Raw genomic sequence first — 144,179 nt, 5'->3', positions numbered from 1 at the left:
TACTTGTTTGATCCGAATCGCACAACAACCACTCGATCGCATAAGCCCACTCAGACCATACTCTTTGCAATAGAACCACAAAGGCGGCCCATGATGGGTTCGGCCCACTTCCTTTGCACGCATAACTTTAGGAGGAGGGGGTATACTCCTCATTAGTTGCAAAACACACAACACACACAAACCCTACCCTCTCATTCTCTCCTCTCGAAGCCGACGGCAGCACATCCCCTCTCCACCAAAGCTTCTGTGTTCGGATCAATCCTTGTTCCCTTCTTTAACCGGTTAGTGTAATACTTTTGGTTTCATGATTGATGATGTGTTGGCTTATGTTTTACATGATGATTTAGAGATAGTATGCATTGATTGTAATGAAAATTGATGAAGTATAATGTTCATGAAATCGGTTCATATGTGTAACATGTTTTGAATTACGTAGAGATGATAATTATGTGTTAATGATCTAGAACCGATTAAATGATAACCGGCTATGATATGTTCCTGTTCGAATAAATTGTGGAGGGGGATTGTTTTGTTAGTATGCATGCTAGTGATCAAGAATATGAATCATGTTAATATGTTTAAGTGTTATGATTATTGTTCATGTTTTGATTATGATTAGGGTTCATATAAATTTTGTGGTGAAAACCTTGTTTTGATCGATATATGGTTTAGTTAGAAACTGTTGATTGATAAACTGCAAATATGGAAATTATCAATAATAGAGTAACTGATTGCATGATTTAAGGAAATACATAACTGATCGTACAAGACCAGTCGCACAAGTGCAATCACACCAGTACTTGAATCGCACAAGAGCTCTTGAATCGCACAAGAGCTCAATCGCACAAGGCAACCGATCGCACAAGTGTCTGGTCGCACAACACAGTCGCACAAGTTATAGAGCACAACAGATTAAACACTGAGTACAACATCACATTGCATAGTCGCATAAGACCTTGTGGATCGCACAAGACGGTGCAGATCGCACAAACTATTTGAACTGTATTACTGTTGGGCCTTAAAGCCCAAATATCAGTCGCACAAGATTGTCAGAATCGTACAAGACCAATATTTGCTGTTTATTTTGTTGGGCCGTATACATGTTGGATCGCTTATGTTATTGGGGCGAATATGTTTGGGCGCACAACAGGTTGGGCCGGGTATCTTTGGGCTTCAATGGGTGAATCGCACAAGGCTGTTAGACTTGTGCGAGCCCAGTCAACTGAATTGCACAAGTTCGGATATATTATGTGTTTGACTGTCAACGTGTTACCTGTGTATGCCATGATCGTTATGTGCTAGCAATCTGTTAGTTTATATGCAAACTTACGTGCACTACTTGAACCTAGACCTAACTCGTATGGTAACCATGTTAGGACGTGGTTGACCCCCTTATAGATCAAGTAACCTTTTCGTATATTTGCCGAGCAAACCAAGGTGAGTTCACACTCTCTCCAAGGCATGGGATTCCCAAGGGTTGGAAATGGCTAAACGAACTAACCGATAATTACTACCATCCTCTGGGAGTAGGATGCCAAGATTATACACTGGACCAAACCTCTATCATTTAAGTCCCTCATCATATCGACTTAATTGCCGAGGCCTATGGCGAGCGAGTCGTTAGTTAATAGCGCTATTAGGTTTAACAAACCTCACACCATGCCAGTCGGACGGGCGTGTACTAATGGACTATGGGCAAAGGGTCAATGCTGATAGACATTGACTTAGGGCACCTCTTACATTTTCGTAGCAGTCGATACACTCGGTCTAGTAACACATGGGAAGCCCCCACTAATCTTCGCACACATGTCTGGAAGACCGCGATACGAATTAATACGATACATGGATTGCAAACGAACACATGATATACGAAACGAACACGATAACTAAACAACCCACTGTGAACTCGCTCAACTTTGTTGTTGACTCATTGTTACATGCCTTGCAGGTCAATAGGTACTCACGGAGCTTGCACAGGGAGGCGCAGTCGTTGTGGGACATGGATCGTGGATACCATGTTAAACATTTATGACATTTTGAACTTATACTTATGATGGGTTTTACAATTATGCTTCTCTTAAACTTTGAACTATACTTGTGTTTTGAACACCTTTCATATTGTTGGTTGAATTACATCTACTACTTACACTGTTCAATATGATTGGTGGCTTGATCCTGGTCAGTCACGCCTCCAGGCGGTGTTACTCCGTGTGGATTTTGGGGGTGTGATACCTAGCTTCCACACGCGTCATGACACGTGGCACCTTAGTGTCCGACCTGGTGGTTGATCTGTCGCGGCCCGCGTAACCCGAAGGCAAAGCCTTCGCGGCCCGCGAGCGATACTCAGATTTTGTTTTTATTTTATTTTTAATTATATAGAGGTATTTAGGGCCATTATACGTATTCGGGGTACATTTTAAGGCATATAGGGACATTCTAAATATTTTAGGGGTATCAGAATTATTTTGGGAGGGTTGTTATAATGGTGGTGGATGATGGTGTTGTAGTGGTGTTGGAGTGCTGACAAGTGAGAGAGAAGTGGTTTGCCAAGGGATAGTTTGAAGTGCCACCAAGCACTTCTATTTATAGCTAAAATCAGAAGCTCTACCACCGCCTGTGCCCACCTGGCACAAACCCGTGGTCATTTCTCTCTCTCTCTTCCTCATTAACTGCTTGTCAGTTCTTGTACTAACACGGCCCCGTGTGTCAACGACACGGCCCGTGGCCAAAGTACTTGCTGTACTATCGCAGATTCTGAAAATCTTTGAGTTGACCACGCCTCGTGTTCGCTTAACACGGCCCCGCGTTGGCTGCCAGTTTTGTCTTTTGCAGTTGTCTTTTCTTCCGCACAGCATCCGCCTTCGGACACGACCCGTGTTTGGTTGACACGACCCCGTGTCAAGTCTTCTGTTCTTGCTATTTTGTGGTTTGGATGTGAATCGGGGCTTGGCGAGTTGCGTCAATTCCTCCTTCTTTACATTTATGTTGGTTTTTGCTGTCTTTTTGTTTGTTTTGAACATTTAAGCTCTTTTAACCCTGAAAATTAAAAAGGAACGAAAACACAAGATTTTTCCAATATTAGTACTAAAAAAATATTGCTTTTACGCCGTATTTGATATAATTTATATGTTGTATTTTAATCATATCAGTAAGATTAAATATATTATTATCGTAATATTTAATCTTTTAGCCATTATAATCATTTATATTATATAGATCAAAATATTTTAGTAGCCTATTATATAATTAGTTGGTAATTGTTGATAGACCATATTACCCTTATTAACTAATTAGGTTTCCTCTTGGGTGTATATATAAAGGAGATTACTAGAGGGGTAAAAGGTTACACAACCTAATAACTCACAACATCATAATCGGCTCTCTCTCTCTCTCTCATATCGAAACCTCCCTTTGTTTCGACCAACACCATCATCACTTTACACCCTAAGGAGGAACAAGATCATTCTGACAAGAATGTCTAACTCAATGGTTGCTTCTCTGTCTGGATTCTCTGCTGGCGTGTCTGCTGTCACAGATATTTCATTTATGTTTTCCATTATGTTTATACAGAACTGATCAACAAAAATTTAAAAAAAAAGATTGAATTTGTAAGAAAAAATAATCTACAAGTTATCAGCCCAATTCCATTTCACATAAATTTCTCAATATCAATTTTAGGGTAAACACCCATCAAGAACACAAGAATTAATGTTGAATGGATTGAGATTCATACCTAATAATTTATTGTGTTTCAAGCACTCTAATAGGTTAGCTTTTATATTTAAGTATTATCATCAACGTTTTTTTTTTTCTTTGGCTAAATCGATCTCCCCATATATGTAAATTGAAGAATGTGGATCTTTTTGTTCTTGATAAAACGTGACTCTTTCAATATGTATCCATGTTTCATTTAGGTTCTCAGTTTACCATATTAGGTCCTCTAACTATATCCATACAAGGATAGACTTTGTCTTCCAATACTTCCTATCCTAAACTTACGAACACTTCTAATTAAAATAAATAACATGTGTTTATATACATATTTTCATTTGACGCCCCAACTTATAATATAAAATTAGGCAACATTTTTATTTGCTATTCTTCATTATTATATATAATTACTGAGAGGGGGGGGGGGGGTTTCGGCTACAAAGTTTATTTTTCCTACAAAGTACACAAAGTCATAAAACACCACAATTTCAACCATAAAACACACTCAAAATCCACGAATAACAGAGTGAAGATCACTAAAACACAATATCCAAACCCTATCAGTCCATAAAAATTTCAAACACACCATCGTAGAACTATGAATATAAAACACAACATGATAATCAACATAAAACACACTAATGTTAGTCATTCGATAACCAAAGCCTTATCATCCAAAACACAACATAAAACCCACAAATATGGCGTTTTAGTATTCTTCATTTTGTTATTTATGGGTGATTGTGTTTTATGGTTGACATTATGGTTTTTTATTACTTCTTACACTTTGTAAGAAAAATGGACCATGTAGCAAACTCCCACCCTAATTACTGATATAATTTATAAAACTAAGAATTTGGGATCTTACAAATTTATATTTTTATCAATAAAAACGTAACAAATCAATATGATTAAAAGAATAGGATTACTAATATACCATGCATTGAATCGACTCATATTTTATTTAAATATGTTCATTTGCCCGTGATTGATCCATGCACTGAGTAGATCCACCGAGTAGCTTTTCAAAATGTACGATAACTCAGTTCCAAAATTTGTCATTGTTTGTTGATTTCCGACCTTTTTGTCCCTGAAAATATATAAGAATGACTTAACCAAGGCTACATCTTTGTCTTGCGCCCAATTTTTACCCCTGGTGTTTGCTTGTACGTAGCCCCGTCCTCTACGAGTAGTTTGCACTTGTACTTCCCCTTCTTGTTCATCATCATCATCATCGTCGTCGTCATCGTCATCATCATCATCTTCGTAATCTTAGTCTGAATCGGGAGCATGAACCGGGTTACGAAATGGATGGTTTTGGTATTGGTATTGGGAGGTAGGGATGAGCGTGGTACTGGTACTGAAAATAGCGGTACCGAAAATCGTTAAAACTGGGTACCGGTGCCGGTACCGAAATATTCGGTATAGGACGATACGGTATCGGGACAGGTATTTGAAGGTAAAAATATTTTACCGGTACCGGTATCGAAAGTGCTGATACCGAAAATGCCAAAAAGTAGGTATCGGTACCAAAAAAATTCGGTATGGGAAATTCGGTACCGTTAACCAGTACCAAATGCTCATCCATATTAGGAGGTAGGCGCGCGATACGTGAATCAGGCGAGAATCTGGGCGTCCACCTGGTCGGGAGATAAAGTCTTGTAACACCTCGAAAATATAAACCTTTCTTTATAAATACAATGTTTGTAATAAATAAATAAACTAACTAGGAATGAAAATAACCTAGTTAGGGGAAAGTCTTGTAGTAACATGTTAGAGGATTAAAAACATCCAAAATAAAAACTTAATGATAGTTGGAGGGTTAAAGGTGTCAAAATGGAAACTAATTATATTAAAACAAAAAAAAAATTAAACACCAAACACACACGTGTGTGTGTGCCTGGTCGATCAAACACAGAGGGGGCGACCAAGACTTCTCTAAACCCTAGTTTATGCTATTTGATTAAAATTGAAGGCCTAAATCTGTTCCAAAACGAAATCCAAGCAAAGATTAATGATCTCCTTAGTAAAGGGATCATAAGGTATGTGAAATTTCGTCGAATGATTCCATCTAAAATTCTGGAAAAATACTTATAATTCGAAATTTAGCTTGCATGATTGTTGTTTGGATGGATTTGGAATGAAATTGAGACTAGGAATAAACCCTAGTCAATTACTTATTGAAATTTTGCTCATTACTTGTGAAATTCATAATCACCAATGAAGGTGTTAAGTGGGTTTTGTAGAAACATGTTAAACACTAGGATATGAATATCATTCTAGTGTAATTTTAAGCCTTAAGAAGTAAATTCAGGTTTATTGATGGAAAATTTGATATGAGCATGCCTAATTGAAGTTTAATCTTGACTAAATAATTAGTCATGAGCTTAATCGTAAATTTTATGAAATTATGCCCTTTAGGTGTTTGTAGAAATGCCTAAAAGAAAGCCTAATGTTGAAAATTTGAATTAAAACGCATACTTGAATGTTTTGGAGAATTATGCATGGAATGTTAAGAAAAGAGTTCTAAACAATTCGTGTTTGAACTCAATAGCAAAAGAAACCGGAACGTCGAGCGGACAAGCCGGTGGTGACGCGCGTTTGAAGGGAGCGCTTTGAAGGTATGTAACCGTGATTCCGTTACATTATGTTACTTGAACAATATATTGCTTGAAATTGTGTTTATTAGAAATGGTAGCATTTGTAGAAGTGATGATGATCACTACCTAGTTAATCGAGTCAATACTTGCTTAAGAAAACGTTTGGTAGTCATTCATAATGGAGGATTCCATAAATGAGCCAAACGGGTCAAATAATTGTCTAGTAGTCATTACGAAAGTGATTAAATGTCACTTAGCGACTGTAGATCACGGAGGCGTAAAACCATGAAATGGGTAATGATACGACGATGATCACAAGTCCATGGAATGGGTATATATGCTTAAAAGTCCCAATTTTGAGTAACATAATTTGATGCAAAACTATGCGGGTCGAACAAGTACAATAGGGGTTTATAGACTTTCAGTCCGTAAACTCAATTTTTGATATGATAATCATGATAGATGCGTTGGTAATTTAATTATGGACGCGTAGGGAAAAGAATCACTAAAAACGGACACTTAGATAGAGAGTTATGCAAGTTTGAAGTTGGAATTGTGAAAAATTTGAGTTGGGCAAACAGATGCATGTTTTAACCTACACCCGCTGGAAAATGGTCTCCCCCGCGACACGCGGAGGGAGCCACTCATTCTGTCGCGACACGCGGGGCTCATTCGCGGTCCACGTAAACTTAAGGGTGATCTGTCACGGGGCGCGACAAACCAAAATGCTGAAATTTTATTTTCTTTTCAATCGTATGATTCCAGAACTTGTTTATACATATTTTAACATCATCAAAACTAACATTTAACGTGGTTTTAACATTAGGTGATGTTGGTCTCACTCCAGATGGCGATCAAGCAAGAATTCAAGAACTGAACACAATATTTTGAAGCTTCCGCGCTAATCTAATTTTGTTTTAGACAATGTTCGTTTTGTAATCACTAATCTAAATGTTGAATGTTTATAAACTAGTTGGTTAGTTAACTGAAATTCTATGACTAAGTAAGCTTGTTATTGTAACTAAGTTTTGTGCAAGTAATGCATTTATTGTAAAAATGCGTTCTTTTATATAAAAATCTTAATTAAAGGAGGCGGGTGTTACAAGTTGGTAATCAGAGCTCAAGGTTGTTAACAAAGTGTGTTCGGTTCAAGCTTGATCAAACATCCGGTAAGAATTAGTTACTTTAGTAGATTTTATTAAATGTTAGAAAAAGAAATGTGAATTGACGTGCACGGGAAGAGCGTGTTAACACACTCAAACCCGGAAAGTGCACTAAATGAGAACGGTTAAAGCAAGTTATGAACTTGGCTAAACCGAAGTGAATAAAGTATATGTTATAAATGAAATGTTTAACAATTGGTACAAACATTTCAGTTTCAAGATGACAGAAAAAAGTAACAATGATGCGGTGCCAATAGTTACCAAACAAATGAAAGAGGTGATTGCCGAAGAGGTAGGAAAGGCAATCGAGAATAGTCTATCCAGTTTTATAGACAAAATTCAAAGTACGGTACTTTCGTAGTTGAAGAACAGGTTAAAAGGTTGGAAGATAATGTCAACATTGTGAAGGAAAAATCCGTAGAACGGAAAGGTTGCTCAAACAAAGAGTTTATGGCTTGCAAACCGCCAATCTACAATGGGGAGGTTGACCCGATAATATGCCAACGATGGCTAAGCGATGTCGAAGGGGTGTTTGAAAGGACCCACTGTGATGTAAGCGATTTTGTGGCTTACGGAACGGGTTGTAACATCCATCAAAATCGGACCTCCGAAATCCGACCCGGATTGTAAAAACCGGACCCTTTTTCAACTAAATACAAATAAAAATTTTGTATAAAGTTTATGATTTTTTTAATATATTATTTTACTTAATTAACCGTCACATATCGCGTTGGATTAAAACCGAATTAAAAACGTTAACTTTATACAGAAACTTAGTTAGTTCGGTTAGATTTATATAAGGGAAGCCTTAACGAAGTTAGATTGGCTAGTTAAATAAAGTTACAATTTAAGGGGTTGTTTTGTAACTAATGGAAACTACCAAGTAAGCAAATCAACTAACTAGTTTCGTTAACCCAATTAACTCGGTTGATTAATTTCTTAAAGAAGTTAACGAGGTTAGCTAGTTAAACCTATATAGGAAAAGACATTAACTTGGTTAGTATTAATTATTTAATGATGGCTAACTAGGTTAGTTACTAGTAGTCTTATTAAAGAAGCACACTAACTAAGTTACTATTACTAGTTAGATGGGTTAGAAATTTATGTAAAGAACAAGGGCCAAACTGTAATTTATTAAAAATTGTCAAAGAGAAAAAGAATATATAGACTGAAGGGAGCGAGACTCGAACCCAGCACCCCCTCATTCAACATGCGACTGGTAGGCCACTAGACTACGTCGAGTTTACTTAATAGAAGTCAACCTATCTTCTTTTTATAGAAAATACTTGGATCTATATTTAAAAAATAAAAAATAATAATAAGCAAAACCGATGGAGCGGGATTCGAACCCAGGACTCCCGACTAAGAAAAGCAACGCGCACACCAGCTGGTCTAACTAGCTTTGGTGGTAATCTCTCAACTGTTTTAAACTTATATCAAATCCTTACCCAAAATCCTTCATCTTATTCGCCCAAACATGGAATCCGACCCGACAACCTTTTAGAGCTCAACCCGATTTCGGTTTCACTTGATTACGCGACGTTTGAGTTTCTTTTTGGTCCCATATGAATTGTAATAAAGGAGAAACGTAATTTCCCACATTAAATCAGTGTAATTGTCCCTTAAAACACCTAATCGAATCAAAAACCAATTCCACATTAAACCTTCATTGAAGTGTATCAAGAACATCAATGGGTTTTAAGCATATTCGAAAAAATCAGATGATAAAATTTTTACCATTCGTTCTCCTGATCAAACCATGTAAAACCCCACTGAAATTTCTCCATTTCATCATCTCTACATCGCGAATTTAATCGAAGAACAAATCTAGGGCTTGTAACTTGTGCAGACGATATCTCCTTCAATTCTCAACCTTTTCAGGTAATTCCAAAGCCTATTGTGCTTTATTTTTCATCTTCTACAAAAGCCCTCTATCAATTTTCAGTTATAAGAGGCTGAATTATTCGAATTTAATTTTAGTTGAAATTAGGGTTCTTCGCTCTTAGAATTTGGGGCTTTTAGATTTAGACCTATGTTTTGATGAAATTGAAAGTATAATGTTGTTATATATCATATTAGCATGTTATGTGTAAACTTTGGGAATTTTTTTATGTCATTGGAATTTTGGTGAATTATATATATTTTAATCGTCATTTAAATCAAATAAAAATACAAGATAGTCTTAAATAAATTCAATAAATATTTTTATTGATTATTTCAGGTTATATCAACACAATGAAATTTCTATTTAATTTTTCCTTATTTTTTGGGATTTCATGAAATTAATTTTGATTTGTACATGTTTTAATTATTTAAAAATACTAGTTATTCACAAATAAATTCTTTAAATATTATTACTGATTTTTTATAGATTCTATAATTTTTTTGAGACTCTTATACAAACTTTCTATAATTTTAGATAATTATCTTATTAATGGATCTTCATTTAAGTAAATAAAATTTCTTTATAAAATTTATTATTTTAAATTAAAACATGTGATAACCATGAAATCAAAGGTATGATTTTGTTAGATAAATCCTATTAATTAATCAAAACTGGTAGCATTTAACGATTATGATAACATACTAAATTGATTATTACTACATAATTAATCATGACTTTTTATATAAGTATCGATTTATCTATTATACCGAATAAGCATTTAAGCCCCAAATAGGAGAACCCAAATTCCTAAAAATTTATAAATTGTCCTTTCATTTTGTATTTCTTTTATTTAGAATCTTGGTTATATTTATTCTAGGGTGATTTTAGTCAATCGTTATACCTCGTGTACTCGTGCGATAATTCTCGTGGGATAACTCTTCGCAACCTGTGAGTAATTTCTTCCATTTCCCCTTTTTAATCTTTTACAAATTTTGGGGTGCATCACGTTACACTTTTCGATTTACTTAACATGCTATGATCAAGTGTTATTATGTGAACGTCTTATGTGTATTCTATTATTCTATATGCTATCTGATGTCAAGTCTATTGCATGCTATTATTCTAGTGGATCCACACGGCTGACTAGGTTCCCCACGGCCATGGGTTGTAGCCTAGTATCGCCAACAGTATTAGACTCGCTCCTTGGGGCTTGAGCCTAATGCACGCTATTATCAGGAGTCTATTTATTTTGGTTATTTGTGTTGTTATTGGTGGTGTATTCTTGTTTGGTAAATTTGGATTTATGGATATGTTTACTATGTTGATGATATGAGACCATTTACACACTAACCTTGAGGTGCATGTTAAAAATATTTTTTTTAAAAAGAAATAAATATAAAACTGTTTTCTATAAAACGGAGGAAATTATTCACCAACTTATTTGTTGACCCAAAAATATATTTTTCTAACGTGGTGCAGGTTTTCAAAGTTGATGATCAAGTGATGTGGACACGTAGCATGGGCCTTAGGAAAATAAATTGAAATCATGATATGTTTGTTTTGAACAATGTATGAACAATTTTGATTATTATATGATATGTGACTATTTAAATGGATATGCTTTAACTATTGAAACAATAATTAGTTGTCATGAGCTATGGGCAATCATCATGCCCCGTACCTTTCCGCTACGGGTCCGGGTGTGACAGATTGGTATCAGAGCCAATGACTATAGGGAACTAGGTTTAGGTTATTAGACCCTTAGACTTAGACTATAGTTGATTAAGTATCTTAAGTACCTTATGTGCTTAATTGTTTGATTGTCTTAGCTAAAAAAAAAAAATTAACACATATATATGTGAGCACATTTAATTGTTATATGCTAAGTATTATATCACATAAATGACAATATGTGCTTTATTATTAAACCATGATTTATTATTTCTTTTTCTTTGTTACGTCACATGCACCTTATACTATATACAAATACTCAATATTCTAATTCTTATTCCTATATATCTAAAGTCGTGAATCAATTCATTTTCTTTACTACATTTCAATTATTCATGAGTTTGATTTCATTTCATTTTTTGAGTTTCAAAATTTCAGTTGATATTTCACTCTCGTCAAAGTGAGTTCTTGTGACGGACATGTAGTAACTGGAAGGGTTACGCACCGGTAGTCGGGACGTCCTGTCTAGGCTGGCATTCGTATAAATCCAATTAATGGACCAGTTTGCCTACCTGGGGACTATCGATGAGAGTACCGATACCTATTAGGCCAAAGCATGTCACACCAAACGTCACGTGAACTAACAACACTTTGATATGTCAAACGTGTCCGTGTTAATTCATGGATACTATCCTAAACATCGTTTTAAAGCACCCCAAAACTCGAGTCATTTATTGATTCACGATTTTCTTCGGGTTAAGTTGTACGTCAATGGGTAGACATATGAGGACCATGCGAAAGCTCGGTAATTGCGGGTGCACACGTAATTACGAAAGTGACGCACGGAAGTCATATTAAACCCTACGATGTGCCAAACCTATGATTTTCAATATTTTATGATGACATAAGTTTTATTATTTTATCTTATTCCATGTGGTTATTATATTTTTCATATATAAACCACCGGAATAAATCCTAAAATATTCCACGAGATTCTAATGAATTTTCTTTAAACAAATCACCCTGAACTTATTGTAACTTGTCAAAGGGTTAGACTTTTGTTACCCTTTGATACTCCATAATATTTTCATGAGATTTGTATTCTTGATTCATGGGATTTTCCCTAAATTCCATGATTTCACAAATCTATGAATCCTAACCATCTGACCATCAATTCTTGTTATGGATTATACATCTTACTTAAGTTGTCCCTCGCTGATGCCGTCTTATCGTCGTCGTCGTCAACCGAGGATTTCCAACCGCCGAATGGCAGCTTTGATAGCTTAACAAATGGCCGCAATTATTCCTACTATAGTCGTTCAAGTTCAACAAGCACTCAACGCCCACGTCTCCACGAATCAAATCGAAGAGGCTGAAGCTGAATCGCCTTCACTCGATAACAACCATCAAAGGAGTGAAACCAACCACGATTACGCCATACCAGCTATTCCGCTAAACCAGGTTGCCCCTAGTCCTGTACCAGACAGAAAACCTTATCGCAGACATTTTCCATAATGCCCCACTTGTCAAAAACATCACCCAGCCAACACTTTGTGACGCCTTTGCACTTATTGTGGACTTTATGGTCACTTAATCGACACCTGTCAGCGCTATAACCCTCAAACAGAACCACCTATAGCACCATTTAAATGTACTACACGTGACAACTCTGTTTGACCAACCAAACACCCACCTTATGATCCAACCGTATGTCCAACCGACGCTCCACTAATGGATCAACCGACCGTACTTTATGACACCCAACTCGTTCCTTACGATCGAGCCAGTCAAACTGAACTAGAGGACCAGAGTAACTAGAAGGCACGCGGACGAACACTCATCTAGATCCAAGACAACCATGACACGGTCAACAACACGACGAAATTTTATGCGATGAGTTATTGCGAATAAAATGTTTTAATTTAAATTTTGTATGAACTAGACGAAAATAAAAAAAAAAGATTGTTTCGAATTTCTGAGCACAAGTGTAATAATGTGAATTTTGGTTATATGTTTTGAACCTTAACGAGTCGTCTGATACGAGTCGAACGTCACAACCCTAACCAATATCGTAACCTATGTCCGGAGTTTGGAAAATTCGAGTCGAGGGCGCATGGTGATGATAAAATTTTTCTGATCTCAAAACCTGTTTTATAAAATAATAATAAAATATAATGAATATATATTGTAAATGTGCTACTTTTGGCCAAAAATGTTTTCCCTAAAGTTTAACGAAAATATTTTCTAAAAAAAACTAAGTTGCTTTTGTATATGAACAATTTAAAATACCAATGTGCTACACTTGGTAAAGTGCAAAAAAAAAATAATTAACAAAACGAAATGAACGCGAGTTAAGATAACAAAGTTAGGGCTTCCTTAATTTATCTTAGGACCCTTCTACTTTTGTCTGAATCGCAATTATCGCCCGACTGGTAGGAATGTAAATCAATGTTGCTACGTTATCTCCTCCGCCATTCGACTTCACGTTTAGTTTTCCCTCATTAACGACCTCACCTGCTACTCTCACTTCGTATCCTTGACGTTCGCACTAACGCCAATCGATACAATTATCAACTCTTAATCAGTACCGTTGATAGCTTGTGCCGTTGTCACGCTTTCGATGTTACTATTTGTCATCGTTTTCATCCTTTACTCAGACGTTTTTATGTATCGCTATGTTATGCATTTATGATTTGTTTTATTGCTAGTTCATGTTGTTGCAGTTTCACATCATCACTCATCACGGCTTACCTTTTTCCATAATTTGTGTGATATGGGTATCGTCTCATTATTCATAGACTGACCCTTTTCCCAATAACTATGGATGTAGGTACTGCCACCATTTAGTCGCACCCTTTTTGGGTTCGAGACTCATACTATCGTTGTTTGTGGTTTGGTTGTGGTAATTTAATTAGTAAAGTTGGGTCGAGTCGTCGCATAGAACCAATCAAAACCGCTAACGAAGCCAGTGAAATTTGATAAGGACATGGTGGATACGCCGCTGGTACTTCCTATATATAAGTGTTCTTATCAAACCATCAAAAGCCTCGTTAGATTGGTCGAGAGAGGTTCTATGTAAATTGTGTTTGTGTTGTCACTCATGATTCGAATAACGAAGCTGATGAAACTTGATAAGGACATGGTGGATACGCCGCTGGTACTTCCTATATATAAGTGTTCTTGTCGAGGTTTCAAAAGTCTCGTTAGACTGGTCATGAGAAGTTGGTTTGAGTCGTCAATCATGATTTGAATAACGATGTGGATGAAAATTTGATAGGTACATGGTGGATACGCCGCTGGTACTTCCTATATATAAGTGTCTGTCAAATTTTCAAAAGGAGCGTTAGACTAATCATGAGTGTTTTAGTTGGTTGTTTGGTTTTGTGTTTGGAGATTCAAATTCTATGATTTCGCTAATCTAACTCAAATTGTCGCATTTTATGAGAAATACATCAAGATCCTAGGTCATGACACAGATTGTAGTTTTGGCATCACGAGTATCCTTTACGACTCAGTTGCAAACGCTCTCGTGATACAGATCATCTTTGGGACATGATTTTCTCTTCAGCTACAATACATCTTTGATACGCCAATCTTGAGCTTCGTGATTGTAGTGATCATAGAGCCTACAACCGGCTATCTTGTACGTAACAGTTAACACTCTTCATTTTCTGCATCCTTGGCATTTGAAAGCGATTCCTATAATTGGGTATGTAACCCTTGTCAGGAACGCTACCGCCTCAATAAGTCTACACCATTTGATATATCCTAGTTCGAGCGCATTCTCAGCAACGTTAGGACTTGTGTATAACACTAGTTACCTGACCTTTCTAAGAGTCATTCCGATCCTAAGATTCGAGTTCCTCGTACTATTACCATATCAAATCGATATCGTTTAAGTCTGCGAAAGACCCTACACTTAATCACACGAGCAGTTCCTCCTAATTTCGGGACGAAATTCCCAAAAGTTGGGGAGACTGTAACATCCATCAAAATCGGACCTCCGAAATCTGACCCGGATTGTAAAAACCGGACCCTTTTTCAACTAAATACAAATAAAAATTTTGTATAAAGTTTATGATTTTTTTAATATATTATTTTACTTAATTAACCGTCACATATCGCGTTGGATTAAAACCGAATTAAAAACGTTAACTTTATAAAGAAACTTAGTTAGTTCGGTTAGATTTATATAAGGGAAGCCTTAACGAAGTTAGATTGGCTAGTTAAATAAAGTTACAATTTAAGGGGTTGTTTTGTAACTAATGGAAACTACCAAGTAAGCAAATCAACTAACTAGTTTCGTTAACCCAATTAACTCGGTTGATTAATTTCTTAAAGAAGTTAACGAGGTTAGCTAGTTAAACCTATATAGGAAAAGACATTAACTTGGTTAGTATTAATTATTTAATGATGGCTAACTAGGTTAGTTACTAGTAGTCTTATTAAAGAAGCACACTAACTAAGTTATTATTACTAGTTAAATGGGTTAGAAATTTATGTAAAGAACAAGGGCCAAACTGTAATTTATTAAAAATTGTCAAAGAGAAAAAGAATATACAGACTGAAGGGAGCGGGACTCGAACCCAGCACCCCCTCATTCAACATGCGACTGGTAGGCCACTAGACTACGTCGAGTTTACTTAATAGAAGTCAACCTATCTTCTTTTTATAGAAAATACTTGGATCTATATTTAAAAAATAAAAAATAATAATAAGCAAAACCGATGGAGCGGGATTCAAACCCAGGACTCCCGACTAAGAAAAGCAACACGCACACCAGCTGGTCTAACTAGCTTTGGTGGTAATCTCTCAACTGCTTTAAACTTATATCAAATCCTTACCCAAAATCCTTCATCTTATTCGCCCAGACATGGAATCCGACCCGACAACCTTTTAGAGCTCAACCCGATTTCGGTTTCACTTGATTACGCGACGTTTGAGTTTCTTTTTGGTCCCATATGAATTGTAATAAAGGAGAAACGTAATTTCCCACATTAAATCAGTGTAATTGTCCCTTAAAACACCTAATCGAATCAAAAACCAATTCCACATTAAACCTTCATTGAAGTGTATCAAGAACATCAATGGGTTTTAAGCATATTCAAAAAAATCAGATGATGAAATTTTTACCATTCGTTCTCCTGATCAAACCATGTAAAACCCCACTGAAATTTCTCCATTTCATCATCTCTACATCGCGAATTTAATCGAAGAACAAATCTAGGGCTTGTAACTTGTGCAGACGATATCTCCTTCAATTCTCAACCTTTTCAGGTAATTCCAAAGCCTATTGTGCTTTATTTTTCATCTTCTACAAAAGCCCTCTATCAATTTTCAGTGATAAGAGGCTGAATTATTCGAATTTAATTTTAGTTGAAATTAGGGTTCTTCGCTCTTAGAATTTGGGGCTTTTAGATTTAGACCTATGTTTTGATGAAATTGAAAGTATAATGTTGTTATATATCATATTAGCATGTTATGTGTAAACTTTGGGAATTTATTTATGTCAAATTGGAATTTTGATGAATTATATATATTTTAATCGTCATTAAATCAAATAAAAATACAAGATAGTCTTAAATAAATTCAATAAATATTTTTATTGATTATTTCAGGTTATATCAACACAATGAAATTTCTATTTAATTTTTCCTTATTTTTTGGGAATTCATGAAATTAATTTCGATTTGTACATGTTTTAATTATTTAAAAATACTAGTTATTCACAAATAAATTCTTTAAATATTATTACTGATTTTTTTATAGATTCTATAATTTTTTTTGAGACTCTTATACAAACTTTCTATAATTTTAGATAATTATCTTATTAATGGATCTTCATTTAAGTAAATAAAATTTCTTTATAAAATTTATTATTTTAAATTAAAACATGTGATAACCATGAAATCAAAGGTATGATTTTGTTAGATAAATCCTATTAATTAATCAAAACTGGTAGCATTTAACGATTATGATAACATACTAAATTGATTATTACTACATAATTAATCATGACTTTTTATATAAGTATCGATTTATCTATTATACCGAATAAGCATTTAAGCCCCAAATAGGAGAACCCAAATTCCTAAAAATTTATAAATTGTCCTTTCGTTTTGTATTTCTTTTATTTAGAATCTTGGTTATATTTATTCTAGGGTGATTTTAGTCAATTGTTATACCTCGTGTACTCGTGCGATAATTCTCGTGGGATAACTCTTCGCAACCTGTGAGTAATTTCTTCCATTTCCCCTTTTTAATCTTTTACAAATTTTGGGGTGCATCACGTTACACTTTTCGATTTACTTAACATGCTATGATCAAGTGTTATTATGTGAACGTCTTATGTGTATTCTATTATTCTATATGCTATCTGATGTCAAGTCTATTGCATGCTATTATTCTAGTGGATCCACACGGCTGACTAGGTTCCCCACGGCCATGGGTTGTAGCCTAGTATCGCCAACAGTATTAGACTCGCTCCTCGGGGCTTGAGCCTAATGCACGCTATTATCAGGAGTCTATTTATTTTGGTTATTTGTGTTGTTATTGGTGGTGTATTCTTGTTTGGTAAATTTGGATTTATGGATATGTTTACTATGTTGATGATATGAGACCATTTACACACTAACCTTGAGGTGCATGTTAAAAATATTTTTTTTAAAAAGAAATAAATATAAAACTGTTTTCTATAAAACGGAGGAAATTATTCACCAACTTATTTGTTGACCCAAAAATATATTTTTCTAACGTGGTGCAGGTTTTCAAAGTTGATGATCAAGTGATGTGGACACGTAGCATGGGCCTTAGGAAAATAAATTGAAATCATGATATGTTTGTTTTGAACAATGTATGAACAATTTTGATTATTATGTGATATGTGACTATTTAAATGGATATGCTTTAACTATTGAAACAATAATTAGTTGTCATGAGCTATGGGCAATCATCATGCCCCGTACCTTTCCGCTGCGGGTCGGGGTGTGACACGGGTCAGTTAAGGGGTCAAGCCAAGGATTGGTGGGATAATAAGAAGAAGGAGATTGGAGCTGAAGCTGCAAAGGCCATGACATGGGACGAGTTTAAGGTACCATTCCTTAAACGCCACAGTCCCAAGGCGGTCATCAACAGAATCAAGGAGGAATTCATCCAGTTAAGGCAAAAGGGTGAATCAATTGATAAGATCACGGGTATTTTCATGGATAAGCTGAGATTCTGTGATGAGTTAGTGACTACCAAAGAGTAGAAGATATACTACTATTACAATATGCTGAGGGCTGAATATCGAGAGTTCATGACTCCCTCGAAGTACGAGACCCTCACAAAAATCATTAACACCGCCTGGGTGTGAGAGATTGAATTAAAGAAACAAATAGAGAGGGGCGAACGAAGGGCGCAGGATGTGAATCCAAGTCCGACAGAGAAGTCGAGAACAACGGAGTCGGCAAGAAAATCCGATGTGAAGGGCGGATCGCCAAGTTGTAAGGTGTGCGGAAAGGGGCATAAAGGTGAATGTCGTTTTAAAGACAAACCGTGTCTCATATGTGGAAAGACGGGGCACACGGCTTCGCTGTGCCCGGGAAAAGTTTCTATTTGCTACAAATGTTATCAACCGGGTAATAAGAAACCCGAATGCCCAGAATTGATCGGAAAGAAAGATAACAAAGAATCTCCTGCAGAAACTCAAAAGACGAATGCCAGATCTTTTCAGCTAACCGCGGCTGAAGCGAAGATAGAACCCGATGTGGTCTCAGGTATATTCATAATAAACTCAATTCCTACACGTGTATTATTTGATACGGGTGCGAATAAATCCTTTATTTCACATGGATTTATTCAACATCCTTCATTTGTATTGACGAATTTATCTATGCCCTTAGAAGTTGAAATAGGGGACGACAAGAGTTTTATAGTGTGTGATGTTTGCCAAGGCTATAAATTGAGTATCGATGACGTAGAATACTCAATAGATCTAACCCTGACGTCGATGGGAGAATTCCAAGTGGTTGTTGGGATGGATTGGTTATCCCGACACCACGCAAATGTCGTGTGTTTCCGTAAAGAGATAAAGTTAACATCTCCGAGCGGAAAACACGTTACTATCTATGGCGAGAAAGGAGGCAATCCTATGATATGCTCGATGTTAAAAGCTCACAAGCTTATGAGGCACGGATGTAGAACGTTTATGATATACGCGAATGAACCAGGGAAAGAATTGCCGAAGAATGGAGACATACCGGTGGTACGTGATTACGAAGACGTGTTCCCAGAAGACTTGCCCGGAATACCGCCTGAATGGGAGGTAGAGTTCGGAATCGAATTGATTCCGGGCAAGAAACTCGTAGCCAAGGCACCGTACCGACTCGCGCCATCAGAGTTACAAGAATTAGTTTCGCAAATTCAAGACTTGCTCGATAAAGGATTTATAAGGCCGAGTGTGTCTCCTTGGGGTGCACCGGTATTGTTCGTGAAAAAGAAAGACGGGAGCATGCGAATATGTATCGATTACCGGGAGTTAAACAAACTCATGGTGAAGAATCGATACCCGCTCCGAGAATAGATGATTTATTTGACCAACTACAAGGTGCGAATTGGTTCTCGAAAATCGACCTTAGATCGGGATACCATCAGTTAAAGGTCAAGGAAGAAGATGTACCGAAAACGGCCTTTCGTATTCGGTACGCGTACTAGTTCCTCGTGATGTCCTTCGGATTGATGAATGCACCCGCGGCTTTCATGGATCTCATGAACCGGGTTTGCAAGCCTATGTTGGATAAGTCGGTAATCGTGTTTATCGATGACATTCTAGTATACTCGAAAAATGAGGCGGATCACTCGCATCATTTACAAGAGGTGTTAGAGACGCTCAGACGGGAAAGACTGTATGCAAAATTTTCGAAGTGTGCCTTCTGGTTACGAAAGGTACAATTTCTCGGTCACATCATTAGTGCCGATGGAATACTAGTAGATCCGTCAAAGATAGAAGTCGTGTCACAATGGAGCCCTCTGAAGAATCCTTCGGAAATTAGAAGTTTCTTAAGGCTTGCAGGATACTATAGGAGATTCATTCAAGATTTCTCCAAGATTGTTTCGCCGCTAACTAAATTAACTCGCAAGGAGGAAAGATTTATATGGGGTGTTGAACAGGAAAAGGCGTTCCAAACACTAAAGGAGAAGTTAACTCACGCTCCGGTATTAACGTTGCCGGATGGAGTCGACGATATGGTAGTCTACTCGGATGTGTCACATTCGGGGCTCGGATGTGTTTTGATGCAACGAGGCAAAGTGATAGCTTATGCCTCGAGACAACTGAAGGTGCACGAAAAGAAATACCCCACGCACGACCTTGAATTGGCGGCGGTGGTATTTACATTAAAAATATGGAGACATTACTTATATAGAGTTAAGTGCATTATATTCACTGACCACAAAAGTTTGAAATACTTCTTCGACTAAAAGGAGTTGAATATGAGACAGAGGCGGTGGTTGGAAACAGTGAAAGACTATGATTGCGAAATACATTACCACCCTGGGAAAGCCAATGTCGTGGCGGATGCCTTGAGCAGGAAAACATATTATGTTCCATTACGAGTACGGTCGATGTAGCTTGTTGTGACCTCGGGTTTACTTGAACGAATCCGAGGTGCACAAGTCAAGGCGATAAAAGAAGAAAATTGGAAGAGGGAAAGAATCGTTGGCCAATTGGAAGAGTTAACGGATAATAATAATGGGTTGAAAACCCGGTTTGGCATAATATGGATTCCTAACTCGTGTGGAGTTAAAAAGCTTCTACTCGATGAAGCACATAAAAGCCGTTACTCCATCCATCCGGGAGCGACCAAGATGTATAACGACTTGAAACAAAATTACTGGTGGCCCGGAATGAAAAGGGATGTGGCTAAGTATGTGGAAAAATGTTTGACTTGTTTGCAAGTTAAGGCGGAACACCAAAGACCCTATGGTAAGCTTCAGCCATTGGATATTCCAGTTTTGAAATGGGAACATATTACCATGGACCTGTTGATCAAACTGCCAAGGACGAACCGAGGATTCGATGCTATATGGGTGGTTGTTAAGATGTCGGAAGTGTATACTAATGAGATAGTGGCACGCCACGGAGTACCGGTATCCATCGTGTCCGACAGGGATACCCAGTTTACTTCAAACTTCTGGCGAGATTTCCAAGAACATATGGGAACGAAGCTTTTTATCATCACTGCATACCATCCTCAGACGGATGGGCAGAGTGAAAGAACGATACAGACACTAGAAGACATGCTGAGGGCGTGTATTATTGATTTCGGGGGCAGTTGGGATGTGTATTTACCGTTAGCAGAATTTTCTTTAACATCAATTATCATGCCAGTATCGGCATAACCCCGTATGAGATGCTATATAGTAGAAAATGTAGAACCCCGGTGTGTTGGGGTGAGGTGGGTCCGCGTGAACTGGCCCATAAAGATGTAGTTCGAGCAACTAATGAGAAAATTGATATGGTTCGAGCTCATTTGAAAGCGGCTCAAGACAGACAGAAGTCTTTTGCCGACAAAAGACGAAAACCGATCGAATTTCAGGTGGGCGACAGAGTTATGTTGAAAGTGTCCCCATGGAAGGGAGTTATACGGTTCAGGAAAAGAGGGAAATTAAGTCCGAGGTTTATTGGACCGCTTAAAGTTATTGAACGGGTTGGCAAGGTAGCATATCGTCTTGAATTACCGGAAGAATTGAGCGGAATCCATGCCACTTTTCATGTGTCACAACTCCGGAAGTGTCTAGCTGAGGAAATGGCTTATATCCACTACTATGACATCGAGGTGGACAATAGCCTTAATTATGCGGTAAAGCCAATTGAGATTCTAGATCGGAAGGGTAAAGGTTTGCGGAACAAGTAAATTGATCAAGTGAAGATCAAGTGGGAGCACAGGAAAGGGGTGGTTACCACATGGGAATCCGAAGAGGAGATGCGACGTCTCTACCAACATTATTCGGTACGTATTTCGGTTTCGAGGACGAAACCCTTTTAAGGGGGTGGACTTGTAACACCCTGAAAATATAAACCTTTATTTATAAATACAATGTTTGTAATAAATAAATAAACTAACTAGGAATGAAAATAACCTAGTTAGGGGAAAGTCTTGTAGTAACATGTTAGAGGATTAAAAACACCCAAAATAAAAACTTAATGATACTTGGAAGGTTAAAGGTGTCAAAATGGAAACTAATTATATTAAAACAAAAAAAAAAATTAAACACCAAATACACACTTGTGTGTGTGCCTGGTCGATCAAACACAGAGGGGGCGACCAAGACTTCTCCAAACCCTAGTTTATGCGATTTGATCAAAATTGAAGGCCTAAATCTGTTCCAAAACGAAATCCAAGCAAAGAGTAGTGATCTCCTTAGTAAAGGGATCATAAGGAAAGGAAACCAGAACGTCGAGCGGACAAGCTAGTAGTGACGCGCGTTTGAAGGGAGCGCTTTGAAGGTATGCAACCGTGATTCCGTTACATTATGTTACTTGAACAATATATTGCTTGAAATTGTGTTTATTAGAAATGGTAGCTGTGACAACTCGAAATCTAGAACCTTTCGTTGTGTCTTGACGTAGCTTGCTTGTATGTTATGTGATTAGTTGACCGATTGAACTTAATGATAAACGCTTGTTATGTGTGCATTGTATATATTTATATGTATTATAAGTGAACCGAGAACCCAACCCGAGAACAAAGAACCCGACTCGAGACCATGAGGTCTCGAGTGAATAGTGACCGAATGGGCCTTTGGGCCGAGAACCCTTGGCCGGTTGGGCCATTTGGGCCGTAACCCCCACTCGAAACCCATGAAGGGTACACCACTTGAACTAGCCTATAAATACACCACCTTAGTTAGTTTTACCATTTGTTGAAACATTACAACACACACTCTCCTATTCTCTCTCACTAAAAACTCTAGAACACAAACACACCTCCAAGACTCTCGGATCCAATCGGTTGGCACAAGAAACTCTCGGATTTGGACTTTGGATCGGCACACACACACACCTCACCAACCGGTTAGTGTCCTTAATGATTATTGTTAAATGCTTAGTGTTAATATGTTCATGTTATGTTTGTATGATGAGATTATGTGATAATATGATAGTTAACTTAGTTATGCATGATGTTTGAAAAGAAATCGGTTCATGAATGTTCTTGTTATGCGTTGAAATTTGCATAAATGCTTGATGTTAAAAATGGGTTCATTGTATGTTAAAAAGGTGAATGATGATATTGGTTACACTTGGGTTTGGATCCGAAAAGTGGGTGTTTAAACTAAACAAATCGGCTAATGAACATGTTTGTCATATAGGATGCATGCTAGTAAATCGTATCTTGATAGTTGTTCATAGTTTTGGTTGAATAAGTGTTGTTTATGTTATGAAGAACTTGAATATAGTTTTGAATATATGAAGAACACTTTGAATGATAGTTGAAGATTGAAAACCCTTGTGATTTTGATCCACTTTGACCAAAAGCCTGATTAGGAAAAACTGTTAGTGGAATTCTATTGGTTATTTCCTGATTTGGGCCTGATTACATTGTACCATTTGGCTGACTACATCTGCATCAACACGTGAACATGAAAACGACTGCTACCGACTCGCAATCACCCAGTTGCGACTCGCAACCACAGCGTGATGACTCGAGACCACGCGGTTGCGACTCGCAACCATAACAGGACAAGCCGAGACCACAGGTCACGAGTCCCGTTGCGACTCGAGACCTCAGCATGATGAACCGAGACCATGGTTGCGACACCGGTTGCGACTCGCAACCACCTGAGATCAGCACACACAGCATGACTCGAGACCATGTTTGCGAGTCCGGTTGCGACTCGAGACCACACTTTTGGGCCTTAGTTAATGGGCCGGCCTTGTGGACTTCTGTGTTAACTGTTATTACGTGTTTGGGCCTAAGTGGTTGGGCTGAACTTGTGAACCGTATGTGCTACTGCTGATTAAGAATACTGTGAACTGTTAAACGTGTTTGCCATACGTGTTAAACATACGTGCATTACTGGCTTGAATCTGATTATAAGTGATATCCGTGGTAGGACGTAACTGACTACTTGCGACTTGATTGACTTTCTGTGATTAACTGCCGAGCAAACCAAGGTGAGTTCACACCCTCTACAAAGCATGGGATTCCCTGGGTTGGGATCGGGGTTAAGGAATGTGGATTCCTCGTCCTCCTTGGGTAGGACGTCAGTGGTTCAGGAATGTGATTCCTCGTCCGGATGGACGGATAAACGTACTAGACTAAAACTCTATCACGAAGTCCCTCCTTTTTGTATCGACTAATCGCCGGGCCAATGGCGAGCGGGTCATTAGTTAGATAGCGCTATTTAGGTCTGACAAGCCTCACACCGTGCCGCAGAGGACGGGCGTGAACTAATGGATCTGGGGCACGTCAATGATGATAGACATTGATGTTTTCAGGGCACATAAACATGACTACAGTCAGCAGTCGATATGGTAACGAGTCTAGTGTACGCATGGGGTAGCCCCCACGGCCGAAATGCCTGATAACTAACATGGGGTAGCCCCCACGGCTGGAATGCCGGAGTAACTGGGAACGAACATGTCACGTTTTTAAACTATGGGGTAACCCCCACGGCAGGATGCCAGTTAAAGGAAACTGTTTTCGGAATAACTAAAACAAACACCCAACCGTGAACTCACTCAACTAGTTGTTGACTCGTTACTACATGCTTTGCAGGACCATAGGTACTCAGCTGGAGCTTGCATGGAGGAGGATCGTTGTGGGACACGGATTGCTGCGTGCTACGTTAAACTTGAAACTTTTGAACTGATGTTATAACTTTAAACTTATGCTTCCGCTTGCAACTTAACTTGTTTGTTTTGAAACACCAATTGTATTGGTTAAACTTTTATAACTGTTTATATGCTTGTTCAGTATGATTGGTGGCTGGATCCTGGTCAGTCACGCCTCCAAGCGGTAGTACTCCGCAGGTGGGATTTTGGGGTTGTGACAGATTGGTATCAGAGCCATTGGTTATAGTGAACTTGGTTTTAATAAAGGAGAAACGTTTTTGTTAAAACCAGACTATAACCGGTTTAGCGCTCAACGGTCCACAACGACACTTCGCTCCTCATGCAAGGCTCGACGTTCTAGGTAATATGATGTATGTATATTGCCTACTTGTTAGTTACATAGTACATTGCTCATGGTATGCTTGATTAGTATAGCTACTGTTGTTTGAACACGTGCGTGCTTACTCTGTCCTACTATCGTACTTTCGCGAACCTCTCTCACACGTGTTACTCTTATTATGAAGAACCATGTCTGGACGCGTTAACATGACACAAGCCCAGTTGACGGCTTTGATCAACGAACGAGTTGCCGCAGCGCTCGCAGCTGCACACGCAGGAGGTATATCCTGCAGTCCGAAATTGTTCTAGGATCATTTGGATCCTACTCTCGTGAACCAACCTTTGTGTTAAACTCTGTCTTTCTTTCACCTACCTTAGGTCAATATGCTCAGGCACCGGTGTGCACTTTTAAGACCTTTATGGACTGTCGACCCACTACTTTTAGCGGAACTGAAGGAGCAGTAGGTCTCCTACACTGGTTTGAGAAACTGGAGTCTGTGTTCGAAATGTGTGAATGCCCTGAAGCGCGCAGGGTGAAGTATGCTACTGGTACTCTCGAGGGTTTGGCTCTCACGTGGTGGAATGCTCAAGTGCAGATGTTAGGGTTGGTTGCTGCCAACGCCACCCCATGGGAAAACTTCAAGGAAATGATCAGGGAGGAATACTGCAGTCGTGACGACATTCACAAGCTGGAAGATGAGTTCTACAATCTCAAGATGTCGGGGTCAGAGATTGAGGCATACACTAAGAGATCGCATGAGCTTGCCTTGTTGTGTCCTACTATGGTGGATCCTCCGTATAAGCGAATTGAACTCTATCTCAAGGGCTTGGTGCCAGAGATCCAAAGTCATGTGACTTCAGCGAACTTGACTACTATCCAGCAGGTTGTACAGTTGGCTCACCGTCTTACTGATCAGGCGGTGGAGCAGAACAAGTTACCGAAGCGCATAGGTGCTGCAACTACTTCTGGTGCTTCTAGTGGGGATAAACGGAAATGGGATGGAACTTCAAGCAGGGGTTCAACTTCAGTGCAAACTCAGTCTCAGCAGAGAAAGACGGATGATCACAAGAGCCCCAGTCAGCAATCATCCGGTGGTCAAAGTCATGGTGGGTACAAAGGAAATCACCCCAAATGCAACCGTTGCAACCTACACCACAGTGGGCCATGCACCAGGGGCAACTGTCATCGGTGCAACAAGCCTGGTCATGTTGCAAAGGATTGCAGGAGCGCATACCCCGCCAATCAGAATCGTCAGCAACCTCAGCAGAACCAGCGACAGCAGCAGGGTAACAACAAAGGGTGCTTTCAGTGTGGAGCTGAAGGTCATTTCAAGAAGGATTGTCCCCAACTGAACCAGAACAACAACAACAACAATCAGGGGAATGGTAACAATGGGAACAACAACAACAATGGTGCTAGGGGACGAGTGTTTGTGATTGGTCAAGGTGAAGCAAGGAATGATCCCAACGTGGTGACGGGTAAGTTCCTTCTCGACGACTTTTATGTTACAGTCTTATTTGATTCGGGTGCCGATACTAGCTATGTGTCACTAGAAGTTAGTAAGATGCTTAAGCGTAATCCTACACCCCTGAGCGACAAGCACAGTGTAGAGCTAGCTAATGGTAAGAGTTTGGAAGCCTCACACGTAGTCAGGGGTTGCCAGCTTATTCTCGCTAACCAGACTTTCCCTATCGATCTTATTCCTATTGTCTTGGGTAGTTTCGACGTTGTCATTGGAATGGACTGGTTATCCCAACACCGAGCAGAGATTCTTTGCAACGAGAAGATCGTTCGTATTCCTGGATTAGGTAGTGAACCTCTCATGATTCGTGGCGACAAGAGAAGTGCAGTTGAGAACATCATCTCTCTTCTTAAGGCCCAGAAATGCTTACGAAAGGGCCACACTGCGATTTTGGCTCTAGTTACGGATACCACAGAAAAGGAGAGGAAGTTAGAAGATTTTCCGGTTGTACGCGACTATCCTGAGGTATTCCCTGAGGAATTACCTGGTCTTCCGCCCCATCGCCAAGTCGAGTTTCAGATTGAATTAACTCCTGGAGCTGCGCCTGTAGCCCGTGCACCTTATCGTTTAGCCCCATCAGAATTGGAAGAACTCTCCACGCAACTACAAGAGCTCTTGGATAAGGGTTTTATTCGTCCTAGCTCATCGCCTTGGGGAGCTCCAGTACTGTTTGTGAAAAAGAAGGACGGTACCTTCAGAATGTGTATTGACTATCGCGAGCTTAACAAAGTGACTGTGAAGAATCGTTATCCTCTACCGCGTATTGACGACTTGTTCGACCAGTTGCAGGGGTCGAGCTACTATTCAAAGATTGATTTGAGATCGGGATATCACCAGCTGAGAGTTCGAGAAGAGGATGTCTCTAAAACGGCCTTTAGGACTCGATATGGGCACTATGAGTTTCTGGTCATGCCGTTTGGGCTGACGAACGCACCGGCAGTTTTTATGGATTTGATGAACCGAGTTTGCAAGCCGTACCTGGACAAGTTTGTTATAGTCTTCATCGACGACATCCTAATCTATTCTAAGAACAAAGAAGAGCACGAACAACATCTACGACTTATTTTGGAACTCCTTCGGAAAGAACAGCTTTACGCAAAATTCTCGAAGTGCGACTTCTGGCTTCGTGAAGTTCATTTCCTAGGGCATGTGGTGAACAAGGATGGGATTCACGTTGATCCATCCAAAGTGGAATCTATTAGGAACTGGCCTGCGCCCCGCACACCAAAGGAAATTCGCCAATTTTTGGGATTGGCAGGTTACTACAGGAGATTCATTAAGGATTTTTCTAAGATCGCGCAGCCTCTCACCTTACTAACGCAGAAAGGCGTTGTTTATCATTGGGGAAATGCACAAGAGTTAGCTTTTCAGCATCTAAAGGATAGACTTTGTAGTGCACCTATTCTTTCACTACCAGAGGGCACAGATGACTTTGTGGTTTACTGTGATGCATCAATTCAAGGTCTTGGTTGTGTATTGATGCAACGAGATAAAGTCATAGCCTACGCCTCACGACAACTCAAAGTTCACGAGAAGAACTACACTACGCATGATTTGGAGCTGGGAGCTGTTGTTTTCGCACTTAAGCTATGGCGGCATTACCTATACGGAACCAAGTGCGCCATCTACACTGACCACAGGAGTTTAGAGCACATATTCAAGCAGAAGGAACTGAATATGCGACAGCGACGTTGGGTCGAACTGCTGAATGATTACGAGTGCTCCATCAGGTATCACCCGGGCAAGGCCAATGTGGTGGCTGACGCCCTCAGTCGAAAAGACACTACGCCTAAGCGTGTAAGAGCTTTACAACTCACGATCCATTCTAGTCTACCTTCGCAAATACGAGCTGCTCAGATAGAAGCACTGAAACCAGAAAACGTTAGAGCAGAAGCTCTACGCGGGTCAAGGCAACGCTTAGAACAGAAGGAAGACGGTGCTTATTATATGACAGGACGCATTTGGGTCCCACTCTATGGCGATTTACGGGAACTCGTGATGGATGAAGCGCACAAATCTCGCTACTCGGTACACCCTGGTTCGGACAAGATGTACCACGATATTAAGACTACGTATTGGTGGCCTAGCATGAAGGCCCACATAGCAACTTACGTCAGCAAGTGTTTGACTTGTGCGCGAGTCAAGACGGAATATCAGAAACCCTCAGGCCTACTCCAACAACCAGAGATACCACAATGGAAGTGGGAGCAAATTTCCATGGATTTCGTTACTGGCCTACCTAGATCACAGCGCGGAAACGATACTATCTGGGTGATCGTGGATCGACTCACAAAATCCGCACACTTCTTGGCAATCAAGGAAACAGATAAATTCTCCACTCTGGCGGAGATATACCTCAAGGAAGTTGTTTCGAGGCACGGGGTGCCCACCTCTATCATCTCTGATCGAGATGCACGTTTTACTTCAGAACTGTGGCAAGCAATGCACAAGTCTTTTGGCTCACGTCTAGATATGAGCACAGCATATCACCCACAGACGGACGGGCAGTCCGAGCGCACTATTCAGACATTAGAAGACATGCTTCGCGCTTGCGTAATCGACTTTGGCAACAGCTGGGAAAGACATCTGCCACTCGTGGAATTCTCGTATAATAACAGCTACCACACCAGCATTAAAGCTGCTCCGTTTGAGGCATTGTACGGACGTAAATGCCGGTCACCCCTCTGTTGGGCAGAGGTGGGGGATAGTCAGATCACTGGTCCAGAACATGTGGTAGACACTACTGAGCGGATTGCTCAAATACGACAACGCATGGCGGCCGCTCGTGACCGTCAGAAGGCCTACGCCGATAAGGGCAGGAAACCACTTGAGCTCCAGGTTGGGGAGCGGGTATTACTCAAAGTCTCACCCTGGAAGGGTGTGGTTCGTTTTGGAAAACGCGGCAAACTCAACCCACGATACGTTGGACCTTTCGAAATTCTTGAGAAAATAGGCAAGGTGGCCTACAGACTGAAATTACCAGCAGAACTCGGTGCAGTTCACAACGTTTTCCATGTGTCAAATCTGAAGAAGTGTCTGTCAGATGAGACGCACGTAGTTCCTCTGAAGGAACTCACGATCGACGAACAGTTGAAATTCGTCGAAGAACCTGTCGAGATCACGGACCGGGATGTTAAGGTCCTCAAGAGCACTAGAATACCTCTTGTTCGAGTTCGTTGGAACTCACGTCGCGGCCCAGAGTTTACCTGGGAGCGCGAAGATCGGATGAAACAAAAGTATCCCCAACTGTTTGAGAACAGTACAAACGCTACTGAGGCTGAAGCTACGGAATTTCGGGACGAAATTCCAGATCAACGGGGGGTGGATGTGACACCCCAGGATAACCGGGAAAACCATGCAACTTAACTAGCTTCCTCAGTGAGTGCCATTAAATTTCGGGACGAAATTTCTTTCAACTTGGGGATGATGTGACAACTCGAAATCTAGAACCTTTCGTTGTGTCTTGACGTAGCTTGCTTGTATGTTATGTGATTAGTTGACCGATTGAACTTAATGATAAACGCTTGTTATGTGTGCATTGTATATATTTATATGTATTATAAGTGAACCGAGAACCCAACCCGAGAACAAAGAACCCGACTCGAGACCATGAGGTCTCGAGTGAATAGTGACCGAATGGGCCTTTGGGCCGAGAACCCTTGGCCGGTTGGGCCATTTGGGCCGTAACCCCCACTCGAAACCCATGAAGGGTACACCACTTGAACTAGCCTATAAATACACCACCTTAGTTAGTTTTACCATTTGTTGAAACATTACAACACACACTCTCCTATTCTCTCTCACTAAAAACTCTAGAACACAAACACACCTCCAAGACTCTCGGATCCAATCGGTTGGCACAAGAAACTCTCGGATTTGGACTTTGGATCGGCACACACACACACCTCACCAACCGGTTAGTGTCCTTAATGATTATTGTTAAATGCTTAGTGTTAATATGTTCATGTTATGTTTGTATGATGAGATTATGTGATAATATGATAGTTAACTTAGTTATGCATGATGTTTGAAAAGAAATCGGTTCATGAATGTTCTTGTTATGCGTTGAAATTTGCATAAATGCTTGATGTTAAAAATGGGTTCATTGTATGTTAAAAAGGTGAATAATGATATTGGTTACACTTGGGTTTGGATCCGAAAAGTGGGTGTTTAAACTAAACAAATCGGCTAATGAACATGTTTGTCATATAGGATGCATGCTAGTAAATCGTATCTTGATAGTTGTTCATAGTTTTGGTTGAATAAGTGTTGTTTATGTTATGAAGAACTTGAATATGGTTTTGAATATATGAAGAACACTTTGAATGATAGTTGAAGATTGAAAACCCTTGTGATTTTGATCCACTTTGACCAAAAGCCTGATTAGGAAAAACTGTTAGTGGAATTCTATTGGTTATTTCCTGATTTGGGCCTGATTACATTGTACCATTTGGCTGACTACATCTGCATCAACACGTGAACATGAAAACGACTGCTACCGACTCGCAATCACCCAGTTGCGACTCGCAACCACAGCGTGATGACTCGAGACCACGCGGTTGCGACTCGCAACCATAACAGGACAAGCCGAGACCACAGGTCACGAGTCCCGTTGCGACTCGAGACCTCAGCATGATGAACCGAGACCATGGTTGCGACACCGGTTGCGACTCGCAACCACCTGAGATCAGCACACACAGCATGACTCGAGACCATGTTTGCGAGTCCGGTTGCGACTCGAGACCACACTTTTGGGCCTTAGTTAATGGGCCGGCCTTGTGGACTTCTGTGTTAACTGTTATTACGTGTTTGGGCCTAAGTGGTTGGGCTGAACTTGTGAACCGTATGTGCTACTGCTGATTAAGAATACTGTGAACTGTTAAACGTGTTTGCCATACGTGTTAAACATACGTGCATTACTGGCTTGAATCTGATTATAAGTGATATCCGTGGTAGGACGTAACTGACTACTTGCGACTTGATTGACTTTCTGTGATTAACTGCCGAGCAAACCAAGGTGAGTTCACACCCTCTACAAAGCATGGGATTCCCTGGGTTGGGATCGGGGTTAAGGAATGTGGATTCCTCGTCCTCCTTGGGTAGGACGTCAGTGGTTCAGGAATGTGATTCCTCGTCCGGATGGACGGATAAACGTACTAGACTAAAACTCTATCACGAAGTCCCTCCTTTTTGTATCGACTAATCGCCGGGCCAATGGCGAGCGGGTCATTAGTTAGATAGCGCTATTTAGGTCTGACAAGCCTCACACCGTGCCGCAGAGGACGGGCGTGAACTAATGGATCTGGGGCACGTCAATGATGATAGACATTGATGTTTTCAGGGCACATAAACATGACTACAGTCAGCAGTCGATATGGTAACGAGTCTAGTGTACGCATGGGGTAGCCCCCACGGCCGAAATGCCTGATAACTAACATGGGGTAGCCCCCACGGCTGGAATGCCGGAGTAACTGGGAACGAACATGTCACGTTTTTAAACTATGGGGTAACCCCCACGGCAGGATGCCAGTTAAAGGAAACTGTTTTCGGAATAACTAAAACAAACACCCAACCGTGAACTCACTCAACTAGTTGTTGACTCGTTACTACATGCTTTGCAGGACCATAGGTACTCAGCTGGAGCTTGCATGGAGGAGGATCGTTGTGGGACACGGATTGCTGCGTGCTACGTTAAACTTGAAACTTTTGAACTGATGTTATAACTTTAAACTTATGCTTCCGCTTGCAACTTAACTTGTTTGTTTTGAAACACCAATTGTATTGGTTAAACTTTTATAACTGTTTATATGCTTGTTCAGTATGATTGGTGGCTGGATCCTGGTCAGTCACGCCTCCAAGCGGTAGTACTCCGCAGGTGGGATTTTGGGGTTGTGACAGTAGCATTAGTAGAAGTGATGATGATCACTACCTAGTTAATCGAGTCAATACTTGCTTAAGAAAACGTTTGGTAGTCATTGATAATGGAGGATTCCATAAATGAGCCAAACGGGTCAAATAATTGTCTAGTAGTCATTATGGAAGTGATTAGCGACTGTAGATCACGGAGGCATAAAACCATGAAATGGGTAATGATACGCCGATGATCACAAGCGCATGGAATGGGTATATATGCTTAAAAGTCCCAATTTTAAGTAACATAAATTTGATGCAAAACTATGCGGGTCGAACAAGTACAATAGGGGTTTATAGACTTTCAGTCTGTAAACTCAATTTTTGATATGATAATCATGATAGATGCGTTGGTAATTTAATTACGGACGCGTAGGAAAAAGAGTCACTTAAAACGGACACTTAGATAGAAAGTTATTTAAGTTTGAAGTTGGAATTGTGAAAAATTAGAGCTGGGCAAACAGATGCAGGTTTAAACCTGCACCCGCTAGAAAATGGTCTCCCCTGCGGCACGCGGAGGGAGCCACTCATTCTGTCGCGACACGCGGGGCTCACTCGTGGCCCGCGTAAACTTAAGGGTGATCTGTCGCGCCCGTCGCGGGGCGCGATAGACCAAAATGCTGAAATTTTATTTTCTTTTCAATCGTATGATTCCAGAACTTGTTTATACATATTTTAACATCGTCAAAACTAACATTTAACGTGGTTTTGACATTAGGTGATGTTGGTCTCACTCCGGATGGCGATCAAGCAAGAATTCAAAAACCGAACACAATATTTTGAAGCTTCCGCGCTAATCTAATTTTGTTTTAGACAATGTTCGTTTTGTAATCACTAATCTAAATGTTGAATGTTTTTAAACTAGTTGGTTAGTTAACTGAAATTCTATGACTAAGTAAGCTTGTTATTGTAGCTAAGTTTTGTGCAAGTAATGCATTTATAGTAAAAATGCGTTCTTTTATATAAAAATCTTAATTAAATGAGACGGGTGTTACAATTTTTTTGTTTGAAGTTCATCTTTATCTTCATCTTTATATTCAACTCACTCATCAGTGTCATCCGTCTCTTCATGCCATTATAATATTCATCAAGAACAAAGCACATAAAATGACATAAGTCTTACATCAGCCTCTTTTTCTTGAAGATTTGCTGATCTCATGCAGCAAAATGTTATTGAGTTACACCCTCTCAGCTAAGAATGCATTCTACGAAACTTCGCGTTGAACAATATTGAATACAAGAAACGATGTTTGCTATTTTGGCGTTTTACTGAGGAAATAGTGTATCTAAACGAAACGTCGATTTGGAATCTTTGATGTTTGAGTTATTTGGCGTTTTCTAAGATGATTGGTATATAGTAAAATACAGCGTTTTTGAGTTTGGTGTGTTTGATGTTTTGGGTTTTTTGGCGTTTCTAAGATGAATGGTATATAGTAGTAAATATGGCGTTTTGAGTTTGGTGTGTTTAATGGAACGTCTGAGATGTTGTATATATAGGATGTTTTTGGCGGGATTTTATTATAATAAATGTTGTAATTAACTCCCGTCGTTTCAGTTACTGTTTGTTCAGCTTTATCATTTAAAAACGAAGTTTGGGGTTTTATATCTAATGGCGTTTAGATTAGGATGATGTGTGCTATGTGGGTTAAGGCGGGATTTTAATGGCGTTTTATTCATGAGTTTGGCGTTTTGTGTAGAGAAGTCAAAAGACTTTTTTACCCCTAATGAAGCGCGCCACACTAATAAAAGTGATGTTATTTACGAAAACGCCACCGCGTCATCTAGTCCATAGATTGTTTTGATCTGACGATCCATAAAAGTTCTCCCCGTTCTCACACTTTTCACCGTTTTCTCTAAATCCTGACCCTGTATATATAGGTTAGGTTTATTTGTGAACAACCCTCTTGATAGTGAACTATTCCTATCCCTTGATTATCAATACACAAGTGTATACACAAGTTTAAATCAATGGTCATGATTTAATGATGAAAATACAGTAGTGTATTTTGCGATTTGATAATGTAAATCAATGACCAAGGTTTATTCACTCAGTTCACAAATACACTAGTGTTCACTCTAAAACCTCACCATATATATTATTTGATTCATATTATTATTTGGAAACATGTGAAAGCTAACATCGGTTATGTATATTTAGACCATGAATAAATGCATTTTATACGGATGCATAGAATAGAATAATATAAAATATCAAATTATCTCATGGACCCATATACATAGTAGACAATTTAATGGATAAAAGTCACGTCACGTTGGGATTTATTAAATTATGTTTTGGTTAATTTACCTTAGATCTAATAATTAATTGCATTGGTAATTTTTTTTATAAATTCAGAAAAGATTTAATTTTCTAAACATCATCATCATACTCAGTATATCCCACTAATAGCAAAACTAAGATAGGGTTGAGGAGAATAAGATGAAGACAACCTTACCTCTACTCCGTCAGAACAGAAATATTGCTTCTAGTAAGACACTCGGCTCAATAGTAGTTTTGCATCAAACATTGGAAATAAGACACATAACACTCAACAATCTGAATAAATAAAAATAAATATATTACATTGTGAGATTTATAACTTTTAACCTTTTTATCATATTTTTCCAAACCTATTCTTTGTGAAGACAAATTTATGAGGAAATTATACATAAAGATAACCATATGGAGGAAAAGTATATTTATTTATTTATTTATTATTAAAGTTTAAATAAATCTAAGAGTGGAGGCTCACTATTAATAAATTTGTAAAAGTATATTTATTTGTCATCGAAGTTTAAATAAATATAAGTGGAGGCTCACAAAAAATAACTGTAGTTTACAAGAAAAAGAAACAAAGATCTTAAATTGTGTTTATATATACATTTGTTAAAAAATAATTTTGTCCTTAATATAATAATTAATTTGTAAAGTTCTACACTAATCTTATATTAAATTTTACTCCTTTTGATATGCTACACCTTCTGAACTTTAATCTTATTATTATTCTCACATTAATACTCTTTAACCTATTTCATTTTGACATATCAAAGCTCTTTAACTGCTTAAGTGGAAATAATTTTGATGAGATTTTTTTTTAAGGATTCTTCTATACACACACTCCTATAATCTTATTTTCACATTTCTAGTGTATACGGGTCGTGTAATTTTATACGGTCTGTATAGAATGCTTTTGCACAGAAATAAATGCAGTGGAATCTTTTTTTTTTGTTTTACATGTATACAAGCCGTATAAGCTTATACGAGCCGTATTCAAATGTATACGAACAATATAATGTTATACGGCCAAATGTGTTTATTTTTATGAGGTTTGATCAGATTTTTGGGGGTTTTAAGATCTGTATACGGGTCGTATAATGTTATACGACCCGTATATAAGGTTTTTTTGTGTAAAATCGAACAACCGTTTAATAAATTTTAGTAATTCTTTAAATAGCGTTTTCAGTATCCAGAGTTTGTTGGGTGGCGACGACGGTGGGTGTGTGAGAGTACTGAGAGTATGATTGCTAAAGGTTTTCAGTATCCAGAGTTTGTTGGATTGTTTGTAACCAGGGTTCAGAATGCTTGAATGGTGATATTAGAACACTGTACACTGCATGTAAACACAGGGGCTTTGTGATGATATCTTACAAATTGAGAACCACATATTTGTGTGTTGCAGTTTGGAAAGATGGCCGAATAGAGATAATAGCCAACCTAAATCCAGAAATTCCTGCATCTTGTATTAAACAACGATGTTCTGATATCGAGTTATACGTTCCTTGTAAATTTTTTCCCAGCTCGCTACCGATGTATGACGTGTGGGTTGTCGCTAGAACCCTGCTGTTTGGGGTTAATTTTTAATACTATGGATCACTTATCCTTATATTTGGCATGGCTCACTGATCCTTAACAGATGGTGCAGGAAATCTGAGGATCACGGATCCTTATTATTATTTATATTTACTAAGAATTGTATCGTTTGTTTAAAACTTGTATTCGCAAGAACATAACGGATTGGACTTGGTCAATGCTAATATTTCAGGGAATATGCTCTCTATTCACACGTGTTTGGAAGCATGTAGCCGTTATGAAGAACATGGGATACTTATATCCTTTTCGCATTGTTTTTTACGTTGGAGTTTCTATTTTTAAAAGGGGATTATGAGCTTATTTTAGGCATAACACAACAGACTTTTTGATAATACTCGAACACACAACACTCTCATACTCTCTCTCGCGAGCCACATACTAGTTAACATTGTATTGAGCTCATAGTCTTCTGAAGTTGTACAAGGATCATTACTTGTTTTTGTTATACATTTGGTGATCTTTAGTTTCCATCACCCGAGGTTTTTTGTGCCGGAGATCTATCAAGGATCAAGGGCTTTTTCCTCGTATAAATATCGGTGTTCATTGTCATTTTTACATTATACTTTGATCACTCAATTGTTCTACACATTAGCACTCTACCTCACAACCAAAATTTGGTTACATTATTCTTAAACTGATTTTTGACCAAAACAATTTGGCGCCCACCGTGGGGCAAGTGGTGCTTCAATTTTAAAAACTTTTTTGTGTTCATTTCTATTCATTATCATCAACTCCATGGCTTCTTAGGGAAAACTGTTGGGATTGAACCCTATCAAAGGAACAGTTGATAAAGCCAAAACTAGTTCAGAGCAGTGGATCCAGAATAAGCAGTTATTTGTACTTAACCTTTCCTCTTGAAAGTGGCCCTAACATCTGATGACTCAAAGCACTGCTCTTCACAACAGCTGCTACCCTAAAGAACTGATGAAGTTAAAGTACTGAAGCTCAATCTACTGATATGTTTCAAGTACAACTGAAGACCAAAGCACTGCTGGAGCTATAGCAGTGGAATGAAGAATCAGTGTTTTGTTTATTCTTTGTTATGTAACAATCATTTTGACGTAAAACTTGATCTAACAATCATTTTGACGTAAAAGTTCAGCTCAATTTCGTTGATACTTTCGATTGTTCGTATTTAGTTGAAAAAACAGAGTACGGGTTAATCACTACAAAAGTTGATTATTCAGTACCTGTAAAACAACCAAAATGGCTACACACTCACAGGATAACACTAATAACACTGTTTCTCTCTTCAAACCACCTATGTTGGTCAGATCTGAATACAACATCTGGGAGCGAAGGATGGGTCACATCCTAGCTCAATAGAATACCGGATGTTGGAAGTCGGTTATCTTTGGACCACATGTTCCAATGGTGCCGAGTGCTGAGGATCCAAAAGTTTTTGAACCTAAGAAAATTGAAAATTATACTGATCAGGATTTTCAGAAAATTGAACTGGATGCCAAGGCATTTAGCATCATTGCATCTGCACTCCTAAATGAAATTTATGCTGGGCTGTTACACTGTAATAGTGCCAAGGAATTGTGGGATGCACTTAAGGAACAATTTGGTGGGACTGAAGAACTAATTGAAAATAACAGGGAAATTTTGAACTAACAATATGAAACCTTTTGTCACACTAAGGGTGAATCACTAACAAGTTTGAACGTTTTAGCTATCTCATGAGTGAACTAAAACTTGTTAAGGTTGAATTTGCTAAAACAACCCAAACAGTAGGTTTCTTAGGTCACTTCCTGAAAAATGGGACACAATTGCTTTTGTAACCAGAAATTCAGTTGGGTTCAAAGATCTGACCCTGACCCAACTTCATGGTAGACTTCTGACCTATGAAAGGGAGTTGAACCAGAAAAAGAAGTTACAAGAGACTGGGAAGGTTGCAGATGACTACTCATTTGGCAACACAGCTCTTTGGGGTCAGGAAGAATCTGATAGTAGTAAGGATCAGAGTTATGATCATTACATTGACATAACAGCTGGTGGAGCTTTTAACTCTGATTCTCACTCATCCAATTATGCTTTTACAGCTAATGGAGAAAACCAGGATTCTAATAATCTGTCTTTTGAACTCAATGACTTACAGCATTTTGATCCAACTGATTTGGAAGAGATGGATATTTTGCACCAACTTGCACTGCTGAGTGTTAGAACCAACAAGTTTTACAAGAGAACAGGGAGAAAATTTCCAGGGTTACATGGGAACTTAAAAGTAGGGTTGGATAAATCAAAGATCAAATGTTACAAGTGTAATAGGTTAGGTCATTTTGCTAGAGAGTGTAGGAGTCAAAACAGTGGACAAATCATCACACACCCTAGTTCTAGACCACAAAATAACCAAACCACTGTGCAGTATTCCCAATATGCCCCTGCTGTCCATGTAAACACCGCTCACTATGCACACCCTGCAACCCCTATTCCTGTGCACTATGTCCAAACCACTGTTCCTCAGATACAGTATGTCCAAGCCCCATTTCCTCAGGTTCAGGTGCAATAAGTTGCACCTCAACAAGCTGCACAAACAGCTGTTCAAGCAGATTAGCAAAGCTTTTTCACACAAGGCTTTGTTGATTGGAGTAGCTTTCCTGAGGAACTAGGAGATGAAAACTTTGCTCTATATGCTGATGATGTTGTTTCTAGTGATGAATTCTGTTTTGCAGCATTAGAGTCAATTCCAGAAGGGGTGGAAACTGAAGAAGGAACATCCAGTGCTGAAACAATGGATAAAATTGCTGAAGCAGTGGTTACCGCTGTTGTTGGTGAACAACTGTTTGAAGATAAATCAGAACCCCTGTTGGAACCACTGTCTGACCTATGGTCTGTTGAAGAAGAGGAGAAAAAGCCAGAAGATAGTGAACATGTATGTGATTGTGCCATGATGGCTGCAACTAAGGGAGCTTCTGCATGCTTAGATAGTCTTTGGTATGTAGATAGTGGAGGCTCCAGGCACATGACTAGATGTAAAGCCCTACTCAAAGAATTCAAAAGAGGGGGTGATATGTCTTTTGGGAATAATAGTAAAGGGAAGGTGATGGGTTCTAGTACAGTACGGTCTGGCAATGTTAAGTTTGAAAATGTCAATCTGATTGATAATCTAAAATTCAACCTCCTTAGTGTCTCACAAATGAGTGACAAAGGTGTTGGCTCATTCTTCACTAAGGATTGTTGGACCAGAAATGGTCAAAAAGATTGAAGAAATAATAAAAGCTAGAAAAACTCAACTTGTTGCTCAAAGAAGTGGCGATGTTTATGTCGCTGATTTGTCAAAAGAGAGCCTAGGACTGATGCCTATCTGTTCTCAGCTGCCTCTAACAAAGAGACAGAACTTTGGCACAGGAGATTGGCACATACAAATCTCAAGACAAACACTGCTTTGTCAAAACAGGGTCTTTTAAGAGGTCTTCCTCAAAAACTGTTCACCTGTCCTGAGCATTGTGTTTCTTGTTTAAAAGGAAAACAAACATAAAAGCTCATTTAAGTCCATTGAAGAGTCCAAAACAACCAACTGCTTGCAAATGCTACACATGGATCTGTTTGGCCCAGTAAAAGTCATGAGTCTCAAAAAGAAAAAATATTGTTTGGTAATTGTAGATGACTTTTCTAGGTTTACATGGACTTATTTCTTACATTCTAAAGATGAGACTGCAGGCATTCTGCAAGACTTTGTCAAACAGGTTGAAAAGAAGTTTGACCTGCCAGTAAAAGCCTTTTGGAGTGACAATGGCACAGAATTCAGAAATAGGGAGTTGGATGAGTTTTGTGTGTCAAAAGGAATTGTAAGGCAGTACAGCATTCCAAGGACACCAGAACAAAATGGGGTTGTTGAGAGAAAGAACAGGACACTGATTGAGGCTGTCAGAACCATTCTTGCTAATTCAGGTTTGCCATTAACTTTCTGGGTAGAGGCTGTAAACACTGCCTGCTATGTCCAGAACCGAGTTTTGATCAACCCCAGGCATCAAAAGACTGCCTATGAAATTCTATATAAAATCAAACCACTGATCTCATACTTCAAAGTATTTGGCTGCCCATGTTTCATCTTAAATCTAAAAGATTCAATTTCAAAATGTGACAACTCGAGTTTCCAAGATTTCCATCTTCTCATTAATTGCGCGCTAATTGTTTAAGCTGTTTGTTAACACTACTTGTTTGTTTCACAACTGTACACTTCGTAAATTGTTAAATCGTATTGCGCTTGTTATATTATATATATATATGGTGTGCCTTATAAGTGTGTGTTGATAACATGTTTGGTATATTCAATATAAAACAAAATGGAATTATGTTGATATGTGTTCTGTGTATTAGTATATGTTTGAGTGTAATCTGGATTGAATGTGTAACTTTCGCCAAACAAACCTCAAACCTGCGGCTTAGAGAATTCGATCTAGAGGTGCACATGTTTTAAGAACAAAGTGAGTGGTAGGATATGTTGTGAGTTTAAGAAAATTCCATGAGCATATCCGATTGGTGGGGATGGGCGGCCCAATGAAGGGCATGGGCTATTGAAACGGTCCATTAACACTGAATGCCAATCGGTTACTTTAAGATTAGTTTTGTTGATGTTGATCTTGTAACTGCTGTTGTTGATGAGGAGGTACTCGACGAAAACCCCTACCCAATGAAATCCCCATCTCAACGAAATCACCTTGGTGATTTCGGCCCAAAGTTGATTTCGGCCCAAAGGGGATTTCGGCCCATAGGTGTTTTTTTTTTAATATGTGTTTTCGCCATGTATGTATGTGATTTCGTCCACTGTTAGTTTATTTTACTTTGCTAGTTACTAACTTGGTTAAGTTATTGACACTGTTAACTTCATTAACTCCGTTAAATTGTGTAACTTTATTAGCTATTATTCCTGTTAAGTTTATAACATTACTAGTTTAGTAACTCTGTTAACTCGGTTAAGTTATATAACCCTGTTAGAATGATAACTCTGTTGATACGTTAATTCTGTGGTACATTAACTCTGTTAAACCTGTTAATTGATTTAACTGCTTACGTGATACATGACGTTAATTGCTAAGCACTTTATGACATAGATTTCATGGGAAACATTTCGAACTCGAAACTGATTTATTACACGTGCACACAATAGGACTTGACTGATTACTTGTGAGTGCATAACTTAGCATACCGAGCAAACCAAGGTGAGTTCACACTCTTACTAAGGCATGGGATTCCCAAGGGCTTGGGAATGGGATTGAAGGAATGAGATTGACTAGATTCGTACATACACTGTTACTAGACTACCATACCATCGTCCTCGGTTGTGCAGGATACATACGTAAAACCTACGTATACATATGCTACCCACTGTCCTCAGGTTGCGAAGGACACTCACGTAAAACCTACGTGAACTTATACTCACTACTGCCTCGGTTGTGTCAGGCACTTACGTAAAACCTACGTAAACCCCCGCGTACCCCTATTGTAACATTTGTGCTTGTAATCATTGTGAACAGTTCAATTATCAATAAAATAATGTTATTTGATCCCAATGTTTGTTTGGTTGTGTTTTACATTTTTCATGTTTTGACTTTTGTTCGATTCTAAACTCTACATCGCTTTCTGGAGAGTTATACGCTAACTGGTGCTTAAACGTGCTCAGTTTAATGCGACAAATACTCCGGAACATCAACATATACTCAACATACCTTAAATAACCTCTACATAACTTAGAAATAAGTTTTGAAGGCTTTGGTATGGCAAAAACAAGTTAATTCGCTTACAGGGACTAAACTTGACAAACTGCGAAAGTATGCCAATTTGAACTGTAACGAACATTCCGGAACATGTCCATAAACATACCATAAATATCCTTTACATAGCTTAGAAATAGGCTTTGAGGGGTTTGGTATGCTAAAACAAACTTTTGGATCATTCAGGGGCCAAAAGTGTCAAAAAGTGCACAAGTTTGCACTTTCGCGCATAACTTACGTTCTGAATACATCCGGACATCCAAAAATTTATGTAAGCATCCTTATATTATGCCTTAGTGTTTGGCATAGAACTAGAATAACTGTGTTTTGAATTCTGTACTTCCTTTTAAGACAATGTAACACCCTTGTTAATAAATAAAATGTAACTTTAATTTCCATGGTTGTATAACAATTAATTCTGTCCACAACACTCCCCGGCGTTTCCGCCGCGGTTGCATGTTATACGCGGTCGGGGTGTGACACCTATCCTCGGTTGTGAAGGATTACTTACGTAAAACCTACGTAAACTTGTACGTGTTACTGTTCTCGGGATATGTAGAACACTTATGGTTACGAATAGTCTAGTGGTTATACAACATGGGAAGCCCCCACCTATAGAACGTACTATCGGCCCAGTAGAGCCACATGTTACCAACGGACTTACTATTACGCACTTACTTTCTGTGAACTCGCTCAACTAGTTGTTGATCCTCTGTTACATGCCTTGCAGGTCGTTAGATACATGGAGCTTGCACAGGGAGGAGCTGGTCGTTGTGGGCTTGGATCGTGATTGTTTTGTTAAACACTTATGACATTTGATACTTTATTATGATGGGTTTTAATTATACGCTTCCGCTAAACAGTGATAACTTACTTGTGTTTTGAAACACCTTTCATATGGATTTGGTTTGGTTTAATGGCAATTACTTTTACTTATTGATTACATGTTCTATATGATTGGTGGCTTGATCCTCGTCAGTCATGCTCCCAAGCGGTGATACTCCGCAGGTGGATTTTGGGGGTGTGACACAAAATTTGCAGCCAAAGTAGATAGTGGATACCATTTGGGATACTCAACCACTGCTAAGGCCTACAACGTGTTTAACACTAGGACTAAGACAGTGGAAGAGACTTTGAATGTAAAGTTCAATGAACTTTCTTCAATGAAAATCCCTACAAACCCTACTGAGTTATTTGATCTTGATAAATTTACCTTTGAAAATGTTTCTGTCAAGACTAACAGTGCAAGTTCATCTCAACCACCTCCATCAGACAATGGATATGGAGTGATCATTCCACAACAAAATTTCAAATCCATTGCCAGAGCAGTAGATGTTCAAAATAGCTGTCAAAGCTCAACCACTGCTATATCAACAGTTGTTGACCAAAGTAGCCATAAAACCCCTGCTTCCAAATCCTCAAACACTGTTGATAAAAGTCCTCAAACAGTGGATAAAAGTCAACATGTTTCCATATCACTTCCTCCTATTCCTCCACCTCCATTTCAAGACACTGTTGGATCATCAAAGTCACCAACAGTTATTAGCTCAGATGATTCACATCTGCAGCCCTCACCTTTAAATGCCATTGTTCTATACAAAGGATATTTAATCTTATTGAAGTCTCATCCACCAGACCAAATCATTGGCAACATCAGTGAAGGGGTGCTCACAAGAAGTCAATCCCAAAACACCTGTCTTTTTGCTAGTTTTCTATCACTTCATCAACCTGTCAAGTACCAAGAGGCACTAAAAGACAACAGTTGGGTGGAAGCCATGCAAGAAGAGCTCCAACAGTTTAAGAGACAACAAGTATGGGAGCTTGTACCACTGCCAGAAGGTGTGAGTCCTATTGGCACAAAGTGGGTCTTCAAAAATAAAACTGATGAAAGGGGCATTGTTGTTAAGAATAAAGCAAGGCTAGTGGTTCAAGGTTTCAGACAGGAAGAGGGCATTGACTATGATGAAACTTTTGACCCTGTAGCAAGATTGGAAGCTATCAGACTGTTCTTGGCCTTTGCTGTCAGCCACAACATAAAGGTGTTTCAAATGGATATCAAATGTGCATTCCTCTATGGTAAGATTCAAGAAGAGGTATATGTTTGTCAAGCTCCTGGTTTTGAGGATCCATAGATCATGTCTACAATCTAAATAAAGCTTTGTATGGCTTGAAACAAGCACCTAGAGCCTGGTATGAAACTCTTTCCACCTTTCTTCTCTCTATTGGCTTCACAAAGGTAAAATTGACAAAACACTGTTTCTAAAATGGAGAGGGAAAGACTTGATGATTGTCCAGATTTATGTGGATGACATCATTTTTGGAAGCACATGTCCTAAAATGTGTGAAGAGTTCAGACAACTCATGACAGCTGAGTTTGAGATGAGTGCAATGGGTGAACTACAGTGTTTCTTGGTCTCCAAGTAAAACAACTGCAAAATGGCACATTCATTCATCAAAGCAAATATGCTAAAGAACTTTTAAACAAATTTGAGATGAATGACTGTAAACCATGTAGTACACCCATGGCAACCACCAAGCTAGTCATGACTGATGAGAAGGATGATTTGGTGGATCAAACCTTATATAGAAGCATGATTAGGTCTTTATTATACCTAACTGCATCTAGGCAAGACATCATGTTTGCAACATGTGTTTGTGCAAGATCCTAATCAGACCCTAGAAAGTCTAACCTAATAGCTGTGAAAAGGATACTCAGATACATAAAAAGTGCTCCCACACTTGGTATCTGGTACCCTTCTAGTGGGAATATTAAGCTTTCAGGTTTCACAGATAGTGACTTTGCTGGGTGCAATGCAACAAGGAAATCCACACCAGGAGGGTGCCAATTTCTAGGTGATTGCTTAGTATCTTGGCAAAGCAAAAAGCAAGCAGCTGTTTCAACATCCACTGCCGAGGCAGAGTATATAGCTGCTGCAAGCTGTACAGCCCAACTGTTATGGCTTCAAAATCAACTGTTGGATTTTGGATCACTGCCTTAAAGACACCTCTCATGTTGGATAGTCAGGCAGCAGAAAATATCATCAAAAATCCAGTTTCGCATTCAACCACCAAACACATTGACATCAGACATCACTTTGTGAGGGATTGCTATGAAAAAGGTTTGATTTCTCTGCATCATGTTCATACCAAAGATCAGCTGGCAGATGTGCTCACAAAGGCTTTAGACACATCTACCTTTGAAAGCTTGATCTCAAGGATTGGCATGCTTAACATGGAATAACAGGCAAAATCTTGTTGTTCTATGAATAAAAATCATTAAAAGGTTTTCTGAAAATAAAAAATTCATCCTTAAAAAATAGTTAAAAATGAAAATTTTCGTTATTCCTTAAAAGTCTGCCATAACCACTGTTTTGATTCAAACATCTGATATGTTGAATTCTATCCACTGCTAAAAGTCAACCTCTGTTCTCTCATTTTTTTGTTAACCACTGTTGTTAAACCTCAGTGTTTTAATCCACTGATAGGCTATCCACTGATAGTTAAAGTCAGCCACTGTTTTCATTTTCACCACTGTAAACCACTGATATTGATCCATCAGTGGTTTCCTAAACAATTGTCATCCATTATTCATCAGAGGTTGTCACGTGGACAGTACTTAGCGGTCAGATCTTTTGTAACCGCTGCCACGTCAGCATTCACTTTTTCACCCTATAAAACCCTGATTAAAACCCTAAACAGGGTTTCCACTGTCAAATCGAATTCGAAATTCCTTTCAAAAGCGGTTTCCATCAAAATCTCTTGAATCGCTCATATTTTTCCTTCTCATTCAAACACTTTCGATTCACCATGGCTCTCGCACTAAAAACCCCTCATAACTACCTGTGTACACTTGAGAAAACAAGTCAAAACACAACCTTCCACTCCGTCATTGATGCCCTTTCCAATTCAAAGTACAAAACTTTGCTAACCTGCAACGCCCCTATCTACCTGGACACCCTCCGAGATTTCTGGAAACATGCAAAGATTGAAAGCCAGGACAAAAAGCCCTGGGCTATTACTTCAACAGTTGGGGGAATTCAGCTTGCTGTCACACCTCAAACTATCTCTGAGGTTTTTGAGATAAATGATCATACAGGTAAAACTTCCTTCCCAAAGGAAGAATATCAAACTGATTTGATTGAGAGGGGGTATGAAGAACAGATGAAAAACGATACTTTACAAAAGGGAATTTTTCCACCTCCCATGAAATTTTTATTCCATACCCTCCTCATGTGTGTGTCAAATAAAACAACTGCCTTCAATAAAATACCATTGAAAATCCAATACCTGGGTTATGCTATAATGGCTGAAGTTGATTTTAACTACTCCCAGGAGATTTTCAATGACATGGTAAAAAACGTCACCACTATAAAAGAAAAGAAAAAACAATTTTTATTGTTTCCAAGATTTTTAAGTTTCTATTTACAAAAGAAAATTCCAAAGGATAGTACACATGTGCTTATCCAAGGAAATCCTTTTCAAATAAACAGCCTATCCTCTGAAACTTTTACAAGGCTGTCAAAACCTTCTAAAACACAAACAGAGGAACCTGAGCAGAATTTAGCTGAGACAATGTCTGCTCCTCAGGTCCCTGCTGTTGAGCCCACTGCTCTTGGTGATCACAGCAGCACCACCACTGCTGTGAAACCCCCACCAAAATCCACCAAAAAGCCTAAAAAGAAAACAGTCAAAAAGCCCACCAACCCATCCAAAAAGGATCTTCTGGAAGCTGAGATCCCAGAAGTAACTCTTGTGACAACACAAAAGTCACTTGAAACCACTGCTGCTACTTCCTCACAGCAGATGGTAGAAAGATCTCAACCTGAACCTCAAACTCCTCCTGCATTCTCACAAAACGATCAGGTTGTATACACAGGGACACTACATTATGAAGCTCTGGATCCACTTGAATCGATCTTCCTCAGCCCTACTCCCGGGGCATATTCTCTTTCAACCCCCATCCTCACTTCACAAATTCCACCATCATTTTTACCCCTGTTGAATGCTTTGGACATGGATCAGACAAAAATCAGTTCTTCTCAACAACCTATCACTGAGAAAATACCTCAACAAGTGACTGAGTCTGATTCCTCTGTCATTGCTAACCAATCAACAACTGAGGAGGTTACACTGCAGGAATTACAAGTAATTCCTGTTAGTAGTTCAAGTGGAACAGCTACTACAGGTATTGAATCCACTGATTTATACCTAGGCAGTAGTTTCATTAGTCAGACTCCCTTGAAGGCAATTTCTTCATTGGGAACCAAAGTGACCACTAGTGTGTATCCAATACCCACTGGTGTGTTTACTATGGTAACCACTGCCGAGGAAAGAAGTCCCCAGTACCAATACAAAGGGGCATCAGTGGATAAACCAGTGGAAATTTCCTCTGGTCCAACTGCTGATACAACCACTGCTAGTGGGAAATTAGATGATCCCATTCACTTGGGTGATGGTTTAAAATACCAAGAATTGACGGAGAGAGTTGACAGAATTGAAACATTTGTTGCAGATATCAAAAATATGCTGCAGCAGTTGTTACAATCTCAAAAGGCTCCATCCACTGCTGCACCATCTGCTTCATCCCCCACCGAGCTATGGCATCTGTTTCAACCCCTGCTTCATCAACAAAGGCAATATGCTGACACACAACATGAAATTCAGCTTCAAATGTTCAAAAATATGATGGAAGCCAGGTAAAAAGATACTTAAGCAGATATCAAGGCCATTAAAGCTCATCTGCTCCAAACCACTGGCACTTCTCCTCCTACCATCATTTATTTCGGAAACCCTGGTGATGCCAAAAAGGGGGAGAAAGGAAAGAAGGGAAAAGAAGGTTTATATCTACCACCAGACCCAAAGTCTAAACCTGTGGTAGAAATTCCAAGGCCAGATGGTTCTAAAAAGAGATGTGACTCTGAATGCTTTTGCTGAACAAAAAGCAAATAAAAAGGAGACAATGGAAATAAAGGGTTCTAAAAGATTTGAACAGGAGAAGAAAGTTCTGAGGGAAAAGGAAGAGCAGGGTACTTCAAAAAGGAGAATGACTACCAGAAAGGTTAGCCAACCCAAAACCACACCTTCCAAAACCACTAAATCTCCTCCTAAAATCCCCAAAAGTTCCTCACATCAAACCTCCAAACCAACAGATGTTAAGATACCTGTTGTATCAACAGTTGCTGATACTTCAGTTGTTTCAACAAATGTTGTGTCAACCACTGCCCTCGTCATTTCACCAACCATCACTACTCAATCACCACAAGCAAAACCACCATCACAAAAACCACCATCTGCCATAAAGAAGAAGACAACAGTTGATACATCAACAGTTGTAGTGACAACAGTGGTTGAGACACCAGTTGTTTCAACAGCTGTTAGTCAGTCACCCATCACTTCAAACACCACCACTCAACCCACAAATACACCACCAACCACTCCAAAACCCAAAAGGAGAAGGATAACAAATGTTGTACTTGAAGATGATAATGTACTTTCTCCACTTCCAATTTCTTCACAACCTCTTGTTCTATCCACTGTCCAAAAACCTGTTCCAGTTTCTTCAATTCAAACCCCTGATCCAAACACTACCTTGGTCCCTTTGGGAGTTAAATACCCTTTGGATCTTCCAGCATTTAGAGAGGAGATCATCTCCTTCTACTCTGAAGATGATCCTGAAAAAAGGAATCTCCCATCTCTTCAAGGTTATCCTGTGCCAAGAAACATAGAAGAGTATCTTCACCTAAAGGCCAAACAAGCAGAGGATATATCAAAAAGAGACTCAAAGGGAAAGTCTTACAAATAAATTCAGAGGAATTTACAATATCTGCTCACTCAAGTCAGTACATTAGAGCGGTTCTCCAAAGATCTTTGTCAGAAGTTGTCAGAGAGAGATGATGAAAGCATGAGACAAGATTATACTGAGCATATTATGACATATAAGAAATACAAGGCAGAAAAGCATCAATACAAAGAATGGATCATCAGTGAACTCCAGCAAGAAATTGCAAGAATTCAAAAGATGCTTGACAATAAAACAAAAAAAAACCCCACTAGTTTGGTCACAATACAAAAAGAATGTACCTGAAAAGGTTTTGAAGCTGAAAAGAATGAAGGGAGAGCTTATAGTTGCAAACTATGGCTCAAGGAATCATGTTACAAGGTGGACAGAGGTGAAAGTGTTAGAAACCTATAAAAGGTTGGAAGAAAGAAGAAAGAAAGACCCCACTGCTCCTCAAAAGCCAGATTATCCAGAAGCAGTGGTTCCAGTCAAACTGGCCCTGCAAATCAAGAGACTTGCTACAACCACTGCTATTGCTGTCTATCAAAGGAAAAAGCAAAAGCAGATGGATGAAGAAAGAGACAAGGCTCAAGAAGATTACATCATGAAAATGGTTCTTCAGGATATGATTGCAAACAATCCTGATTTAGCAAAGTCTCAAGACTCTGCCAAAGCAGTCATAACCAGGCCTCCATCTCTAAAATCATCAAAAATAAAGTCTCTCCCAAGAAACCCACTGGATTCAAAAATACTAAAGTGGAAGTCTGATCAAAAGACCCACGTATTGACTCTGCTCAAATCCAGTGGTGAAGTGAAGCATATAAGGGAAAATGCATTTGGCCTTAACTTTGAATTACAATTCATAGGGAAAATCAGGATCTCCTTGAGCTTCCACTGTGCAGGGATGAGGATGATGAAGATTCCCTTAACTTTAAATTACAATTCAAAGGGAAAATCAGGGAAATGGTGATGAGACAATAAAGATCTAAAATAATGATGGGTTTTGGCATCATCTGTTCCAGGGGGAGATTGTTGGGATTGAACCCTATCAAAGGAACAGTTGATAAAGCCAAAACTAGTTCAGAGCAGTGGATCCAGAATAAGCAGTTGTTTGTACTTAATCTTTCCTCTTGAAAATGGCCCTAACATCTGATGACTCAAAGCACTGCTCTTCACAACTGTTGCCACCCTAAAGAACTGATGAAGTCAAAGTACTGAAGCTCAATCTACTGATATACCTCAAGTACTGCTGAAGACCAAAGCATTGTTGGAGCTATAGCAGTGGAATGAAGAATCAGTGTTTTGTTTATTCTTTGTTATGTAATTAGTAGTTTATAATCAGTAGTTGTATAGATCAGTAGATAGAGTTTGTTAGGAGGTTAGATGTCACTTTCATGGTGACATCAGCCAAAGATGCTCTGTGGTTGTTCTGTACTATAAATAGAACAGTATTCTGTACTGTTCTATTAGCTCTTTCACACCAAGTCATTTTGTATGGACAATCAAGTGAGCTCAGGCTGAGGGGGAGATTAGTGCATGCATGCATTGTAATTGAATCTTGTAATAAATACAATCATTCGATTTCATGTTAAACATGTTTGCTTAAAACTTATTCTCTCATTGATTGTGTGTTGAAAGTTTGTTTCATCTAATTCCGCTGCAATTATCTCTGATACATCTTCAATCTAATCAAACGAACACAATCAAAAGAAACTCAGATCCTAACAAAAACCCACTTCAAGTGCCATGTTGATGATTACCTCATCTCAAACCAGTGCATCATTACCTCCTATTCCCCCACCATACCAGAAGAATGTGGATAACGCTCAAAAGAAGACATCATCAGTCTTCCAAGGATCAAAAGTTTCTGCTAGTTCTTCTTCTATTAATACTAACAACGGTTTTTCTGTTTTGTTTTTGCAGATTAAGAGCTACATTGGGCAACAAGACAAAACCAACCAGAGGATCCTTCACGAGGTTGATGATATCAAGAAACAGAAGAGGCCAATAGAGGATCACTTTCCATTGGTGCCTAGGATGTTGGACTTTGTCACTCTAGAAACTACAGTACAACAGTCCATAGTGTCCATCACACAGCCTCAGGGGTCCTCCATTCAAACAGCAGGGATCACTAGCGATGACCCTTCCTCAAGGATCCTCCATCCATCAGCATGGATCAGTGGCGATGACCCTTCCTCAAGGATCCTCAATCCATCAACATGGATCAGCAGCGATGACCCAGCCTCAAGGATCCTTCCTCCGCTCGGAAGGATATATGGAGATGTTTCCAGCTAAAGGATCCTACTTCAACCATCAAGGATCCTCATCCCGAGTTCAAGGACCCATGGATCACACATCCAGGCCTCCAGTTCAGACCTACCTGGGAACCAATGCCTTTCGGGATCAAGGATCCTCAGGCAGACAATCATGGAGAAGCTCTGAAGTTCATGAAGGGGATTTCATCCCTATGCAGACCATTGCTTCCTCTGGTCCTACTATTACACCAGACATGTCTTATCCTAGTTACACTTCTGGGATACCAACTTCAAACCAATCAGAAGGTAACAATTTTAATACATATTTTAATACTAACTATGGTTACATGTAGGATGCAGAGATCAACCAAGCTATGGCCAGAGAGTTGCAGAAACTCAAGGACATGATATCAAGTGTCCCAGGAGTGGTCAAACCCATTCCTGAGATTACTAATGGAAGTTACAGAATATCTCGCTTTACACCTCCCATATGCAATGCTGAGATACCAAAGCATTTTCAAACCCCCAATACGAAGTTATATGATGGTACCACTGATCCAGAAGAACACGTGGCTCAATACTGAGAAATGATGGAGATTAACCCCATCCCTGAATGATTGAAAGAAACCTGTTTATGCAAGGGCTTTAGATCCACACTTACTGGATCAACACTAAAATGGATGCTAAGTCTTCCTCCCTATTCTATAACTTCATTTTCACACTTAGTTAACTTATTCAATAATCAATTTTCTTGTAGTAGAACCTTTGAATGGTTAACTAGTGATTTATATAGGATCACCCAAGGCCGTGATGAATCACTTAGGGATTGAAGCTAGCCTTAAAAAGATAAAAGTAATTGTGACTATAAAGTCTCCAACCAATGCAAAGGATGTACAGAGGCTAACCGGAAGGATTGCAGTCTTAAATAGGTTCATCTCAAAGTCTTCAGAGAAGTGCAAGGATTTTTATAACATAATGAGGAAGAATAAGAAATTTGAGTGGACTGAGAAGCATGAAGCTACACTCAAGGCTCTCAATAATTATTTATCCTCAGCACAAACCCTAATGAAACCAGAAGATAATGAGCCATTTTCCTTGTACTTAGCTGTTGCAGTAAGTGCAGTGTTAGTAAAGGATCATGAAGGCCAACAACATCCGATATACTATGTAAGTAAAAGTATTTTTGATGCCGAAGCCAGGTATTCTCATTTAGAGAAATTAATTCTTGCTCTAATTTTGGTTTCCACTAAACTTAGACATTATTTTGAAACTCACACTATTATTGTGAAAACTAACTTTCCTATTAAGAATGTTCTTAGGAAACCTGAAATGTCAGGTAGAATGGCAAAATGGGAAGTTAAGCTTAGTGCATATGATATTAAGTACGAACCCATGACTGCCATCAAGTCTCAAGCTTTAGCTAACTTTGTAGCTGATTTCAGTAGTGATCTACAAAGGGAAGCTGGACTAGAGGTTCATCAACCTAAGGAGACCTTAGACACTCTTCACATATGGAGCCTCAAATGTGACAACTGTGCTTGTATAATCATTGTATAACTCCAAACAATTCAAATATCAATAAAACAATGTGTTTTGATCCCAAGATTTGTTTAATTATGTTTGACATTTGCACGTCTTGATTCTTGTTCGATTTCAAACTCTTAAACACTTTCTGGAAAGTTCTACGCAAACTATTACATAAATGTAATCAGTTTAACGTGACGTACACTCCGGAACAGTGACATAAGCTAAAAATACCCTAAATAACCTTTACATAACTTAGAAATAAGTTTTGAAGGGTTTAGTATGGCAAAAACAAGTTTATTCGATCATATGGACTATTTGCGACAAACTACAAAAGTCTGCCAATTCGTATAACAACATACACTCCGGAACAAGTTCATAAGCTAAAAATACCCTAAATACCCTTTACATATCTTAGAAATAAGCTTTGAGGGGTTCGGTATGCGAAAATACTCTTATTTGATCATAGGGACTAAAAGCGTCAAAACTGCGAAAGTATGCCAATTCATGCATATCTTGCGTTCTGACCATATCCAGACATCCAAAAAATTTTTTAATCACTAAAATATTGTATTTTAGTGAAGGGAATGCAAAAATACCATTCGTCACGTAATTTGGATCGTTTTCGCGTCCGTTCGAGTTTGGTCGTAATTAACCGAAAAACGCGATCGTACGACCAAATGAACTAACATCCATGATATTTCCAAGAATATTTCAATTCCCCTATACTTTAACATCCTTATAAAGCCTTGAAATTGGGTTAACGGGGGTTAAACGCGTCGTAAAACAAGTTTCAGAGCTGCGGGGACCATTTCTGCCAAAATCAGAAAGTGCTGATCTGCACTGGCTCGCTGGGCGCGACCACTGGACTTACTGGGTCACGGGGAGCGAGAGCTGTAGCTGGGTAGAACCGGTTTTGCTTAAAATCAGCTAAATTTGATGGTTTTGGCTACTTGTTTCCTTGTTTAAGGACCAAGTAAAGTGTTTTCCAAGCCCCCTAATCAGATCCTAACACTTGTAGGGTGTGGATAATTCCTTGGAGAACACATTTACACTTGTAATGATCTTGGAAGTTCATGAAACACTATAAATACCCATGTCCATCAACCTTCAAACTTGCTCATTTCCCATCTTCTTCTCTATAAGCTCTAAGTAGAAACTACCACATTTGTTGGAGGCTTCTTACCTGAGCTTTCTTAGTCATCTTTTCATCCTAGAACACTTGTAAGTGTTCTTCCTAGTCTTGTTTATTTATTACAAGATAAAAGTCAAACAGTGTTTGACTTTCGGCTTTGACCATGAATTAGTCAAGACAAAGTTCAATTGAACTTTGCAACGTGATCGTAATCATGATGGTTAGAGTCCCTTGCGACTATACATACTGATTACCACGTTGACTAGTCGAAGTGACAAGTCAAAGTTTCGGTCAAAATGCACGATTATGTGCATTTTGCGACGGAACTATTTTCAGGTATCAAAACACTTTGTTTTGATACCAAATCAGTTTTCTAACTTAGTTAAACATATTTTAACATGTTTAACTCGTCACTTATAGTTTAGTGCTTGTTGGGTCGTAAGTCAAGCGGTCTTTACAACCGCTTAGACTTTCGAACCTGATCCGTTTGGTCAATCATTAAGATCCGACCAAACACATAATGTGACCATAGTTGTATTGGGAATAACCTTTCGAGGTTATACCTTATGGTCACTTCGTTTAATTAGTTGTATGATATGTAACACCACGAAAGTATAAACCTTTATTTATAAATACAATGTTTGTAATAAATAAATAAACTAACTAGGAATTAAAATAACCTAGTTAGGGGAAAGTCTTGTAGTAACATGTTAGAGGATTAAAAACACCCAAAATAAAAACTTAATGATAGTTGGAGGGTTAAAGGTGTCAAAATGGAAAATAATTATATTAAAACAAAAAAAATTAAACACCAAACACACACTTGTGTGTGTGCCTGGTCGATCAAACACAGAGGGGGCGACCAAGAGTTCTCCAAACCCTAGTTTATGCTATTTGATCAAAATTGAAGGCCTGAATCTGTTCCAAAACGAAATCCAAGCAAAGATTAGTGATCTCCTTAGTAAAGGGATCATAAGGTATGTGAAATTTCGTCGAACGATTCCATCTAAAATTCTGGATAAATACTTATAATTCAAAATTTAGCTTGCGTGATTGTTGTTTGGATGGATTTGGAATGAAATTGAGACTAGGAATAAACCCTAGTCAATTACTTGTTGAAATTTTGCTTATTACTTGTGAAATTCATAATTACCAATGAAGGTATTAAGTGGGTTTTGTAGAAACATGTTAAACACTAGGATGTGAATATCATTCTAGTGTAATTTTAAGCCTTAGGAAGTAAATTCAGGTTTGTTGATGGAAAATTTGATATGAGCATGCCTAATTAAAGTTTAATCTTGACTAAATAATTAGTCATGAGCTTAATCGTAAATTGTATGAAATTATGCCCTTTAGGTGTTCGTAGAAATGCCTAAAAGAAAGCCTAATGTTGAAAATTTGAATTAAAACGCATACTTGAATGTTTTGGCGAATTATGCGTGGAATGTTAAGAAAAGAGTTCTAAACAATTCGTGTTTGAACTCTATAGGAAAGGAAACCGGAACGTCGAGCGGACAAGTCGGTTGTGACGCGCGTTTGAAGGGAGCGCTTTAAAGGTATGTAACCATGATTCCGTTACATTATGTTACTTGAACAATATATTGCTTGAAATTGTGTTTATTAGAAATGGTAGCATTAGTAGAAGTGATGATGATCACTACCTAGTTAATCGAGTCAATACTGGTTGAAGAAAACGTTTGGTAGTCATTGATAATGGAAGATTCCATAAATGAGCCAAGCGGGTGAAATAATTGTCTCGTAGTCATTACGGAAGTGATTAAATGTCACTTAGCGATTGTAGATCACGGAGGCGTAAAACCATGAAATGGGTAATTATACGCCGATGATCACAAGCCCATGGAATGGGTATATATGCTTAAAATTCCCAATTTTGAGTAACATAAATTTGATGCAAAACTAAGCGGGTCGAACAAGTACAATAGGGGTTTATAGACATTCAGTCCGTAAACTCTATTTTTGATATGATAATCATGATAGATGCATTGGTAATTTAATTACGGACGCGTAGTATAACAACCCTTAAATAAACCAACACCCTCGAAATATTTTCGATACCCTAAATATATTTTAAAATGTCCAAATATGTCTTAGAATATAACCTGTACGCGAAAACAGACCCCGAATACCTTTAATATTATTGAAAATAATTAAAAATCAAATTGATTAGGCTGTCGCGGGGCACGTAGCCTTTGGCTACTGCCTACGCGGGCCGCGAGAGATCGAAAATGTCGCGCAGCCCGGTGCTGCCACGTGGCACAACACCCGGCAAGTCTATGGTGGTGATCGATCAAGCCTACGCCCTAGCCACCTATGTCGTGGGTCGCGTAAGCAGACCCTTCAGGTCTACGCGGGCCGCGAGGAACCCGATTTCAGCCCCTATAAAGCTGGAGCTCGGGCCTTCAGTTTACGTCGCTCAAATCCCTTTCTCTCTCACGAATTTCTTAATAGTAGAAGCTATACTCGGGTATAATACCCCCTAAATAACGAAGTTCTGCTCCGTTGTAAGTATTATAACCCCTGGATACGTATTAGATACTCTGCCCGATTGATCTTGGGTTCCGTAACGACTGTCGTGGTTCTGCCCGACGTAGTCATTGGAATGCCGTCTCGGGGAGGGTATTACTAATGTTAAAATGGGTTATTATACTAACACGTGCGCATTTGTATAAATTATAGATAATTCTCAAGAAATCCTTACAGAAAACCTAAAACAGCAATGTGAGTAATCTCCTTTTTGTAAACAGTCTTTACAAAACCTAAAACAGCAATGAGTAATCTCCTTAGCAGTGATTGAGTCTTTGTAATTCTACGATTACTGCCGGTATGTTGGGGGTTTTGTATACAAAATGTGAGACACGTTACCATTGGACAAAGAGTTAGCCAATGTGTAATATGACCCACCAGTCAGGATTGACAGTACTGAATGAGTAATTGGGTAGATGTAAACATTGTAATCGGCTCTCAATACTGTTTAAATTAATAAAACTTTCTTGATTGAACTGGGATTCACACACCAGAATTTCCCACTAACAAAATGTTTTTAAAACGCGTTTCAGGTAACACAATATGAAAGCCAATTAGAAGCCAGCTGGACAGCACTGAAGGCTTGGAAAAATGGCTATAAAAGTTACCTAAATAAAGAAGACGTTTTATTTCAATAAAATGGGATTTATCCCTATAAATCTGTTTGTAATGAAAACTTGGGTTTTATCCCAATGTATTTATTTATATAAAATGTGGTGTTTTACTCTGATAAAATATTTCCTAACTACGGTCCGGATGTAATTTCCGCTGCCAATTTAATAAACACCGATACCAGCAAGGCTGTTGTTCGCGGCCGCCCGTTCCCGGACAGATAGGGGGCGGGGGTTGCGACAGAAGGTGGTATCAGAGCTAAGCCACTGATTCAGCCACAAAAGTGTTCTGTTGACACCAAAATATTATTCAAAGTGTTAGGAAATAAATTATGGAAATACGTGCATAATTGTATTTTATTGTTATGTGTTATTTGACTATTTGTTAGTTTACAGTATGAGCGACCAAGGACCATCCGACGCGTATCGTCAGTTGTCTGGTTCGCCTAGAAGCGAAGGTGCCTCTTCACAGCCTGCCCTCTCAGGGTACTCCGCTGATACTGAAGAAGGAATATTCGTGTTTAAGGCTCAGTCTGAAGAGTCATTCTGTCAGAAAGAGAGAGGATGGTTCAGTAGGGGAGCACATGAGCGTAGGAAACGCATGAAAAAGCTACAAGAACAGAGAGTACTAGCAGCAGCCAAAAGAGAAACCGATGCCCATGCCCAGGACATGATTAATAGGGGTTTAGCTAATTTCCATATCTTAGCAACTACTGCAGCTGACCCAACCTGGAGCAAATGATAGCACCCCAACCACAACCACCAATTCCCGACCAACCAATGGAAATAGAAAACCCTGAAAATCAAGTAGAAATGAATGATTTTAACCTGGAGGAGATACCTAGGGTACCAGCACCTAACCCTTAGACCCAAATTACAACCCGTGGTGGGACGACAGTAGGGACTATGTGCAACGTTACCCGATTCAAGAAGACATGCCCATGCAAAATCTAGGAGCCTACCCAGGTTTGGACCCTCTAGATCCCTATTACGAAAACGATGTATACATTAAGGAGATTTTAGAGAATCCTTACCCATACCAGGCACCTACACCCCCATACCAGGAACCCGCACCCTAGATTCCGAACCCAGTCCTAGAACCTGCACCCCTAATGAGTGCAGAAAACGTACAAGAACTTAGGACATTTAGTGAGGAAATTTTAGAGAATAGTGAAAGAATGAGACAGGTGGGAGAGCGACTCGTCTGGAAGTACGACGAGCGCAATATGGATTTCTGGATGAATCCATATCCGTGAAAATGATGGTGGAAATGGTAGAAATAATAATAATAATAATATAATATAATAAAATATGTGTGTATGAAAAAAAAACTACGGATGCCTACTACTATTAGTGTAATTTTTATTTCAGTTGGTATTGTAATTTTAATTTCCAGTATTGGTTTGTACTAGATGCATACTATATATATAAAGAGTAAGTCACAATGCTCGACGTTTTTTATCAACATGCGTGTTGTGTGTTTGGTTGTATTAAATATTATTTTGTGATATTAATATGTGGTAAATGTTTAAAATTCAGATGGACAACGAAGTGAACCAGGAAAACCAGAATGATAATATTCAGAATGACAATAACCCGATTAATGAGAATCTAAACAACAATAACAATGGAAACCAAGTGGATAATAGTGTCATCCAACACATTGTGGCATAAGGAATAATAGATGCAATGCCATTTATTATTCAAACTGTTAAGGAAGCTGATAATAAAAGTAAACATAGCAGTAAGCGACCAACTGAACCTGAACACAGCGTGAACAATGGACCTTTACTTCAAGCGCCCATTCCCAAAAGAAGAAGAACCATGCCTTATGGTTGTTCTTACAAAGAATTCTGGTCCTGCAAACCAATAGAATTCTCGGGCAATGAAGGACCCATTGTAACTCTACGTTGGATAGAAAAGACCGAGGCTGTTTTAAAAATAAGTAAATGTGCTGAAGAGGATAAAATAATGTTTGCTTCCAATCTATTTAAGAACTCAGCCTTAGAATGGTGGAACACTATTCTCCAGTCTAGAGGAAGTGACAGGATTTACAACATGGAATGGGAGGAATTTAATAACATGGTAGAAAGAAAATTCTGCCCTCCCAATGAAAAGGAACAGATAGCGAATAAATTTCTGAACCTTAGGATGACCGGAGTAGATAGTAAGGGTTATACTACCACATTCTTTGAATATGCTAGAATAGTACCAACCCTTGCATCACTTGAACCAATATTAATCTCCCGTTATATCTGTGGATTAATTGGGGAAATTAGGCATGTAGTCAAGGCAGCTAGACCTCAAACTATAGAAGTAGCTGTAGAACTAGCAAATACCTTGATAGATGAGTTAGTGCGTACACAAGAAGAAGACCAAAGGAGGAACCTAGCTCAGAGGCTTACCCAGGAATTCCGTTCTGGAAATACCAATCGTGGGAAAAATATAGGTTCTACCTCTGCACCTTATTGCAAGTATTGCAAAAGGAAGCATTCTGGAAGATGCTCCATATAGTGCAATTTTTGCAAAATATCCGGGCATAAGGAAGAAGACTGCAGAAAGAAAGCTAACAATAGAATATGCTACAACTGCGGAGAACAAGGTCGTATCAAGCCAAACTGTCCGAAATTAGCTCCAGCTACGAACACCAAGAACACTAAAAATGCTAGAGCATTTGTTCTGACTGCAGATGAAGCCAAAATGATTCCAGACGTGATAGCCGGTACGTTTTTAGTTAATGATATTTTTGCTAAAGTATTATTTGACTCTGGTGCAAACCAAAGTTTTATTAACACTTCGTTTTGCAAACTTCTAAATCAATCATTAACTAAACTCCTACAAGAATGTCTAGTCGAGACAGCGAATGGAGAAACCATTAGAATTTCTAAAATCTTGCAGGGAGCAAGAATAGAATTTTTAAATCAAAAATTTATGGCAAACCTTTACCCAATGAATCTGGCAGGATTTGATGTTGTATTAGGAATGGATTGGTTAATAGCCAATAAAGCCAGTATTTTATGTGATCAAAAGTCAATCCAAGTAAATTCACCAAAAGGTGAAAAGATCACAATTACAGGAGATAAGCCATCTAGATCCACAAAATTCATATCTATGATGAAAACAGCAAGTTATATACGAAAAGGATCTTTAGTGTATTTGATTTCCATAATCACTAACACTAAAGGAAAAGAATTAAAAGATATTCCAGTAGTATCTCAGTTTTCAGATGTATTCCCGGAAGAATTGCCAGGACTACCGCCGGAGAGAAGTTGAATTTAGAATCCATCTGCTACCAGGGACAACACCGATTGCCAAAGCACCTTACCTTTTGGCACCCGCAGAAATGCAAGAACTGAAGAAACAGTTAGACGAATTATTGGAAAAAGGATTCATACAGCCAAGCTCATCGCCATGGAGAGCACCAATTTTATTCGTTAAAAAGAAAGACGGATCAATGCGTATGTGCATTGACTACCGTGAATTGAACAAGGTCACGATTAAGAATCGGTATCCATTACCGAGAATCGACGATTTGTTTGATCAACTGCAAGGAGCTCGATTTTTCTCAAAAATCGATTTAAGGTCAGGATATCATCAATTAAAGGTACAGGAAGAGGACATTCCTAAGACCGCATTAAGAACAAGGTATGGCCATTATGAATTTATTGTCATGCCATTTGGTTTAACCAACGCCCCAGCAGCATTTATGGACATGATAAACCGAATATGTAAGCCATATTTGGATAAATTCATAATTGTTTTTATTGATGATATTCTCATTTACTCTAAAAGTAAAGAGGAACATGCAAAGCATTTGCACGCACTTCTAAGTCTATTAAGGAAGGAAAAGCTTTATGCTAAGTTTTCGAAGTGCGAGTTTTGGTTAGAACATGTACAGTTTCTTGGACACTTAGTCGACCATGAAGGAATCCATGTGGATCCCGCAAAGATCGAGGCGATTACCAAATGGAAAACCCCTGAGTCACCAACCGAGGTTAGAAGTTTCTTAGGATTAGTGGTTATTATAGGAGATTTATTCGAGATTTTTCTAGAATAGCCATTCCCTTAACTAAGCTAACATGTAAATCTGTTAAGTTTGAATGGGGACCGAAACAAGAAGAAGCCTTTAGAATTGTTAAACAAAGATTAACCCATGCACCCATACTAGCGTTACCAGATGGAACTGAAGATTTTGTAGTCTATTGTGACGCTTCTACGATAGGTTATGGATGTGTATTGATGCAACGTCAAAAGGTTATAGCTTATGCATCTAGACAACTTAAGAATCACGAAGAGAATTATTCAACCCATGATTTGGAATTAGAAGCCATAATTTTTGCCCTTAAGATTTGGAGACATTACCTTTATGGCAGTAAGTTTACCATTTTTACAGATCATAAGAGTTTAAGGTATGTTTTCGGGCAAAAAGAGCTGAATATGGGACAGAGACGCTGGATGGAGATATTAAGTGATTATGATTGTAATATCCAGTATCATGCAGGAGAGGCAAATGTAGTGGCTGATGCTTTAAGTTGAAAGTATCATTAAAAGCCAAAAAGGGGATAGCCGTTTTACCTCTCATTTTTGGGCAAGTTTCCAAAAAGCCATGGGAACCAAGTTGAATCTAAGCACAGCTTATCATCCTCAAACGAACGGACAAAGTGAAAGAACAATTCAGACAATGGAGGACATGCTTAGAGCTTGTGTAATTGATTTCGGAGGTAATTGGGACGATCACTTACCATTAATAGAATTTTCTTATAATAACAGTTATCACACAAGTATCAATGCTGCACCATTCGAAGCACTTTATGGACGAAAGTGTCAAACCCCAGTCTGTTGGGCAGAAATTGGGGAAAAGCAACTATCTGGACCTGAGATAAAACAGGAGACAACTGACAAGATCATTCAACTCAAGGAACAACTGAAAGCAGCACGTGATTGACAAAAGAGCTACGCTGATAACAGACGCAAGCCGTTAGAATTTCAGGTAGGTGATAAAGTATTATTAAAAGTCTCTCCTTGGAAAGGAGTATTCAGATTCATCAAGAGGGGAAAGCTAAGTCCCAGATATGTTGGACCTTTAAGTTTATTCGAAGAATAGGACCTGTAGCCTATCAGCTACAACTGCCAGAGGAAATGGCAAGAATACATGACTATCTAATCTCAAGAAATGCTTAGTTGATGAATCGCTGATGGTGCCTCTTAAGGATATAGAGGTAAATGAACAGTTAAAGTTTGTAGAAAGGCCTCTACAAATTGAAGACAGGAAAGTCAAGAACCTCAAGCACAAGAGATTAGTTCAAGTCAAAGGGAAATAGGACTCCAAAAGAGGACTAGAATACACATGGGAACTTGAATCAGAAATGCAAAGGAAATATCCACACTTGTTCCAGTAGACCTCGAGGATGAGCTCTAAAACAAGGTGAGGAGGATATAACAACCCTAAAATAAACCGACACCCTCAAAGTATTTTCGACACCCTAAAAATATTTTAAAATGTCCCAATATGTCTAAGAATATAACCCGTACGCGAAAACGGACCCCGAATACCTTTAATATTATTAAAAATAATTAAAAATCAAATTAATTAGGCTGTCGCGCGGCGCGTAGCCTTTGGCTACTGCCTACGCGGGCCATGAGAGATCGAAAATGTGGTGCAGCCCGGTGCTGCCACGTGGCACAACACCCGACAAGTCTATGGTGGTGATCGATAAAGCCTACGCGCTAGCCACCTATGTCCCGGGCCGCGTAAGCAGACCCTTCAGGTCTACGCGGGCCGCGAGGAACCCGATTTCAGCCCCTATAAAGCTGGAGCTTGGGCCTTCAGTTTACGTCGCTCAAATCTCTTTCTCTCTCACGAATTTCTTAATAGTAGAAGCTATACTCGGGTATAATACCACCTAAATAACGAAGTTCTGCTCCGTTGTAAATATTATAACCCCTGGATACGTATTAGATACTCTGCCCGATTGATCTAGGGTTCCGTAACGGCTGTCGTGGTTCTGCCCGACGTAGTCGTTGGAATGTCGTCTCTGTAGGATCGGTTCGAGACCCAAACGAGTCAAACAGAAGAGCTCTTATCCGTTTCAGAGGCGGAAACTTAGAAACGGACTTGAAAAACAGCTTGTTTCACTTAAATTTGCCTTGTATATTGATAAACTTCAGTTTACAATCAGACGGCACTTCAGCAGCACCTCGGTACCGGAAAATCAGAATCGTCACCAATGATTACGCTTGAAAGCTATTTATAGAGGTGTTGATTTCGCTTGAAAGAGATGTGTGGCAGTTCAAGCGAAATCACTATGTTGTGATTTCGCTTGAAAGTGTCACAAGTCTGTTACAAGCGGAATCACTCATTTCAAGCGGAATCAGCTCAATTACACACTAAAACCTCCTATTTTCTCATACAACATGCCCTGATCTAACAATTCTAGAACTAGACTCGATACAAGACGAAGTCGATAGATGATTGCACCAACAGACTCCCCCTTAGATGTTGACGAGTCTTAAGTGTCGAGTCTTCAAAGTCTTCAGTCTTTATCAGTCTTTGGGCTTTCAGAAACTCGATCTGGTTCTTATCACACTCTAGTTCTCTTGATCAGATCTCTTGAATCCTTAAGATCATCAATCATCAGCAATTTCAGGATCAGAAACTAGCTCTTTGTCATTCAGACTCCCCCTCAACTTGTGCTGGGATCGTAGTCTAGCTATTTTCAGGTTCAAGCAACGCAACCAGCCTCTCCTGCAATTCCTCTACCCAAAACATAAGTTTCATAAAAATAAGATATAGCAAATTTAGAAATCCTGCTAACCTCTATAAGACACAGATTTAACACATCATTTTCAAGAATCAAACGGAATGATTTATCATGTAAGTCACTGATGAAATGAATATCATTTTTTTTTCAAAAAACACACTCCCAAACTTGTTTGTCATGTTCAGTACTCAGAATTTTGAAAATCAGCTCTTCAATATCAGTTGTCTAAAATCTTTTTGAATTTTTCAAAAATTTATGCTAAAACACACTGAAAATCTTTTTGGATTTTTTTTTAGACAACAGAAATAAAATGCAGAAAAGAAATATTTACACACAATATTTTTGTGAGTTTGTGTAAGAGGATCATATCAGTTTGTGAGACAAATCACCAACACCGTTAAGCTTCATTTCAATTTAATTTCTAAATGATTCACTTAGCTTGTTAGTATACTGATCCACTTAAATTTTCACACAAAGTTCAACTGTTTCGAGATACGAGATTAATGTTTTAGAGACTTAAACTTATTCGCGTGTCCCACCTCAGAATATACTCCCGTATCCAGATCCCAATATTCAGTCTTACAGGTGAGTATACCTAGATGATATCTGTAAGGGGTTAAATGCGAAACCGTGAGAGCTCAGGTTAGAACTTTCGTTCAGCAAAGAGATGACGGCTCGACTTTTGGTGGGTCCCCCTTTAGAGGATCTTTTTTACAACAGCACATGATTTGCATTTTGCAATGTTTTATCATTTTTTATGCTGAGGGTAGGCTATATTTCAAGCATTTGTGGAAAGTATTATACGGGGACTAGGTCAGAATTTCCATTCAGCTGAAGTCCCGGGATAATACCCCAGATATCACTAAGCATAAAGACCTAGTATCTCAGAAAGAGGGGTCCTTCAAACAAGATTTCGGGGGTTACCCATATACCCGAGAGATGTTACCCACAATTAAGAAAGTTTGAATTTAGATTTATATCTTGTTACAATCTACTAAATGTGCAAAAACCTACTGGCATATCATCAGTGAGACCGTTAATCACATTTTTGACTTTCCAATTCTTTAGCGTGTTGTGATAGTCCACTGATGTACTATCATTTCCTCTTTTATACAACAAAAACTCATTTTTGTTTTTATCATGTTTTTTCTATTTATCAAATTTTTAATGTTTTTGGATTTTCTGATTAAAATTTTTACTCCCCCTAAAATTCAAACTCATTAAAGAAAATAGAAAACAAACTGTATAAACAATCTGACAACTCACATCAAATCACTTCAGATCACCATCCACTTTGCATAAACAATCAGAACTCCCCCTTACAACAAACTATTTTCCCATTAGATTTCAAAACACTTAAGTTTGTTTTAATCAAATGGTTTTTTCGGAAAATTAGTTTTGTTGATTTTATCACTTGTAGAAAACGGGGATCATTTCATCACATTGTTTTCAACCACTTGTAAGGAGATTACATCAAGTTCAAATTAATAACCTTGATTAATCACTTTGTCAGAACAAACCTCTTTACCACTTGTAAGATTACCAACCAAACATATACAAAGAATGATGCCGATTCATGCTCCACGATTACCCACTTGGGAGCTCCGGCAAGTTAGGTTTTTACTCAAACATTATATCCACCCAAGCCTGACCAGCCTTGGGTGATTTTGGTACACATCTATCCCACCAACATTTTGATTTGTAAAACTCTTTAGCACCCTTTACCTTCCTATCAACCATCTTACCAAAAATATGTTTGACTTTCCCGTTGAAAGCCTTCTCAACATCAAATTCTCTTTTACCAATGAAGAATTGATTTGAGATCTCAACCTATCCAACTTTCGACTTCAGATTTTCCTTTGATAACGGAGGAAAATTTTCATCATTCATCTCTGGAATGGAATCCACAATCTTTTTCTCAACAAATGACTCCTCTGATTTTATGGAATCAGATTCATTGTCAGAACTACTCTTAGAACTTTTAACAACCCATTTTTGCTTGTTCATATCACCTTTTCTTTTATAAAAACGTTTTGAACTTTCACCCTTTTCAGAACTAGAATTATCAATCATTTTATCATTTTTCAAAGATAGTTTTGTCTTATCAACAAACTTTCTTCTCGAAACAAAGTTAGAAGAAACTCCATTTTCTTTGTAGTTGGACTTGGGACAATTCCAAGCAATATGTCCAACTTCTTGGCATTTGAAGCAAGTTCTTCTATCAACTCTTTTGGCAAACATTCTCACATTCTTCTTCACTTCTGTAAGAAACTCCTGGTTTGATTGTTTCCAGAAAGGTTTCTTCTGTTCATCCTCTGAACTTCCACCTGCAACAAATTTTGTTTTTGGTTTGTAATTTTTCTCATTTTTATAATTTTCCGAAGTACTAAAAACCTAGACCTTTCTTTTTGAAATTACTGTTATGGTTCTGTTTCTTCTGAAAACCATAACCCATCTTCCTGTTAACTCTTTGTTGAGTTCTTGAAGGAGTGTACTTGTTAGGTTTTCCACTAAGATTTGAATCTTTTATTTCAGAAATATTGATTTCAGTTAATTTGCAAACCTGTTTAATCATTTCAGTTTTAACACTTCTTATTGGAAATTCCTCATCAGAATATAATTTGTCTGAATCATTCAACGTATATGCTACTTTGATTGATCCGTCATCCAAATTAGATTTTGATAGTAAAAATTCCTTATTGTAAACCCTCTTGACCGACGAACTCGGACTCTTCTCAGACGAACTCGAACTTTCTGACTTAGACTCTGACTTTAACCCTTCATCCATATCCAACACCTGATCAACAACTTTCTTTACCAACTCAGACTCATGATCAGTGTCAGACGCTGTGAATGTAACATCAATATTGTCTAGTAATTCATCAATGACTTCAGACTTTAACTTGATGTTGAGAGCCTTATTAACACGTTCCTCATTTGGATTTCTGGGAGAATAACTCTCAAAGATTGGGGGCGGACATCTGTTATACTTGACACTTGGTTTCTTACCAGTATCAGTATCTTCAGTCTTTTCCTTCTTGAAAGCCTCAAGACCTGCAACAGTAGGATAAACACGATCAATCAAATAATCACAAGTAGTATAACTCAACTGTAATCGTTTAATCCTTTCACTCTCAATCTTCTCACGTTCCAACTCCTGTTTCAACTTAGCACAGTCTTCAATATACTCATTGATGACGCTCTGCTTAGTCATTAATATTGCGCTCATTTTTTCATTTGCCTTTTCAATTTCTGAATTTGTCTTTTTCAGACTATCAACTGTTCTGTTCAGCACATCGTATGACTCTTTCACATACTTCACATCAGACAATAAATCTTCTTTGATCTTCTCCAACTCAGCAATCTTATTTTCTTTCTCCTCACAAGCTTTGCAAAATTCTGAATATTTCAAACATGGTTTTTCAACTTCAACCACTTTTTCAACTATCTTCTCAACTTCGACAGTCTTTTCAACTTCAACAAGTTTCTCGATTTCAACATTTTTTTCTATTTCGACAATCTTCTCCACTTCGACAACTTTTTCAACTTCAACTATTTTCTCTACCACTTTCTCCACTTCAACAACTTTTTCTATTGCATTCTCAGTCACTGCTTCATCTTTTGTTTCTCCAGCTTCTGTCTTTGCCTTTTCATCATCAAGTAACTTTGCTGCTTCTAGCTCTCTCTTCAATCTGTCAATCTTCTTTTGATTCAGCATCTCAACTTTATCTACATAGAAAAAATTAAAACTATCAGGATCAATGTTTTTTCTACATTTGTTAAGATATTCTTCCTCATCATCAGTATCAATATCACTTCCTAGATCTGGAAAAATTGGGATTCTTTTCTGACTAGCCTCATTTTCACCCAGAATTCTAGCAACAAGAGCTGTTCCAGGTATGTATTTGTCCCAACTAAATCCCTCGGCAACCTTTTCATCATCTTGATGAATAATCAAAGCTTTCTTCTTTCCATCATCAATGGCACGAGATGATGATGGTTGTTGCTCAATCTGATGAAAATTGATTTCTGGTAATAATTGTTCTTATCTTGATTCCAAGTTGCTTCTTGATTTTTACACTCTCGTTTAAAGTGTCCTTTTCCTTTACAACGGAAATAGGTAACTTTAGACTTGTCAAAACCTAATGGAGAAGTAGCCAGTCCCCGAAACTCATCTCTGCCTGTGATTTCTGGAATTTTTCAGCTCTTCTAACAGCACTGGCCATGCACCATTTCACATCCATCAATTCAAGTTCTTCTGCATCAACCTGATCATAATCTTCTTTCGTAAGCATCGGATTACCAATTCTTCCTGCAACTAGACTTTCATACGACTCTAACATGGCGACAAGAGATGCCATGTGTTGATTAGCCATTTCAGGAGACAGATTTTGACCATTCTGAATGTTCAAAGTCACATTGCATTGAAGATTTGTAGAATTCTGCTGTTGAGGACTTGATGTTGTGCTGTTTGGATCAAAGCTTGAAAATGATGAAGAATATCCACCACTATGAGTTGTAGTGCTAACATTAGGACTAGATGATCCATCAGCACTAAAACCAGTTTGGATTTTTTTGACTGGAACTGGGGGTAGCCTCAAACTTGTTCCCTCGGTAATACAAACTGACATCCTGTTTAGCATTTGGATTTGTCATGATCGCCGTTTTCTGAATATCCAATTCCTGCTCTTCAATTTTCTGAATGAACTGTGCCAAATTCATACTTTCGGACTTCCTCATGAGTTTCACAATCATCAAATAAGTTCCCCACTTATGCTGTGGTAAGGCCTCAGCTAGTTTATCGATCCACTCATCATCCTCTTTTTTAATGTCCAATCTTCCCATTTCCAATACCAGATGACAATACCTATCAATGGTCTGCTTTGTTGTTTCATGATCAAAAGCTGAAAACATATCAAACGATTTCTTCAATAAAGCCTTTTTGTTTTTGATCATATCTGCACTTCCTCTGAATTTCTGAATCAGTGCCTCCCAAATTGATCTAGCTGTACCATTATGTTGAAGTAAAACAAAGATATCTTCTTTTATCGCTTGTTGAAGAATACTGATCATCATTTTTTCACTTGTAAATTTTAACTTGTCACTCTCTGAATAGTCAACAATAGCTTTTTCAATTCCACGTTCATTCTTTGGTCTTTCGTATTCTTTCAACAATGAACACCATGCATCAAATTTGTAAGCTTGCACCCAGTTCTCGAATCGATTTTTCCAACCTTGAAAATCTTCAATATACATGAGTTTTGGCGGTTTCTGATAAGTTCCTGACTCATTCTCATTATACACAGTTTCAGCAGCAGTAACTGGAGCAACCGGTGTTACGAATGCATTGTAGAATTCTTCAGCCATGATTCGGTTACACGTTTTTCAATAATAAACAGTTTCAAGCGGAATAACAAGTTCACTTTCAAGCGAGATACCCTATACAAGTTCAAGTGGAATAAGCTTGCAATTTCAAGCGAAATAACTAACAAACAACTTCAAGCGGAATATCTAGCAAACAGTTTCAAGCGAAATACTCAATTTAGCAATTTGGAGCGAAATCACCAAAATTTTGAAGCGGAATCTCTTATCTCGAGCGGAATCACAAACGGAATTCTCAACTTGAAGCGAAATCAGTGTACTTTCGAGCGAAATACCAGTTTTCGCTTGTAAATCTTCAAGCGGAATAAGCAAACTCGAGCGGAATCTCAATTGTTCGTTCAAGCGGAATCTAGTCTAAGGTCCATTTTTTGTCATTTTAGATCGAATTTTGCTCTGTAACTTTCAAAGGTTTGTCAACAAGCAGTTTTACACAATCTGTGAGAATTTTAGCCGATTTTGACCATTAAATCTTGTTCTATTGAAGAAAGAAGGTGTAGAAGTCAGAAAAATGGTTGTTTTTGGCATGAACTTTTCTTCCTGAGCTCTGATACCAATTGTAGGATCGGTTCAAGACCCAAACGAGTCAAACAGAAGAGCTCTTATCCGTTTCAGAGGCGGAAACTAAGAAACGGACTTGAAAACAGCTTGTTTCACTTAAATTTGCCTTGTATATTGATAAACTTCAGTTTACAAACAGACGGCACTTCGGCAGCACCTCGGTACCGGAAAATCAGAATCGTCACCAATGATTACGCTTGAAAGCTATTTATAGAGGTGTTGATTTCGCTTGAAAGAGATGTGTGGCAGTTCAAGCGTAATCAGCTCAATTACACACTAAAACCTCCTATTTTCTCGTACAACGTGCCCTGATCTAACAATTCTAGAACTAGACTCGATACAAGACGAAGTCGACAGATAATTGCACCAACAGTCTCGGGGAGGGTATTACTAATGTTAAAATGGGTTATTATACTAACACGTGTGCATTTGTATAAATTATAGATAATTCTCAGAAATCCTTACAGAAAACCTAAAACAACAATGTGAGTAATCTCCTTTTTGTAAACAGTCTTTACAAAACCTTAATCATTTTACAATGCAATTTAGCAGTGATTGAGTCTTTGTAATTCTACGATTATTGTCGGTGTGTTGGGGTTTTGTATACAAAATGTGAGACACGTTACCATTGGACAAAGAGTTAGCCAATGTGTAATATGACCCACCAGTCAGGATTGACAGTACTGAATGAGTAATTGGGTAGATGTAAACTTTGTAATCGCTCTCAATACTGTTTAAATTAATAAAACTTTCTTGATTGGACTGGGATTCACTCACCAGTATTTCCCACTAACAAAATGTTTTTAAAACGCGTTTCAGGTAACACAATGTGAAAGCCGATTAGAAGCCAGCTGGACAGCACTGAAGGCTTGGAAAAGTGGCTATAAAAGTTACCTAAATAAAGAAGGCGTTTTATTTCAATAAAATGGGATTTATCCCTATAAATCAGTTTGTAATGAAAACTTGGGTTTTGTCCCAATGTATTTATTTATATAAAATGTGGTGTTTTACTCTGATAAAATATTTTCTAACTACGGTCCTGATGTAATTTCCGCTGCCAATTTAATAAACACCGATACCACCAACGCTGTTGTTCGCGGCCGCCCGTTCCCGGACAGATAGGGGGCGAGGGTTGCGACACGTAGGAAAAAGAATCACTTAAAACGGACACTTAGATAGAAAGTTATGCAAGTTTGAAGTTGAAATTGTGAAAAATTAGAGCTGGGCAAACAGATGCAGGTTTAAACCATGGTCTCCCCCGCGGCACACGGAGGGAGCCACTCATTCTGTCGCGACACGCGGGGCTCACTCGCGGCCCGCGTAAACTTAAGGGTGATCTGTCGCGGGGCGCGACAGACCAAAATGCTGAAATTTTATTTTCTTTTCAATTGTATGATTCCAGAACTTGTTTATACATATTTTAACATCGTCAAAACTAACATTTAACGTGGTTTTGACATTAGGTGATGTTGGTCTCACTCCAGATGATGATCAAGCAAGAATTCAAGAACCAAACACAATATTTTGAAGCTTCCGTGCTAATCTAATTTTGTTTTAGACAATGTTCGTTTTGTAATCATTGATCTAAATGCTGAATGTTTTTAAACTAGTTGGTTAGTTAACTGAAATTCTATGACTAAGTAAGCTTGTTATTGTAACTAAGTTTTGTGCAAGTAATGCATTTATTGTAAAAATGTGTTCTTTTATATAAAAATCTTAATTAAATGAGACGGGTGTTACAAGTTGGTAATCAGAGCTCAAGGTTGTTAACAAAGTGTGTTTGGTTCAAGCTTGATCAAACATCCGGTAAAAATTAGTTACTTTAGTAGATTTTATTAAATGTTAGAAAAAGAAATGTGAATTGACGGGTACGGGAAGAGCGTGTTAACACACTCAAACCCGGAAAGTGCACTAAATGAGAACGGCTAAAGCAAGTGATGAACTTGGCTAAATCGAAGTGAATAAAGTATATGTTATAAATGAAATGTTTAACAATTGGTAGAAACATTTCAGTTTCAAGATGACGGAAAAAGGTAACAATGATGCGGTGCGATAGTCACCGAACAAATGAAAGAGGTGATTGCCGAAGAGGTAGGAAAGGCAATCGAGAATAGTCTATCCGGTTTTATAGACAGAATTCAAAATACGGTGCTTTTGTTAGTTGAAGAACGGGTTAAAAGGTTAGAAGATAATGTCAACCTTGTGAAGGAAAAATCCGTAGAACGGAAAGGTTGCTCATACAAAGAGTTTATGGCTTGTAAACCGCCAATCTACAATGGGGAGGTTGACCCGATAATATGCCAACGATGGCTAAGCGATGTCGAAGGGGTGTTTGAAAGGACCCACTGTGATGTAAGCGATTTTGTGGCTTACGGAACGGGTCAGTTAAGGGGTCAAGCCAAGGATTGGTGGGATAATAAGAAGAAGGAGATTGGAGCCGAAGCTGCAAAGGCTATGACGTGGGACGAGTTTAAGGTACCATTCCTTAAACACCACAGTCCCAAGGCGGTCATCAACAGAATCAAGGAGAAATTCATCCAGTTAAGGCAAAAGGGTGAATCAATTGATAAGATCACGGGTATTTTCATGGATAAGCTGAGATTCTATGATGAGTTAGTGACTACCGAAGAGCAGAAGATATACTACTATTACAATATGCTGAGCGCTGAATATCGAGAGTTCATGACTCCCTCGAAGTACGAGACCCTCACGGAAATCATTAACACCGCCCGGGAGCGGGAGATTGAATTAAAGAAACAAATAGAGAGGGGCGAACGAAGGGCGCAGGATGTGAATCCAAGTCCGACAAAGAAGGCGAGAACAACGGAGTCGGCAAGAAAATCTGATGTGAAGGGCGGATCGCCAAGTTTTAAGGTGTGCAGAAAGGGGCATAAAGGTTAATGCCGTTTCAAAGACAAACCGTGTCCCATATGTGGAAAGATGGGGCACACGGCTTCGCTGTGCCCGGGAAAAGTTTCTGTTTGCTACAAATGTTATCAACCGGGTCATAAGAAATCTGAATGCCCAGAATTGATCGGAAACAAAGATAACAAAGAATCTCCAGCAGAAACTCAAAAGACGAAGGCCAGATCCTTCCAACTAACCGCGGCTGAAGCGAAGACAGAACCCGATGTGGTCTCAAGTATATTCGCAATAAACTCAATTCCTGCACGTGTATTATTTGATACGGGTGCGAATAAATCCTTTATTTCACATGGATTTATTCGACATCCTTCATTTGTATTGACGAAATTATCTATGCCCTTAGAAGTTGAAATAGGGGACAACAAGAGTTTTATAGTGTGTGATGTTTGTCAAGGCTGTAAATTGAGTATCGATGACGAAGAATACTCAATAGATCTAATCCCGATGTCGATGGGAGAATTCCAAGTGGTTGTTAGGATGGATTGGTTATCCCGATACCATGCAAAAGTCGTGTGTTTCCGTAAAGAGATAAAGTTAACATCTCCGAGCAGAAAATACGTGACTATCTATGGCGAGAAAGGATGCAATCCTATGATATGCTCGATGTTAAAAGCTCACAAGCTTATGAGGCACGGATGTAGAGCGTTTATGATATACGCGAATGAACCAGGGAAAGAATTACCGAAGATTGGAGACGTACCGGTGGTACGTGATTACGAAGACATGTTCCCGAAAGACTTGCCCGGAATATCGCCCGAACGGGAGGTAGAGTTCGGAACCGAATTGATTCCGGGCGCAAAACCCGTAGCCAAGGCGCCGTACCGACTCGCGCCATCGGAGTTACAAGAATTAGTTTTGCAAATTCAAGACTTGCTCGATAAGGGATTTATAAGGCCGAGTGTGTCTCCTTAGGGCGCACCGGTATTGTTCGTGAAAAAGAAAGACAGGAGCATGCGAATGTGTATCGATTACCGGGAGTTAAACAAACTCACGATGAAGAATCGATACCCGCTCCTGAGAATAGATGATTTATTCGACCAACTACAAGGTGCGAATTGGTTCTCAAAAATCGACCTTAGATTGGGATACCATCAATTAAAGGTCAAGGAAGAAGATGTACTGAAAACGGCCTTTCGTACTCGGTACGGGCACTATGAGTTCCTCGTGATGTCTTTCGGATTGACGAATGCACCCGCGTCTTTCATGGATCTCATGAACCGGGTTTGCAAGCCTATGTTGGATAAGTCGGTAATCGTGTTTATCAATGATATTCTAGTATACTTGAAAAATGAGGCGGATCACACGCATCATTTACAAGAGGTGTTAGAGACGCTCAGACGAGAAAGACTGTATGCAAAATTTTCGAAGTGTGCCTTCTGGTTACGAGAGGTACAATTTCTCGGTCACATCATTAGTGCCGATGGAATTCTAGTAGATCCATCAAAGATAGAAGCTGTGTCACAATGGAGCCTCTGAAGAATCCTTCGGAAATTAGAAGTTTCTTAGGGCTGCGAGATACTATAGGAGATTCATTCAAGATTTCTCCAAGATTGCTTTGTCGCTAACTAAATTAACTCGCAAGGAGGAAAGATTTATATGGGGTGTTGAACAGGAAAAGGCGTTCCAAACGCTAAAGGAGAAGTTAACTCACGCTCTGGTATTAACGTTCCCGGACGGAGTCGACGATATGGTAGTCTGCTCGGATGCGTCACATTCGGGGCTCCGATGTGTTTTGATGCAACGAGGCAAAGTGATAACTTATGCCTCGAGACAACTGAAGATGCACGAAAAGAAATACCCCACGCACGATCTTGAATTGGCGGCGGTGGTATTTACATTAAAACTATGGAGACATTATTTATATGGAGTGAAGTGCACTATATTCACTGACCATAAAAGTTTGAAATACTTCTTCGACCAAAAGGAGTTGAATATGAAATAGAGGCGGTGGTTGGAAACGGTGAAAGACTATGATTGCGAAATACATTACCACCCCGGGAAAGCCAATTTCGTGGCGGATGCCTTGAGCAGGAAAACAGATTATGTTCCAATACGAGTACGGTCGATGCAGCTTGTTGTGACCTCGGGTTTACTTAAACGAATCTTAGGAGCACAAGTCGAGGCGATAAAAGAAGAAAATTGGAAGAGTGAAAGAATCGTTTGCCAATTGGAAGAGTTAACGGATAATAATAATGGGATGAAAACCCGTTTGGCAGAATATGGATTCCTAACTCGTGTGGAGATAAAAAGCTTCTACTCGATGAAGCACATAAAAGCCGTTACTCCATCCATCCGGGAGCGACCAAGATGTATAACGACTTGAAACAAAATTACTGGTGGCCCGGAATGAAAAAGGATGTGGCTAAGTATGTGGAAAAATGTTTGACCTGTTTGCAAGTCAAGGCGGAACACCAAAGACCCTATGGTAAGCTTCAGCCATTGGATATTCCAGTTTGGAAATGGTAACATGTTAACATGTTCCTGTTGACCAAACTGCCAAGGACGAACCGAGGATTCGATGCTATATGGGTGGTTGTTGATAGACTGACGAAAAGCAGTCACTTTATTCCCATACATGAGACTTATATGTCAGAAAAGATGTCGGAAGTGTATACTAATGAGATAGTGGCACGCCACGGAATACTGGTATCCATCGTGTCCGACAGGGATACCCGGTTTACTTCAAACTTTTGGCGAGATTTCCAAGAACAGATGGGAACGAAGCTTTTTATCAGCACTGCATACCATCCTCAGACGGATGGGCAGAGTGAAAGAACGATACAGACACTAGAAGACATGCTGAGGGCATGTATTATTGATTTCGGGGGCAGTTGGGATGTGTATTTACCATTAGCAGAATTTTCTTATAACAACAGTTATCATGCTGGTATCGGCATGGCCCCGTATGAGATGCTATATGGTAGAAAATGTAGAACCCGGTGTGTTGGGGTGAGGTGGGTCTGCGTGAACTGGCCCATAAAGATGTAGTTCGAGCAACTAAAGAGAAAATTGATAAGGTTCGAGCTCATTTGAAAGCGGCTCAAGACAGACAGAAGTCTTATACCGACAAAAGACGAAAACCGATCGAATTTCAGGTGGGCGACAGAGTTATGTTGAAAGTGTCCCCATGGAAGGGAGTTATACGGTTCATGAAATGAGGGAAATTAAGTCCGAGGTTTATTGGACCGTTTAAAATCATTGAACGGGTTGGCAAGGTAGCATATCGCCTTGAATTACCGGAAGAATTGAGCGGAATCCATGGCACTTTTCATGTGTCACAACTCCAGAAGTGTCTAGCTGAGGAAACGGCTTATATCCACTACGATGACATCGAGGTGGACAATAGCCTTAATTATGCGGTAAAGCCAATTGAGATTCTAGATCGGAAGGTTAAAGGTTTGCGGAACAAGAAAATTGATCAAGTGAAGATCAAGTGGAAGCACAGAAAAGGGGCAGATACAACATGGGAATCCGAAGAGGAGATGCGACGTCTCTACCCAACATTATTCGGTACGTATTTCGGTTTTGAGGACGAAACCCTTTTAAAGGGGGTGGACTTGTAACACCCCGAAAATATAAAGCTTTATTTATAAATACAATGTTTGTAATAAATAAATAAACTAACTAGGAATGAAAATAACCTAGTTAGGGGAAAGTCTTGTAGTAACAAGTTAGAGGATTAAAAACACCCAAAATAAAAACTTAATGATAGTTGGAGGGTTAAAGGTGTCAAAATGGAAACTAATTATATTAAAACAAAAAAATAAACACCAAACACACACTTGTGTGTGTGCCTGGTCGATCAAACACAGAGGGGGCGACCAAGACTTCTCCAAACCCTAGTTTATGCTATTTGATCAAAATTGAAGGCCTAAATCTGTTCCAAAACGAAATCCAAGCAAAGATTAGTGATCTCCTTAGTAAAGGGATCATAAGGTATGTGAAATTTCATCGAATGATTCCATCTAAAATTCTGGATAAGTACTTATAATTCGAAATTTAGCTTGCATGATTGTTGTTTGGATGGATTTGGAATGAAACTAAGACCAGGAATAAACACTAGTCAATTACTTGTTGAAATTTTGCTCATTACTTGTGAAATTCAAAATCACCAATGAAGGTGTTAAGTGGGTTTTGTAGAAACATGTTAAACACTAGGATATGAATATCATTCTAGTGTAATTTTAAGCCTTAGGAAGTAAACTCAGGTTTGTTGATGGAAAATTTGATATGAGCATGCCTAATTGAAGTTTAATCTTGACTAAATAATTAGTCATGAGCTTAATCGTAAATTGTATGAAATTATGCCTTTTAGGTGTTCGTAGAAATGCCTAAAAGAAAGCCTAATGTTGAAAATTTGAATTAAAATGCATACTTGAATATTTTGGCGAATTATGCGTGGAATGTTAAGAAAAGAGTTCTAAACAATTCGTGTTTGAACTCTATAGGAAAGGAAACCGGAACGTCGAGCGGACAAGCCGATGGTGACGCGCGTTTGAAGGGAGCGCTTTGAAGGTATGTAACCGTGATTCCGTTACATTATGTTACTTGAACAATATATTGCTTGAAGTTGTGTTTATTAGAAATGGTAGCATTAGTAGAAGTGATGATGATCACTACCTAGTTAATCGAGTCAATACTTGCTTAAGAAAACATTTGGTATTAATTGATAATGGAGGATTCCATAAATGAGCCAAACGGGTCAAATAATTGTCTAGTAGTCATTACGGAAGTGATTAAATGTCACTTAGCGATTGTAGATCACGGAGGCATAAAACCATGAAATGGGTAATGATACGCCGATGATCACAAGCCCATGGAATGGGTATATATGCTTAAAAGTCCCAGTTTTGGGTAACATAAATTTGATGCAAAACTATGCGGGTCGAACAAGTACAATAGGGGTTTATATACTTTCAGTCCGTAAACTCAATTTTTGATATGATAATCATGATAGATGCGTTGGTAATTTAATTACGGATGCGTAGGAAAAAGAATCACTTAAAACGGACACTTAGATAGAAAGTTATGCAAGTTTGAAGTTGGAATTGTGAAAAATTAGAGCTGGGCAAACAGATGCAGCTTTAAACCTGCACCCGCTGGAAAATGGTCTCCCCCGCGGCACGTGGAGGAGCCACTCATTCTGTCGCGACACGCGGGGCTCACTCTTGGCCCGCGTAAACTTAAGGGTGATCTGTCGCGGGGCGCGACAAACTAAAATGCTGAAATTTTATTTTCTTTTCAATCATATGATTCCAGAACTTGTTTATACATATTTTAACATCGTCAAAACTAACATTTAACGTGGTTTTGACATTAGGTGATGTTGGTCTCACTCCGGATGGCGATCAAGCAAGAATTCAAGAACCGAACACAATATTTTAAAGCTTCCGCGCTAATCTAATTTTGTTTTAGACAATGTTCGTTTTGTAATCTTATCTAAATGTTGAATGTTTTTAAACTAGTTGGTTAGTTAACTGAAATTCTATGACTAAGTAAGCTTGTTATTGGAACTAAGTTTTGTGCAAGTAATGCATTTATTGTAAAAATGCGTTCTTTTATATAAAAATCTTAATTAAATGAGACGGGTGTTACATGATAGGTAGTTTATATGCCTTAGGAAAATGACCAAAATGCCTTTTTTGCGCATAAATTCAATTTATGCATATGTAACCTAAATTTTGACATTTAAACTGATTGTGCAACATTATTAAACATGTTTAGGCATATAAGACTTATCATAGGACTAGTTAGACCATCCGAACGCGCATTTCCGCAATTGACACGTTAAAGTAGCGTAAACTACCTTAACGGGCCAAAAGCACTTAGGATTGCTTTCAAATCAGAATGTAGGCTTTGTTAAACCATATCATATGAGTTCCAACACTCATTTGGTTTACAAGACCTCACTCTATCTGATCTCCCGATTTAGGTTCCGATATATTAACATAGTGATCCGATACTAGGTGCCACTTGATTCCTTGACTTCCCGAGCTTTGTTAGTTCACTAGATCAAGGATACTTGCAATCTTAGGTGAGTACATAGTCCCCATCTTTTTACGCTTTCCAAATGTTTTGAGGTAACTATGTGAGTACATAGTCCCCTCTTTTACTTTTTGCAAATATTTTGGGATGAAACACTTGTGCCTATATGTTACTTTCATGCTTTCATTGCTTTTCATGACATATACATGCTATGTTCATCTAGTACACATATAGTACATGATTTCAATTATGTTTTGCTATGTATGTTGACTAAGCATGCTAGCACATTGATTTCAATGATACTTTTGCGGATATGTTTACTCAGCATATGAGCACATTGATTTACATTGCATTTTTGCTACGTAGGTTGACTAAGCGTGCTAGCACATTGATTTCATGGACATTTCTACTTCGTATGTTTACTTAGCATACTTAGTACATGGTTTTTACATGACATGCTTACATTGGTTATGACATTTGGTATGTTTAACGGGACAAAAATACATTCATTAACATTGATCACGCCGCTCGGTAGTATGTAATGGTACCATAGGACTTGACAAATCTCGTTCCTCACTTCCTAGGTTTGTTTGGAAGTAGGGAATAACAGAATCCGAATACATTTTTGATAAACCATTGAATTGATAAGGGTTTATCCGACAGTCTCAAAGCTTGAATGTATGTGATAAACACAACCACATAAAGTTCATATCAAATAAAGCATTGGTTTTGCAAAACATAACTTTGATTTAAACTTTGATTTATTCAAAGACATTGTTTTGTACATGACATTTGGTTACACATGCCATTTGATTATACATGACATTATACATATGGTTTGAGTAAAGACTTTTTATTCACCATACAAGACATTGGTTGTTATCTGACATTTGATTATACAAGACATGGTTTAAACTTGACATCGGACATTGTTTACACATGACATTTGACATTGGTTTAAACAAGACATATTTGGTGGTTATTGGTAAGTGATTTAAATAACGAGGCGTGTGTAATATGATATAAGCATACGCCGCTGGTACTTCCTATATATAAGTGCTTTTATGATATTACATATCGTAGCGTTATCTAAACCACTTCGACAAAGACAAAGACATGAAACATTTTATACAAATGACATATTTTTCACAAAACATTGTTTTACAAATGACACATTTTGTGCAATTCATTTCTCACTTGGTTATTTATTTAACCATACATCATTCTTTTATATCATCTGGTTTTCATATTGATTTTCACATGATTTATAAAAGAAAACATTTTACAAGATTCATGACTACTTTTTGTTAAACACTTCTTTTAACATACAAGTCATGAATTCTCATCAACAAAACCTATGTATCTCACTGGCATTTTTATGTTGACGTACCTATTTTCACATGTGTTTTAGGAGCTAATGTATGAGGATGATCATGATACACTTAGGCGGACTTGGGCCTTAGTGACTTAAAATCAAGCAAGAAAAGTTTGATTTATGTTCCGCTTTCTATTTGAACTAAGACAATGTAAACAATTTAATTAAAAAAACCAAACTTTAAGTTCCATGTGTTATGAAACAATGATTCTATTACTCGACTCCCCGACGTTTCCGCCGCAGTTTGTTGTTTTACGCGGTCGGGGTGTGACAGAATAGTTGGTATCAGAGCTCATGGTTATAGGGAATTAGGTTATTAGTAATGCTTTGACCTAGACTATAACCTTTCTAGGACCCTAACACAAGCTATCTTGTGTTTAGATCTTAAAACAATAAATGTCACCTATCCTTAGGTGATTACCAAAACAAAAACACAAATTTCAAAATGATTTTGAAAATCAATCATCCATTCTTGTTCTTTTTGGCTTCATGCCTTCCAAATTTTCAAAATCTCGTCAAAGTTTGGGTCTAAATAATGTGAACACGTGCAATCTGGAAGGGTGGGTGCCTGTACCCCGAGTTTTCTGTCTAAGGCTAGAGTGTTCGTACAAATCCACATAATCGGACCGGTCACTCTTCCTGGGAACTCTTGGGGTGAGTGTCCACTTATAGGCTAAAGCATGTCTTCGCGATACATTATTATGGCCCATTTACTTCGATTAGTCACTGTGTGTCGTTTGTTTGTTTTGAGGTAACGAACAAATGACCACCATCCTTACATTTTGCCGGTATTTATGACAGCTCATTTTTGATCATATCAACTCATTCATTTTCTCTCATGTTTCCTCTTTTAGAATGCCTCCTCGACGAAACATACAACAACCTGATGCCGAAATGGCAACTATCATAGCACAGCAGATGGTTGCTATGCTACCAAATCTCATTACTCAAATTAACCAAGCCAACAACAATAATAATGCACCTGCTCCGTGCAACTTTAAATAGTTTAACTCGGATAAACCACTCAAGTTTAGTGGTTCTAAAGGAGCAACTGGGCTCCTACAGTGGTTTGAGAGTCTTGAGAGTACATTTCACCATGTTCAGTGTCTAGACAATCATAAGGTCGAGTTTACTTCTAGTGTGTTTCAAAAGAGGGTGCTCACATGGTGGAACGGAGTGATGAGAGATTGAGGGGCTGATGTTGTTATGGGTCAAACATGGGAGGAACTCAGGGCTCTGATGATGAAAGAGTTCGGCCCTCGTCACGAGCAGAGATCACTTGAAAACAAGTTCCATGACCTGAAGCAAGACAGTGGTAAACACAGGGCTTATACCGACAGATACGAGAAGTTAAGCTTGCTATGCCCAACGATGGTCACGCCTTTGGATAAGGCGATTGAAAGGTACATTGAAGGTTTGCCAGATCCTGTTCAGGATATCGTCACTGGCAGCAATCCCACTACCGTCCGACAGGCCATTGAGCTAGCTGATACCTTGGCTGACTCTCAAGTCAAGAAAGATAAACTCCACAGAAAGGGTGACAAGAAACCGCCTGACAAGAATGAGAAACAGAAGGGCAAGAAGGCTGAGTCTTCAAAGAAATCCAGGAAGCGTAAGGCTTCCAAGAATTCCGCCGTTGTGGCACAACCAAATCAGGCAGCTCCAAATCAGCCTGCACAACCACCAGCTAAGAAGCAGTATACTGGAAATGCACCTCTGCGCAACAAGTGTAACAACCACCATCAACCACATGTACAGTGCCACATTTGCACTAATTGTGGGAAATCTGGTCACCTTGCCAACGCATGCCTTTTTGCTCCTACCCAAAATCAGGCAGCATAAAACCCTGCTCAGTAGCCTGCACGACCTCACTATCCTCCTAGTTCATGCTACAATTGTGGGGACTTGACCCATTACATGAACTAATGCCCGAAGTTGGCAAATGCAAACCAGGCTCAGGCTCGTGGACGAGTCTTCAACATGAATGCCAATGAGGCACGTGCGGACAACGAGGTGGTGAACGATACATTCTTTGTTAACAACCAACTTGCTTCTGTTCTTTGGATTCGGGTGCCGATAAAAGTTTTGTATCCTTAGCTTTTGAGCCTTTACTTTCCATGACTATAACAAAACTAGGAAAGCCCTAGACAGTAGAAGTAGCTAGTGGTGAACCCGTTGTACTTGATTCTATCCTTCGAAATTGTCAACTGAATCTTAATAACCATCTTTTTCCTATTGACCTCACTCCGATGCAACTTGGGAGCTTTGATGTTATAGTACGAATGGATTGGTTAGCCAAATACCACGCAGAGGTGGTTTGTTTTGAAAAGGTTGTTCGTGTACCGCTTTCGACTGGTGAAATCTTAGAGGTTCATGATGAGAAGCCTGCTAGTAGTCTTAAACTCATGACTTGTACCCAAGCCCAAAAGTACATACGAAAGAATTATGTGGCCTTCTTGGCACATGTCGTAGAGGAGAAAGGCAAAGGTAAGACTATTCAAGACATCCTTGTTGTTCGGGATTATCTTGAGGTATTTCCTGAAGAATTACCTGGTTTACCCCCAGCACGTCAAGTTGAGTTTCGTATTGATAATCTACCTAGTGCAAATCCTGTTGCTAAATCTCTGTATCGTCTTGCACCGTCTGAGATGCAGGAATTATCTAAACAGCTTCAGGAACTTTCTGACAAAGGATTCATCCGTCCAAGCTTTTCACCTTGGGGGTGCTCCAGTCCTATTTGTGAAAAAGAAAGATGGATCTTTCCGAATGTGTATCGATTATCATGAGCTCAACAAGCTCACCATCAAGAATCGATATCCCCTACCTCGCATTGATGATCTCTTTGATTAGCTACATGGAGCTAATTGCTTTTCAAAGATTGATCTACGTTCTGGGTATCATCAGCTTCGTGTACTCGAAGAAGATATTCCCAAGACAGCATTTCGCACAAGATATGGTCATTATGAGTTTACTGTTATGCCCTTTGGTCTAACGAATGCTCCTGCTGTTTTCATGGACTTGATGAATAGGGTTTGTAAGCCTTATTTGGACAAGTTCATCATTGTTTTCATTGATGATATTTTGATCTATTCGAAGACATGAGCCGATCATAAACAACATCTCCGTCTTACAATGGAACTCCTAAAAAAGAACAACTCTTCGCCAAGTTCTCCAAGTGTGAATTTTGGCTTAAAGAAGTTCAATTTTTGGAACACATTGTCAATGAACAAGGTATACATGTAGATCCCGCCAAAATCAGTGCGATTAAGGATTAGGATACACCTACTACTCCTACATAGGTTCGTTTATTTCTTGATCTCGCGGGTTATTACCGCCATTTTATTGCAAAGAAAGACGTTGCATGGTGTTTGGAAGTCAAGGACTAAGGATGCATGAACGATGTCGTTTTGAGGGTTTACCTCATATCTTCTGCCTTCGTGCGGATTATATGGGCCAAAGCCTAATTATTAGAACTATCTTTGTTTAAATATATATTTTGCAAAACTTGAAGTTTGCTTCATGTTTGTAAACAAAAATACTATGGTTTGTATAGACTTTTCAATTAATATATACACTCGGCATCGATGTTTATTTTAAACCATATAGAAGTTTACACATTCAATGCTATGAAAATCTTTCGTAATCACACCTCGCGCTTCCGTTACGAGTAGAGTGTGACCGTTTTTTCCTTTAGGATTCCTAGCTCCTTGTTAATCTTGTGTATCATTTTTATGCGTTTTGAGTAAAAATGTGGTGGTTCAAAAAAAAGGTAATTTGTTAACACCATGTAAAAACGGTAAGTTAACAAATAAAGATTTTAACAAATAACTATTTTCTATAAAAACTGAAATAGATTTATAGAAATGGCTAACGAATAAGTAAATTTAATTATGTGACCATGATGCCACATGAAACAAAAACAAATAAACAAGAAAAACACCAAACTCAAACATAACAACCACATCAAGAAATTGACCAAAGATGAATGGCATTCTTAAAGACAAAAACAAGAAAATGAATGGCATTCTTAAAGAGAAATACAAGAAACAAGCCTATTAAATAATAATAATAATAATAATAATAATAATAATAATAATAATAATAATAATAATAATAATATAAGTTATGGACACATGCAGTATAAAAATGAAGACTAATAGTAACCTATGATAATTGTACCTTTTATTTCAATGTGATGCATAGTCTATATAACTCTCTCACATTCATTTCTTACCCTGCTCTCATTTTAGTTTTGTAATTACAATGATGTATTATTACTCAAATGGAATAGGAATAATTAAAATTTAATATTAAAACTAATCAGCAAAAAGATGGATATGATTTCATGTGGTGAAAAAAGGAAGAGTTGGAAGAATATTAAAAGAATTTGTGAGAAGGAAAAAGACAGAATTACAAAAGGTAAAGGACAGTTTAAAGACTATCTTTTGGCCCAAACAAATTCACAAATTCATAAACAAAAAAATAATAATATTAAAATTAAAATTAAATTAAAAAAAGGGATGAGAAAGTCCACAAAGTGCGACAAGCGTGTAATATCATACAATAACTTTTATCCCACTTCGGATTTTTAATATTAAAATAAATAAATAACTTTATTATTTTAATTAAAAGTATTTAATAAGGCTATCTATCATGGCCTTGAAGAACCAAACAAGTAGGTCCCATCTTGCTTTTAATTAGGGAAATGGCATTGAATAACTCATATAATGAACATATATCATGAATATAATATAATATAATATAATAATATAGGTTTTAATATTGTTTGATGAAAAGCCATCCATGGAGGCAATAATTATTTAATATAAAATAAAATAATAAGAGTTTGAAATTGATTGGGAATAAGATATTATTTAATATATATATAGTGGCAAACGACATGTTCACTCATACTTGTCAATGATTTAAATAATAAATAATAAATGCATTGTTTAAAGTAATCACATATAGATTGAGAGATGTGTGTATCTATATATCAAGATCTAGGTTTATGTGTATGACGATGAGTTGTTTAATGTTGGTTTGATGCCACGTCAACAACCATTCAAAGGGTAAGGTTCACATCATGGGTCCGGGCTCTAGAAGATGATCAAGCAAGAATAACTTAAAAAATATATAGACCAGTCATATATATATATATATATATATATATTTTGGAGTGTAATCGTGTTATGAGCGGAATCATCCGATCATATTAATCTCCACTAGGCATAATAGTCACTAAGTTTTATCCCACGTCACTAGTTTATATATCTATATATATATATATATATGGGTGGGGTTCGGCTACAAAGTCTATTTTTTCTACAAAGTGTACAAAGTCATAAAACACCACAATTTCAGCCATAAAACACACTTAAAACCCACAAATAACGGAGTAAAGATCACTAAAACACAATATCCAAACCCTAACAGTCCATAAAAACTTCAAACACATCATCCTAGAACTGTCAATATAAAAAACAACATGATAATCAACATAAAACACACTAATGTTAGTCATTCGATAATCAAAGTCTTATCATCCAAAACACAACACAAAACCCACACATATGGCGTTTTAGTAATCTTTACTTTGTTATTTATGGGTTTTGAGTGTGTTTTATGGTTGACATTATGGTGTTTTATGATTTTGTACACTTTGTAGGAAAAATGGACTTTGTAGCCAACTCTCACCCATATATATATATATATATATATATATATATATATATATATATATATATATATATATATATAGGGGAACGCTAAAATGAAAACCACCTCCAGTTGTAAGAACCGTGAGGACTTTTTGAACCGGGGCGAGGTGGACCAAATTTTTTTTCATAAACGTAGATGCGTGTATTATAAACACATTTGTAAAAAAAATTAAAAAAAAATGTCGTGTGTGTAGTTTTGAGCACCACAAGTTTGTGTTTACGGGTACCGTATACGGTACCCGTAAACACAAACTTGTGGTGCTCAAAACTACACACACGACATTTTTTTTTAATTTTTTTTACAAATGTGTTTATAATACACGCATCTACGTTTATGAAAAAAAATTTGGTCCACCTCGCCCCGTACGGTGTAGTTCTCACGGCTTTTACAACTGGAGGTGGTTTCATTTTAGCGGTCCCCTATATATATATATAGGGGAGGTTCATTTGAGAATAATCTTCTTGCAAGAAGAAAAATAATTAATCTACGCCTTACATTTTTTTGATCAATGGTTGTGAATCAAGATATAATTTTTGTCTACTTTTAATTAATGCTTTAATTAATAAGGGTATGAAAGACATTTGATGTAGAATACTAATAAATATTATAAAGAGTTACTCAAGTCTTATTAATGCCACCATAATTTTCTCCTTCACCAGCATTAATATGTTAGTCCTACACCAATTTTATTAGAAGTGACCAAATTATTGAAAAGTGTTGTGTCCTACACATATTTTATATGATTCACAAAATTATTTAAAAGTGTTGAGGTCCTACACATTATGTACGTTACACCAAAACATTGTTTTTATGGTGTAGGAAACGTTGAATATGTAGGATCATATGCATGATTGTTTTTATTGTATAAGGTGCAAAACTATTTTTATAAGATGACTCATTGAATGATTAGGGCTCATTAATTTGAATAGCAAAAATAAAGAATAAACTCATTAAATGATTTATTCAAATTACCTTTATACTCTTTATTCTTTTTATTCTTAATTTATAATTTCTTCTCATTTGAACTTTCTAATATATATATATATATATATATATATATATATATATATATATATATATATATATATATATATATATATATATAAAACTTTAAATAAAAGTTAGGTTCTTAAGATAATTTAAATATCATCTCAAAGAACTTTTAATTACATACTAATTATCAATGATTAATACCCAAATGTGTAATGCATTATTTTAATTTGTTTAGTTAGTTATTAATTTCATTTTTTAATGTGATGTCTTTGTCTTTTAAACCAAAATCAACTTTTGATCTTTTAATTATAATTCAAATTATAAATCTTCAAAGTGAATTCAATATTTTTGTAAAAAAAATGATAGTGCTCTAATTTTTTTAAACGAAATTGTGGTCTTTTATCATGTAATAATAAATTATCACGTATATCAAACAAAAATGTTGATGTGACGATTATGACAGTGAATGGATGATTAACTAACAAGGAAAGACTAACTTGGAGCTTTATGATTTGAAAAAGAAAATGACAAATGGGTAGTTGATGTGTATATTGTAGTTTGAGCAAAAAATAAGTAGAACGTTAAGGGGTGGGGGTGCTACGTGTTAAGGGGTGGGGGTGCTACGTGATGGACCGTTGTTTGTGGCTTATCACGCTTGAAACACCGCCGCCAGTTAAGGTGACCACGTGTGAAAATTGATGAATGTTACCGTTTAGGCAAACGTTGGGGTGACCGGTGGACGAGAAAAAAAATTAAACACTACATATATATATATACCATCATCTTAACCTTTAAACCCACAAAAAAAAATACAAACTTTCAACCTACAAAATTACCATCTCTACACTCTACATTCTAAACAGAAAAAATGGAAGGTACAAGCAAACGCAGTTCGGGTTCGAAGAAAAAACCAACACGGCCAAAGGTTTGGGCTAATCTTGGCGAACCGGCGAGATTTCGCTTGCATGACGAGCCCGACCTAATCCCACCATTTCAAACCCAACCGTTTCCCAACCAACCATTTCTCCACCAACCCTTTCAAAACGAATCGTTTCACAAACAATCGTATCAAAACCAACCTTTTATTCCACCATTTCAAACCCAACCATATCAAATCCAACCGTTTAATCAAATGTCACTCGACCCACTAGAAGATAACAATCTCATCCACCAATACGGCCGTGCATATCGCGAACCACAACAACAAGTTGAGGACGATAACGATAGTGAACCGGTTCAAGAAGAAGAAGAAGAAGAAGAAGAAGAAGAAGACGATGAAGAAGAAGTTGATATCGTCCCAATATCCGGTGGTCGGAGAGCTTGGACAAGCGAGGAGGAGGTCGCCTTGACCAAGGCATACTTGCACATCTTTGAAAAAAAATTCAAATGATCAAAGAAGAGACTTGTTTTGGAGACGAGTTATTGCACATTTTCCATAACTTTCCAGTTCTACCAAACACAACACGGATCAAATAACTTCAAAGTGAGGAGATTTGAACCGAAAAATGAGTAAATTTAACGCTTGCTTGATTCAATTGGTAATTTTTTTAAGTTATTACTTTATTTTATTATTTTTTATTTTGTTATAAAATAATGTTTTTTGTATTTTTTTTTAGACCCGAAATCCACAAAGTGGAGCGAGCGAGGCGACTATCATCAAAAACGCTCTAAAAGAGTATTGCACGACATACCACCATAAATCTTTTCCATACTTGGCGTCATGGGAGGTTGCGAGACATCACTCGAAGTGGGTACTTGTTACGTTGGTCGACACGGATGGGCCGACGGCTCCAAAGAAAATAGGAGGTTAAAAACGATCAAAAACTTCCGAGTCCGGGAACTACACTACTTCTAACAATGGTATATCAAGCAACATGCCCGAAATGAATAAATGAATCTCAACGGTGAACCCGATGACGAACCCGAACAAGATGATACACCCACAAGGCCGCATAGCAAGAAAAGTGGTGAATTGTCAAACAGAGGAAAGGAAGTGGTGGTGGACTCCATCATCGAACTCAAAGCGGCTAGGTTGGCGGAAATGGCCGAAGCCAAAGAAAGAAAAGAAAAACTTGCGGCTTCAAAACTTAAACGTGACGAGCCGTATATTAAATACTTAACCGAAAACCAAAAAAAATAGTGATTTAAACATCATGTTACAACCTCACGACACTCTTAACAAACCCTTTAGGTCGATCATACTTCAATGCAAACATGATATATATGAAAAGTGGGGTTGGGAGATGCCGTAGAATTTTTAGTTTTTTTTTTTTTTTTACTTTTCAATGTTTAGTTTTTTTTTTACTTTGTAATTTAGGGTTTTTAATGTAATATTTATTTAAATGAAATTGTTATTGTTAATTTATTATTAAAAAAATCCATAACTAGTGATGGGCACCCCCACTAAAATCCATCACTAGTGATGGAATAAAGTTTGATGACGTAGTGGAAGCTGGTTGAATGTGGTGAGTGATGAAAAGTGGAGCACCCCCACCCCCTAACTGGCCTGTTAGTGAATACTTTGACATAATGTTTTGTTTATATTTGTTTGGTTATTAAACAGACGAATATGTTTTTTTTTTGTAAGTTTAGCTAAATGAATGAACACAGACAACTTTCTCGTTTACTATGTAAGTTCGTTTACGCTCATTAACATTTGGTAAATTGTTTGTCATTATGTATGTTTAAGTGCAAATATCATTAATGTAAGTTCGTTTATGCATGCGTGTGTATGTGTACGCGCGTACGTCTGTATGTATTTAATTTTTTTTTATGTATATTCTAATATTAAAATTTTTTACAATATGCTATTTTCTTCTACATAATTTATACTTTTTCATGTATATACTTTTTTATTGACTAAAATGAACGGACATAAAAAAATATATTTTCTTAATGTATGAACACGAATGTGTGCGCTTTTTGTGTCTTTGGATAAACTTAACTGAACGAATAATTAACCAACTCTGTTTGTGTTTGTGTTTGTTTGATTAGAACCCTAGATGAAAGATTTTATTATTTTGTTAGACGGGTGTTTGAATGATAAAAGTGTATGGTATAACCTTCGAGAAAATGGCATTAAATCTATGTACAAGAGTGCAAACCAAAAATTTTCTAGTCAAATATTTCTAAATTTGAAGTCATAAGTTACCACTTTTATATGGGAATATATATATATATATATATATATATATATATATATATAGGGGTAGGTTCATTTGATAAGAAAATTTAATTGAAAGAAAAAGAACAAATGGTAAAATTGTAAAATATTAAGTAGTTTTTCTTTCATCTCATTTATTACTATTTTTAAGTAATTAATTACTCATAAAGACTATCATTCTCTACACTAATTTTTTTACTACACACATAAAAAGTTATCCTACACATTTCGAAATTTATCCTACACATATTTAAATTTATCTTACACACCTAGTAATTTGTCCTACACTCTAAATTATTATTATTTTGAAAAATTATATATTTTGAAAATAAATTACAAAATTAATGTAGTTAGCTATTAAAGAGGAAGACTAGAAATTAATGATCTATGTAAGTTTACAAATATACCCTAACATTAAAATAAACACAAATATTAAATGAAATAAAATAAAGCATTCTTATTGGTTGAAACATCTTTTTTCTTCTTACAAAAAATTTGTTCTCATTTGAACCCTTTCTATATATATATATATATATATATATATATATATATATATATAGGACAAAGATCCGTTAGGAACCACCCCTTATTGCGAGAACCGCGAGAACCAGTGTGAACACAAACAGTAATTCCTAAAAAAATCTAAAAAACACCCAAAAAATTTTTTTTTTATTTTTTTACTATTTTTTTTGAAAAAATCGCTATATTTTGTTAATAAAAAAAATAAAAAAAAAATTCAAAAAAAAAAAATTCGAGTAACAGTTATCCATGCACATGTGCATATGTGTCGTTTCTTTGTCAAATTCCGTAATTCATTACAAATAATAGTCAATTGCACTTTCATTTACACTACTACGTGTAATACACTATCTTTTACATTACCAATGTTAGAAATGCACATGTGCATCTATATGTATTAACAGGAAATAAGGTGTTTTGGTACACTACTTTCTCTTTCATCTATCATTCCATCCATAATACACAAGCATGCACATGTGCATTTCTGTCATTTCTTTGACAAATTCCGTAATTCATTACATATATTAGACAATTGCACTTTCATTTACACTACCATATGTAATACACTACTTTTTACATTACCAATATTAGAAATGCACATGTGCATTATATGTATCAACATGAAATAAGGTGTTTTGGTACACCACTTTGAATACACTTTCCCTTTCATCTATCATACCATCCATAATACACTACCATTACCTCCTACCATCCATAATACAATACCATTACCTCCTACCATCCATAATACAATACCATTAACAATATTTTCACTTTATTACATGTATGTAAACACCATTTATACCATCCAATCAACATATTACATAAAAAATTGACAACTATAACCAAACCATCAACCACTAGATATAAGTAACCAAAAAACATGTATATGGGTCTACTTCTCCATTCAAAATCACAAACTTTTTGTACCAAAACACGTTATATCATGGTTATACCTAATTATGCACATGTGCATTTTGAATATTGGTAATGTAAAAAGTAGTGTATTACTAATGGTATTGTAAATTAAAGTGCAATTGTCTATTCCTGATAATGTATTATCGAATTTGTTGAAGTAATGATACATATGCACATGTGCATGGATAACTGTTACTCGAAAAAAAAAGTTTTTTTTTTTTTTATGGAACGAAATATAGCGATTTTTTGTTAAAAAATATTAAAAAAAATAAAAAAAAAATTTTGAGTGCTTTTTTGATTTTTTTTAGATTTTATTTTGTGTTCACATTGGTTCTCGCGGTTCTCGCAATAAGGGTGGTTCTCGCATGAACCTTACCCTATATATATATATATATATATATATATATATATATATATAGTGGAGAGTTCAAATGAGAAGAAATTTTTTGTAAGAATAAAAAAGAAGAATTTTCAACCAATAAGAATCCTTCATTTTACTTCATTTAATTTTTGTATTTAATATTAGTGTAAGGGTATATTGGTAAACTTAAATATATCATTAATTGGTGGTATTTTTTTTAATAGCTAACTATATTAAATTTGTAACTTATTTTCAAAAATTATATTTTTTCAAAGAAGAAAAAAAATTAATTTAAAGTGTAGGATGAATTTCGAGATGTGTAGGATGAATTACGAGATGTGTAAGATAAAATTCAATATGTGTAGAATAAATTTTCAAAACATGTAGGATAAGTTTTGATGTATGTAGGTAAAAATTTTAGTGTGGAGGATGATAGTCTTTATGACTAATTAATTAGTCAAAGATAATAATAAATGAAATGAGAGAAAAATTATTTAATATTTTACAATTGTAACCTTTGTTCTTTTTCTTCTCAATTTAATTTTCTTCTCAAATGAACCTTCCCCTATATATATATATATATAGAGTCAATAGCCAAAATGGTCCCTGAGGTTTGCTCACTTTTGCCACTTTAGTCCAAAATCCAAATTTTTTAAATCTGGGTCCCTGAGGTTTGCATTTTGTTGCCATTTTAGTCCAAGTTTCAAAAAAGTCTAATTTTGTCAAGATTTCTTACTGAATTTTGTCTTCTTCCTCAATTCTCATAAGGGCAAAATTGTCATTATAGATTATTATAAACTAATTTATATTAAAAAAAATAAAAAAAGCCTCAAAGAACTTTAAATAACCCTAATCGATCAAAACCTCTCACCTTCCCCCATCATCTTCTTACTCAGACCTGCTTCCCTTCCCCTAATCGAACATCGAACCCTAACAATGGATGACAACGAAGACTGGAACTGGTGAATCCAAAGAGAAGGCACAACGTTTGATCCTGAAGTAAAATATGGTACATAATCGTGATTGTTTACTTATAAATGATGTGACACCCCGTTGAAACACGCTAGCTTGGCAGTGGCTGCTTCAACTTTCGGGACGAAAGTTCTTAAAACTTGGGGATAATGTGACACTCGAGGTTTTTCCATACGAACACCTTGTAATATTTTGTGTATATAAATATTATTAAATGAAAACGTGACCTTTGTGCATGATATGTGATGTATGTATGTATTATATATATATATATGAGAGCCGAAACCACGACCCGAGACCATGACTCGCAACCGGGCGGTTGCGAGTGGGCCACTCGGTCTCGAGTGGGCCGTTGAGCCGAAACCGGTTTGGGCCGAAACCCCCAAGCCCAACCCGAAACCCCCTTAGTCTTGTTGACACTTGGTATATAATCCCCCACTTTCCCCATTTCCCTTCATTTGTTACACCAACACTTCTACTCTTTGCTCTCAACAAGAAACCCCAAACATCATCCCAACCTCCTCCAACTTTCGGTTCAAGCAAGGACCTCGGACAAGGACTCGGTCAAGCTCGGATCGCTCGGACACTTCATCTTCTCTCATTCTCTTCTCTTTGTTTTCGGCTCCCCCTTTTTCATAACCGGTTAGTGTTTCCTTTTGTGTTTAAGATGTATGTATGTTGTATGAACTAAGAAATGGTTGGTTAGAAGTTCATACAAGATTATTAGGTTGTTTTGTAAAGTTTGTGAATATGTGTTAACATGACTAAAATGACTTGATATTGGTAGTTACAAGTGTTCATAGCCAACTACACTATGCTTCTTTGTTTCTTGCAAGAATGATGATGTTTAGCATAAGATTTTCGGCTATAATGTATGTTTTCTTGTTTAGCATCAAGATCTTGTTAAATGTGTGATTTTCGGTTCATAAATATGTGTTTATATTGGCATGAAAACCCTAGAAAAATATGAAGATAGGATGAACTTGTTTGAATATGGCTTGAAGATGTAAAAATGGCAAAGTTTGATCTATCTTTACTAGTATTCAGATTTGGCAAAGTGTTAGTGAAACCTTATTGGTAGTTTCCTAAAATGGGCCTGAATTCTTGGTACAAAAGGGACTGATGCACCTGCATCATCACGTGTACATGAAAGTGACAGGTTACGACTCGCAACGACAGCCTTCCGACTCGAAACCGCACCGTTGCGACTCGCAACCAAAGAATGACAAGTCGAAACCACGTGATTGCGACTCGAGACTACGTCGGTTGCGACTCGCAACCACAGCATGATGACTCGAGACCACGGTTACGACTCGCAACCACAACGTGACAAGCCGAAACCACCTGGTTGCGACTCGAGACCAGCTGGTTGCGAGTGGGCTGCTCATTTTGGTTACTGGGCCCATATGTGTTTAACTTGGGCTATCTGTTGACTGGATTACGTGTTGCTGTTGACTGCTTAATTACTTAGGCCGGCCCAGTAACCCACTGTTTACTTATATGCTTGATACGTGTTAGTTACGTGCCTATATGTGTTTTACGTGAATGCTTGTACACCGAACCTGACCTATACCGGTAACCATGTTAGGACGTGGTGACCAACGTGATTGACAAGTAACCTAAACCTACCGAGCAACCCAAGGTGAGTTCACAACTTAAAAGCATGCGTCCCGGTGGTTTGGGACACGAGACTAACAACCCTATCCCCTGGTAAAAGGGGATACCATTTACATACCTTCCCTAGTCATTGGGAACAAAACTTACTTTTCCTTCCCGGGTATTGGGAAACCTTTTGGTTAATTACTGTTTATACGGATTGCAACTAACGGCACTAAACGAAACTCTATCACTCAAGTCCCTACTACAAATACCGATTAGTCGCCGGGTTAGGCGAACGGGTTATTAGTTGATAGCGCTATTTAGGTGTTTACCAGCCTCACACCGTGCCCTGGTTTGGGACGGGCGTGAACTAATGAACTCAGAATTTCGTCAATGATGATAGAACATTGACATCGGGGCATCCTGCGGATACGCAACGGTTACCTAGTGTTCGGTATTGGAAAAACAGTTTAGTCGCTAACTTTTGGGGTAGCTCCCCATGGCATGTATAAACGGATAAATTAACCGGTGAAACAAAGTTTTTGGTAATTAAAACTGGACAACTAGTGAACTCACTCAGCATTATTGTTGACCCCTTACTGTATGCTTTGCAGGTAACCAGTGACGATGGAGCTTGCAGCTTGGGAACGTGTAGTGTCTATTCACCCTTGTGTTGGGTGTTACCTTATTTTGAAACATGAACTTTGTTTTAACCTACCGTACTTATGCTTCCGCTACTTAATACTGTTTTGGAACTTAAAACTTTAAAACTCTGAACTTAATATTTGCTAAGCTTATGAATAGTAAGTATTACTTTTGTTATCAACTTAAGTATTCGGTATAATTGGTGGCTGGATCCTGGTCGGTCACGCCCTCGAAGCGGGTGTTATCCGCAGGTGGATTTTGGGGGTGTGACAGATTGGTATCAGAGCCATTGGTTATAGTGAACTTGGTTTTAAAAAAAAAGGGGAAAAATCTTTTTGGAAGAAACCAGACTATAACCCGTGACTCGTAACGACACTACACTCCAAGTGCAAGGCTCGGCACATTTGACCTCATAGCTCGGACCAGTGTTTACTTGTTTGCTTTATGTTTCCTGTTTTGATATACGTACTAGTGTGCCTAAACTAGATAGATACACCTCTCTCTTCTATCTCATTCTCGCTACACTACGACATCACACTCATATTGTGTTTTCTGGTTATGAAGACAATGAGTGGACGTGGAAGAGGAAACATTAACATGACACAGGCTCAGTTCACTAACCTACTCAACACAGTGGCTGCAGCTTTCGCAGCTCACCCTATAGGTAAGCTCGTTATTTTAGGATGTTTAGGTCCTACCGCCACATCGTCTTTTCGCCTCTAAACCTATACGCTTCGCTTCTCACGAACAGGTCAGCATGCACCTGCGCAACCACCAGTGTGTACTTTCAAAACTTTCATGGATTGCAAGCCTCTCCCTTTCAACGGCACTGAGGGTGCCATAGGTCTTCTGCATTGGATTGAGAAAATTGAAGCTGTTTTTGCTGTTTGCGAGTGTCCCCCTGCAAATTGGGTGAAATTTGCTACTGCTACGCTTGAAGGAAGCGCGCTTTCTTGGTGGAAGGCGCAGATTCAGATGTTTGGGTTGGAGACTGCAAATGCTACGGCATGGGAGGATTTCAAGGATATGATTAAGGATGAATACTGTCACCGGGATGACATCCACAAGCTTGAGAATGAGTACTATGAGCTCAAGATGGTTGGGTCGGAAATTGAAACTTACACCAAGCTGTCTAATGACTATGCTGCTCTTTGCCCAAACATGTCTCGACCTATGTATCGAAGAATCGAACTGTACATCAAGGGTTTGGCTCCAGAGATTCGAAGCCATGTAACTTCAGCCAACCACACTACTATTCAGCCGATCGTTCGACTTGCTCACAAACTCACTGATCAGGCCGTGGAAGAGGGCCGGTTGCCCAAAAGGATCAGTGCTACTGTCGGAACTTCTAGTGACAGCAAGCGTAAGTGGGAAGGAAGTCAAAGCAAGGATGCTAACCCCACTCAGGCCCCAGCACAGCAAAGGAAAACCGAAAACAACAAGGGCGCTCAACAACAGGGTGGCTATCGTGGAAACCACCCCAAGTGCAACAAGTGCAATCGACATCACAGCGGGCAGTGTGTGAAGGGCCAGTGTCAGCGATGTAACAAAATGGGGCATGAGGCCAAGGATTGTAGAAGTCAGTTCCCAGCTAGACAGAACCAGCAACAACCCCAACAGCAACAGCAGCAGGGAAACAACCGGGCATGTTTTAAGTGTGGAGCTGAGGGGCACTTTAAGAAGGATTGTCCTGAACTGAATCAGAACCGCAACAATAATCAGGGAGCTGGAAACAACAATCAGAACAACAATGCTGGGAATGGTGCTAGAGGAAGGGCTTTCGTGATTGGAGCTGGTGAAGCAAGGAATGACCCCAATGTCGTGGCGGGTAAGTTCCTACTCGATGATCGTTATGTTTCTGTGTTATTTGATTCCGGTGCCGATGCTAGTTATGTATCCCTACGTATTAGTAAGAAGCTTAAGCGTCCGCTTTCGTTACTAAGTTCTCCTCATATCGTCGAGTTAGCTAATGGTAGAAACATCGAGGCCTCACATGTTGTCAGAGGCTGCAAACTAGAGTTGTCTGGTCAGACATTTAGTATCGACCTATTCCCTGTTACTCTTGGAAGCTTCGACGTCGTTATTGGTATGGATTGGTTATCCAAGCATCGCGCTGAGATCCTTTGTCAAGAGAAAGCAGTTCGTATTCCTCGTCGTTCTGGCAAACCCCTCATTGTACCAGGTGGCAAAGGCGGAGAAATCTCCGGCATTATCTCGTTCTTGAAGGCCCAGAAGTGTTTACGAAAAGGGCACACCGCTATCTTAGCACTTGTTACCAACACGCAGGAAAAGGAAAAGAGGATTGAAGACTTTCCAGTAGTGCGTGACTACCCCGAGGTATTTCCTGAGGAATTACCTGGACTCCCTCCCCATCGTCAGGTCGAATTCCAAATCGAGCTAGCTCCCGGAGCAGCGCCTATAGCTCGTGCACCTTATCGACTAGCCCCCGCAGAATTGAAGGAACTCTCGACACAACTACAGGAACTTTTGGATAAAGGGTTTATCCGCCCTAGTTCGTCACCCTGGGGAGCACCGGTACTCTTTGTTAAGAAGAAGGATGGCACGTTCCGAATGTGCATAGACTATCGTGAGTTGAACAAGGTTACCATCAAGAATCGTTACCCTCTCCCGCGAATCGACGATTTGTTTGATCAACTGCAAGGATCGAGCTACTACTCTAAGATTGACCTGCGATCAGGCTACCATCAGTTAAGGGTCCGTAATGAAGACATCTCCAAAACTGCATTCAGAACTCGTTATGGTCATTATGAATTCCTCGTTATGCCCTTTGGAATGACCAACGCCCCTGCAGTGTTCATGGATCTTATGAACCGAGTATGCAAACCCTACCTCGACAAATTTGTGATCGTGTTTATAGACGACATCTTGATCTACTCGAAAAGTCAGGAAGAGCATGAACAGCATCTACGCCTTATCCTCGAACTCCTCCGCAATGAGCAACTGTATGCCAAGTTCTCGAAATGCGACTTCTGGCTTCGAGAAGTTCATTTCCTTGGGCACGTGGTTAACAAGGATGGAATCCACGTCGACCCAGCTAAGATCGACTCTATAAAGAATTGGCCTACCCCTAAGACTCCGACTGAAGTTCGCCAATTCTTGGGATTGGCAGGCTACTACCGCAGATTTATTCAGGGATTCTCAAAGATTGCTCAACCCCTCACTACACTCACTCAGAAAGGCGTCACCTACAAGTGGAATGAAGCACAGGAATCTGCTTTTCAGAGGCTTAAGGATAACCTCTGCAGCGCTCCTATTCTATCGTTGCCTGAAGGAACGGACGACTTTGTGGTTTACTGCGATGCGTCTATTCATGGGCTCGGTTGTGTGTTGATGCAACGCGAGAAAGTTATTGCTTACGCCTCCCGACAACTCAAGACACACGAAAGGAACTACACAACACACGACTTGGAACTGGGAGCAGTGATATTTGCGCTTAAGATATGGAGACATTACTTGTACGGTACCAAGTGCACCATTTACACCGATCACAGGAGTCTCGAGCATATCTTTAAGCAGAAAGAATTAAACATGCGACAACGTCGATGGGTTGAACTTCTGAATGATTATGAATGCGCCATCAAGTATCATCCGGGCAAGGCCAATGTCGTGGCAGATGCCCTCAGCCGGAAAGACACTATACCAAAGCGCGTGCGAGCATTACAACTTACTATCCAGTCTAGTCTCCCTACCCAGATCCGAAATGCTCAGGTTGAAGCTTTGAAACCGGAAAACATCAGGGCTGAGTCCCTGCGAGGATCGAGACAGCAACTAGAACAGAAAGAGGACGGCGCCTACTATGTGGCAGGGCGCATTTGGGTCCCACTATACGGAGATCTACGAGAGCTTGTAATGGACGAAGCCCATAAGTCCCGTTATTCAGTACATCCTGGTGCAGATAAGATGTACCACGACTTGAAAACAACTTACTGGTGGCCTGGCATGAAAGCCCACATAGCAGCCTACGTTGGCAAATGTTTGACCTGCGCAAGAGTCAAAATCGAGTATCAGAAACCAGCAGGCCTACTCCAGCAGCCGGAAATCCCGAAATGGAAATGGGAACAAATTTCCATGGATTTTGTTACAGGGCTACCTAGATCTCAACGCGGGAATGATACTATCTGGGTGATAGTAGATCGTCTGACTAAGTCTGCACACTTTTTGGCCATTAAGGAAACGGACAAGTTTTCTACCTTAGCAGAAATCTATTTAAAGGAAGTAGTCTCCAGGCACGGGGTGCCAACTTCTATTATTTCCGACCGAGACGCTCGTTTTACTTCCGAATTGTGGCAAGCTATGCACAAATCCTTTGGCTCACGTTTGGACATGAGCACCGCTTATCACCCGCAAACGGATGGGCAGTCTGAACGCACCATCCAAACCCTGGAAGACATGCTTAGAGCATGTGTGATCGATTTTGGCAAGAACTGGGAGAAGCATCTGCCGCTGGTGGAATTCTCCTACAACAACAGCTATCACACTAGTATTCAGGCGGCACCTTTTGAGGCATTGTACGGTCGTAAATGCCGATCACCTCTCTGCTGGGCGGAAGTCGGTGATAGTCAACTCACAGGCCCAGAACTAGTGGTAGATACAACGGAAAAGATTTCCCAGATCAGGCAACGCATGGCGGCAGCTCGTGACCGTCAGAAAAGCTATGCTGACAAGCGTAGAAAACCATTAGAATTCCAGGTCGGGGACCGGGTTCTACTTAAAGTCTCACCCTGGAAGGGTGTGGTCCGTTTCGGTAAACGGGGCAAGCTGAATCCACGGTATGTTGGACCATTCGAAATTACCGAGAAAATCGGTAAGGTTGCTTATAGATTAAACCTGCCTGTAGAGCTGAGTGCAGTGCACAACGTCTTTCACGTATCTAACCTGAAGAAGTGTTTGTCGGATGAAACACTTGTGATTCCTTTTAAGGAACTGGCGATTGACGAACAGCTACACTTTACTGAGGAACCGATTGAGATCACGGATCGAGAAATCAAAACCCTCAAACGTAGCCAGATACCCCTTGTACGAGTTCGTTGGAACTCACGGCGCGGCCCAGAGTTTACCTGGGAGCGGGAGGACCAGATGAAGTCCAAGTATCCCCAGTTATTCCCAAACGAAAACCCCAGCACTGAAGCTACAACCGAATTTCGGGACGAAATTCCAAACTAACGGGGGGATGATGTGACACCCCGTTGAAACACGCTAGCTTGGCAGTGGCTGCTTCAACTTTCGGGACGAAAGTTCTTAAAACTTGGGGATAATGTGACACTCGAGGTTTTTCCATACGAACACCTTGTAATATTTTGTGTATATAAATATTATTAAATGAAAACGTGACCTTTGTGCATGATATGTGATGTATGTATGTATTATATATATATATATGAGAGCCGAAACCACGACCCGAGACCATGACTCGCAACCGGGCGGTTGCGAGTGGGCCACTCGGTCTCGAGTGGGCCGTTGAGCCGAAACCGGTTTGGGCCGAAACCCCCAAGCCCAACCCGAAACCCCCTTAGTCTTGTTGACACTTGGTATATAATCCCCCACTTTCCCCATTTCCCTTCATTTGTTACACCAACACTTCTACTCTTTGCTCTCAACAAGAAACCCCAAACATCATCCCAACCTCCTCCAACTTTCGGTTCAAGCAAGGACCTCGGACAAGGACTCGGTCAAGCTCGGATCGCTCGGACACTTCATCTTCTCTCATTCTCTTCTCTTTGTTTTCGGCTCCCCCTTTTTCATAACCGGTTAGTGTTTCCTTTTGTGTTTAAGATGTATGTATGTTGTATGAACTAAGAAATGGTTGGTTAGAAGTTCATACAAGATTATTAGGTTGTTTTGTAAAGTTTGTGAATATGTGTTAACATGACTAAAATGACTTGATATTGGTAGTTACAAGTGTTCATAGCCAACTACACTATGCTTCTTTGTTTCTTGCAAGAATGATGATGTTTAGCATAAGATTTTCGGCTATAATGTATGTTTTCTTGTTTAGCATCAAGATCTTGTTAAATGTGTGATTTTCGGTTCATAAATATGTGTTTATATTGGCATGAAAACCCTAGAAAAATATGAAGATAGGATGAACTTGTTTGAATATGGCTTGAAGATGTAAAAATGGCAAAGTTTGATCTATCTTTACTAGTATTCAGATTTGGCAAAGTGTTAGTGAAACCTTATTGGTAGTTTCCTAAAATGGGCCTGAATTCTTGGTACAAAAGGGACTGATGCACCTGCATCATCACGTGTACATGAAAGTGACAGGTTACGACTCGCAACGACAGCCTTCCGACTCGAAACCGCACCGTTGCGACTCGCAACCAAAGAATGACAAGTCGAAACCACGTGATTGCGACTCGAGACTACGTCGGTTGCGACTCGCAACCACAGCATGATGACTCGAGACCACGGTTACGACTCGCAACCACAACGTGACAAGCCGAAACCACCTGGTTGCGACTCGAGACCAGCTGGTTGCGAGTGGGCTGCTCATTTTGGTTACTGGCCCATATGTGTTTAACTTGGGCTATCTGTTGACTGGATTACGTGTTGCTGTTGACTGCTTAATTACTTAGGCCGGCCCAGTAACCCACTGTTTACTTATATGCTTGATACGTGTTAGTTACGTGCCTATATGTGTTTTACGTGAATGCTTGTACACCGAACCTGACCTATACCGGTAACCATGTTAGGACGTGGTGACCAACGTGATTGACAAGTAACCTAAACCTACCGAGCAACCCAAGGTGAGTTCACAACTTAAAAGCATGCGTCCCGGTGGTTTGGGACACGAGACTAACAACCCTATCCCCTGGTAAAAGGGGATACCATTTACATACCTTCCCTAGTCATTGGGAACAAAACTTACTTTTCCTTCCCGGGTATTGGGAAACCTTTTGGTTAATTACTGTTTATACGGATTGCAACTAACGGCACTAAACGAAACTCTATCACTCAAGTCCCTACTACAAATACCGATTAGTCGCCGGGTTAGGCGAACGGGTTATTAGTTGATAGCGCTATTTAGGTGTTTACCAGCCTCACACCGTGCCCTGGTTTGGGACGGGCGTGAACTAATGAACTCAGAATTTCGTCAATGATGATAGAACATTGACATCGGGGCATCCTGCGGATACGCAACGGTTACCTAGTGTTCGGTATTGGAAAAACAGTTTAGTCGCTAACTTTTGGGGTAGCTCCCCATGGCATGTATAAACGGATAAATTAACCGGTGAAACAAAGTTTTTGGTAATTAAAACTGGACAACTAGTGAACTCACTCAGCATTATTGTTGACCCCTTACTGTATGCTTTGCAGGTAACCAGTGACGATGGAGCTTGCAGCTTGGGAACGTGTAGTGTCTATTCACCCTTGTGTTGGGTGTTACCTTATTTTGAAACATGAACTTTGTTTTAACCTACCGTACTTATGCTTCCGCTACTTAATACTGTTTTGGAACTTAAAACTTTAAAACTCTGAACTTAATATTTGCTAAGCTTATGAATAGTAAGTATTACTTTTGTTATCAACTTAAGTATTCGGTATAATTGGTGGCTGGATCCTGGTCGGTCACGCCCTCGAAGCGGGTGTTATCCGCAGGTGGATTTTGGGGGTGTGACAAATGATGGGGAAGGTGAGAGGTTTTGATCGATTAGGGTTATTTAAAGTTTTTTGAGGCTTTTTTTATTTTTTTAAATATAAATTAGTTTATAATAATCTATAATGACAATTTTGCCCTTATGAGAAATGAGGAAGAAAACAAAATTCAGTAAGAAATCCTGACAAAATTAGACTTTTTTGAAATTTGAACTAAAATGGCAACAAAATGCAAACCTCAGGGACCCAGATTTAAAAAATTTGGATTTTGGACTAAAGTGGCAAGTGAGCAAACCTCAGGGACCATTTTGGCTATATATATATGAGAATGTTTAAATGAGAACGCTAAATATTGTGAGAAACGTGAGAACAAATGAAAAAATCGCGAGAACTTGGTCATAAACAATTCAAATTCAAAAAATTTTTCTACACTTATCATTATTATTCGAATACAATGTTAGAAATTTAATTTACACGTTTAAATTTACGTGAATTCGTAAATAAAGAAAATTTACACATGTGTAAGTTTGCCATTTACATATGTATAAAAAATCTAAAAAGAGTGATTTTGAAAGGGGAAAAAAATTATTTGATGTTGTAAATTCTTTTTTTGATGTTGTATCTTAATTACAATGAGCTTTGTATTAAAAAAGTTGGTTTTGATTGGTTTTTTCATTCGTTCTCACGGTTCTCGCAATATTTAGCGTTCTTAGGATAACCCTCCCATATATATATATATATATATATATATATATATATATATATATATATATATATATAGGGGAAGGTTCATTTGAGAACCACCCTTATTGCAAGAACCGCGAGAACCAATGTGAACACAAAATAAAATCTAAAAAAAATCAAAAAAACACTCAAAAAAATTTTTTTAATATTTTTTTAACAAAAATCGCTATATTTAGTTACCAAAAAAAAAACTTTTTTTTAGTAACAGTTATCCATGCACATGTGCATAGGTATCATTACTTCGGCAAATTCCGTAATACATTATCAGTAATAGACAATTGCACTTTAATTTACAATATCATCTGTAATACACTACTTTTTACATTACTAATATTCAAAATGCACATGTGCATCATTAGGTTTAACCATGATATAACATGTTTTGGTACAAAAAGTTTGTGATTTTGAATGGAGAAGTAGGCCCATATACATGTTTTTTGGTTAGTTATATCTAGTGGTTGATGGTTTGGCTATAGTTCTTACTTTATGATGTAATATGAAGATTGGATGGTATAGATGGTGTTGATATACATGTAATAAAGTGAAAATATTGCTAATGGTGTTGTATTATGGATGGTAGGAGGTAATGATATTGTATTATGGATGGTAGGAGGTAATGGTAGTGTATTATGGATGGTATGATAGATGAAAGGGAAAGTCTATTCAAAGTAGTGTACCAAAACACCTTATTTCATGCTGATACATATAGATGCACATGTGCATTTCTAATATTGGTAATATAAAAAGTAGTGTATTACATATGGTAGTGTAAATGAAAGTGCAATTATCTAATATTTGTAATGAATTACGGAATTTGTCAAAGACATGGCAAAAATGCACATGTGCATGTTTGTGTATTATGGATGGAATGATAGATGAAAGAGAAAGTAGTGTACCAACACACCTTATTTTCTGTTGATACATATAGATGCACATGTGCATTTATAATATTGTTAACGTAAAAAGTAGTGTATTAGACATGGTAGTGTAAATGAAAATGCAATTGTCTAACATTTGTAATGAGTTACGGAATTTGTCAAAGAAACGATACAAATGCATATGTGCATGGATAACTCTTACTCGAATTTTTTTTTGAATTTTTTTTATTATAAACGAAATATAGCGATTTTTCCAAAAAAAATAGTAAATTTTTTTTTGGTGTTTTTTAGTTTTTTTTAGGTATTACTGTTTGTGTTCACACTGGTTCTCACGGTTCTCGCAATAAAGGGTGGTTCCTAACGGATCCTTCTCATATATATATATATATATATATATATATATTTATATATATATATATATAGGGTCAGGATTTAGAGAAAACGGTAGAAAGTGTGAGAACGGTGAGAACGCTTATCGATCGTCCGATCAAAACAATCTATGGACTAGATTGGCGCAGTGGCGTTTTCATAAATAACATCAATTTTATTACGTGGACGCGCTTCATTAAGGGTAAAAGGGTCTTTTGACTTCTCCACACAAAACGCCATACTGATGAATAAAACGCCAAAAACTAAAATCACAGACCACTCTAAGTAAAAACGCCATTAGATATAAAACGCCAAACTTACTTATAGTAAAATCCCGCCTAAAAAACCGCCAAAAAAATCCTATATATATAACATCTCAGACCTTCAATTAAAAACACACAAAAAAAACCCAAACGCCATATTTGATATATGTCACACCCTGACTTTTGCGGAAGCGTGATTATGGTGTGACTTTCTTAATACCATAGCATTTAATCATAACAACAACTATATGATAAAACCGTTCGATGTTCATCCATAAATTAAGTTTGAAAACACCACAACATTATTGTTTGGAACGTAGACTTCAAATTTAAATTACAACCCACAACATGTTTGAAAGAGTTCACGAAGACTCAACAAAAGACTTAAATAAAACCGAGTTTAGAACCATGTATCTCGTCCAGGATTAAGATACATCTCCTAAACCCTAACAACTTCGGATGACATCTTTTTATTCATGACGTAGCTTGGAACATGAACACCTGCCAGATCCACTTAATTCCCTGAAATACATGAAGTTTGAAAACATCAACAAAAGTTGAGCGAGTTCATGTGTTTGTGTATATGTATGTAAAAAACCTTTGTAAACAGTGTATGTATGTATGTATGTATGTATGTATGTATGTATGTATGTATGTATGTATGTATGTATGTATGTATGTATGTATGTATGTATGTTTGTAAATCCCGGTATGAAAGCAAACAAGGAAACAGATCACCAATGGTTTGCAAGGCCACTGGTATGTGTGACAGCGTAGGAAGGCTCAAACCTAGCAAATTTGTACCGGGCCTCTAGCTGTAAGACATAGTCACCTCATGGGCCACCCTGGTCCTCATGGGTGTGGGCTCGCTATGTGACAACTCGAACCTTAGACTTACTTTGTGTAACAATATGTGTTTACGAGAACGTTATTAATTGAATGAATACTTGGTATGTTATGTTTATGTGCATTATATGTGTATGTAAGTTGTGTGTACACGAACCCAAACCACACACTAGAACCCAATCGCACAAGACTAACCGGTTATACAAGCCCATTTGGGCCATACTTGGAAATCGGACCCCATTTGATAACCGAGTTGGGCTCGGCCCACTCCCCACTCGCAAGCACCAAAACCTTTTGGTAAGGGTTTGATTCTCATTATTGTTACAAACACATAACACACACAACCCTAGAAGTTCTTGCTCTCTCTCTCTCGTTTTACTTGGAACCCGACGGCACGGCACAAGATCCACACTACTCGGATCATCCTTACTACTCGTAATCCGGTTAGTGTTTGCTACTAAATTGCTTGTTACATGATGCTTTGATTATGGATTATCGGATTGTTTGTATGATGTTAGTATGTTTGATTGTGTTATGTATGATCCGGGTGATATTATTGATTGTATGTTAGTGATTGTATGTGATGATGTTATGATCCTAACTAGAACCGAATGTACATGTTCTCGGCTGGGATGATTTAGACTAGATGATTTGTACCGAATAGATGTTAATCGGCTAATATGCTTCTGTCACTTGAATTAGATATGATGTTTGATTGTTGTGATCTTTTAAACCGGCTTCATGTTGTTAAATCAGGATAATTATTCAAGGTTTTGATATGTTGTTCATGTGGTTGTGAGTTAGGGTTCATACGGATTTAGTGTTAAAAACCATGTTTGATCGATGATTTGCTTGTATGGTAAATTGTTAGTTGTTAATTGATTTTTGGAAACTGACAACGATAATTGAATTGCATAAATGTTGTAACTGAATTGCATGAAATCAGGAAAACTGTTACACGCTTGGTTGCGACTCAGATTGCGAGTCGGGAACCCACAATCACGACTCGAGATCACAACAGCACAAGCCGAGACCATGGTTGCGAGTCCCGTTGCGACTCGTAACCGGACCATGATAAGCCGAAATCACCATTGCGACTCGCAACCTCCTGTTGCGACTCGTAATCAGCTGTTGTGACTCGTAATCCCGGTTGCGACTCGAGATCGCCGGTTGCGACTCGAGACTAGCTGCTCGTACACTGTTTTGGGCCTACCTTGTCACGGGCCCAATTCGATTGACTGCTAATTGGACTGCTTATCTGTTTGGGCCGATACGTTATTTGGGCTGATATGTTATTTGGGCGGATTACCTTTCGGGCTTAGACATTGGATCGCACATGAATGTTAATGCTATGCTCCTACCTGTTCACATGCATACGTGATAGTAACGTGTTAACATATGTGATGCACACGTGTATTACCTTAGTCAAGACCTGACTTGTATAATAACCATGATAGGACGTGGTTGACCATTTACTTGCTACCTGCACTCTTTGTGTATCTGCCGAGCAAACCAAGGTGAGTTCACACAGCCAAGGCATGGGATTCCCGGGTTGGGAATTGGGTTGGATATGTTGAATATGGAATGATTACTCGTACTTACGCATACTCTAGACTATAGACCATCGTCCTCAGGTAGTCAGGACACGTTACGTAAAGCCTACGTAACCCAGAATAATTGCCATTTGTCTCCCGGGTCGGGAGGACACGTTACGTAAAGCCTACGTAACCCAATACCATCTACTGGCTTCCGGGTCGGAAGGCCACGCTGCGTAAAGCCTACGTAGCCCCCACGCGTACCACTGTTCTCGGGGAAGGGCACGTCACGTAAAGCCTACGTGACCCTGTACGTTTTCCTGTTCTCGGTAAAGAAGAACACATGGTTGGAAGTAGTCTAGTAAGTACCGTTAGTGAGAAGCCCTCATTAGCAAGGATAAACGTGGGAAGCCCCCGCCAGTATTATGAACACAAGGTTTGGGAAGCCCCCACCTTTAGTACACACTAGTATGGGAAGCCCCCACTAGCTATACTTATGCACTATGTTATGAACTTACTTTCTGTGAACTCGCTCAACTAGTTTGTTGATTATTTGCTGCATGCCTTGCAGGACCTTAGGTACATTATGGAGCTTGCACAGGGAGGAGCAGGTCGTTGTGGGATACGGATCATGAACTTTATCTGAACCTATAACTATTTTGAGATTACATACTATGCTTCCGCTATTTAAACGATGTTTGGTTTTGGAACATCAATCATGTCATGATGATTTACATTGATTACTTTTATTATTAAATGCTATGTTTGATATGACTGATGGCTTGATCCTGGTCAGTCACGCTCCCAAGCGGTGGTACTCCGCGGGTGGATTTTGGGGGTGTGACAGATTGGTATCAGAGCCATTGGTTATAGAGAACTTGGTTTTAATATGGGAAAGCGTTTTTATTAAAACCGGACTATAACCAGAACAGTGCTCTCAACGATCCACAACGACGCTTCGCTCCACGTGCAAGACTCGACATCCTAGGTAATAAGGTTTATGTTTATTGCCTGTTTGCTAGAGCTGCTTAGAACTTTGCTCGCATTACGTTTAGATACACATGATACTATAGCATGAGAATCCCTACGTGCTTACGCTTTTCTGTCATCGCCCTACTCGCGAACCACTCTCATTTACGTTACTTTTACTATGAAGATCATGTCTGGACGAATCAACATGACACAAGCCCAGCTAGAGGCTCTCGTTCAAGCTCAAGTTGCGGCGGCAGTTGCAGCAGCTCAAGCAGGTAGTATATCCTGCAGTATAGGCACACACTAGGATCTTTAGATCCTACATTAACTCTCGTATTTAACTTCGTCCTATTCGTACACAATAGGTCAACACGCGCAGCAGCCTGTCTGCACATTCAAGAACTTCATGGACTGTCGTCCAAATTCCTTCAGCGGCACAGAGGGGGCAGTGGGACTCCTCCATTGGTTTGAAAAGCTAGAATCAGTATTCGAAATGTGCGAGTGCCCTGAGGCTCGCAAGGTCAAGTTTGCCACTGGCACCTTAGAAGGAATCGCGCTAACCTGGTGGAACGCACAGGTACAAATTCTGGGGTTGGCAGCTGCTAACGCTACACCATGGAACGATTTTAAGGAACTTATCAAGCGTGAGTATTGTACGCGTGAAGATATTCACAAGCTGGAAGACGAACTGTATAATCTGAAAATGGTTGGGTCAGAGATCGAAGCATATACTAAACGGTCGAATGAGCTGGCCGTTCTGTGTCCAACTATGGTGGACCCTCCATACAAGCGCATTGAAATGTATTTTAAGGGGTTGGCACCAGAAATCCAGAGCCATGTTACCTCGGCTAATCTCGATAACATCCAGGAAATCCAGCGTCTCGCTCACCGTATCACCGACCAGGCAGTGGATCAGAATAAGCTGCCTAAGCGTGTCAACGCTACTGCTACAGTCACTCCTTCAGCTACTCCTGCTACTACTAGCGAAAGCAAAAGAAAATGGGATGGAGATTCTAGTAAAGGTTCAGCAACTGTTCAGCCACAAGCTCAGCAGCAGAAGATTGACCACTATCAGAGTCCCAGTCAGCAATCCTCTGGTGGTCACAGACAGAGGAGATATCAGGGAAGTCAACCTAAGTGTTACAATTGCCACAGACATCACAATGGCCCGTGTAACAAGGGTCGTTGTCAAAGGTGTCTTAAGATGGGTCACGAGGCCAAGGACTGTAGGAGTCACGGCCTGCGAATCAGAATCAGCAGCCTCAGCAACCAGCTCCACAGAACCAGCAGCAACAGCAGCAGCCACAGCGTGGAAACCGGGGATGTTTCCAGTGTGGGGCTGAAGGTCATTTCAAACGCGATTGCCCTCAGTTGAACCAGAACCGCAACAACAACAACCAGGGCAATGGGCATAACAACGGCGGGAACAACAACAATAATGGCAACGAGGCTAGGGGACGCGCTTTTGTGCTAGGTCGAGGCGACGCAGTGAACGATCCCAACGTTGTGATGGGTAAGTTTCTCCTCGACAATATTTACGTTACTGTTTTGTTTGATTCGGGTGCGGATACAAGCTATATGTCTGTGAAAATGTGTCAACTGCTAAAACGTGCACCAACACTTTTACCCACCAAACATGTAGTAGAGTTAGCTAACGGTAAAAGTCTAGAAGCCACGCACGTAGTTCAGGGTTGTAATCTTATCCTAGCTGGTCAAGCTTTCTCTATAGACCTCATTCCCATAGTTTTGGGTAGCTTCGACGTCGTGATTAGGATGGATTGGTTATCCCAACATCAGGCAGAGATCTCATGCAGCGAGAAGATCATTCGTATTCCACGTTCTGGTCAAGGAACCTCTCGAAGTTCAAGGTGACAAGAGTGGTGCTGTGGTTGGCATCATCTCTTTCTTGAAGGCTCAGAAATGCTTACGAAAGGGGCATACTGCCATTCTGGCACTCGTTACAGACGCATCAACAAAAGAAAAGAAATTGGAGGATATTCCAATTGTACGTGATTACCCTCAGGCGTTTCCTGAAGACTTACCTGGCTTACCGCCTCATCGTCAGGTCGAATTTCAGATCGAGCTCGCTCCAGGAGCAGCACCTATAGCTCGCGCACCATATCGCTTAGCTCCATCGGAATTGGAGGAATTGTCAAAGCAGCTACAAGAGCTCTTGGAAAAGGGCTTCATTCGTCCAAGCTCTTCGCCTTGGGGAGCTCCAGTACTTTTCGTGAAAAAGAAAGACGGTACGTTCAGGATGTGTATCGACTACCGTGAACTCAACAAGGTAACGGTGAAGAACCGTTATCCTCTTCCGCGCATCGACGACTTATTCGACCAGTTGCAAGGGTCGTGCTACTATTCGAAGATAGATTTGAGGTCGGGGTACCATCAGCTGAGAGTCCGGGATGAGGACGTCTCCAAGACAGCCTTCAGAACTCGTTATGGTCACTACGAGTTTCTTGTCATGCCGTTCGGCTTAACGAACGCGCCTGCTGTATTTATGGATCTTATGAACTGGGTGTGCAAACCCTATCTTGACAAGTTTGTCATAGTATTCATCGACGACATTCTGATCTACTCCAAGAGTCAGGAGGAACACGAGCAGCATCTACGCCTCATTTTGGAACTCCTTCGGAAGGAACAGCTGTACGCTAAGTTTTCGAAATGCGACTTCTGGCTCCGTGAAGTCCACTTCTTAGGCCATGTGGTAAACAGGGATGGGATCCATGTTGATCCATCCAAGGTAGACTCGATCAGAAACTGGCCTGCACCGCGTACACCAACGGAAATACGCCAATTCTTGGGTTTGGCAGGTTATTATCGGCGGTTCATCAAAGATTTTTCAAAGATCGCGCAACCCCTCACATTACTGACACAGAAGGGTGTTACCTATCGCTGGGGAGAGCCCCAGGAGACTGCTTTTCAGCACCTAAAGGATAGACTTTGCAGTGCACCTATCCTCTCATTGCCAGAGGGCACAGATGACTTCGTGGCTTATTGTGATGCATCCATTCGGGGACTGGGATGTGTGTTAATGCAGCGCGACAAGGTTATCGCTTACGCCTCTCGTCAACTCAAGGTTCATGAACGCAACTACACGACGCACGATCTAGAGCTGGGAGCTGTTGTTTTCGCGCTTAAGATATGGCGACACTACCTGTACGGTACCAGGTGCACGATTTACACCGATCACAAGAGTCTCGAGCATATCCTTAAGCAGAAGGATTTGAACATGCGTCAACGGCGATGGGTTGAATTACTTAACGATTATGAATGCGCTATCAAGTACCATCCAGGCAAAGCCAATGTTGTGGCTGATGCCCTCAGTCGGAAGGACAATTTACCACGGCGCGTGCGAGCGCTACAGCTTACGATTCAGTCCAGCCTTCCTGCACAGATACGAGATGCTCAGACAGAAGCACTGAAGCCCGAAAACGTCAAGGCTGAAGCTTTACGCGGCTCACGACAGCAAATGGAACAGAAGGCAGACGACGCCTACTATGTAACGGGGCGTATTTGGGTCCCACTTTATGGCGATTTACGCGAACTTGTAATGGATGAAGCTCACAAGTCTCGCTACTCGGTACATCCAGGGTCGGATAAAATGTACCACGACATCAGTACTACTTACTGGTGGCCTAGTATGAAGGCCCACATTGCTACGTACGTTGGAAAATGTTTGACCTGTGCGAGAGTCAAGGTCGAATATCAGAAACCAGCTGGCCTACTTCAGCAGCCTAAGATACCTCAATGGAAATGGGAAGAAATTTCCATGGATTTCGTTACAGGCCTACCTAGATCCCAGCGTGGGAACGATACCATATGGGTGATCATGGATCGACTCACCAAGTCTGCACACTTCCTACCTATAAAGGAAACGGATAAGTTCTCCACACTCGCAGACGTCTATCTTAAAGAAGTTGTTTCAAGGCACGGGGTGCCCACGTCCATCATTTCGGATCGGGATGCACGATTCACGTCAGAACTATGGCAAGCGATGCATAAATCATTCGGCTCAAGATTAGACATGAGCACAGCGTACCATCCTCAGACCGATGGGCAGTCTGAGCGAACGATTCAAACACTTGAAGACATGCTTAGGGCATGCGTTATCGATTTCGGCAACAGCTGGGAAAAGCACCTCCCTTTGGTGGAGTTCTCGTATAATAATAGTTATCACACCAGCATTCAAGCCGCTCCATTCGAGGCATTGTACGGGCGTAAATGCCGGTCACCTCTCTGTTGGGCAGAGGTGGGGGATAGTCAGATCACGGGTCCAGAGATTGTAGTGGACGCCACAGAAAAGATTGCACAGATACGACAACGCATGGCGGCAGCACGCGACCGTCAGAAAGCCTACGCGGACAAGCGTAGAAAGCCTTTGGAATTTCAGGTCGGGGACCGGGTTTTATTGAAAGTCTCACCCTGGAAGGGTGTGGTACGTTTTGGCAAACGGGGCAAACTGAATCCGCGGTACGTTGGACCATTCGAAATCATAGAAAAGATTGGCAAGGTAGCCTACAAGCTAAACCTACCAGCTGAACTCGGGGCAGTTCACAATGTCTTTCATGTGTCGAACCTAAAGAAGTGCTTATCAGATGAAAACCTCATCATTCCTTTTAAGGAACTCACTATCGACGAGCGGTTGCAATTCGTCGAGGAGCCAGTAGAAATCACGGACCGGGATGTGAAGGTCCTCAAAAGCAAGAGAATCCCTCTTGTTCGAGTTCGTTGGAACTCCAAACGTGGCCCAGAGTACACCTGGGAACGCGAAGACAGGATGACAGAAAAGTACCCCCAGTTATTCGAAACCAATGCAACCACTACTGAGGCTGAAGCTACTACTTCGGAATTTCGGGACGAAATTCCAGATCAACGGGGGGAGGATGTGACACCCCAGGAAAACCAGTGAACGATTGAAATTACCTAGCTTCCTCAGTGAGTGCATACCAAATTTCGGGACGAAATTTCCAATTAGTTGGGGATAATGTGACAACTCGAACCTTAGACTTACTTTGTGTAACAATATGTGTTTACGAGAACGTTATTAATTGAATGAATACTTGGTATGTTATGTTTATGTGCATTATATGTGTATGTAAGTTGTGTGTACACGAACCCAAACCACACACTAGAACCCAATCGCACAAGACTAACCGGTTATACAAGCCCATTTGGGCCATACTTGGAAATCGGACCCCATTTGATAACCGAGTTGGGCTCGGCCCACTCCCCACTCGCAAGCACCAAAACCTTTTGGTAAGGGTTTGATTCTCATTATTGTTACAAACACATAACACACACAACCCTAGAAGTTCTTGCTCTCTCTCTCTCGTTTTACTTGGAACCCGACGGCACGGCACAAGATCCACACTACTCGGATCATCCTTACTACTCGTAATCCGGTTAGTGTTTGCTACTAAATTGCTTGTTACATGATGCTTTGATTATGGATTATCGGATTGTTTGTATGATGTTAGTATGTTTGATTGTGTTATGTATGATCCGGGTGATATTATTGATTGTATGTTAGTGATTGTATGTGATGATGTTATGATCCTAACTAGAACCGAATGTACATGTTCTCGGCTGGGATGATTTAGACTAGATGATTTGTACCGAATAGATGTTAATCGGCTAATATGCTTCTGTCACTTGAATTAGATATGATGTTTGATTGTTGTGATGTTTTAAACCGGCTTCATGTTGTTAAATCAGGATAATTATTCAAGGTTTTGATATGTTGTTCATGTGGTTGTGAGTTAGGGTTCATACGGATTTAGTGTTAAAAACCCTGTTTGATCGATGATTTGCTTGTATGGTAAATTGTTAGTTGTTAATTGATTTTTGGAAACTGACAACGATAATTGAATTGCATAAATGTTGTAACTGAATTGCATGAAATCAGGAAAACTGTTACACGCTTGGTTGCGACTCAGATTGCGAGTCGGGAACCCACAATCACGACTCGAGATCACAACAGCACAAGCCGAGACCATGGTTGCGAGTCCCGTTGCGACTCGTAACCGGACCATGATAAGCCGAAATCACCATTGCGACTCGCAACCTCCTGTTGCGACTCGTAATCAGCTGTTGTGACTCGTAATCCCGGTTGCGACTCGAGATCGCCGGTTGCGACTCGAGACTAGCTGCTCGTACACTGTTTTGGGCCTACCTTGTCACGGGCCCAATTCGATTGACTGCTAATTGGACTGCTTATCTGTTTGGGCCGATACGTTATTTGGGCTGATATGTTATTTGGGCGGATTACCTTTCGGGCTTAGACATTGGATCGCACATGAATGTTAATGCTATGCTCCTACCTGTTCACATGCATACGTGATAGTAACGTGTTAACATATGTGATGCACACGTGTATTACCTTAGTCAAGACCTGACTTGTATAATAACCATGATAGGACGTGGTTGACCATTTACTTGCTACCTGCACTCTTTGTGTATCTGCCGAGCAAACCAAGGTGAGTTCACACAGCCAAGGCATGGGATTCCCGGGTTGGGAATTGGGTTGGATATGTTGAATATGGAATGATTACTCGTACTTACGCATACTCTAGACTATAGACCATCGTCCTCAGGTAGTCAGGACACGTTACGTAAAGCCTACGTAACCCAAAATAATTGCCATTTGTCTCCCGGGTCGGGAGGACACGTTACGTAAAGCCTACGTAACCCAATACCATCTACTGGCTTCCGGGTCGGAAGGCCACGCTGCGTAAAGCCTACGTAGCCCCCACGCGTACCACTGTTCTCGGGGAAGGGCATGTCACGTAAAGCCTACGTGACCTTGTACGTTTTCCTGTTCTCGGTAAAGAAGAACACATGGTTGGAAGTAGTCTAGTAAGTACCGTTAGTGAGAAGCCCTCATTAGCAAGGATAAACGTGGGAAGCCCCCGCCAGTATTATGAACACAAGGTTTGGGAAGCCCCCACCTTTAGTACACACTAGTATGGGAAGCCCCCACTAGCTATACTTATGCACTATGTTATGAACTTACTTTCTGTGAACTCGCTCAACTAGTTTGTTGATTATTTGCTGCATGCCTTGCAGGACCTTAGGTACATTATGGAGCTTGCACAGGGAGGAGCAGGTCGTTGTGGGATACGGATCATGAACTTTATCTGAACCTATAACTATTTTGAGATTACATACTATGCTTCCGCTATTTAAACGATGTTTGGTTTTGGAACATCAATCATGTCATGATGATTTACATTGATTACTTTTATTATTAAATGTTATGTTTGATATGATTGATGGCTTGATCCTGGTCAGTCACGCTCCCAAGCGGTGGTACTCCGCGGGTGGATTTTGGGGGTGTGACACGCTACACCCAAATAGATCTATCACTCATGCCTCTCGGTCCTTATACGAGGATTAATGGTCTTAAGTGTGCGCCTACCCATTCACATGATCTACTGTACTTTCCTAGGCTAACCATACCAATTGTAATTGTATGTAATCATTTTGTAACATGTATTTCACCCCCGAAGTTAATAAACAAAACAGTTTAAAGAAAAGGGGGACATGAACTCACTGTCTTGCGTCTTTAGTACTCGTAACTCACGTTCCTTCAGCAAACACGACTACCTACAATGTACTAACGTCTATTAGACGAACAGGTCGTGCCTTGTCTTAGAATTAACGTTTCTGAGTTACGTTTCTTTTCTGTTTTCAATATTATTCCAAGTTATAATTACGTGTTAAAATAATAAATATTTTAACTTAAATTATATTTGTTACTTTTTGGAATAATCATTAAACAATATTTTGCAATAATACTTCTCAAGTATTTATACTTGTGCTTCCTTCCCAAGGATGGGTATATTAGTATTTGTATTTGTATATTTTTGCCATGTGTCGGTGTCGTATTCCGGTGTGGGTTTATACGTACGAGAATACGTATTTTCTTGTAATTGTTAAGTACTTTTATACTAAATTTTGTGTTAAACCTTCTGGAGTATTATTCCAAATAAAAGTCTACTAATATATATATTTCCAAAATATATATTTTAAGGAATATTACTTAGAAAAATTATTCCTAATATTTCTTCCGGCAAAAATATTTGTAGTTCCAAAACAATATATTTTCATGTCTCACTTAGAATATATATATAAACTTATTTTTATCCAAAAATAATGCATTTCGAGTTTATCCAAGAAAATATATATATATATATATATATATATATATATATATATATATTTCCAAAAATATCATATTTCCAAGAAAACATATACATTTTTAATCGCTAAAAATTATATATTTCCTTCTTGTCAAAATACGATATAACTTCATGATATTCATAAAAATCATATTTTCATTTCTTGTGTCCAAAATATTATTTACCAAAAATATATTTATAAATGTATTTTCAGGAATATTTTATAAGTTACATTCTTTCGTTCGGTATCACAATATTATGTGTGTAACTTGTTTATTTATTCCTTGAGATTTTTGGTAACACTTTGGATTGTAATTTCTTGGTATTTTGTTAAGTTATATTATTTTAAGCCCTAAAATAATATAACTAATACACAAAGTATACAAATATTCACACACATGTGTTTTCTAAATATATATATCTAGCCACTTTTATTTATAAAAATCAACCTCCAATGTTTGTATTTTTGTAACAAAAATTATGGCAAAGTTTATATGGAAGCTCATGGTTAAAATATACTTGTAAATATTTGTTTGAAAACATTTTTCTAAGTGTTTACATTTTTTGAAAATTTTGCCATATTTTCCCCTTAAAAATGGAGGTTCCCATGCTTTCAAAGCATATCATTTTCTCTTAAAATCATCCCAAACAATCAACAATTCAATCAACACTTACCAAGTGCCAAAATCATGCAATTTATACAACAACATGAACTTGAACTTTTATAAAAACTTGTAGTAACTTACTATGTTGTTAAGTAAGCCTTGTTACCCTTAAAAAATATGGTTATTTGTTTGTAAATCGTATTCTTGTAAAATTTAGTCTTTTACAACTTGTATGATGATTTTTCAAAAATCAATCTTCTTGTATTTTTCTTGTTAACAATATATTTCTATACTTGATTCACCGCTAAAAACATGGTTAGTTTCTTTAAAATCCATGATTATGTAAATCTTGTGTATAACTTTAGTTTCTTGAGAAAATTATTCTTGAAGTTATCCATTTACAAGACTTATGTTGTGTTTAAATCATCATCACATATGAAAACAATTTTATTATTCAAGTTCATGGATACATAAAGTATGATCATCTTGGTCTTTCACAAGATCATCACTTCAACTTGCTAGATCATGTGTTTAATCATAATCTAGTAAGTTCCATATGATGTTTAACATCATAAACACAATCAATCAACAATCAAGAAACAAACAACACTTATCAACATGTATTCTTATGGTTTTAAGCTTATGTTAACGTTTTAAGTTCATGGTTCTTGATGTTCTTTAAGATTAACAACTAGTATCTTCTTTTAACCACTTAAACATGATGTAAAATGAAGTGTAGAGTGTGCTTACTACTAGCTCAAGGCTAGGGAAGAACACAAGAAGATGAAGATGATGAACGTGATGGATAAAAGCAATTTGTAGAGGTCCTTCAATCTCCCAGACCACCAAGCTCCTTAATCTTGCTTCTAACACCTTGTGAGTACTTGGAAATGGATGAGAATTGATGAATGATGATAATGGTGGGTGGTGGTGCTTGCGGTCGTGAACAAGAGGGGAGGAAGGAGAGAGAGTAGTGTGTGTTTAGTGGGTGAAAGATAATGAATTCAAGTTCCTCTCATGTATTACTTATAACCATTTTAGATGTTTAACCCATGGATAATGTGTTTTCTAAGTACATAACAAGATCTATTAACAAATCAAATAAAATCAAAGATAATCAAGGTGTGGGGCTACCTTGTAACCGTCCACAACAAGGGGGCTCTTGGTTAAGGTTTAATTGTTAGTTAGATTTCTTGGTTACAATATAATGTCTAGTTAGTGCATTATGTATGTTATATGTTTATTTAGTGTGTTATGATGTTCGGGGATCATAACTAGCTCAGAAATGTTAAAACTATGCTTCTAGTGTAATTTTGGTGTTTCGGGTAGTGTCCGGTTGTTTGGTTGTATACTGGTTCGTTAAAGTGCTAAACTATACCGTTTAGTGTTCTTTATGTACCCTTTTGTGACACTTTTAATTCCCGACACTTAGGAAAGCAGTCAGGACCATTTAGTCATATTTTTGCATGTTACTAGCTTGTTAAAATGCTGATTTTTGCTGAATTATGTTGAATTCAGCACTTTGGGTGAATTTTAGGCACTTTCCGGCACTTAAACTATCACCTAGAAAAGCAGTTTTGTGATCCTCACTTTCCTACACACTATACTAGTGTAATACTTGGTTTCTGACTCATTCTGCGTCTCAAAGCACTGTCTGTCTATGTACTGAACTCCGTCAGCATTTTCTGAGTTATCCGCTAACTGTGCTAACTGTGCTTTGTGCATCATTCTTGTCAATAAGGTTTTGCATGTAATAATGATGTGACAATATGCAATATGTGATGCACATAGTATGATGCAGTAATCAGAATGCAGTTATTTGTAATTCAGCACAGTCATTAAGCACTAATCATGGTTAATTAAATTGTACAGATACCTTGATTTTTGACAGTTATCACAATATATGCCATTCGCCTTAGAAACACCAAAAAACCAAACATCAAATATCTTCTAAGCCAAAACGTTTTTTTGAAATTCAGTTTGGTTGTCTGTAAGATTTCGCTCAATGAAATGGACAAAATCATTAAGTGAGGATATTGTCCATTTCATTGAGTAAAATCTTATTAACGTATCCTCAACTTCCATCCAATTTATAACGCCAAAACATACAAAAATATTATTGAGGTTTGTTGTCAATAAAGTTTAGTTGTATGGGGTGGGCAACATCGTCAGTTATCTTTCTTAACCGAGGATTAACAATGTTGTCCATCTCATACAGCAAAACATTATTGATTTTAGCATGATCAAATTTTGAGGTTTAAGGTGCTCTTATTTCGTGGCGTTCTTTTTATCGGTAAAACGCCAAAAAAGTTAAAAAAACAAACATCGTTCATTGTAAAATTCAAGATTGTTAGCTGAAGGGTCTAAACTCAATAACATTTTGCTGCATGAGATGTACAAATCTTCAAGAAAAAGAAGCTGATTTCAGACTGTGTGCTTCCAAACAGCCACACAAAAAACTACTTGAAAAACAAAAAAACAAAATGAATCATACGAAAGTCGAACCAGCCAGTTAACATGATTCAAAAAAGAAGAAAGAGACTGGTGACAATGAAGATTTGGAAGATCAATTGTTTATGTATTCTTTTTTTTTTATTTTCCTTTTCAGTTGATTGTTATATAATAAAAACGTTATATATAATAAAAACGCCAAAACAGCCAAAATGCTTGTTTAAACGATATCATCCCGTTAAACGCCCCCAAAAACTCCCAAACTATAATAAAATTACTTTGAAAAAGTATTATAAAAAACCAAAAAAAAAACAAATAAATAAATAAAAAAACAAAAAGCAAACTTGAAAATGTAACTAGAAACAGTAAATATTAATCAGTAATACAGAAGATAGGGAAAATTTATTATACTAAAATCTAAAACGCCAAACTTGAAAGATAGGACGTGTTACAGACTTCAGAGATAAAGCTTATCAAAAACAATAATTACAAATAATAACTTAAAAGACGAATACTTTATTATAATAATACACCGCCTAACTTAGGCGCCAAAAAGACATCCTATAAAATGATACGTCAAAAAAAACGCCAAAAAAAAACAAACGCCAATACTACTAAATACCACCCACTGTAAAACGCCAAAAAAAAAATCAAAGATAGCTAATATGCTTTCTTGGATATTCAGAATTGTTCTTCGTGAAGTTTCACTGAATGAATTGTTATCAGAGGGGAGTAACTCAGAAAGATTTTGCTGCATGAGATGGACAACAATTCAAGAAAAAGATACTGATGCCAGTCATATGGCATTTTGTATTTTTTGTTTTTGAAGAAGGTTTGGATGAGGAGAAGAGATCAATGACACTGAAGAGTGGGTTGATTATAAAGATGAAGATCAAGATAAAGAAAAAGCAAAAAACCCACTCACACGTCATAGATCTATGTCCCCTAACATCCACAAAAAAAGCCAGTTCAACAGACGAGCAGACAAAATAATCAAACCGATGGGTTTGTTAAGTTTTACATAAAACGCCATATATTTGGTTAAAGAAGAGAGAGACTGATGACAGTGAAGATTGTGAAGAGAGATCCGATTAGGATTTTTAATTTATTTTCTTCGCTTGTATTTTTTTTCCTGTGGTTGAAATATAATCTAACAATAGTAAAATGCCAAGATACCACAAACGCCAAAAAATGTTTATAAAAAATAATAGAACAAATGGGCCATCTTGTTTATAACGCCTTGAAAAACGTCATTCAAATAGATTTCCTGACCCCCTGGGTTCTAATGGCATAGGATTTGAATAAACGCCATAAACGCCATAAACGTTAATACAATGAAACCATTAAAATGCCATTAATTATTGAATTTGGTTAATGCCAAAAATCTTAAAAACCAAAAATTAAAACAGTATTGGGAAAAGCGAAACTGGAAAAGCAGAAGATGAAAGGACAAAAAAGCCCCTCCGCTCTTTTCTAAGCAGCGTGACACGTGTTGGGTCAGGAAGCATTCTCACCGTTCTTACACTTTTGAGCGTTTTCTCCTGATCCCGTTTCTATATATATATATATATATATATATATATATATATATATATATGTATGTATGTACACTAAGCTATCACCCAGGATTGCATTATTTCCTCGTGTATTACGCTCAGAAGTCCACCACTCGAGAGCTCTCGAGCGGAATACCCCTGTAGCGTTCAGGGTTCGCAGGTTGTTAGGACAACCACTTTGGAGGAAGGTAAGTTCGATAGCATCGAACCATGTCAGCAGGGCGGTGGCACCATCTTTGCCATGAACTTGAGAGGTTTACAGGCCATAAATTGCTTAAACAGGAACATCGCCTTAGGTGTTTCCACCTTTGAGTTGACGGATCCATGTTCCGTGGAGGGGTGGATCTTGCTTACGATGTCGGGTATGACTCAGGCCATTTGCTCGGCCATTTGCTCAGCGATAAGACCCACTAACTCTTGCTTGGAGATGGAGTCGGTGTCGTGGAGTTCTTCTTCGAACGCGACTTCTTCTTGGATGAGCTTAGAGATGCCATATAGAAGTTCGAAAGAGAAGGAAAGGATAAGACTTGATCATAATTCAAAATAAAGTTTTGCATGTATAAGCATGTAAGCATCACGTATCATATATGGTTCACATAATTAGCATGGATTCAACAAGTATTCACAAAGCATAAACACGTATGAATGCGTAAAAGAGTATAAATTTAGTTTGTTCATGAGGATTATTATTGTTTTTGATTGAGAAGACGTGCAAATCGTGTATCGGTTTTGAAATGAACGAGGTAACAAGTATAAAATCACATATAAATTGAATTAACATAAAAGAGAGGCTCATAAAACATTGGATTGTTTCGGGTCATGAATCTATACTATATTATAATGCATGAGGCAAGGGCATTTTAAGATACCCAAAAAATAAGAACTTCCCCCCCCCCCTTATTTATAGAAAGACCCCTAAAATGAGGGTAGTTTGGTCTTTTAAATACTATTTATTTTTTAGCCCCTAAACTTATTACACTTAAATCCCTAAGGTTTTAACAAAATTATAGATAATTAGTTACAATTTACCCCTCCATAACAAACTTATAATTTTTTTTCCTTATTCTTGACATATCTTATCTATACTATATTATAATGCATGAGGGAGACGTATTTTAAGATACCCAAAAAATAAGAACTTCCCCCTCCCCCCTTATTTATAGAAAGACCCCTAAAATGAGGGTAGTTTGGTCTTTTAAACACTATTTATTTTTTAGCCTCTAAACATCCCTGAGGTTTTAACAAAATTATAGATAATTAGTTACAATTCACCCCTCCACAACAAACTTATAATTTTTTTACGTATTCTTGACATATTTTATAAACTATACTGTTTAAAAAAATTCCAAAGATAGCATGACGACCTACACATTTTTGTCGACGTTTCGGTAGTTGTCTTGTTCAATATCGACGCACGGATTAAAAGGTACAAGTCGATAATGCTTTAATGTACAAGTGATTAAAGAAGAATATAACAACTAATCTATACTATATAATCATTTAATTTATGAGTTAAATAATAGGTTCTATAACATTTTCATTCTAAAATTTTTAAAACTAAAAATAATTGATTAAACAATTTCTTTATACTTTAGTCAAATTTTAACAAAACTTCCTAATTTTAAGGAATTGGTCAAATGTGAAATGTCAGAAACTAACAAAAATTCAATTTAAAAGATTATTCAAATTTCAAAATAAACTAACAATACTATCCATCTCCATGATCTGCTACTTATTCTCCATCTCATAGTTAGTTAGTTACACAAAGACAATATAAAGAAAGAGAAAGAGAGAGAGCGCGGATGAGAGAAGCACAACCAACTCAAGATTGGAGCAAGTCGTATCTTCCGAGGTTCTGTTCTTGACCAACTATGGTTTTAATAAACCAATTCATATCTTTTAGTTCCTAAGATGGGGTTTTTAGAATTATAAGTTTTCCATTTTTCAGGATCGGATTTCTGTTCTCGCTCCGGTTATGATCTCTGTCACCGGAGAGAGGATTCCGAGAGAGAGGAGAAGAGAGAATATTGTTGGAAATCTAACCTCTGGCTGCAATAGATGATGAACGGACCACAGTTTCTGCCACAAGAGAGTCAGAGTCACCGCCTTTAATTTGTTGCCTTCTTCGTCATCTCGCGTTTGATGTCAAAGTGTTCTTCGCGACGAAATCGAGTTTTCTTTTATGTTTTATGTTAAATTAGGATATCCATGTGCTGATATGAATAAGATATTGCAGTGTACTGAAACTTTTGTCTAGACAGAGTTTTTGTGTCTGAAAATGATGATATAAGCTTGTTTCCAAACAAAGAATTATATGGCGATAAGCCACTTAATGGTCCAAATGTAGAAGAAAACTACAAAGTTATCTTGTTATAGCTCTAGATCCCGTAATTCACCACATAAGTCAAATGACCACATTGTAACGTCAACTCAACTACTGGCATCTACCTTAGCTTTGGAAAAGGTCAACATATTCTATCCTTTTTTATTTATATTTTTGTACATCTTTGTGCCTGGTTATAATAATGTATATTTATTGAAGTCTGATATATGTGCTCGAATTCATGATTTGTCTGTAATATTTTATATTTCCCCGGTTTGTTGGCTTCCGATTGACTACCTTATTGTCGCTAAGTTAGCGATTGTGAGTTAGTTTCATCGTTAAGTATCAATTATATATTTTTCATTATCTTATTTGGTACATTAATAATCAATAGACTTATTTTCCTTATCCGTGTGTTACTGTATTGCATCAATGGTTTCTTAAAACATTGCCAGGTAAAATGCTAAATTTATTAGTTACTAGACATGTATAATGCTTTCTACGTCTATCTAATCACAATGATGCTATAATAAATATTATACGAATAAGAAAACTATCAGAAACGAGTGTCGCAATGCAAAGTGTCGCCCCCGCCGCATCGCGCGGGCACCGGACTAGTAACAAGAAAATAAATCTATCCTAACAAGTCACAAGAGTGCTCACAAGGCTCAAATGAAGGAGTGTAACTTAGTTTGGAAAGCCAAGGCTTCCATTTGTTCACACTTCATAAGTCATAAGTTCATCATATATGGAAGATGATAACTTGTGCTTGTTTGCATCATTCAAATAACATGTATGAACAGAAATAAAGGGGTGTTTGAACCCAAAACTTTGATGGAAATCACCCTAACACAAACCCACAACCATTTACTAAGTTGTGAGCTTGGTGGGAACAAGATTCCACCAAGTTTTTTTTTTATCAAAAACATGAAGATACAAAGTTATAAAAACAAGCAGAAAGTTTAGTACACTTTGGACCTATAATATGGTGAGGTTTCACTTTAGTTTACTCAAGCAAACTTGTGAGAACCTTCCTAGAGGTTATCTAAGTGTTTTAGAAGAAAGAACAAAGAAGAAATAGAAGGAAAAGTGAGTTGAAACTCACTTAGAAAGGCTAAAACTTTCTGATGTATGTTGCTGAAACTCAGCTGTGTTTATGAGTGATTTGAGAGTTGTAAAAGTGGTAAAAAGGCTGGAAATGAGTTGTATTTATAGGGAAGGGTTTAGGGTTTAGGTGGTTGAGTCTTCAATGCAAGTTGTTGGGAGTTAAGCATAAAAAACAATTAATCCCCCCCCCCCCCCGGCAGATCTGCGATCGGACTGATGTATGTCCATTTTTTATTTTTTTTTAACTCCATACGCTTCCTAAAGGTAACAAGATTTATGTTTTTTTTTGTTGCAAGGTTTTAACTTTGTTTAATTAGATGCTTTTTAGATGATGGCTTTGTGTAACATCTTGTATTGTTAAAGATTATACATATGCTTTTTTTTTACTTTTAAGTTGAATATGATGTGAGGTTTTTACCAATATTTATAGAAGTTTTTATAATGGGTCTTGAAAGCTTCTTATCATCCCAAAATCGCCTTCCAACAAATGAATCAATTGAGGAGTCTTTATTCAAAAGGTGTAAGAATGTGAATTGCAAACAGTTGTTGATTGTTGAAGACTGTGACTGCAAGATTTGCTCTACAAAGAAAGGACTTTGTAGCGAGTGTATGTGTCCTGTTTGTCTAAACTTTGACTTTGCCAGCAAAACCTACAGTTGGATCGGTTGTGATGTGTGTTCTCATCAGTGTCACGTGACTTATAGTGCTCAGAAGAATCTCATAAAGCCTAGACGAAGCTTGAAAGGACCCGCAAGCACAATTGAGATGGATTTTAATCGTCTTTGTTGTGGTCATGCTTCTGAAATGTTTGGATTCAATAAGGATGTTTTCAAGTCTTGTGCAGAACAATAGTGTATAGAGACGTTAATTAAAGAGCTTGAATAAGTAGTTTGATAGTTGAGTAATATTTCTATTTTCGTCAAATATCTTGTAGTCATAAATTATCTTGTACATGTGTAAGTTTAAACATCTAATAGTTGAGTAAGTTTAAATATCTAATGTGTTCATAAATTGGCAAAGGTAGGAACCAAGATGAGAGTATGTTCTATGTGTGGTGGCAGGAGTTAAGTTATGAGATCCAAGAGGCAGAGGTCTAAGTTATGGAATTCAAGATCTATGATGACTGTATCACGATAACACGACAAATAACATATTGTAAATCGTGCAACACACGACAATAAACAACACTAGTTTTTTTAACTAGCAAGTCAGTGCAAAAGGGTAAAAGAGTAAATTACCCTATTGTACTTGTTTGCCAAAAAGTCAATAACAGACCAAAAGTCATATAAATCAAACAAAAAAGAGTTAAATGTTGTTTTAGTCCTTGTGGGTTGGGTCATTTTATCATTTTAGTATAAAGGTTTCATTTTTCGTATGTGAGTCCAAAAAGTTTTTACTGTTGCCATTTTAGTCCACTGGGTTAATTTCATCCATTTTTTCTGTTAACCAGAAGAGCAATTCAGTCATTTTATATCTAATTCTATTAATTAGAAGAGCAATTCGACCATATAAAATGAGCAAATTGCTCTTCTCGTTAACTGAAAAAATGAAAGAAGTTAACCAAGTGGACTAAAATGACAACGGTGAAACCTTTTTGAACCCACATGCGAAAAATGAAACCTTTGAATTAAACTGACAAAATGGTCCAAACCATAGGGACTAAAATGGCATTTAACTCAACAAAAAATAATAAAATCGCCATGTTTTTTATACTGAAAAATACATTGTAAAACCAAGATGTTTTCATTCCTTGAATCTAGATCTTCATTGTAATGTTTCATTAATATTTATAAGAGCATACGTAGTGGGGCGGTATGGTCCCCCATAGCGCCGGGCACACCGAAACGGGGGGCGCTATGATTCAAAAAATCGGAGGTGGCACGATGTTTTTAGCGGCGTTATTTTTGATATTATTTAATATTCGATCGTTGTAAAACGGTCATATTTGAAAAAAAATCAATTTTTTTTATTTTCACACTATAAATAACTTCCAACTCTTCTATTTTTTACAAATCATACTCAAATATTCTCTCATTCTCTATATATTTTTTAAAAAGTGTTGAAGCTACTCCCACCCTATTAAAAAAAAATGGGTTCCCCGTCGGAAGACTCTTTCACCGATATTTACCGAAAATTTTTTTCGCCCGAAGAAGACGCGGCTGAGGAAGAAGCGGTTACGAGTGCATGTACTTTTGTGATACAAGCATTTGAGCACGTTCGGCCTACTCCCCCTCCACGACCCATCTTGCGGCGCACCTATATCTTGCGAGATCGTGACTACGAAGAAGATTCCGAGGTTGAGAAATTCGAAGACGGGAACTTTGAAGACGTAAGTTTGGATGCTGGAGAAAACGAAGAGGAAGAAGGAGAGAACGAAAATGAAGCCGAAGAATAAATATATTTTTTAGGTGTAATGTTTTTTTCTTTAACGTTTTTTTTTTTATTTTAATGTATTGTTTTTTATTTAATGGAATGATTTTTAATTTTATAAAACTTAGAAATTAATTAAAAAAATGAAAATTAAATTAATTGAGTAATGATGACAAAGGGGCTTTATGACTACGGCCTCAAGTTGCATAACGCCCCATAAAGCCCCTTATTGACGTGACATGCCACATGTCGTATAACGCCCCTAAAAGGGTCTTATGACTACGGATGGCCTAAGAGTTAAATATTAAGAAACTCACTGAATGGGGTTTTAAAAATTACCAAAACCAATCACAACCAATGCCCACAAAAATGCATTTATAATCCACAACGTTACATAATAATGTTTCATTAATATTTATAAGAGTTAAATGTCATTTTAGTCTATGTGGTTTGGGTTATTTTACAAGGAGTAAACTTCCGTTTTGCTCTCTATGGTTTGGTCACTTTAACGGTTTTGCTCCAAACCTTTAAAAATAGCCATTTTACTCCCTGATGTTTCGGTTTTTTGTCAGTTTGCTCCCCGCCTCTAATTCCATCCAAATTGTTTGTTTTTCCATTTTGCTCCCAGCAGGGAGCAAACTGGCAACAAAACCAAAACGTCAAGGAGTAAAATTGCTATTTTTAAAGGTTTAGGGCAAAACCGTTAAAGTGACCAAACCACAGGGAGCAAAACAGAAGTTTACTCTTTTACAAGTTTACTCCAAAGGTTTCATTTTTTTGCTTATGGGTTTAAAAAGGTTTAACTGTTGCCATTTTAGTCCACTGAGTCAACCTCATCTATTTTTTCTGTTAACGAGAAGAGCAATTCGGTCATTTTACATAGCTGAATTGTCCTTCTAGTTAACAGAATTACATATAAATGACCGAATTGTCTTTCTCGTTAATAGAAAAAATGGATGAAGTTAACCCAATGAACTAAAATGGCAACGGAGAAACCTTTTTAGACCAACAAATGAAAAATGAAACGTTTGAACTAAACTAAAAAATAACCCAAACCAGAATAAAATGACATTTAACATTTAACACTATTTATAAAATTGATTAATACATACAGATTTTTGAAGCATGACACCGTATCCTCCAAAAGACACTGAGAAAGCTACTAATAATTTTCGATTCTACAACAAACAAGAACATAACATTTTTTACTTTTTCTGCCCATTTTTTCATTGGGTTTTGGTCAAAAAAAACTGAAAAAGAGCAAATAAAAAGTTCAAATTTTTAAGGGGTTTTTCTTTGATTGTTCTTCAAAAAAAGGAAAGAGGTTAACCTACAAATGGGTCTTCATCATATCCGGGTCCTCGTCTAGCCCGGGTCTTCTTCGAATCCGAGTCTTCAACGGCTACGGGTCTCCCTCTTCGTCTTCCAAATCAGATCCGGACCCAACAACTTTATCGTCGTCGTCCCATCGTCATCGCCGTCGTCCACCGGTACACCCATCAAGTGGAGCTCCGCCGTAAATAACACCTAAAAACCCCATCGAAAGCAAAACTTGAGAGATTTTTCGGATGGTGTTTTAACACTTCCTGTTAAAAATAGCATGAGAGAGATATTCACTAGGCTCATTCTATTCCCAAACCTTCAAAATCTTATTTTCACGTCATTTTCACTCTATCTCTCTATATGTATCCATACAGAGAGAGAGAGAGAGTTGGTATGAACGAGAGATTTTTAGATCTGACTTTGAAAAAAATAGCATGAGAGAGAGAAAGAGAAGTATAAAAAAGTAGGGATGATTTGATTGAGAGCTTAATTTACCAACTTGCCCTCATTTGGATAAAACGCCCCTTTAATTAAGAGAATGGATTACTCATGTGTCAAGCAATGGTTGGTTATTAGTGGTTCCTATGTAGGGTGAGGTTCTTGTTTAAAAGTCTTCTTATATATACTAGCCATCTTATTTATTTATTTTTTTTTAATGGCAAATTTGGATCACTGACGGATAACTGGAGTATCATCGTGCCACCAGCAGAACCACCCGATCATATCCATCTCCACTAGGCAATAATGCCTATACACCAATTCAGGAGGAAACCCATTAAATCTGAGAAAAACCCTCTTTGTGGGAATTGAACCCATGACCTAATGGAGCCAGATAAAATAAATACCTTATTTTGGATGAAAGTGTCAAAAGTACCCAAACCTCATAAATGATTTTGGCATTTAACTCTTAAATTTCGAATAAAATTGGCATCACAAACATTAAGGGTATCCACCCACAAACGAACATATATGCATAAAAATTAAAAACCCCCCACGCAAACAAGCATGTTACCGACGTTTATATAAATGAACGAATGCGGCCTCTTTTTATGTTCGATGACTTAACTAAACGAACGAAATTTCTTGTTCGCGTTCGTTCACTTATTAAATGAACAAACACACACAAAAAAAAAAAAAAAAAAAAAAAAAAAACCCTTACCGCTGAACGGTAGCGGTTCATAAATTGTTCGTTGAGAGTTCAGTTCATTGATTCCATCTTTTACTGTTAGCCATTGATTGGTTTCACTTAATTACAAAATTGTCAATCACGTAAATATTAGCCATTAAACATTTAAACTGTTTGATGGATGACTTACTTATTTGAGTTAAAAATAATTATGTTTAATCCACCTTATACATGTGTGTGGTAAGATTAATTACCAAACACCAACTTATTATGAGAACAATAAAAATAAAGAGTAAAATGCACGGATAGTTTTTATGGTTTTGTAAAATAACATCTATTTTAAAATAAAATAAAATAAAAACCTAACTCATTTAAAACTTATTTTAAACATTTTTTACACTCATAATGTTATGTGTATATACGATAGGCCGTTATATTGTTCTTTTATATATTTTTTAACTGTCATATGTTATGTATATAAAATAAATCATTACACTAATTTGTTCATATATTTTTTTGAAGTTTTTAACCAGTTTATTTACACGTGAGCTATGCGTAAGTAATATAAGTTAAGCATGACCCGCACAACTCCTGGATCAAATCTGATGCTGAAAACACTGCTTTGAATTCTTCACGTTTATGTAAAATTTGTTTTACACGTATCGTGATATGTTCTGTAGCATGTAAAAAATGTTCCACTTAAAAAGTGAGAATATCATGGAAAATCTGAATATACCAAAACGACTTTGGTTTGGTGAGCCCAAAAGAGCAACATCACATGCATCAATATTCACCACAAGATTCGAAAATGAAACATAAAAAGGCATCAACCAAAATACTAAACATATAAAATCAAAGGGTTAACTCTTTTTTATGTGCCTGAATAATATATGATAATATAAACCCTTCCAACGGAGATAATTCACCAAAAAGAAATCCCCAAGATAAGGACTAAAACCTAAACACAAAGAAGCACCTAACTTCTTCGTCCACCAACCCAACCCCCCCTTTAAAAACATCATTTATAGCAAAATTTCAAGAGCATGAAGGTTTTCGGCCCCGCGATCCCATCAAAAACTTTGACCCGTAACTTCTCATTCTTCAGAGGATGAGATCAGCTTTTGACCCGTAACTTTCTCAACTTCTTCGGACAGGATGAGACCGACCCGTCAAACCAGCACAGCCGCATGTGTATAACTTCTATTTCTTCTCAGGCTGCGACACACGCAAACTGTCATTTCCTGCTCAAAATTTTCAATTTAATGCCCTCATTTCACATTTGAGAACAAGAACCACTGTTTCTTTCCAGTCTCTAGAAAAATTAAAGAATTTAAAATGTTTCAACTACTTTTTAAAACTGAATCGGCTGATCTTTTTGTGTATGCAATTGCAACGTACATAAAAACCAAACCACCCCAGCTAAAAATTTGGGAGATCAAGCCTACTCACCGGCCGGTTGTTTTTGCTCTGTAGGTTTGACCTGAACTGAAGCTGCAGCAGAGGCGTTGTGAACATACGGAGGGAAACCAGCAGGCATTTGCGACTGTGCAGCTGCAGCGCCATACTGAGGGTGGTTCATCATACTAGTGGCTGCAGCAATTGCTTTGGCAGGGTCGGAAGTGGTGGTATTTGCATGCGTCACGGGTGGGCAAAGCGACAGCATGGCTGTTGAAGATGATGATTGCTGTGACGACTGCTGCTGTAATCTAATAGGATGAGTGTACATCATCATCTGGGCTGGTGGCATTGAGCTGGCACCATGTTGTTGAGCTTGAGTATGTTGCTGAACTTGCATGTAAGGTTGACCGTACATCATCATTGCCTGGACTTTCTGCTGATGTAATGTTTGCTTCTGTTGAAGCTGTTGTGATTTAGTAGAATTCGAGTTGTTAGGGTTACCAAGAATGGAAGGTGATGATGATCTCTGGGTTCCTACAGGAGGGTTCTTAGCCGGTTGAGATGAGGACAAAGAAGACGCTTGACCTGTTCTACCACTAGTGGATGCTGACGCATTTGTTCTAGGGCTTCCACCACCACCACTGCCTTTAGATATGGAAGTTGTAGGAGAGCCGACCAGCATTGGAGGAGAAGGGGACTGATTACCACTGTTACTACTGGGGTTTTGATTCTGTTGCTGCTGCTGCTGCATCTGTACAGACGTGGTGGATTGCAGTTTCGGACTTGCGGTTGCACCGAAAGAAATCTGTGTATGTGATTGTGGGTGGGACCTACTCGACTGTTGTTGGGATTGGTGAAGGTTGTTCTTGAGGGAAGATGTGGTTGTTGCTGAAGCATGAGAAGATGGAACTTGAGCGGTGGTTGGGCCTCTCGCTGGGTTTCTCCACTGAGGAGATTGAACCGGCGAGCTACTGGTGTTGCTGGTTTGGAGTGGAAAAGATGAGATGGAGTTTGGGAACTTGGCAGCCATTGAAGAAGATGAAGTTATTAAATGCTCTGGGTATGCACTTCCATTGCTTGGCGGTTGATTCTTACCTCGAGCATTATTCATGTTCTGGTTCTGTTGTTGCTGCTTCTGAAGCTGAAGGGCATATTGCTGCGGTTGATAATGAGCATGTAAGGGATGAGAAGACTGAGCAGCTGCTCCCATAGAGGTTGAGATGGGAGATCGAGATGACCGATTATTAGAACCAGATGCATCTGCAACAAGATCTGGTCTAGAAAATGCAATAGACTGACCGGATTTTGCGGTCAACCCTGAACTGACCTTTCTGTCCTCGTCAGCATTGGAAGAATCATGACCGGTTCTAGCAGCCTCTTCAGATATTCTAAAATCTTTCTGTTGAGATTGGTGGGCTGCTGCCGTAGGTGCTGCCATCATATAACTTTGTCGTAACGATTCCGGCAAGCTTTGGAAAATGGCATGGTTCTGAGCCATAGAAGATATGTTACCAGTAGTGCCATTCATAGGAGCAGCAAAAGACATTGCAAAAGTCTGAGGTGGAAGAGATGACTCAGCACCGCCCCTTTTTAACCCTTGCTGTTGTGACGGTTGTTGCTGTTGTGACGGCTGTTGCTGTTGTTTCTTGTCACTTGAGTTGGCACTGGCGGTCACGCCAGCACCAGTGGCCTTGGTCAGTGCACCGTTAGGGTGGTCCATCTGAGGAAATGCTTTAGAATGACCCGGCATAGAAAAATTATGACTGTAAACACTCATTGTGTTTGCTGCCCGCGAGACTCTACTATCAGCAGTCGAAGGACTATCCTCACCACCAGTCACATCACTTTCGAGATGCCTTACTTGCAGAGCTGGGTTCATGTGCTGGTTCTGCTGCTGAGAAGATTGTTGCGATCGGCTTTTATGGGCAGCAGCATGATAGCTGTTGTGCAAACTCCCAGCGTTCCCACTGCCACTACCATTTACAGCGGTAGCACCACTCCCTTGCTGCCGCTGTTGAGCTTGCAAATGTTTGTGTGATGATGATGTGGAACCGCTACTGTTCTGGTGGGTTTGATGGGACTGAGAAGGGCGATGATTTTGAGCTTGAGTTGGTGGAGTAGCTTGCTGGGGTTGTTGTGGAACTTGAGATGGGTGTATCATCTGTGAAGAATAGAACGAGCCATTGAACAGAGGCATGGCTTGGGCATGAGGACTGGGTCTATAATTTGGAGGGGCTCCTACTGCAGGCATTGGGAAAGAGTAGGGATTGTTCTGCAAAATTGCCAAGTACTGGGTTTCATTGGCAGTTATATTCGGGTAATTAAAGCTCAATGCAGGGGCAGTTGCTGTAGTCGAGGAACTCACTGTAGCTGAATTGGCTGCACCTGAAGCAGCACCCAAACCACCTGCTGCTGTGCTGGTTGTAAGCTTAGAAGAGCCGGGTCGCACAGAAGCAGAGGCCGCCACTGCCTGTTGCTGGTTAAAGGGGAAGATGAAAGCAGGCCCATGCTGTAAATTAAACACAAACAAAACAAATTATTTTTTTCCAAACACACACATTGTACTTGTAATCCATAAAAACTTCAAGAAAGCGAAACCGGATCAACTTACAAGTACATTGTTGGGAGCGACTGGCGGCATTGCTTGCTGAAGCAAAACTTGTTTTCTCTGGGCAGGGTCAGTGATGGTTGCGGGTTGGGAAGACTTGGTGTCTTTTCCGGTGGTGTAACCTGGGAAGATGCCGACAGCCTGACCCTTGTCTTGCATGGACTGTGGAATGTTTGCATGTAGCTCAGTAGAAGGCATGACATTTAGATTGCAAGGTTTGGCTCCAAACATAGGGGCGGCAGATCCCGATGCAGCTGGCCAAAATGGGTTCATCTTCATGAATTGCTGATTGCAATGAATGTTCCTTGCAATGTAGCAGTGTGTCGCACACCTTTTTGGCCGTGGATTTGTAAATAGCGGCTGTAATAAAAGCATCATTTAACAGCCAGCAAAATATACAAAAAACCACAGTAACTGAGCATATATAAATACAACACGGTACCTGAATTGGTGCCGAAGCCATTGTGTTCCCATCCATGGATATGACCCCCTGCAAAGGCGCAACATACCTGCTAATTGTTTTATGATCAAGACGTGTTCATTAATATGTTAGGTACAGAAAAATAGACCTTTTAAAGCTTACCCCATTTGAGGCCAGTTCGTCACCGACATAGACATTGGTAGAGAACTGGATTGAGCTGCGAATGCAACATAAAACATCAAGACAATTTGAAAATTAGGAGTAGATAATAGAAGTGAAATTTCCGACAGTAGATTACCTGTCTTCTCTGTGTGGGTTTCAGATTTAGCTGATAAATGCTGATGTTTAAGAAGAACTTGTTGTAGCGATCTGTTGCTGCTACCACTTACCATGCCGGCACAACCCTTATTGGGTTTTTCCATATCGATATTGAGTTGGATATTAATGTCTTCATTAACGGCTTGCTTTAATGATTCTCCGGATTCTTGAATTCTCCCCGGCTTCTGCTCCTCGGTGTCACTCTTCCTGAGCTTGTCATCTTCCTTACTTTTGCTTGTTTCCTGCAAAGTTTTTAGAGAGAGAAAAAGACTCAGATCCGAATGTAACTAGTAGATAATCTCTAAACCAATTAGAAAAACACATGAAAAATTGCATCATTACCTGGGTTGCCATCTGCCTGTGATCAGAAAAATCATTGTCGACACCATCACTTCCATGAGATGTTCTTTGTTGAGGAGGTGGAGCCTAAAAGTAGAATCAGAAAGAATCACATAAGAAACACAACATATCGAAATAAAAAAAACCGGAGCTTGATATGTGTCTCACCATCAGATCTATTTCAAACTTTTCATCCTTTTGACTTTGAGTCTCCGGATTAGCTATTTTTCTGCCAAAAAAAAAAAAAAAAACAAAATCATTCAAAAGATCATCAAAGGCCAAAGCAAACTCAACTAAAGCATCAGATCTCTAAATTTACTCACAGATTGATAACTGTAGTAGATGCAGCTGTCGTAATCACAGCTTCAATTTTACTATTTCCATCATTTAATTTGACCATATGAGATTCCTTCTCAACCTCTTCTTTAGTCAACACTGCACCCACACCACATTTCCTCTCCTCTTCTGCCGCCGGCGGCTGTGGCGCCGCCACCGATGGCTCCGATGATAGAGACGTTACCTTTTGACCGGGCAAAGTGGTGAAACCAAAGGAAGAAACACCATTCTCACCACCACCAGCAGCAGCAGAATCTGGGCTATTGTTTTCCAAATAAGGAGAAGAAATATCTGTCTTGGGAGACTGGAGACGCTGATGATGTTCAATCTCGGTTTTTATCGAAGAAGAAACCGGATTGTCTGATACTTGCCGTGGTCTCTTCCTCTTTGGTGCTGTAAAGTCATTCAAATTAAACATTACATTACAGTCAATAATAAACAAAGAATAAGATTGGATATATTAAATGACAGATAATTAAACCTACCAACAGTTGACAAAGACGTTGAATTTTGCGGTAGAGCTGTTGAGTTTGAGATAGGAGAAGAAACTCTAGATTTGGTGTCACTACTTGACTTATTTGAATCGAATTTCATTGATGAATCGTTAGATGGGATTTCTTTCTTAGATGGAGCTTGTGACTGAGTCATGAGACCATATAAAACCTCAGCTATCTCGATTTCAAGCTCCTCAGGATTAGAAGATGACGACTTTGATGACGATTTTGGTGGTCTCGGTTTCGATCCTCCTCCATTCGCTTTCTGTAGCAAAAAAATTTAATGATTATAAATCAGAGATATTTTTTTTAAAAAAAAAAAAGCCTGTTGATTTAACAGTTTATTTAGAACACAAACCATCTTTTTTCTAACTGACACGTTGGATGATGAAGGTGAAGGAGGAGCCGCCGGCGCAGGTGAAGCCAGCCGTACAGGTGAATCCGAAGATTGCCGGTGAATTTGATCGTGAGACCGCTTTGCAGATGCTGAAATTTCAATTAAACTAAAAACATAAGAAAGTTATTTATTAATTATTATTAATAATAATTACAAAATAGCTAAAGTTATCTTCTTGCTAATACCTGACCGAGCTTTTCTCGGCACCGATACACCAATCATTTCGTCGGCAGCCTTCCAAGCCGGCGGTGCCGCCGGAGGAGCAGCTCTGAGCACTTTATTAGCCGATGGAGGAAAACTCTTCCGGTGATGAATCTGTTGAGTATGAGAAGAAGAAGAAGAATTATGATTATGATGATTACTAGTCGAAACTGACGGCGGATGCAACATCCGCAAACCGCCACCATTTCCGGCGTCATCATCCTCTTCTTCCTCTTCATTCACACTCTCCGACGTCGTATCGTCTCTATTACTCCCCGTAGTTGTATGATGAATCATCATCCTATTCTCTCTCCTTCTTTTACTCCGACTCGACCGCTCCCGTTCTCGATCCCGATCTCGTTCTCGATTATTATCTTTCTTCACCATACCTCTGTCTCGTAACCTACCTGGTTCCTGCATCTCCACCGCTCCGTCTTCATCTACAACAAACTCAATCACCGTTAATAAACAAAACGTCAAAATTGACGGTAGATCTGAGATAACAGAGCCTGAAAAAGTTAAACCTACCAGGTGAATCTCGTAAACTGCTGCTTCGGTGTCTCCGCCGTGAGGAAGATAAACCGTTCGGAGGTGCGGCCATATTAGTACCTCGCCTTCCTTCTCTATTTCTATCCATTAATCACGTTTCTAAATCTATTTACCGTCAGATCTACAACTGCAGTTGTATGTATCATCACCGGCTTTGTTCTAACATAACTCGCCGGAAGCCTAACTCTATCCGTTATCAGTCGTTGGATACCTAACAATAGCCGGAAAGCTAACTAACAGTCGCCGGAATATTATTCAGACAGAGAAACCTACTCCGGCGGATTCTGTAAACAGAGTATTCAAATCAAAATTGATATTTCCTTTTCGTTCCAGAGAGATAGATTGATTATATGATTCGCTTTCTCTCTCTACACTTTCTCTCTCTCTCTCTACAAGCCTTCTTTTTCTCACACACACAAGTACCCTATCTCATCATCTTTTCGATATTTCAGTCTCCACTCTCCACGAAGCCTACTCTCTGCCTAATGGACGGTTCAGATGGATCCTGCTTCCACATGTACTTTCATCTTGGCCCTTCGTTCCCACTATCAGATCTTACGGTTCACTTTACATTGTATCCTACATGGCGTTATATTATCCGTCCGATGTTAAACCTACACGTGGCAGTCCTTGCTTACTCGACAAGCTTTCATGATTTCTAAGATAAAATAAAATATAAAATAATATAATAAAAAAGTATTAATGTAAAGACATAGACTTCCCTCAGACATAAATGATCGGTGATTTTTTTATATCTTTTTATCTTATCTTATTATTATATAAAAACGATATAATATAATATATAATTATTTTAATATTTTAATTTTATTTTAATATAATATAGAATTTAATATAATAACAATATTTTTTTTTTGGGTAAAGGGTTTTACCCCGGTGAATTTTTATAAATAACCAATAAAAGAACAGGATGCGTCCAGAATTAGACGCACACTACTAGCCAAGGCATACCCTGACTAGACCAAACAAAAAACAACGACCCGTAATAATAGAACAAACACAACCAAGGGAAACAGCCCGACCAAAACATAGCCACAAACTAAACACCTCATCAAATTTGTTTTTGTCAGATAGCCTCCTCTTTTTAGTCGTCTTCACCGCACTAGCATATTTAGCCAAATTTTGGTGGGTTTTCAGAAATCCAGTCAATTTGGAAAAAATAGTGAGAATTAGTGAAAACCTTGTATGATTTAGAAAAAATTAGTGATAATCTATCAAAAGGAATCCATTAAAAATTTTTATGTATCCGCCACTGCTTCACTGACGACCTCTTCATCGATGATTCCGGTCCCGACAGCCATCACGTCGGCACTCTCTTCTTCTTCATGGTTATTCACTTGTTCGTCTTCATTAGTCGGTTACTGATTTCTTTGCCGATTTGTTTGAATAAGGAAATCGGTGGTGAGTGGTATTGGTGGTGAGATGTTATAAGGGTGGTCGGGCGGTCGGACGATGGCCACTCGTGATGAGTGATAACACACCGCCGCGAATGTGCTATCACGCATGATGGAGAGGCAACTTGTGATATTCATCGTGTAGTGATAGAGGGATGTGTGTATTTGTTTGTTTGACTTTGGTGTTGAGATGTGATTGGAGATTGTGTGTGTGTGTTTAACTTTGGTATGGATGTGTTAACTTGTGATTGGGTGTGATGAGTGATGACCACCCCTTGCATGATAGAGTGAATTGGGATGAAATGTGATGGAGTGAGGTGTCAATTGGTGATTGAGTGTGGTGTGTGACATATTATGACGAGTGATGACCACCTCTTCAACCCTAAACCAGCGGAATGATCGGCATAATTAGATTAACGATGAGAATGAGATCAACGTGCAAGTTTTTTCTTTTTATTTAATAGTGTTTCATATGAAAACAAAAGTAATTTCATGTGAAAACAAACGGTAGATATGTCCATGGACGGCTCTTTAGGTATGCGGGGAGGACTTCCGCACAAGGCCCGTTTTTTCGAGGGGTACGAGATTTAAAAAAAAAATTCGATATATATATGTTATTTTAAAAAAAAAATTGTACACACATAACAAATCCAATATAGAGGCCCATTATCAAAAGATTTGTAACTTTTATAATTTACCCAACTTAACAATAGGTTTATTGGGCCCAATCCAATACTAAAATGATTTAAAAAAAAAAAAAGAAATACGCAGGGCCTGGAAACTGGACGGACGGAACTTCGAAATACCGAATACGCAGCAGGAAATCGAACGACACGAAGGCACTACGGCAGAAGATCAGGTTTCAGGTGAATTTCTGATTGAACTTTGATATATTGAAACTTTGGTTCTCAATTTCTGATTATTGATTAACTGTTCGTAAGTTCGTTTATAGAATATTGTTGTAAAAGTTGAAACTTTGATTGAACAGTGAAAGTTATGAGAATATGAGATGAGTCATTCAGTTGTGTCGGTTGTGACATCAGAATTGTTGATGTTGATTATTATTCATTTATCCATAATTTCATATTCATATTTATATAATATAACTGTTAGTTTAATACTTTAATTGTTGAAAATTTGATAGAACTGATCATCATATATTCATAAATCATAATTTCATATTTACAGAACTGTTAGTTTAATTGTTGATGTTGATTATTATTTTGTTGAACATCAGAACCCGTATCGTGTATTGTCGTATTGATTAAGTGTTGTTGTTTTTTTAGGCGTTAATGAATAATGGCTCCTAAACAAGCTTCCGGATGGCAAAAACGTCAAAAAAGGGAACGAGTGGATGAATTGGTGAAGTCTCAAGCCGGTGCTATGCAAAAGTTTTTGGCCCCTAATCCACCTACAGTTAATGTTGAAAATCAACAAGAAGACTTTGAAGTAGAATTAGAAGTAGAACAAGAACAAGAACAAGAACAAGAACAACAACAAGAACGTGTGGAAGTAGAAGACGAGGAGGAACGTGTGGAAGTAGAAGACGTTGCTAAGCAACAAGAAAATGTTGAAAAGCAACAAGAACGTGTGGACATATTTGATCCAAGAAGGTGGGAAGGACTTAATGCGCATGAGCTTAAGGTATTGGTAGCGAAAGGTCCTAAAAGAGATACTAGTATAGAGTTTGGTCCACTTAATCAATATAATAGACGATTTTCGGCAACTATTTATACAAGAACATTATCAAATTTGGAGAAGTGTGACAGAGAATGGCTAGTATATTCAAAAGAGCTAGATAAGATGTTTTGTTTTTGTTGTAAAGTGTTTAGAACTGGGGCTCCTAAAGGTAGATTGGAAGGTGAAGGTTTCAATGACTAGCACCATGCTGCCGGTAGAGTGAAAGCACATGAAGTTACGTTAGACCATCTCACACATATGAAAATGTGGTTTGATATGCGTAAAAGATTGAGAGAGAACCAAAGAATTGATAAAGATCAATACGAGAGATTAAAGAAAGAAACAGATTATTAGAAACAAGTCCTTTTGAGAATCGTTGCCTTGGTGAAGTTTCTAGTAAACATAATTTAGCATTTCGTGGAAAAAAGGAAAAGTTGTATGAAAAAGGTAATGGTAAATTGTTTTCTTTTAGTTCCACCAATAACTGAGTTTAATTCTTATTTGTTAATGGTATTTAATAGGTAATGGAAATTTCTTGGGTATCATAGAGATGTTGGAAAAGTTTGATCCGGTCATCAAAGAGCATGTGCGGCAGATCATTAGTGGAGATCTTCATGTGCATTATCTTGGACGCAACATCCAAAATGAGATTATACTTTTGCTTGCTGATGAAATTAAAAAAGAACTCATCAAGAACATAAAAGAAGCAAAGTACTACTTAATCATACTAGATTGTACACCCGATTCAAGTCACCAAGAACAGATGACGATCATAGTGAGGTATGTAAAGATATCATCTAATTCTGTTATTGTTGAGGAGTCTTTTTTGGGGTTTTTGAATGCTAATGATACCACTGGGAAAGGGCTATTTGAGGTTACTTGTGCGGAGTTAAAATCTCTTGGTCTTGAAATTGGTGACATGCGTGGCCAAGGGTATGACAATGGGGCAAACATGAAAGGGTCACGCCAAGGAGTCCAAACTAGATTTTTAAAAGAAAATCCTAAAGCATTTTACACTCCTTGTGGTAGTCATTCACTTAACCTTATATTATGTGATATGGCAAATAGTTGTGTTAAAGGAAAGAGGTTTTTTGGACACATCCAACGTATTTATACTATTTTTGGAAATTCTGCTAATCGTTGGCAAATTTTGAAAGACAATGTGAAAGGTTGGAGTCTTAAGCCTTTGTCTCAGACTCGTTGGGAAAGTCGTTTTGAGAGTGTTAAGGCTATCAAATTGCAACTTGCCGATTTACGGGAAGCTTTGCTTCAAGTCGGAGAAACAGATAACGATGCTGCAATTGCAGATGAAGCAATATCTTTAGCAGAAAGAGAACTTAGTGAATTTGATTTTTTGTTATCAATTGTCATATGGTATGAAGTGTTAAATCAGGTGAATCTTGTGAGCAAAAAATTAGAAGCAAAGGATATGCATCTTGAAATTGCTATTCAAGAAATAAACAATTTGATTAAGTACTTTAAGGAGTATAGAGAAAATGGCTTTTCAAAAGCGATTGATGAAGCTAGAGAGATTGCAAGTGAAATGGATATTGATCCGATATTTATACAAAAACGTATAATTAAAAGGAAAAAAAGAAATGATGAGAGTTCAAGTAGCGAAGAAGTTGCATTTACAGTTGAAGAGAATTTCAGAGTGAATTATTTCTTATAAATTGTTGATCAAGCTCTAGCTTCTTTAGAGAAACGATTTGACCAATTCAAATGGTATGAGGGGTTATTTGGTTTTTTATTTCCACACAAGTTGAGGAATATTAAAGATGAAGATCTCAAGTCGTCTTGTTATCGTCTTGAAGATGCACTCAAGTTTGAAGGGAGCTCAGATATTGATGCCGAGGCACTATATATGGAGCTTAATTTATTTCGTGCATCACTAACCAATAAATTTAGCGACCCTGTAGATGTTTTGGAGCATATGAAAGAAGATGATTATTTCCCAGAAGCATGCATTGCATATAGAATATTGTTAACTATTCCAGTCACTATGGCATCTGCAGAAAGAAGTTTTTCAAAGTTGAAGTTGTTAAAATCTTACTTACGATCTACAATGTCTCAAGATAGACTTAGTGGGTTGGCGATGATAGCTATCAAGAACGAAGTCTTAGATAATATAAATTGTGAAGAGTTGATCCAACAATTTGCTATGAAGAACGCAAGGAGGGCTGCACGAATCATTGGTTAGCTATTAACTTATTATTTATTACGGTATGTAACTCATTAGAATACTATGATTTTGTCATTGTCGTAATTGCATTGTTTATCAAATACTACATTTTTTGTCATTTTCGTAATTATGTCGTTTATCGTTAAAGCATATGGGCCCATTTTTCGAGCTCGAACAAGGTACGTGAATTCTCGGAGACGCCACTGGATATGTCTATATTTTTATCAAGTAAATTCATAAATTAATTAAGTTTAACTTTTTTTAAAAGCAAACTTCATTAAACCACCCTTAACCCAAACAAGCAAGAGGCAAAAAAAAAAAAAAAAAAACAACAACAACAACAACGTCCCCCACCTAACCGGGCAAGGGACCAAATTTACAACATATGCATGGGACATTTACACCAATCTTTCCATCGAAGAGATTTAAAGGAAGACCTATTTTTTAAACAAACAAAACCTCTAGACTTGACTTCACCTAACACGTCGTGCGGACTACATTTTTTATCTTGAAATATAGACTCATTTGTACCTGTCCAAATACACCAAATGTTGATTATTATTATGTGAATAGTCTTTTTTGCTTTCTTTCCCAGTTGTAAGAATCCGTAAGCTTCCATTGGATCTTTAACCACGAACACAAACAAATGAGGAATTTGACACCAATTGCTAAAACTCATCCAGACACGGTTCGAGAACATGCATGCCGTGAAAAGATGCTCTGTTGTTTCCTCATATTCTTCACAAAGTAAACACATGGTAGATGGAATATTGATATTTCTCCTCCTCAAATTCACTCTGGTAGCTAACCTGTCAAGATTGGCTCTCAAAGCAATAATGTTTCATTTTAGAGGCACCCACTTACACCACTTAAAGATTGTTCCGATACCGCCTCCTCTATCTTCATCCTTCGTCTTCTTAATATACTTAACCGAAAAAAATACTCGAATCATCCCTTGACCAACTCCATTGATCCTTATCATTTGACAGTCGCACCTCCGCTATTGTCTCCTGGAAGTTTCACCACTCCACCATCTCAATCTCCGCCACCGGCACCCTACGCCACGATACCGAGCCTACCGTCCAAACCTGCGCTTAAGCAACCCTATGGGTTTATCCACCTCAAGACCAAAGATATGAGGCTACGTATTCTTAAGCGGGTGATCCTGTTAGTGCACGATGTCTAAAGCCTACGTCTTAGTCTAGGTCATGCTTGTAAAGGGTCTAGGGGTCTAACATGTCAATTATGTATTGTATAGGGGCTGAATTGTAAAGTTTATGATTTTGGCATGTGATTCCACTTGAAATGACATGTTGTCATTTCAAGCGAAATCAGTTAGTAGAGATTCCGCTCGAAATGACAACATGTCATTTCAAGCGGAATTAGAATAGTATATATATGTGTTTGTGTTTCTCATTTGGCACGAAATCACGAAGTTGTAACCGAACTGCTGCCGGATTTTCAAGTGAATGTTAATGAGAAACAAGTGTTAAAAGTGATATTCTTCTGTTTTTTACTCATTTCTCTCTGATTCAAACTGTTTGTTTGTTTCCGCCATTCAAACAGTGGTATTTGACTCTGATTGACTCACTAGATCGTCAATATCGATCCTACAATTGGTATCAGAGCCAGTTATGAGCTAAAATACCTGAATCAGAGCATTTTTCTTACACTTTTTGGATTTCTGGACGTTTGGACGGACAAAATGGACTGAGTTTTTGATATATTGTGTAAAAGTGAGTTTTAACAAACCCTTGAAAGTATCAGCTTAAAATTCGGCCTAAAAACAACAAAAATGGACTGATTACCCAATTCCGCTTGAACGAAGCTTGTGTGATTCTACTTGAATTTCGAGCGAAATCAAGTATTCCGCTTGAAAAATTGTGTTTCCCCTTGAACATTTGAAGCAAAATCAGTGATTTCGCTTGAGTTTTCTGATTCCGCTTGAGTAATCACTGATTCCGCTTGTGTTTGTTATTTCGCTTGAAGTAATCATCTTGATTCCGCTTCAAGTACTTATTCCGCTTGAAAGTTAAAAGCTGATTTCGCTTGAATATTAAAACTCAGATTCCGCTTGAAAAACCTAATTCAGCTTGAAATTAGGGTTTTACCGTGAAAGTCCATTTCGTTCGTGATATTTCGTTCGAAGTTCAGTTTGTGTAGAAAGTATTTTCAGTAAAGTCACCTGTGTTTTCGAAAGTTGAAATTTTTTCAGTAATTTGTCATCTAAAATGGAAAACCAAGATTTCTACAACTTCGTCGCGGGTAATGGAATGACGGCAGCTCAGAGTCCAGCAAGTATCGTTCAGAACGTCAACATGGAAAACGAATTGGGAACAATGCAGAAACCTCCCAAGCTGATGAACCTAGATGAATTTGCAGGATGGTCAGGCAGATTTAAGAACTGGGTTCAAGCTAATCATTTCGAATGCTGGGTGAAGATAGAGAAGAAGCACGTTCCACCGGTTGATGGTTTGGGTTTGGAGAAGGGTATTGGAAGTCTGACAGAGACAGAACAGAATGACTTCAAAGCCGAGAAAAAGATGATTAGTATCCTCCAGCAGGCTATCAAAGAGGATATTCTGGTGTTATTGCAACATGATGATAATGCTCAATCTATGTGGCAGTCGTTGAAGTTAAAGT

General features: G+C 38.4%; 3 protein-coding genes and 2 long non-coding RNA genes across 9 annotated transcripts; 2 read left to right on the top strand and 3 right to left on the bottom strand.

Moving 5' to 3' along the window:
* Positions 1-71,821: 71,821 nt before the first annotated feature.
* LOC110933665 lies at positions 71,822-72,655 on the top strand. Its single transcript, XM_022176875.1, has one exon. It carries the CDS (start codon positions 71,822-71,824, stop codon positions 72,653-72,655), a length of 834 nt encoding a protein of 277 aa, XP_022032567.1.
* Positions 72,656-105,050: 32,395 nt separating this feature from the next.
* Positions 105,051-123,549, bottom strand: LOC118491360. The gene is made up of 2 exons (XR_004891461.1): positions 122,996-123,549; positions 105,051-105,323 (listed from the first exon to the last, which is right to left on the bottom strand). It is a non-coding gene; the product is annotated as an uncharacterized LOC118491360 (long non-coding RNA).
* Positions 123,550-127,840: 4,291 nt separating this feature from the next.
* Positions 127,841-128,549, bottom strand: LOC110936827. Its single transcript, XR_002590309.2, has 2 exons — positions 128,392-128,549; positions 127,841-128,279 (listed from the first exon to the last, which is right to left on the bottom strand). It is a non-coding gene; the product is annotated as an uncharacterized LOC110936827 (long non-coding RNA).
* Positions 128,550-129,965: 1,416 nt separating this feature from the next.
* LOC110936828 (protein TIME FOR COFFEE) lies at positions 129,966-136,699 on the bottom strand. 5 transcript variants are annotated; one of them, XM_035989068.1, is made up of 14 exons: positions 136,242-136,699; positions 135,698-136,153; positions 135,474-135,601; positions 135,107-135,380; positions 134,609-135,014; positions 134,454-134,514; positions 134,289-134,372; positions 133,927-134,188; positions 133,791-133,845; positions 133,650-133,716; positions 133,211-133,567; positions 132,965-133,108; positions 130,651-132,871; positions 129,966-130,442 (listed from the first exon to the last, which is right to left on the bottom strand). In XM_035989068.1, exons 1-14 carry the CDS (start codon positions 136,348-136,350, stop codon positions 130,402-130,404), a joined length of 4,665 nt encoding a protein of 1,554 aa, XP_035844961.1. In that variant the 5' UTR covers positions 136,351-136,699; the 3' UTR covers positions 129,966-130,401. The 5 variants fall into 5 exon arrangements, with proteins under 5 accessions (XP_035844961.1, XP_035844962.1, XP_022034927.1 ...); XM_035989069.1 differs by having other exon boundaries at positions 129,966-130,416; XM_022179235.2 differs by having other exon boundaries at positions 129,966-130,416; positions 130,651-133,108.
* Positions 136,700-138,973: 2,274 nt separating this feature from the next.
* LOC110933666 (zinc finger MYM-type protein 1-like) lies at positions 138,974-141,554 on the top strand. Its single transcript, XM_022176876.1, has 3 exons — positions 138,974-139,523; positions 139,876-141,008; positions 141,117-141,554. The coding sequence occupies exons 1-3, from the start codon at positions 138,974-138,976 to the stop codon at positions 141,552-141,554; spliced, it is 2,121 nt and encodes a 706-aa protein (XP_022032568.1).
* The last annotated feature ends 2,625 nt before the right edge of the window (positions 141,555-144,179 follow it).

The sequence above is a fragment of the Helianthus annuus genome, chromosome 4, assembly GCF_002127325.2.
Source record: "Helianthus annuus cultivar XRQ/B chromosome 4, HanXRQr2.0-SUNRISE, whole genome shotgun sequence".
Taxonomy (NCBI): domain Eukaryota; kingdom Viridiplantae; phylum Streptophyta; class Magnoliopsida; order Asterales; family Asteraceae; genus Helianthus; species Helianthus annuus.
This window is presented reverse-complemented; position numbering and strand designations above follow the sequence as displayed.

Excerpts from the sequence above, each read along its gene's own strand:
- LOC110933665 (XM_022176875.1), top strand. The coding sequence starts at position 71,822 with ATGAAAGAGGTGATTGCCGAAGAGGTAGGAAAGGCAATCGAGAATAGT.
- LOC110936828 (XM_022179234.2), bottom strand. The coding sequence starts at position 136,350 with ATGGATAGAAATAGAGAAGGAAGGCGAGGTACTAATATGGCCGCACCT. Across the intron at positions 133,846-133,926 it reads AACCCACACAGAGAAGACAG|CTCAATCCAGTTCTCTACCA; the intron begins GTAATCTACTGT and ends TTGCATTCGCAG. Across the intron at positions 133,717-133,790 it reads ACGAACTGGCCTCAAATGGG|GTATGTTGCGCCTTTGCAGG; the intron begins GTAAGCTTTAAA and ends AACAATTAGCAG.
- LOC110933666 (XM_022176876.1), top strand. The coding sequence starts at position 138,974 with ATGGCTCCTAAACAAGCTTCCGGATGGCAAAAACGTCAAAAAAGGGAA. Across the intron at positions 139,524-139,875 it reads TAGAACTGGGGCTCCTAAAG|GTAATGGAAATTTCTTGGGT; the intron begins GTAGATTGGAAG and ends GGTATTTAATAG. Across the intron at positions 141,009-141,116 it reads CAGTTGAAGAGAATTTCAGA|TTGAGGAATATTAAAGATGA; the intron begins GTGAATTATTTC and ends TTTCCACACAAG.